The 144179-nt window shown below is 42.1% G+C and overlaps 1 protein-coding gene and 1 pseudogene across 3 annotated transcripts; both read right to left on the bottom strand.

The window, feature by feature from the left end:
• Positions 1-36591: 36591 nt before the first annotated feature.
• Positions 36592-106164, bottom strand: C2H16orf87 (chromosome 2 C16orf87 homolog). 3 transcript variants are annotated; one of them, XR_009548302.1, is made up of 5 exons: positions 105742-106154; positions 98226-98322; positions 81175-81357; positions 36926-37348; positions 36592-36893 (listed from the first exon to the last, which is right to left on the bottom strand). XR_009548302.1 is itself a non-coding variant. In XM_007537708.3 (4 exons), exons 1-4 carry the CDS (start codon positions 105805-105807, stop codon positions 73529-73531), a joined length of 465 nt encoding a protein of 154 aa, XP_007537770.1. In that variant the 5' UTR covers positions 105808-106150; the 3' UTR covers positions 72473-73528. The 3 variants fall into 3 exon arrangements, 2 of the variants coding, with proteins under 2 accessions (XP_007537770.1, XP_060041603.1); XM_007537708.3 differs by lacking the exons at positions 36592-36893; positions 36926-37348 and adding an exon at positions 72473-73647 and having other exon boundaries at positions 105742-106150; XM_060185620.1 differs by lacking the exons at positions 36592-36893; positions 36926-37348; positions 81175-81357 and adding an exon at positions 72473-73647 and having other exon boundaries at positions 105742-106164.
• LOC132537000 (NADH dehydrogenase [ubiquinone] 1 alpha subcomplex subunit 2-like) lies at positions 89184-90664 on the bottom strand (annotated as a pseudogene).
• Positions 106165-144179: the final 38015 nt, after the last annotated feature.

Here is a 144179-nt window from a genome sequence, read left to right as displayed (position 1 = left end):
GCAGATGTCATGTCTGCGCTTGACCAGGGGTGCCACTGCCCGGCTCCCAAGCCCATGTGATTTTTTTAGTTTAACAACCATTTGAGAAAATTTTCTCCTGAAAGTATGCATCAATTTGCAACCAACTCAGCAATGCTGGTAAGAATGTCACTTCCTAAGCCTCACTGACACTGAATAGAATCACTGATTTCAAAAACTAACTAACCTGTGAGTCAAACAGTAATAAATTGTAATTTTGTATAAGGGACAGGCCAGAGCACCATTCACTCCAGGACAGGACATGCTGCGGTGGGTAGGAAGTCGTCAGTGCTGTGCTGTGCTCCAACTCAGTAGTGAACCTTCAGATCCTACCAGTATGGTACACATCTGACTGACTGATCCAATGAGCCTTAGAATACAGTTGGCTTTACACTACTGAGAAAATATTAATAAGCCTATGAATGCCTACTTGGCACATGCCAGTAACCAGATTTTTGATGTACCTTTCTAAGTCAGAATCTACAGAGAGTCTAAGAGGTGAGTGCAATCAACTTCAATGTCAGCAAGAGCAGCTCTGCCAATTACATGAACACAATCTATAATTAGCTAGTGGTCACATTTCTTCAGTGTCTGATTAGTTAAAAACATATCTCTAGCTGCAAATTCAACTGTAAATTGGAATGATAATGATAATAGCTGTATCACAAGATTAAAGTCAGGACCACCTTACTGATTGGACAGTGGCAATCATAACAAAAACCATACTTTATTATTTATTTTATTTTATTTATTTATTCCCTTTTGTTGCCCTAGTTGTTTTATTGTTGTAGTTATCATTGTTGTTGTCATCATTGTTGGATAGGACAGAGAGAAATGGAGAGAGGAGGGGAAGACAGAGAGGAGGAGAGAAAGATAGACACCTGCAGACCTGCTTCACCGCCTGTGAAGCGACTCACCTGTAGGTGGGGAGCCGGGGTTTGAACCGGGATCTTTATGCCTGTCCTTGTGCTTTGCGCCACCTGCACTTAACCCGCTGCGCTACAGCCTGACTCCCCAAAAACCATACTTTAATTTTAGTTAGAGAGTAAAGGCCACGTCAGGTGGTGGTTCACCAGGTTAATCGCACATAGTACAAAGTACAAGGACCTGCGCTAGGATCCCAGTTCAAGCCCCTGGCTCCCCTCCTGCAGAGGGGTTGCTTCACAAGCAGCAAAGCAGGTCTTTCTCTCCTTCTCTCTATCTCCCCCTCCTCTCTCAATTTTTCTCTGCCCTGCCTAATAAAATAGAAATAATGCCCACAGGAGCAGTAGATTCATGGTGCAGGCACTGAGCCCCAGAAACAACACTGGAGGCAAAAAAAAAAAAGAGTAAGAGCCAAATGAAACACAAGTGCAAATAGTATATAAATACAATTATTATTCATCTCCAGGGATGAGTTTTAAATTGAAAATTCATTTTAAATTCAGACATTTTATATTTTTAAATTGAGCACTCATTATAAAAAATACCATGTAAGCATACCCATATCCTTGCAAGGAAGACCTTAAAACTAGAAAATAGGAGGCTAGACAGTAGCAGTGCAGTGGGTTAAGCGCACATGGCATGAAACACAAGGACCTGCATAAGGATCCAAAAAAGTTCGAGCCCCTGGCTCCCCACCTCTAGGGGAGTCGCTTCACAGGCAGTGAAGCAGGACTGTAGGTGTCATACTTTCTCTCCCCCTCTCTGTCTTCCCCTTCTCTCTCGACTTCTCTCTGTCCTGTCCAGCAACAACAACAACAGCAATGGCAACAATAAAAATAACAACAACAATGGCATCAACAAAGGCAGCAAAAATGTGGGGAATGGTCTCCAGAAGCAGTGGATTCGCAATACAGGTACCGAGCCCCAGCAATAACCCTAGATATATATATCCAGGGTTATTGAAATAGACAACTTTAGGATGAAATAGACAACTTTAGGATGCAGGAAAGATGAAAGATTTGGAGCAATCCAAAGATGTCCTTGTGGGCAGTGAAAGAAATCTTGTTGTGTAAGCTCTCTAGAAAGAGTGTATCCCATTCATACAGGCACAAGGAACCCTCTCAAAACCAGACTCACAGTAACACCTGAGGCAGCATTCCTTCTTTAATTATCTGAGTGCTGAAGACAAGGCAGTTCAAGTCAGAAAGCAACAGATACATAGACTCAGGTTTCCTAAATAACCTGTAGGTGAAATCACTGGGGCTCACGGGGGGGGGGGGGGGGGGGATTTTTTTAGAAGAGCTGAGTTCTATGGACTGCAAAGACTAGAGAAAACAAAACAGTGGAATAACCTCAGAGGTCAAACTCATGCAGCTGAATTAGAAGATAACTGTATCTGTACTGTTGGATTTAAAATGTCTTCTCTCTGAAAGAAAGGCAAGTATACTAGGCATTGATTTTTTTTATTTAAGAAAGGATTAATTAACAAAATCATAGGGTAGGAGGGGTACAACTCCACACAATTCCCACCACCCAATCTCCATATCCCACCCCCTCCCCTGATAGCTTTCCCATTCTCCATCCCTCTGGGAGCATGGACCCAGGGTCATTGTGGGTTTCAGAAGGTAGAAGGTCTGGCTTCTGTAATTGCTTCCCCGCTGAACATGGGCATTGACTGGTTGGTCCATACTCCCAGTCTGCCTCTCTCTTTCCCTAGTAGGGTGTGTCTCTGGGGAAGCGGAGCTCCAGGACACATTGGTGGGGTCTTCAATCCAGGGAATCCTGGCCAGCATCCTGATGGCATCTGGAACCTGGTGACTGAAAAGAGTGGCTGAGAAAGCTGTGGTATATATACACAATGGAATACTATGCAGCTATCAAGAACAATGAACCCACCTTCTCTGACCCATCTTGGACAGAGATAGAAGGAATTATGTTAAGTGAGCTAAGTCAGAAAGATAATGATGAGTATGGGATGACCCCACTCATCAACAGAAGTTGAGGAAGAAGATCTGAGGGAAACTAAAAGCAGGACCTGACCAAATTGTAAGTAGGGCACCAAAGTAAAAACCCTGTGGTGAGGGGTAGACATGCAGCTTCCTGGGACAGTGGGGGGTGGGAGTGGGTGGGAGGGATGGGTCACAGTCTTTTGGTGGTGGGAATGGTGTTTATGTACACTCCTAGAAAAATGTAGACATATAAATCACTAGTTAATTAAGATGTGAGGGGGCAAATCAATTGTATGTCTCAACGTTTTTCAAAACACAAACTGAATCTTTTTAAATATATAGGCTGTGTATTTGATATGCGGACTCTCTCAAAAGCATAGACCAAGTAGATCAGAAGCATCCAATAGCACAGCTATATACAAGATACTGGGTACTGTACAGCAAACCCTAACAAAAGGACTTTTCAAAGTTAACCCAATTACCAAATAATGTGATAATTAACTAATGATTGTCTTTTTGAACCCTAAGACAGCAGGAACCTCACATCTCCACTATAGAGCCCCAACTTCCCCCAGTCCTGGAACCCCTGGATAGGGTCCACTTTCCCGTATGCCTCTCCCAATCCATATCAGATTTTTTTTTAATTGTCTAACACTGCCCTCCAGCAGCAGCTCCTCTCTTAGCACTGGGGGGAAAAAGTCCTAAACTGAACAACCTTACTCTTGGCCAATAGCCAAACAGCCAACAGCCCCAAATTCCACAATTATTTGGTTTTCCATAAGGTACATCTTATAGGTCTATGGATTTTTGTGCATATTTGTATGTAACCTATAAGGCATAAGATAACCCAATCCAATAGCCCCAAATTCCACTATTATTTTGGCTTTTCTTACCATGGGAAATTTACATACAACTTTGTGTGTGTGTGTGTGTGTGTGTGTGTGTGTGTGTGTGTGTGTGTGTAAAAGTCATTTTATTAAAACATGTCATCCATTTCACAAATAAGGATGGATTTTTTTTAGAACAAAACTTCACAAAGGGTTAGAGCATTGGAAAACTGAAAGCTAGCAATGCATCAGCAGCCCCTGGTCTACTTACTGTGTCTTTGGTGCACATGCTTGATCTCAGCAAGACCTACCGACATCTATGGGGTCCCAGGGGGGAAACTAGCAGATATGTTCTACTAATGAAAGCTAACAGCTGCTGAATCAGGCAGACTATCCCCAACAAGGAGAGAGGACCAGAAAGAGGATCCCCAGGGAGCAACTGACCATCAATAGAAGCCTAGAAGGCAGGATAGCAGTTGAAATTCATTGACTCCTGACCCAGCAAACTCTGGAGACTTTCAAGTTTTTCTGGGTGTTTTCTTCTCTTAGTGAATTTGCCCAATAAAGCCATCTCCAGACTGTACACAGTTTAAAGGGATATCACATATTTAGACAATTACAAGGTATGGAGAGACATATCTACACCATTGACCACTATATTTACAACATCTGTTTATAATCTCTAAAGACCATTTGATGAATATGTGTATGTGTGTGTATAAGTACCTAAGTTACCTATAACCTTAGCCAGATCAAAATTGATTGGCCCTGTCAGTATCTAAGATACTGTTATTAGCAGACAGCCTTAAACAGCAGAAAGCATAGTGAGGTCAAGTATATTACGGTAAATCCCAACCACTGGAATTTCAAAGAAAAACAAGCTCAGCTAAATCAACACTACCTGAGCCACCAGGCCACTACGTGCTGCTGCTGACTTGTTACCGTGGATTGTCTCCACAGACACCAAGTCTGAGATGTCAACCTCCCATCTCCTCTTATGGTGAGATCTTTCCTCACACATGAGACCACCTAGTTCCATTTCCACGGCACGTTTTCTAACAAAGTTACAGAGTAGACACAGGCTGGGGCCTAGGATGCTGGGCACAGGTGTACATGTACCCATAAGTAAGGGGCAATTACATGCCTCAGCCAAGAGTCCTTCATAGTCCTTCCTGATTAGACTCAGACCTCACAAGCCTGGAATTTATCGGAAGTGCCTAAAGAAGGCATTGCATGTAGAGGGTTCTTATTCATTAAATGTTTTGTCCTGCTTCCCATCTTTCTGACTTTCAGTCACCAAGTTCCAGGTGCTACTGTATTATCCTCCTAACTTTCCTGGGCAGACAACCTCACCAACATGACCCAGAATACACCTCTCCAGAACCCTGCCCCACCAGGGAAAGATAAATACAATCTAGGGGTATGGATCAACCTGCCAATATCTATGTCCAGTGGAGAAGCAATTACAGATGCCAGAACTCCCACCTTCTGCATCCCATAATGATCTTTGGTCCAGACTCCCAGAGGGATTTATGGGAGTGGAAGTGAACCAGAGGGCTCTGTACCACTATTTGACAAGGATCCAAACTTTTTGTTACCAGGAAGCTTGATTTTATAGCATCAATGAAAGGGAAGCGAATTTGGAAAACACCAGAGGAAACTTTGCACAGTTTCACTTATCTGAGACAGAAGGGGGGGAAAGACTCCTGGAAGTAGAAATAGATGCCAGGGGGTGAACTAGAAAGGGGGTAAAGCCAGGACCACTATAAAAATTGGGGACAGGATATATATATATATATATATACAGACACACACATACAGATAGATAAGTTATAGAATCAGCCTATATTGGTGATCTTGGGAGAACTTTTCTCTCAGATAAGTGAAACTGTGCATATTTTCCTCTGGTGTTTTGCACAGTAGCTTCCCTCTCATTGAAGTTATAAAAACAAGATTCCTGGTGACAAACACTCCCAACATCACCCAGGTGAAATGGAGGAGTCAGGACACTGAATTCTGGTGGTGAGAACTGTGTGGAACTGTACCCCTATTACCTAACATTTTTGTGAATGAATATTAACTCTCTAATAAAAAATTAAAAATACATTTTAAAAGTAAGTAAGAAAGATGAGAACTGTCTGGCAGTTAGTATGTTGAAGTGTTATAAAATGAGGTAAAAGCTAGAATAGAGGTAGGAAAGACCCTTCAGGAACAGCAAGATGGCCGAGCCAGACAGTTGCCCACTTTGCCCTGTGCACCACCTGGGCTCAGGCCGGGGCCTCACCACACTGTAGAAGACGGCAGTGCTGAGAGCTTCCCCCTCGCTCTGTCCTTATCTGAGAGAAAAAAAAAAAACAGCCTTGGAGGAGTGAAGCCCTAGGCATGATAAACATAGAGATATTATGGAAGAAAGAAAGAGAGAGAGAGAGAGAGAGAGAAAGAGTGGTACTTCCTTGAGTACCTTTGTATCCACAGGCCAACAACCTAGTTGGTAGAAGCAACAATTTCCTACACAGAGTTCATCCTAATATTTAGTTGTATTGATACCTCTTCAATATAACACATTTAATTGTCATATGAAGTCTGATTTTATAAAATTTTAAATGCATTTATTTCTTCATTTTTGCCGCATGGGTTTTCTATGGGGGTTGCTGTCTGTGTGATACATTTTATGCTCCCAGCGGCCAGCTTTCCTTTCATTGTTTTTTACTCATCATTTTTTTATGACAGAGACAGAGATAAATAGGCTGAGAGAGGGTGAGATAGAAGGTACAGGGAAGGAGAAACAGAGCTCTCACTGCAGGCCTGAGAGTGAGGCCGCTTCCACTGGGGAGGACACGGGACGAGGCCTGCCTGCTGCCTGCCTGCTGTGTGTGTCTGTGCGTCTGTCTGTGTGTGTCTCACACCTGGGCGGTCACCCACCACAGTGCACAAATTGCCCTTGGTGTGTGCAAACAGAGGGCTCAGTGCAAAGACCAGGCCCCAGGTGGTGACTCAGCTGGAAGAGTGCACGTGTTACCACCACAGTGCAGCTGCGTTCAAGTCCCGGGTCCCTACGTGTGTGTGTGTGTGTGTGTGTGTGTGTGTGTGTGTGTGTGTGTGTGTGTGTATGTGTGTGTGTGTGTGTGTTTGAGAGAGAGAGAAAGCGAGAGAGAGGGCTTTATGAGCTGATGAGCAGTGCTGGAAGAGTCTCTCCTCTTTGTCTTCTCTCCCTGTCTCCCTGTCTCTGTGTCACCAAAAAAGAAAAATGAAACAATAAAAAAAAAGAGAATAATGAAAAAAAAGGTCTCCAGGAAAGGTGGAGTACAGCAGGCAATGAGCCTCAGCAATAACGGTGGTGTGGAAAGAGCAGGAAGAAAAGGCCACTTCACGCTAAACATCTAATGGAATTAAAGGTGTGTTGTGTTCACCTTGCTATTGCCTACCATGTGCTGTCTATTTTTTTAATTGATTGATTCATTTTTTTAAATTTATTTATTCATTTCCTTTTGTTGCCCTTGCTGTTTTATTGTTGTAGTTAATATTATTGTTGTCATCATTGTTGGATAGGACACAGAGAAATGGAGAGAGGAGGGGAAGACAGAGAGGGTGAGAGAAAGATAGACACCTGCAGATCTGCTTCACCGCCTGTGAAATGACTCCCCTGCAGGTGGGGAGCCGGGGTCTCGAACCGGGATTCTTACACCGGTCCTTGTACTTTGCGCCACCTGCACTTAACCCGCTGCGCTACAGCCCAACTCCCGATTGATTCATTTTTTTAATTTTACAAAATTGCTTGTCAACAGGGCTTTGAATTCACACCATTCCCACCACCAGAGTTCTGACACCTCAGTCTCCCCACTGCGAGCCACCCCAGTTCCCCTAAGGTTGTAGACATCGGCCACCCTCCATCTCTACAGCCTATTTTTTTTTTTCTCCTCTAGGGTTATTGCTGGGCTCGGTGCCTGCACCATGAATCCACCGCTCCTGGAGGCCATTTTTTCCCCTTTTTGTTGACCTAGTTGTTGCAGCCTCGTTGCGGTCATTATTGCCATTGTTGATGTTGCTTTGTTGTTGGATAGGACAGAGAGAAATGGAGAGAGGAGGGGAAGACAGAGAGAGAGGGGAGAGAAAGATAGACACCTGCAGACCTGCTTCACCGCCTGTGAAGCGACTCCCCTGCAGGTGGGGAGCCTGGGGCTCGAACCGGGATCCTTACGCCGGTCCCTGCGCTTTTCTACAGCCTATTTTTTCATTATCTTACAGGGGGCTTCATGGTTCACAGTTCATTCACTGACACACAGGCACAATCCCACCTGCCCTCCCTGTAAGCTATGGAGATTCCTGGGTCCCTGGTCCTCAGAAAGCAGAGAAGAAGCTCCTGTAAGCTCCAAGGGGAGGCAGTGACATGGCCTTGTGGCTGAGGTTTCGGGACCCCACCACCGAGCACATCTGCACTCAGCTACCCTGCTACTCTGCTACCCTGGAGGGCAGCAGCTCCTGCAGGACCCGGGGTGCAGTGGCCCAACCCCAGGTCCCTACACATCCTTTCAGGGCAGCAGTGCAAGAGCAGGAGGCCGAGGCTCAGTGAGAGCAGGGACAGAGTCCCCCTGGATATGCCACAGGGGTGAGGAGGATGGGGGCTGTGAGTCTCATCAGGAGCAGGAAGGGAACAGAGCAGGGCCCAGCAAGGCCACTTCACTCAGGTGGCCTGGACTGTGTCCTCCTGGTCAAGGTCACAGGGAAGACTGAGGGCTGCAGCAGCTAAAGCAAATCTCCCTGGGCCTTTTAGAGGTGGTGTTCCAACGAGTCACTGGGAGATGGAAGCAGTTGAATAAAACCAGGGGCACCTGACCATGCTTTACCCATTTCCCAGCAGCACAGGGGAAATCCATGATGTGCCCTTCAATTGCTCTTGTTCTTAATATTTTTCTTTAGGACACAAAACATCTGTCTCATATTTCATGAGTTGAGTGAGGAAAGCACTGTTCAAGTATCACAGCATATTTTCTTTCAAATAGTTTATGAGATCCTAAGGAAAAGGTAAGAAAGAAAGGGAAGTCTGAGGAACCCCTCGGCCTGGTCAAGCACTCAGATGATGCAGCAGGGCAGTGAGAACAGACTTCTCCCCATCTCTTCCCCACACAAGCAGACACAGACACAAACACACCTGTCGGGCTCAGCACCCTGATTGTTCTGACCAGTGACTCTCTCAATGATGTTAATCTGTATGTTTCTTGTCTGTGATCAGATGGAGTGCATCTTACCAGAGCTGTTTAAGAAAGAAGTGCTGGAGGGGTGGAGGAGAGGGGCGCACCTGACTCAGAGCACTAGTTACAAGCTGCTGGGTTCAAGACACTGGTCCCCCTGAAGAGGAAGAGCTTCACAAGCAGTTGAAGCAGTGCAGCAGGTGTCTCTCCTTCTCCTTCTCTATCTCTCCATCTGCTCATTCACTCTCACTTTCTCTGTCCCTGTCCAGTGAACTATAGTAAAATGATTATTAAAAAGAAAATGAAAAAGAGTGGACGCCACCTAGATTTCCATCATGAGATGAATTGACTGAATAAGGAGTCATGGGATAGATGTTCCATGGAATACTACTCTGCAATCAAAAAAGACAAAATGGATGGAACTGAAGTGATTATACTTACCAAAATAAGTGAAGATATGAAACACAACCACTCATATGTGGAATCTGGAGATTTGATTTACAAACTTGTCAAAAAAAATTCAAACAAAACAGAACCAAGCAAACTGTGAGACTTGTGAGAACTCTGAGAGAGGGGATACAGTACTCTGGTGCTGCGGAACTGTGCACGGTGATCACAATCTTGTAACAAAATTAATAGCAAATTAAAAAGAAAATGAAAGACCTAATAATAAAAAAACAGAAAAATATAGCAAAAAGCTAAGGCATCTATCTATTCTAGGCTACATCAAGTCCTCTAGTGGTTACTTGGATGTGTATCTTTATACTAGAGTTGAAGGACATCATAGAATATGTGCAACTTGAACCTGATCTGGAATTGGCGTATTGCACCAAAGTAAAAGACTGGGGTGGGTGGAAGGGAGAATAAAGGTTCAAAAAGGGTAACAGAGGACCTAGTGGGGGTTGTATTGTTATATGGAAATGTTATGCATGTACAAACTATTATATTTACTATCGAATGTAAAACATTAATTCACCATAAAATATTTTTTAAAAAATAAATAAAACTAAAGAAGAAGAGTATCTACAACTCATTTGCTATTGGGTTGTTTATTTTAAAAATGGGTTTATGGAGATAACATTTCCTTTGTGTACACACACACACACACACACACACACAATACTGTTATGCCCAGAAGTTCGAGTCCCGATCTCACACAAAGAAGACCAGAATCACATGCAATAGTAAGAGCCTTTATTAGGAAGCTTGAGCTTAGTCCAACACCCTTCCAAGCAAGGGGAGAGTCTGTGACCCCGATACCATCTCATCGCACCTTTTCATAGTTATCACAGGGTGGGCACAGCTGGAAATATCCACACAGAACAACTGGCTTCACGTCAACAGGTGCTTTCAATATTCGGGGACCCTCTCCAACTCCACAACTACTTATGCTCCAGGAAACTCCACAACTACTTATGCTCTGACAGCATAAGTATGCTCTACTTATGTATGCTCTATATAAGTATGCTCTACATAAGTATGCTCCACAACTACTTATGCTCTGACTCTCCAACTCCACAACTACTTATGCTCTGACAGCACCCATGTGAATATCTGCTGTGATATTTACTGTTTAGAATTATATAATGATATAACTAGTGTGTGGAATGGGGCAAGGCTTGTGACATTACTATTATTTCTAGTAAAAGCCTGAAAGTCTACAGTCATCTCAAAAGAAAACTATTTTAATAATCAAAAGATGGTGGTGTGCAACATGCTTAGGGAGTCAGTCATGCTGTCAGCTAGTCAGTTATGACACTGACCTTTGACTGATGACATCACAGCCCAGGGGCCTTGGCTACAGCGGAATCTTCAGTCTTGGAGACTAAGCTGATAGTGCAAGCAGTGCTGTGTCCAGCTCTCACTTAAGCATCAAGGAGTGAAGAATAGAGGATGTCTGCATCTACCAGAAAGTCTTCGCGGCTTTCAGGGTGTCTGGGCTGTCTGTCCTGCTTCAGGTAGAGTCGGTTCACATGCCCTGTGTGACCAGCAGAGCAGGAGGAGGGCAGTCCCAGGATGTGCTCTGTGTGATGCCCACTGACAGAATCCTCAGCTTCAGCCCTGGTCTCATGAAAGGTTACTTGTGCTCATGAGATTCCCTCCTGCTGATGCCAGAGAACAGGCTTGACCTGCTAGGATCAGAGTCCTGTGGGCTTACTCAGGGCACAGCCACGAATACCTTAGTACTTCCTTGAGTTGAGAAACATTTGGATGTTTGATTTATTATTTGATGATTGTGGGATTCCTGCCCGCCTCAGCCACAAATTGAAGACTGACTTAAAGATTAGAGTCAGTTTTCATTAATTCTGTTATCTAAGTGTGTATGTTAATGTGAGACCACAATGGAATGACCTCTTCACACTCTTGGAGGCCATGCAATGTAGGTCCCACATGGATCTGTTTAAATTTATTTTTTATGACAGAGGAAGAGAGACAGAGAAGAGAAGAGAAAAGAATCAAAGAGGAAAGAAAAGGGGGAGAGGAATGGGTAGAGAGAGAAGCAGAGTCACAGAGGTAAAAACTGCAGATGATACTTGGGGTTAATGATTTTCCCACAACACTCTAGACACTGTGCTGCCTTTAGGCCTTGGCCCTGAGCTGCTTCTTTGAAACATTTCTCATCCTCTCTCCTTTGAGATCTAGCATCCCCGTACTTTTTTTTTCCTTCTTATATTGGGGGCCAGTGTTAATTCACTACAGTGCGGATTGTTGACACAGTTAAGATTTCTCATCTCCCCATGAGGGATCTGCAGAACACTTTCACCCCTCACTCAGCTCCTTCCCCAGCACCAAGCACCAGGACCCCAACCCTCACTCCCCCTCACTCCCTCTTAGTGTCTCCTTTCTCCCAGGTCTAGTGACTCTGCTGCTTCCTTGTCCCCTGACACTAACATGACAGTCCCTGTGTCCTGTCCTTCAAGCTGCCCTCCATCTCCACTGGCCCTCAGTGACCTCAACTCTGACAGGAGCTCTGTGTAGCTCAGGAATCCTGAGTGGGGTTGCTGAGTCCTTCTATGGGACTGAGACTCCTCTGTAATGCTGTGAGTGCTGGCAACAGCATGAGCCCCTGTGTCCCGAATGCCAGCTGACAAGCTGCCCTGTGGGTCTGCTGTGTTGCAGGACTTCTGTGGAGGAGAGTGGCCCACAAGAGGAGAACATCCCAGTGATGCCTCGTGGCCGCATCCTGCTCTTCGGCCCTGCCAAATTCCAGAAGGGGCGGAAGTGGCAGAAAAGACAAATGATCTTATATTCCAACATGCTGCTCATCTCCAACACGAAGTGCGTACCTGCTCACCCTCCTCCTGAACCCACAGCTGCCTCTTCTCTGCTGCCCTGGATAGAAGAGGTGGCTTTTCTGCAAGGTTTCTGTCCAGCACTGGGCAGGCAGCAGAGGGGAAGCAGGGAGATTGGGCAGGGCCCCAAGTTCTGGGAAAGGGCAGCCAGGGTGGAGAAGCTGAAGGAGAGATGCAGAGACAAGGCCAGCAGGGAACCAGCTTGGAGGACCCACCACTGGCCTGCTCTTCCAACTCGGCATGAAGGAGACAGGACAAGCCACAGCCAGACATCCTTCCTGGGACTCACAGACACTCACACTGAATTTCTGCAAAGTGTTTGCATTCACAGCCAAAACATGGTGACAGGGACCTGGGGATGAGAGAATGAGTAATTCATTAACTGAATTTCTTTTGTGTGACACGAGGCAATGAATTCAGTCAGTGGACAACACTGTTGAGCAAAGTCCTCTTCAAATTTCTTTGAAAGTACCTGAGAGACAAGAGAAGGATATGGGGAAGGAAACAGAGAGGAGAGACACCCAGTGACAGCTCCCACTATGCAGTTCCCTTTGCTCGTGCACAAGGTCCTTTTCATGGCACATGAGCCTCTGCCTGACTTTATGATGGGCACAGCATTTAGGCAGCTTTTTACGTTTGGCCAGAGTTTAAGTGAAATATTATAAATAAAACACTAAGAAAGCAAGTTTGAAATAACTTGACTTTTTATCTTTTAAACTAATATTATTGTAGGTTTATGGTTTAGTACAGTTCTTGACACAAAGGTAACCTTTACATTGCACCTAGATAGGTATCTGCAAAACACTCTCTTCACTGACTTTGGTCCTTTCCCATCATGCTCCAGGACTCCACAATCACCCCCCTGTCCCCCACCCCCAACCTAGCCCTCTCCCTGCCCTCCCTCCCTAGAGTCCTTTCCTTTGGCTCAATACACCAAACCAGTCCACGTTTTGTTACGTGTTTCTCCTTTCTGTTGTTGAACCTTATGTTCTGCCTACAAGTGAGATCATCTCTACTCATCCTTCCCCTTTTGGCTTATCTCACATGATTCCTTTACGTTTCTAGGCTGCACTCATTTTAGGACCAGTCTTCCTCCAGTGGCAGAGTATGTTGAGCCAACCTCCCTTTGGAGAGTGGGGCAGTCCCTACCATTGCTGTCCCACATTGAGGGCAAGGTCCTGTAGAGGCCCACAAGAGGTTTATGGTGTTGCTCCTGATGCAGATGAACAGTGACGGTACAGACAGGTCTCTGTCAGAGGTCTAGGCCCATCGTGTCTATGTGGGAATTCCAGGATTTCCTGACTTGGGCCCCAGATGATGGGGTGGCCTGGTGGTGACCGAGAGCCATCATTGAAGTCTGCTGGTCTCTTGCCTTTATTCAGCTTTTGTTGTCCTTACTTTGTCTGACAAGTTTAGCCTTAGTGTGATCGAGGAAGTGAAATAGGAAGTGGGTGAAGAGGTATCTAGGTCTAAGTATAAACTATTTGATTCAGTATTTTATGGTGTCTTTATTTTTCTTTCTGCTTGCTTGCTGCACTTACTGACTCATTGTAAACATGTGCACGCTTTCTTTGAGGTAAATATTTTCCCTCTAACTTATGGAAAGGTATGCAAAGCCCTTAGAAACTGAGACTGGGTGGCTGGCTGGTGGCACACCTGGTTCAGTGTGCATACTTATTACCATGCCCAAGGTTCTAGGTTCAATCCCCACTCCTCATCTGCAGGGGAAGCTTCATAAGCAGTTAGCAGGGCAGCAGATTCATTCCTCTCTTCAACTCAGTCTCCCACCCTCTCAATTTCTCTCGGTCCTCTCAAGAACAAACACACAGAAACAGGGGAATGATCAGTAACAACAGTGGATTCATCAGGCAGCCACTGTGATAACCCCAGTGGCAATTAAAACAAAGTGACATGGAAAATACATCTTAATTCTTTCAGTCTCATAGAAAATATATTTAACTGAACTTACAATGCATGACTTATTTCATTAGTATCCTCAAGCACTTTAAGGGTGACAATAATTACCTAATAAGTTAATTACAATTTTCATACAATTAATAAGGGAAATATGATCATGGATCATTATGATTAACAAAGAAGACACTACATGGAAAGATGCTAAATGAGTGAAAGGTTCTCTTAGTGAGCTCATAAATATAGGGGGGTTATCTAATTGTTCTACAATGTTCAGGAAAACGGCTGCTTTTCTCCCACTGGTAAGGAGTGTTCAGGGACATCCTGGGCCGGGCTCCAGTCAGCAACAGCACTCAGGCCCGAGCCCTCCCTCTGCTGTGCTCTCAAGGCTCTGCTCAGAGGGGAAGGAGCCACAGAAACACACCCACCATCTCCCCCAGGAGAAACCCAGCTGTTCCCAGAATGCTGGAGATGCCAGCTGACTGCTCTGTGCTCTGTTCCCTCTCCAGGTTCAATGGTCACTTCAGAATCAAGTACTGGGTGCCCCTGCTGGACATTTGGGTGGCACCCAACATGAAGAAACCCAAGAAAGTCTCAAGAATCCGCCCATCACTGGTCTTGGGCTGGGCTGACCGCAGCTTCATTGTCTCTTTTAAGTAAGACTGCAGCCCGGCATCTCTCTCCCCATGACTCTCAAGGGGGAGCACAGCTCCACCTGGGGGTCTATTAACCAAACGTGCTCTGACCCCCTCAAAAACATCTGTGTGTTGTCAACTGTCCCCAAAGGCTCAGATTCAGGCAAACACGTGCAACTGCTAAGCCCTCTGAAGGTGGGGACCAGGGGCTTGAACCCACGTCCTTATGCATGGTAACATGTGCAGTTAACCACCAGTATAACTGCCCAACCCCCAACACAATTTATCCTCCATCTAGAATTTTTTCTTTCCAACCCAGCAAGCTGTCTGTCAAACAGCAGGGCCCTCACCACCCAGTAGCAGGACAGGCCTCCAGACTCACACAGTCCCACCAATAACCACCACGTCGATGTTTATACTGGCCAGCAATCACAATATGTTTGTGTGAATTTTATGCATTCTCACTTTCTTTCTCCTCTTGGATTTCAGATCAGCTGAGAGGATGGAGCAATGGTATAAGGAGCTTTGTAGGTATGTCATTAGTTCACATATTTCAAATCATTTCTTAAGAATATTTTGACATTTTATCAATGAGAAAGGAGGAGAGAGAGAGAGAGAGAGAAAGAACCAGATATCATTCTGGTAAATGTGCTTGTGGGGATTGAACTCAGGACCTCATGCTTGAGAGTCCAGTACTTTATCCATTGTGCCATCTCCCAGGCCATGGTACTTCAAATCTTCAAGTTCTCAGAATGCAGAGTCCTAGCAGTCAGTGCTTCTCCCTCTTGTCTCCCTTCTCTCCATGCTGTGATGGGAGCTAACATCACCCCGGACCATGTATTAAACTGCCATGTCTTAAGGGCAGGTTTGTCTGTGGGGTGGTTCTCAAAGCAAATGCATCTGCCAGCCCTACAGGCCAGGGAGGTTCTGGCCTGGACTCCAGGCAGGAAAGCTGTGAGGACAGGATCTGAAGCCCTGGTTCTCAGTGACCTGACAAAATAGCTTTTTTCTCTTTTCCTGGTATCTGTCCATTCTCCAAAAATACGTTTGCATACTGTTTCTCTCAATAGATCTTGCATATCTTTAAAAAGTTGATATCTTGAAAAAGTAGTAGAAAATACTGAAGTAATCAGCCAAAACATAAGTTGATTAAAAAACAAGCTAACAGCTATTCTTCTTCTGTTTTGGGTCACTGTGGACTTAATTAGCAACATTTACAGTGAGAACATGGACTATGTGGACGCCCTGCTGGAATATGCGGAGGATGACATCAGTGTAAGTGTGTCTAAGACTAGAATGTACATTCCAGGCTCCTGCCTTGGACAGAAAGAGGTCTAGAGATGAGGAAAGAATCCAGAATGTACCAGACAGGAAGTGTATTTTCCTACAGACACACAGGTCTGTGTATACACAGAAAAGGAAGTTGGGACTATATGCAACAATAATTAATTTGACTTAAACCTGGAGAGAACATGGCACATGAAATGTCACAATTTTTTCCAGAAGGCTTCTTGTGTTAATCCTTGATGTCTCTTGTACTGAACTGTTTTCAGGAGACAGCTTTTCTATTCGCATGGATTTTTTGCATATACAGAGTGTTCTGTGTCGTTTCCAGTAGATTATTTACCCCTGGACAGGGTGATACTTTTAAGTGAAGAGGAAATATTGACCCCGGTTTTCTTTATTCAACTGGAAAAAAGCAAGAAAGGGTGTGGGGGGAGACAGTGATGCACCTGGCAGAGTGCACATATCACCATGCAAGAGGACCTGGGTTCAAGTCCCTGGGTCCTACTTGCAGCAGGGGAGCTTCCTGTGAGGTGAAGCAGTACTGCAGGTGTCTGTCTAGTCCTCTGCCCCTTTCTCCCCCTTGTTTCCTCTCTATGAAATAAAATGAAAAAGAAAACGACGATGGCAGCCAGGAGCAGTGGAGTCATGATGCAGCCACCAAGCCCTGGTGGCAATATAGTTCTTTGTGTATCATTTGATTTCTGGAATTGCAGTGCTGTATCCAAGATATTTATAATGAAGAACAAAGAATTTTTTTTTTTAGTCTCCAAGTTTATAGCTGGGACTAAGTACCAGCACTAAAATTCTACTGCTCCTGGAATCGGTATTTTTTTCTCCATTTTACTGGACAGGACAGACAGAAATTGAGAGTGGGGAGGAGAGAGACAACCGCAGACCTTCTTTGTTGCTAGTGAAGCAATCCACCTACAACTAGGAAGTCAGTGCCTTGAACCCGAGTCCTTGCGCTGGTCCTTGTGTTTAATACTACATGTGCTGAACCAGGTGTGCCACTGCCTGGCCCTCCAAAGACATTCTCTTGCCTACATTTTCACTAGTGACTGAATAATGGTTAATAAGCTCACATAAATATAGGGGTAGATTTCCATGTTCACCCCACTCCAAAGCTCTGTGTCTCCCATAACAAATAACTCCATAGTTCTCATAAACATTGAGATAATTTGACACTTCAATTTGGGGGGGGGGGGTAGAATGAATGTGATTATGCTTAGTGAAGTGAGGAGGTGAAAGCTACTAGGTGGCTTCACACATTTATGGAATCTAGAGAAATGAGTCATGTGAACTTGAGCATAGAAACTTTGAATATCTGTCTCAAATGTGTTGATTGACTTCTCTCACTGAGTTAGGAACCTTAGTCATTATGAGCTCAGGTAGTTCTTCTTCCCTGTTTTCTGTATTGTTCTCATAAGATCTGCTTACAGATATATTAGACCCTTTGATAATGCATGCAGGTTCCTTGGGCACTGTGTGCTCTTTGTTCAATTTTCTATCGCCTTTATGGTGGAATGATATATACTGATCTATTATAAAACCAATTCCTCCTTCCACTCTTGTCTCCACTAGCAACTTAGTGTGTCAAGAATATGCCTTCCACGCACCTGTTTGAGTTCACAGATTATAATGTGTAAGGACCTGGGTACCAGCCCTCTTCCCCACCTGCAGGGAAAAAGCTTTGTGAGTGGTGAAGCAGAGCTGCAGTTCTCTCTCTCTCTTTTTCCCCCTCCCCCCCCCTCTTTTACCCCATACCTATTTCTGGATGTCTCCAATAAATAAATTAAATTAAATTAAATTAAATTAAATAAAGAATAAGCCTTTCCAGCTGGGCGGTTAACACAGTGGGTTGAACACACAAGTCCTCATCTACAGTGACCCAGAGGGGAGACATCACAAGCCTGGAAGCAGTCATGCAGGTGTCTCTCTCTGTCTCTTCTCTCTCTCTCAGTCCCCCTCCTCTCTCAATTTCACTCTGTCTTATCAAATAAAATAGAAAGGAAAAAATGGCCACTGGCAGTGGTGCCTGCCAAAGCTCCAGTAATAATGCTGGTGGGACTAAATAAGGACTGAATATATGTGACTTTCAGATATTTTTTAAGCTACTAAATGATTGGTTTTAAATTCAATTTCTTTGTTAATTTTTATCCATCATGAACATATTTCTGTTTATATCATGTCAATAGGTGGAGTAGAAGTTTTTGGTTTTTTCTTTTTTCTTTTGCATAATTTGAGCATCTGCATCATGTCAGGGTTGGCCTTCACTCTGCAGCATTGATGACACTTTCCTGCTTCTTCATATACCAGGCAATGCTTCTCATCACGTTGGGGAAATTGTGGGTTTTTTCTTTCCAATAATTTGATTAGATAGCTGACATATTTTTACAGTTTAAATTTTTTAATATTTATTTATTCCATTTGTTGCTCTTGTTATATGTCTGTAGTTATGATTGTTGTTGTCATCGTAATTGGATAGGACAGAGAGAAATGGAGAGAGGAGGGGAAGACAGAGAGGGGGAAAGAAAGATAGACACCTGCAGACCTGCTTCACTGCTTGTGAAGTGGCTCCTCTACAGGTGGGAGCCCGAGAATTGAGTCAGGATCCTTACACCAGTCCTTGTGATTAGTGCCAAGTGTGCTTAACCTGAGGCACTAAGGCCCGACTCCCAAGATAGTTGGCACTTCAAATTACAAATTATTCACTCAACTGGGAGTTACCTGTGTGTATATCCTGAGACTAGAGAGCAAGCAGGAAGAAATCCACACATCCTTGTCAACACACTTCTGAACATGCACTGAAAACCCAAGGAATCACTAAACTCTAGTGTCGACTCTAAACCACAGTCACCCCCAGGGTTCAAGTCGCTTTGGTCACAGGGCTCTCTCTCTCTCTCTCTGTGGGGAAACAGAGCAGCTGGGAAATGTGTTCTTCCAGAGCTCACTCCCAAGGTTTATTGTAACCCTGACTTCTTTCTCTCTCAGGACTCTGAGGAAGATGAGCAGGGACCTGTGAGTTTCAGAATGGAAGAAACCACAGAGCCACCTGCAGGTGAGTGTCAGGGCAATCTGAGAAGAGGCTGATTGGAGTGAGACATTAACTGCAAAGACTCTGAGTAAATGGTTTCCAGCTTTGCTTCAATACCTTCTGACAGGGAAAAGCGCAGGCAACAGGCCTCCGTGCATTCAGTAGACAGTGACCAACTCACTGCCTCTGTAACAGGCTCTAGGGGCAGTCCTTGCTTCTCTACTTCTTTCTCTGTGGCAGATTGGGCTGCTCTGTAGAGCTCTTCCTCATGAGGAATTCATGGCATTCCAGGCACAGGAATGTATAAGAGCATCTTCCTCTTTATTTTGTCAACACTTTTCTTGGGCACATGTGAGTGCAGGGTCTCCTGTCAGATTCAGGGACACAGAGACACAGAGACACAGCCTTCTTAGCACAGAAGGTTCAGGAGAAGGTCCGTGTGTCATATTCTACATGAGGTGAGTCTCTTCATGGTCAGCCTGGACCTAGACTGAGGTTTCTATCCATCTAGATGGCAAACATCTGCAGGAGCATGAAATAGGCCAAATGCCGGCCACTGAGGAGCTTCCACTTGAAGTCGATGACTCCCCCAGCCTGGCATGTGGAGACCATCAGGAGAGAGGGGACCCCCTGGGTTCCTGTAAATGCCTTCTACCAGGTAAGATCTTCCTTCCTGAAACAAGCTCATGACCCTGAAAACCAATCCCATGGTTTTCACAGGATTGGCAGGAACCCAGTAGCCCCCAGAAACCATGCACGTCTCCCTGAAAAACACAGCTCCCTTGCCATGCTGTGGGCACACTATGTGGTCATGATGGGCTCATCATGGCACCTCAGCCTGAACCTATGCTTGGATTTCTCTCCTCACAGACTGTGACTATCACTATGAAAATGGAATGGCACCACCGCCCGTGACTGAGGACCTGTCACAGGAACAGGAAGACTCCAGCTCAGCTTCCAGCTGCCAGGAGTCCTTCCTTTTGGAGCAGCTACTAGAGGACACCCCAGGTCAGCTCCTCCTCAAGCCCAGGTCCCCAGGTCAGGTCAGCAGGGGAGAGGGGAACTGCACCCTTTGCTGCAAGTGCCACCTCTCTGGCCATCTATCCCCTCCTGAAAACAAGCTCAGGACACTGAAAACCAAACTCCCTGGGGAAATGGGACCAGAATATACACCAGAATTAACAATGACCCAGCATGATAACTTCCAGTGCCAAGTTTACAGAAACCTCTTAAGTTCTCAATTAAAAAGCCAACTCCAGTTCCACACCTTCAAACTCAGTAAAAATTAGGGAGTCCTGGTCTCCTGTCTCAACTCTCATTAAACATTTTCCTGCTGACATGCAGGACTCGTCTCCTAGTTTTAAGACTTGGTTTGCTCTCCCCATCAGTCCCTCTGCAATGGTGTCAGTGAGATAGTGGACCCTCGGCCCCTTGGTTCTCTGAGTCCTTCATCCTCTCACTGCCTCTGCTCTGCTGCCTGGGGTGCCTCCTTTGTCCATTACTAAACCCACTGCTATGTTCACAGGACTCTGTGCTGGAGGTGACTCTACCTGGACCCTGGGCAGCTCTGTTGGCAGAGGCCACCAGAAGAGCATCTTGGTGGCTGTGGACCAGAAGGGTAACACTGTCACCGCCCTCCATGATGTGGAAAGCATCTGGCAGAGCTCCGTGTCCACCCGTCTGCACGGGGCCCTCTCATGGCTGCCTCTGCTGGACCTTACTGCCTCTGAGCTCAGGGTTGACTCTCTGATGGGCTATGGGGACAGGGCCACCCACAAGGTGTCACTCTACAACTATGCCCTGGGCAACCCCATCATCCCCGTGAACCTGGCAGTGGAGGACATCAGGGACTGTGTCCATCTGGTCCACCAGAAGGAGGAGGCCACGCGCACTCAGTTCTCCTGCCTCATGGCCGTGCTGTGCACCCACAACCATACAGAGCTTAACGAGGAGGAGAGAGAGGGGTGAGGCCCTCCATCCTGGTCCCTGTTCTGCTAGAGGTAGGCGCCTTCTTCCTGACTGATGCCAGTGGTACAAAGGTGACCAGGCTCCTGGACACTGCTCATCTACCCCATGAGTCTGGGTGAGCCTAGGCCATGTGAGATTAGTCTAGCAACCAGTCTGTGTGAGACGCACGGTGTTCTGGTTGATTGAAACAAGTCAAGAGAATCACATCCCAACAATGGCAGGACTTCATTCTTCTGGCAGCACATTCTGGGTGGAGGCTGCAGAAATTTGCTGTGTTGTGTTAAAAGGAAAGGTTTCTACTCTGTGCTGACTAGGTTTTAATATATTTAACTCTTTTGTTAATGATTCAATTTACCTAATGGCTAGAGACAGTAATTAAAATGGGCGGGAGAGACAGAGAAGGAGAGAAGGAGAGACACCTACAGCTCTGCTTTCCAGCTCCTGAAGCTTTCCTTTTCTGCAGGTGGGCACAGGCACATTAACCCAGGACCTTGCTCACTGTGGCATGTGTGCTCACCAGGTGGGCACCACACAGCCCCTTGATGCATTTATCTCCTAGGAGAAATTTTCTCCTGGGCTAATACATTTCTTCAGGAATCAAGAGGAAGCTACTATCTGAGAATGTGACTTATCTAAGACAGCTCTCTGTGTTTCATTTCAGGCATGACAATAAGACAGCCTCCTAATTTCAAGCTGGGAGAGTGACACCTATAGAAAGGCGCAGTGATGGACCATCTCAGACCTCTCTGTGCGGGGTCCAGGCAGCACCCTGTCTACACCCTGCTCAGCTGCTAAGGAGCTCAGGGCTCCTCTCAGCACCTTGCTGGGGGCTCCCCTGGCAGGTCTGCAATCAGTGAGGCCACCTGGGTGTCTGCTGGAATGCCTACAGCCAGCCTTCCCCTTCCTAGAACTGACCCTTTCTTTTTCCTAGTAGTATGATATACAATATACAATTGAGAACAATTATATTCTAATAGTTTGCAGGATTTTGAATTGTTCCTCAGTCCTGCCATCTATGTGTAAACTTCCTGGTGGAAGACATGAAGCCCTCTGACTAAGACAGTTCTTTTAACTTTTTGTCTAGTGGGTGGTAACGAGCAAAATCAAACCACCATCCACTGCAAGGAAGCAAAAGATCTTTATTCACGAACTCGAGTTCGGGCCAAGTGGCAGCTAGTAACAGCCTACCAGCTCGACCCCGAACCGGGCTCAAACCACACAATTTATAGGAATTCAAAATACACTCAGGGAGGGGGAACACACCATCTTAACAATCTATATCCAATTACATCATATGGAAAGTGCGGAATCCAATTATTTCAAACCAAGCAAAAAGCGGGATCCATTCAAAGCAAAGCACGGGCAAATTTTAAACCTTGCAAAACCAAACAAACAATGGGACTTAACCAGGGTCTAGGTCCCCACGTTCCCCTACCATCTGACCATACCATCTGGAGACCAGTATACCTCTAATCTGTGCAAAGGTCCTCAGAAGGCTAGCCCTCATGCAGAACTCTGCAAAAACACCCGATGGCCTCCACTGATTAGTCCTGTTTTTCAAAGGGAAAAGGGCAAGAGACTTTTCACTCCACTCAGCAAACAACTTAACTTCTAAGAGAAAAGTGGAACTTAAAACTTAAGACCTAAAACTAAAATGGGAACTTAAAATCTACTTAGATGCATCTCAGAGAGGGGTTTTTTATTGTAACCGCTTGTTACCGCCTGTCACATTCCCCACTAGTCTTAGCTGACAATCAAATCCTTGATTTTCCGGATCATAGAGACCAGAGTAATAATTGGTCGCAGAGATCCGATAGGGTTCTAGGTACATGGTAGCACTTGCAACTGGATAGTAAAAAATGCACTGGGGTCCTTCCTGGTAAATATCAATCGGACGCCCCACACCCTTCCCTTTACCCAAAGGTCAGTCTCATACCAAGTCTTAACTTTTGCCTCCACAGGGTTACACTCTCGTGTAGAGCTGCAGATGGGGGTGGTCGGATAGCTCGCCCTTGAGAATATTATGTGATTGTCATTGTTCATCTCAGAGGATATAGTCAAACATTCTCCCCACTGGCCACAAAAGAAGTGGGATTCTCCCTGGCATTTGGTGTCCTGGACCCGGTCCTCTTTGGGGCAGACATAGAAGGGTAGCTTCTGAAGGCAGGTCTCTCAGTCGATGGTGCCACACCCTCCATCACTGGTAATTCCCCATTGACTGGTCCAGTTCCTCCCTTTCCGGACAAGGGGCCATTTCTGAGCATCCCAGTCTGCTCCAAACAGGTCACATAGGTCAAAAGTGAGTATTGGTTGTCCTGCAGTCTGCTGGAAGGCCACCACCTTTCCATTCTCATTCACCACCTTCCATACATACAGAGAGGACACTTGAGAACTCCAGCCAAAGCAAAGCAGGAGCACCAGGACTAGCCCGAGACCAGTCGGATCTTCATTTGTTCCGCGGTAGACACAGCGTGCCATCCTCTCCGGCCGTCTGCCTCTGGGGGGTCCACAGCAAACTTCTCCAAGTGTGTGTGGTGAATCCAACGTCGCTTCCCAGCGACCTTTGCAGTGGTTGGTGTGCTTAGGACCACGGTGTACGGTCCTTCCCACCGGGCCTCAAGATGATCAGGATGCAACTTTTCCACCAATACGGAATCACCAGGCTCGAACAAGGGGGGGGGGGGCGATCCAGTCCCGGCCTTCCTCCCTCTGGGTTCCAGGCTTCACGTTCCAGATGGCGAGGCTGGCCTTTCTTCGCTCCACCTGCAAAGCCTGTAGGGACTCTAGGAAATTACCTCGTGCCACCTCGGCCAATTTCTCGGCCCCTACCCTGGGCACAAGAGTAGGCAATTTGTCATACACAATTTCAAATTGGGTAAATCCAGACACATATGGGGTATTTATACTTTTTAACAATGCAAAGGGTAAAAGGGAAACCCAGTTCCCGCCAGCCTCTATTTTTAATTTTGTTAAACTTTCCTTAAGTGTCCTATTCACCGTTTCTACTTGCCCTGAGCTCTGGGGGCGATAAATGCGATGCAGCTTCCATTTAATTTGCCAAGTTTCAGCCAATTGTTGGGTGACCTTGGCGATGAACGCCGGGCCACTGTCCGACCCCAGAGAATAAGGAAGTCCAAACCTTGGAATAATTTCAAAGACCAATTGCTTTACTACTACCTGGGAAGTCTCTTTCCTAGTGGGGAAGGCTTCAGCCCATCCTGAAAAAGTGTCTACCATGACTAAGAGATACTTACAGCCTCCTGGAGCCGCAGGCATCTCAGTGAAGTCCAATTCCCAGTGCTCTCCGGGTTCCTCCCCTCGCCACCGGGTTCCAGATCCCTTAACCTGGACGGGGCTGGCATTGACCCTGGCGCATGTGGCACAGTGGCTTGCCACACTTCGGGAGATCCTATGTAAACCTACTATCAAATAAAATTTATTGATTAATTCAGCCAGTTTGTCTCCCCCGGTATGAGTGCTTCCATGTGCCAGCGTTACCACCTGTGTTCCCAATTGTTGGGGCAGCAGAATCCTCTCGTCAGGGAGGATGATCCATCCATCTTCACTTGGTTTTCCTCCGAGCCTTTTACCCAATTCTTCCTCTTGTCCTGAATATCCTGGTTTCCATTCTTTTAGTATCTCCTCTGGCGAAGACACCACTAGCTGAGCATGGGTCCCCACTAGTCTCTGGGCCACCTCCCGAGCAGTTTTATCAGCGAACTGATTACCCCGTGCGACATCAGAGTCATACCCCGTGCGACATCAGAGTCATCTTTTTTTGGTGCCCTTTGCAGTGAATCACAGCAACCTTCTCCGGTCCTCATACAGCCACCAGCAGGGCTAATATTTCTTGAGCATGCTTGATAGCTTTTCCCCCTGCAGTCAACAATCCCCTTTCTTGATATAGTGCCCCATGAACATGAACAGTGGCAAAGGCATACCTGCTGTCAGTGTACACATTTATCTTCTTCCCTACTCCCCATTTGAGTGCTTGCGTGAGAGCTATCAGCTCTGCCTTTTGGGCTGAAGTCCCTTGTGGCAACGATGCAGCCCACAGGACCTTCTGGTTTGTGACTATGGCAGCCCCTGCATACCGTACACCGTCCTGTGCATCCAGCAGTGGGACCTCCGTCAGATCAGCTCTCAGCGAGGTCAGGGTTTCCAGGATCTCTCCACGGTCATGGGTGACTTCCTCCTCCGGGTTGGGGAGCAGGGTGGCAGGATTCAAAGCCGCAGTTTGCTTAAAAGTGGTACAAGGTGGATCCAGTAACAGCACCTGGTAATGGGTGACCTGAGATTTAGTCATCCACCAGCCGGGGGGAGAATGAAGTAGGCTGGCCAGATTGTGGGTAGTTACAATCTCCAGAGTTTGTCCAAAAGAGTCAATTTAGTAGTCTTTTTCATCAGTAGGGCAGCGGCTGCTCTCCCCCTTCCAAGAGTTTTTCCCTGGGCTCCCAGGGGTTGAGAAAGCCCCGACCCTCCTAATCTAGGACCAGGAGGGGTGCTTCTTCTTCTCTGCTAGGCCCCTTCCCTTTTTCTCTGCTCTGGGCACTTATCCTTCCAGTGTCCTTCTTTCTTACAAAATGCACACTGATCTTTTCCTAGGAACTTGGCCCTTCCTGGCTTCCTTGTTAGTCCCCAACCTTTTTCTCCTCCTGTTTCCCTTGCCAACAGGACCCGGGTCATCTTCTTATGTAGTTCCACCGTGGCCTTCGCCGGGTCCTCCCTATTTTCAAAAACCTTCTGGGATATTGCCAATAATTCAGAGAGAGACGTCCCTTGAAAACCCTCTACCTTCTGCAGCTTCTTTCTAATATCTGTGGCAGATTCGGCTATGAAGTGGAGGACGACAGCCTGCACATTCTCGGGGGCTTTAGGATCTATGGGGGTCCAGGTTCGATACACCTGGTAAAGCCTCTCTAGGAAAGCAGTTGGGCTCTCATTAGCACCCTGTATACACTCGGTCACCTTAGACAAATTAGTAGGCTTTTGGCCTGCGGCCCGAATGCCTCTCAATAGAGTCTGGCGGTACCTAGCAAGGGCTTCAGATCCGGTGCTTGTGTTGGGGTCCCACTTGGGACGGGTCTGGGGGAACACCTCCTCCACCATGTCCTGGTTTGTAGGTGGTTCTCCTCGGTGGTCCCGGACCTGTTCCTTTCCCTCCTGCTTAATTCTTTCCCTTTCCTCCATGGTGAACAAAGTATTTAACAGCTGCTGACAATCGTCCCAAGTGGGTTGATGAGTATAAAAGACGGACTCCAGCAGGGTAGCCACTCCCTCTGGATCCACTGAAAAAGGAGGATTCTGGTTCTTCCAGTTACACGTCAGAGGTGGTGAAAGGGACACACACCCTCAGCGGCCTCCCCCTGGCATCCGACTCCCCTGCCTCCCTTAAAGGAAAAGTTCCCCCTGGTGCCATCTCGGGTCCATAGGTCGTTCCCGCTCTGGTGTGGGGCGGACTTAAGAGATGCGACGGGACCCCAGATGTAGAATCCGGCTCAGGAGCAGTGGCCCTAAGGGAACCAGAATATGGAGGGGGATTTCCATTCCTCCATCTTCTCAGTCTTGGGGGAGTTTCAGGGAGAGCAGGACAGGTGGGTCTCCTAAGAGTCCCATTTCTCCTGTTCCCCCGGGCCATGTACACTCCTGGCTTGCTTTTCTCCTTGGGGTTCCTCTGAAATTCCTATAAATACTTAGGCTGGTCATGGATAATACCCATCCAGACTTTGATATACGGCATCTGATCCGGGTGCCCAGGGTCCCCGAAAATCACATCTTGCACAGCCGCACATGTTTCTCAATCCAGGCTTCCTTCCTCTGGCCAACCTACTCCAAAGGTGGGCCATTCTCTTGCACAAAACTTCCTCAATGTGAAGGCATCTACCTGAACCCTGAATCCAGAGGCCCTTCTGGAGAAATCTGGGAAATTTTTAATCAGATATTCCAAAGGGGTGAAGTGAGCTGGTTTTGGACAGCCTGTCCCATTTCCTTGTCAAAATGGAAAAGTAAGAAAACAAACAAGGTAACACTGAACACGGCAGTCACGCCAAGGACCACCTTCACCCTTCCACTCACACGCTGGCCAGCACACAAAATGCTCTCATACGTTCTTTCACTCTCGGGAGTCGGGCGGTAGCGCAGTGGGTTAAGCGCAGGTGGCGCAAAGCGCAAGGACCAGCATAAGGATCCGGGTTCCAGCCCCCGGCTCCCCACCTGCAGGGGAGTCGCTTCACAGGCGGTGAAGCAGGTCTGCAGGTGTCTATCTTTCTCTCCCCCCTCTGTCTTCCCCTCCTCTCTCCATTTCTCTCTGCCCTATCCAATAACAACCACATCAATAACAACAACAATAATAACCACAACAACAATAAAAAAAGACAATTGCGTAATAGTAGTAGTAGTACTACCTTTAGTAGTAATATCATTACAAGTTGTATCAGTAGAAGCAGTAGTAATAGTAGCAGTAGTAGTACTAGTAGTAATAGTATCAGTAGTAGTAGGAGTAGCAATAGTAGAACAGTAGTAGTGGCAGAAGTAGTAGTAGCTAAAGTAGTAGCAGTAGTAGTACTAGTAGTAATAGTACCAGTAGTAGTAGGACTAGCAATAGTAGAACAGTAGTAGTGGCAGAAGTAGTAGTAGCTAGAGTAGTAGCAGTAGTATATGTAGAATTAGTAGCTGTAGGAGTAGTAGCAGAAGTAATAGTAGTAGTAGTAACAGTAGTAGCAAAAGCAGTAACAGGAGTATTAGTATTACCAGTAGCAGTACCAGTAGTAATACTAGCAGTAGCAATAATAGCAGTAGTCATAGTAGTAGCACTAATAGTAGCAGTAGCAGAAGTAGTAGCAGTAGCAGCAGTAATAGTTGTAGCAGTAGTAGTAGTAGTAGTAGCATAGCAGTAGTAGCAGACATGGTATCAGTAGCAGTAGTAGTAGTAGCAGCAGCAGTAGTAGCAGCAGCAGTAGCAGAAATAGTAGCCACAGCAGTAGTAGTAGTAGCAGTAGCATTAGTAGCAGAAGTAGCAGTAGGAGTAGCAGCAGTAGTAGTAGCAGTAGCAACGTTGCTATGAGCGCTTGGCAGCCACAAGCCAGTTATGCATGTGGTAACTTTTCTGACACCTCCTGCTTAAAAAAACCATAAAGCTCGGAAGGATCATGAGGCCTCAGTTTCATGGTCTGTATTCGTACTGAAAATTAAGATCAAGCAAGCTTTTGCCCTTCAGCTCCATTGGAGATTTCTGTCCTCCCTGAGCTCGCCTTAGGGCAACTGCGTTTCCCTATGACAGGTGTACCGCCCGCCCCAGTCAAACTTCCCATCTGGCATTGTCCCGGAGTAGGTTGTTCAGCCGGACGCTTGTCGCCAGAAGCAAGAGCCCCTCAGGGCTCGACCCCCACCTCACCAGGTCAGTGAAAAAACTATCAGAGTAGGGGTATTTCTTTGTTTTAATTAATTAATTTTTATTTTTAATATTTATTCTCTCTTGTTGCCCTTGTTTTATTGTTGTAGTTACTATTGTTATTGATGTCATTATTGTTGGCTAGGACAGAGAGAAATGGAGAGAGGAGGGGAAGACAGAGAGGGGGAGAGAAAGATAGACCCCTGCAGGCCTGCTTCACAGCCTGTGAAGTGACTCCCCTGCAGGTGGGGATCTGGGGGCTCGAACCGGGATCCTTATGCCAGTCTTTGCACTTAACCTGCTGTGCTATTGCCTGAGTCCCCAGAGTAGTGATATTTAACCGGTGGCCTGCCTTGGCCCCTTGTGGGGTCATGGGGGGCACCGGGGGCCTCCCACTTATCCTATACTTCTCATGTCTCTTCACCATGCCAGACTAGAGTCAAGCTCAATAGGGTCTTCTTTCCCCACTGATTCCACCAAGCCAGTTCCCTGACTATGGTTTCGCTAGGATAGTAGGTAGGGACAGTGGGAATCTCATTCATCCATCCATAAACATCACTAATTAGATGATGAGGCATTTGGATACCTTAAGAGAGTCATAGTTACTCCTGCCATTTACCCGTGTTTCATTGAATTTCTTCACTTTGACATTCAGAGCACTGGGCAGAAATAACATTGCGTCAACACCCGCTGCAGGCCTTCGTGAAGCTTTGTTTTAATTAAACAGTTGGATTCCTCTGGTCTGCACCAGTTCTAAGTCAGCTGCTAGTTGCCAGCCAAGGCAAGGTGCCATGGAACCACGGCCCTGGGAACCACAGCCCTGAGAGGGGAGGCGGAGGAGGGGGAGGCTGCCTCCCTGGAGAGCCATTGCTATGCTCACTGCAGCTGCGCCAATCCACCTGAAGGGCCCAGCTTGTGTCCAGAGTCACCACTGCTGGCCCATGGGAATGCCCTGACCCCAAGGGGGACCCATACTCCCACCACCTGGGTTCCTCTGCCCCTAGCCCCCCCGCTGCCACAGCCCCTGCCCCCTCCACCAAATCCCCACCCACAAGGGGAGGGGAAGAAAGAAGGGAGGAGTGATGGAGAGAGAGGGAGGGGGGTCATGTGCGTGAGAGGGCCAGGGATGGGCCGCAACTGGGGGTGGATTCTGGGCGGCAGGTGAGGGGGGCAGTGGCACCTCATCCCACCCCCCACTTCACACTCCAGCCCAACCTACCCAACCCTTAGAGCCAATCCTTATCTCGAAATTACGGATCCGGCTTGCCGATTTCCCTTACCTACATTGTTCCAACATGCCAGAGGCTGTTCACCTTGGAGACCTGCTGTGGTTATTGGTACAGCCTATCTTGAGATTTACATCCTCTCCCCTGGATTTACAAGAGCCAGGAAGAGCTCACATGATGCTGCTGGAACCTTGATGCTTTCCAAGGCATGGGCAAACCCATTCCAGGGTGCCCTGCCCTTCACAAAGAGAACTCTCCTGAGGGCTCCCACCAGCTTCTCTGGGATCATTTGCATTACTGCACTAGACGCCTCCTGGCACCCATCTTAACCACTCCAGATTCGGGGATCTGAACCCAACTTCCTTTTGATTGGCTGAGGGCATTGGAGGCCATCACCTGTCCCTTCGGAACAGCACTTGCCTATCTCTCAGGACCAATTGACCTATGTTCAACTGCTGTTCACATGGAACCCTTCTCCATTTCGGCCTTCAAAGTTCTCATTTGAATATTTGCTACTACCATCAAGATCTGCATGTGTGGTGGCTCCACCAGGGCCTGCACCCTAGGCTTCAAGGCTCACCACAGTGGCCCTCCTACTTGTTGCAGTGTAGCACCCACAGTGGGGGCTAGATCCATCAGGGCAGCACAGTGCAATGCATGAGGGGACTGCCTCTGCTCCATCAGTATGCATCCTTCCCAACTTCTGGTGATGGCCGGGTATGGGCCTGATACTCCAGCACCACCCATTTTCAGGTCTAGTTGATTCAGCAGGTGAGTTGTTGGACACTCCTTAGCAGATTCTGATTTCCATAGCAACCAAAACCTTTTCTGGGGTCTGATGAGCGTCGGCATCAGGAACCTTAACCCAGTGTTCAGTTCATCCCACAGCACCAGTTCTGCTTACCAAAAGTGGCCCGCTAGGCACTCACATTCCATACCCAGCTCCAGTCCAGAAAGCCAGGCTTCTTGTCCATTTAAAGTTTGAGAATAGGTTGAGACTGTTTCAGCCCTAAGTCCTCTCTAATCATCTGCTTTACCAGATAAAACTACATTGGGTCAGGATGGGTTTCCTGTACGCCACATGCGGGGCAGGGAGCTGGGCTCTTCCCTGTTCACTTGCTGTTACTGAGGGAATCGTGGTAAGTTTCTTTTCCTCCGCTAATATGCTTAAATTCATTGGTTCGTCATGTCTGATCTGAGGTTGTGTCTCGGAGAGATGCACACAGGGCAGGGCATGTGGGTGAGAGGAGACAGGCCCACTCAGGAGGGGGGCAAGAATGAGAGAGACAGGTAAGACAGACCACACGACGGGGAAGGAGAGGAACGGACATCACGTGCTGCTTGAGGCCCAGGGGCAGGTGGTTGGCAGCAGGCAAAGCCAAGACATCCTGTAGGTTTCTGTGATGCTTGGGAGACTGACAAGGGAAAACAGAGTCAGGAAAGCTTTTCCTCCATGCTCAGCTCCTAGAAGGGGAAGGCTGACAGGTGGAGTATCTTTTCAGACCTCTATCTTTATCATGGGAGTTCCCCTATGCTCTTACCATGGTTTCACAATTATCTCCACATCTCAGCACTCCACCAGGGCCATGGGCTGACCTTGGCAGGCTGATCCAAGGGCTTCACTAAGCCATCCAATTGGTAGTAGCTACAGTCAGTGTGTACAAAGGGCAGGGACTTAATCAACGCAAGCTTATGACCTGCATTTACTGTAAATTTACTGTGGCAGTGACCCATTTGAACTCTGCCCTAAAGTTTCGATGTTAGTTGCCATGCCTACCATGGGGGACCACGGGTGACTGGGAGTCAGGGTTTGATTCCAGAGAGGGAGCCTGAGAAATGGCTACCACATCCAAGGAAGGCAGCAAGTGCGCAAATACCCACTCCTGGCCTGGGGAGGAAAACCAGGTCGGGGATCCAGCTGCTCTGCTGCTCTGCACCGTAGGCCCACCTCTGCAAGCGATGACGACTAGCGCAGGGGGTAGGAGGCGGGGACATCTGGCCCCCGTGGGCTCCCTGGCAGAGAGACTTTCGAGACTCCCACGGGAGAGAGGAGGGGCCGCTTGGAGGAAGAGCCTTGGACACTCCAGGTGGCTGGGAAAACAACGCGCAGGGTCCCACCACGCAAGACCACAGAGGGTGGTCCTGTAATGGTGCCCCAGAGATCTTAGTGGTGATGCCCAAAGCCTGGAAGAAGGATATCTTCTTGGGTCCCAGACCAGTGTTCTGGGTTGGCACAGTGACCTCGACCTGACGCTGTTGACTGGCTACGGAAGAAGGGCAAACGCTAGAAGAAGAAGAACAGTGACCTCACCTGGGGCAATGGCACCAGCACAGGAAGCAGCTGGAACCTTATTGGCCAGCAGCATGTCCCTGATCTCAGTGAGATCCTGCTTGGTGAACACAAAGCCATGGATGTAAGGCAGCAATTTCTCCAGGGCAGGACTGTTCTCCAGGTGTCCGAGGATGGCCTTCTGCATCATGGTATTCTTGCCCATCAGCACCAGGGCCTTGCCGCGCAAGGACTTGCGGATCTGCTGCTTCTGCTTGGAGCCCACTGTTGTTAAAATTTGGAGGCTCCAGCTGGCCGGGCTAGCTTCACGGGCGGGTAACAGAGACAACCAGAGACGTACGGCTGGGCAGAGAAGCTATATTTCTTTATTCAGGAACAATGATTCATAAACTAAACCAAACTAATCACCAAACAGAACTCTGCTGCCTCTTTGCGGCGGTGCAAGCACTCTCTCCAACTCTGGAACTCTGGAACTCTGTCGGGGTTCCTAGGGGCGGGGCCAAGTGGGCCCACAAAACTAACTGGACTGATCCAATTTTCTTGGCGGGGGAGGGCTAGAACAAACCAATGTAGAGCATACAACAATTCCCCCTTTTCTTTTTAACTAAATGACTACAGTATCAAGGGTGTGGGGTGAACAGAAACATATATCATACAGGCATTTTTAAAAAAGAAACTGGCACAAACATGGAGAAACATGTAAGCAAGTAACAAGAACCAGTGTGCTGCCAAGGGAAGGCCTGAGGGGGCCTTTTTTGCCTCTGTGGGCAAAACTTTATCAGCTTAAAAAAAAAAAACATTTATTGCCTCTGGGGGGCATACTTGTCTCGACGGACATATGCATGGGGGCGGGGAACAGCCTAGAGTCCCAAAGGCAGCTGGCTGCAATTTACTTACTATGAAACAAAACTTGTTATTAGCATATTTCTAATAGAGAAGGAATTTGAGACTTTTACATATCAACAACGTCTTTTTAACCTTTTGTTACACCCATTCAAGATGGAGTCACACCCTAGTTGTGCAGGAAAGGAAACCTCAGGCATGAGAATAATTAGCATAGCCATTGTGCGATCTACCATTTCTAATAGAGAAGGTAATGGAGAGTTTTACACATCAACAAGTCTATTTAACCTTTTGTTTAGTCCAACTTAGTTAAAATATATTGATTGTTAACTAATTTTTACCTCAGACTTTAAATGTAAGTTAGTTTTATCTTTATGAGAATTTTGTTGAAAACCTTTTTTATTTAACTTTGACTAGTAAGAATTTAGCCTTAAAGTTACTGTTTACCAAACTTTAAACATACACATAAACATGGTCATTAATACACAAGGAGAGAAACCTTTGTTATGAATACATGTCATTTTAAACACAAATTTAGATATGTACTGTCTTAGTTGTTGGGGGGGGTTCACCATCCGGAGGTGGCTTCCCGCACAGCTTCACTTCTAGGAATTGCAGGTTGTTATCTCTGCACAAATCTCTGTGTACTCCAGCTTGCCTGCCTTCAGACCAGACCGGCAGCTGGAGATCTCGTGTGCCCAGTTTCGGCAGGGAGCCCGGGGGTCCGGGAGGTCTGGGATCGTTCCAGAATTCATAGCAAGAGGGCGGGCGGGCCAGCATTGTAAAAGGCGCTGGCTGAAGTGCCCAAGGGTGGCGGCCATGATAGGCCACCGCGGCCCTGCCCCATGGCCCTGCCATGTCTGCTGCCCTGTTCACAGTGGCCGAGCAGCGTGGAGGCCCAGTGCCCTGCGCCACGCAGTGGAGAGCCGGCTCCTGTGGGCTGGCCTGCGTGCTAGCATTGGGCTCCTGCGTGGTGGCATCAGGCTCCTGTGTGTTGGCATCGGGCTCCTGTGTGGTGGCATCGGGCTCCTGCGTGCTGGCATCAGCCTCCTGCGGGCTTCGGGGCGGCGGGGCTGCGGGCGCGGTGCGCGGGGTTGTCTGGGCGCAGCCGGCTGGCTGGCTGTTTAACCAGGTGGAAACAGCAGCTCTGTGCCTCACCTCCCGCCCGCTGGCTATTCCCGCTGGCAGTTCTGAGTTCGCCCGAGCGAGTGGAAACCACAGAGTGGTCCAGAGATAAATGTTCCAGAAACAACAAAACAGTCTCGTGAAGAAAGAGCAGAGGCCTTTGGAGATCTCTTCACAAGCAGAAGAGAAGGCCATAGTACATAGGTAGCCAAGTTGTCTTTACTTATCTGAGAGATGCGTAGGTCAGGTCCACGTGGGCACCATTTATTGTTAAAATTCGGAGGCTCCAGCTGGCCTGGCTGGCTTCACCAGCGGGTAACAGAGACGACCAGAGACGTACAGCTGGGCAGAGAAGCTATATTTCTTTATTCAGGAACAACGATTCATAAACTAAACCAAACTAATCACCAAACAACTCTGCTGCCTCTTTGCGGCGGCACAAGCACTCTCTCCAACTCTGGAACTCTGGAACTCTGTCAGGGTTCCTAGGGGCGGGGCCAAGCGCCTGAGAAAGTAACTGGACTGATCCAATTTTCTTGGCGGGGGAGGGCTAGAACAAACCAATGTAAAGCATACAACAGCCCACATTGTCTGCTCCCACAATGAAGCATTTTGGGTCCAGCCAGCTCCCAGAACCTCCACCACAACCCTCCCTAGCCGACCCCTCTTCCTCTCCTCCACACACCTCGTGCCCTGCCCTCACCCCACAACCCCGAGGGCACACAACAGAAGCGGAGGCCAGGCTACACACGCAGGTGCAAGGGGGCAGGCCCCACACCCATCATCAAAGTTGGCGGACACCTGTGGGACCCTCCCCCAACCGAGGGGGGAGGCGCAGGCCACGGTAGGCAGAGTTGGTTCGAGTCCGACCCACGGAGGACCCAGGAAAGAGGGCTTCTCTGTTACCAGCATGTCAGCGGGTGGGGGATCCAGTACCCCAAAGCAGAAAGGCACCCTCCGAGGATCACTAGAGAAGACTTCTTCTCACTGAGAGCGCATCACCCCTGCCCCCAGAGTGGACCTCCAAGCCAGGAAACAGAGGGTCGAGACACCTGCCCTGGAGACGAAAAGCAGAGCTGGGGTCAGGCGGCCACAAACCCAAGGCCACACGCGAAGCCAAGGAAACCGAAGCCAAGGAAACCGGAGGCCCACTGGCGAGTGGGGGAGTAGAGTCGTGCGCCCTCCCTCACCATCCCTTCCTTCTCTTTTCTCAAGACCTGTCCCTTCCCCCAAACACCACCCTCCGCGGCCAGTGGGGTGCAGCTGCGAGCACCACCTTGACTGAGTGGGTGGGGTGGATGGAGCGATACACCACCACCTCGCCCCCCCCCCCCCCCCCCCCCCCCCCCGCGCGCGCACCACGAGAGGACTGAGCACTGCCCAAAACGACGCCAGCCGCATGACGGCCCCCTCTCTACCACGGGGAGGGCCAACCCCACTGCACACGCAACACTGGGCAAGCTAGTGGTGAGGGCGCCTGCCACATCAGAGGACCCTGACCCGCCAACAGCGCCATGAGGGCAGAGGGCCGGAGAGCGCCACCCCGGACTTCCACCACACCACCCACAGGCGGGGAGGAGAGACACAGGCCCGCAGACAGAGCGAGAAGAGCGGTCCCATTCGCTGTGAATGTCCGTCCCTCACCTGGCATGGCTTAGGCCAGGCCTGGAGAACACACTATCACATCTGTCGAACAAGAGAACGAGCAAGCGGACAATGAGAGCTGGAAAACGAGCATCAGTCACCCACATAAGGCGGGGCAGGGAAAGAAGGGTGGCTGGGCCAGCGGAGGACTGCAGCAGTGCATTACTGGGGACCTGCTTCAGCCTCGCCCACCACACACCCTTTCCTTGGGGAGACATCTTCATGCAAGCGGCCGACAACACCCCAGGAAAAGAAAGAGCCACTCGGGTATTCATTACATGCCGGACACGCGGCACAGAGCACCTAGAAAGGCTACCTGCCTCACAACAAACTACTCACTTGTTTAACGAGGGGTGAGATTCTGCGCTGTCAGAACCTCAGCAGCGAGTACCCTACTGGTGGAGGAGGTGCACAAGAGCCTCTCAAAAGCTCATGCCACCTTCCACTGCCACCCTTAGGGCCAGTTTTTCTCATTTCTGTTGCCCTTGTTTATATATATTTTTAAAAAAATGTCAGTCAATCAATCAAAATGAATTCTCCTATTTTTTGGTAGGTCACCCTCTTCCACACTTTCACTATTAGCAAAGGAATAGATTTATCAGGACCGACGGGAGCTCAGTGGGTTAAGCACACAAGGTGCAAAGCGCAAGGACTGGGGTAAGGATCCTGGTTCAAGCCCCCGGCTCCCCACCTGCAGTGTGGTCACTTCACAATCAGTGAAGCAGGTCTGCAGGCATCTATCTCTCCCTTTCTCTGCCTTCCCCTCCTCTCCCGATTTCTGTCTGTCCTATCCAACAGCAATGACAACAATAACAATAGGGGCAACAAAATGGAAAAAAATGGCCTACAGGGGCAGTGGATTCATAGTGCAGGCATTGAACCCCAGAGATAACTCTAGAGACAACAAAAAAAAAAAAGGAATAGATTTATCACAGAAACTCTCATGCCTGAGTCTTCTAAGTACCGGGTTCAATCCTTCCCCCCCCAACGTAAATGAGAGCTGATCAGTGCTAGGGTGGGGGGCAAGAAGGAGGGTAAACAGATAAATAGATTTTATTCCATTTCAATCATAGAGGCATTGAAATAGGGAGATGGGAACACTTGTCCTCTCTGGTTTGACAGTGGTGTGCTTTACCTTGGGAAGTCTGGGGCCTCAAGCCTGAAAAGGCATGGTGATGTGCAGCAGACCCACAGGAGACCAACTGACTTTCTTTTTTTCCTTCCTTCCTGGGTGTGGGGTGGGATGGGGGGCTAATGGTTTACAGTTGACAGAAAAATACAGCAGTTTGTACATGTACAGCACTTCTCATCTTTCCACACTAGTCTTCAACCCCCCTCTAGGACCTCCTCTGCCATCATGTCCCAAAACCTAAACACTCCCCTGCCCCCCACCCCAGAGTCTCTTACTTTGGTGCAATACATTAGACACTGACAACTTTCTCTCATTAGTATTTCAATGTTGGAAGCAAAGGGCTTGGCTTGTTCATGGCTCCGCTTCAGCCTGTGGCCACAGTCTCGAGATCCCCCTTCCCCGCTGAAGAAATTTTATTTATTTACTTTTCATGGAGGAATGACCACTGACCAAAAGTTGGGGAGACTTGGAGAGGAGGAGGTGTGTCCTTTCTAGAAATCGACAGTGTTTTTGTAAGAATTAATAAATGAACTGGATCTCACCAGTGTGGACCATCCATTCAATGGCTTCATTCAGATGCAGATAGTCCCAGCTTTGGGGCAGGATGGCCTTTCAAAGCTGGACTTTATTCTCCTTCAGCACTCAACTGTTGTTTCCAAGCTTCAAAGAGAGGGGGAAGGGGGATTAAATGTGTTTTTGTTTTTCAAGTTGAGATAGCTAGAACTGTTTTCCTGAAGCCAAAGTCCAGCATTAAAGTTAATGTGAGAGAGAGAGAAAAAGAGAGATGGGGGTGTATAGAGGGAGGAGAAGGAAAAATTAAAAGAGAAAGAAACAAAAGAAAGGGTGGGGTGAAATAGCATAATGTTTATGCAAACAGACTCTAACACTGAGGCTCCAAGGTCCCAGGTTCCAGCCCCCACACCACCATAATCCACAGCTGAGCAATGCTGTTGGAAGGAGGAGAAAGAAATGAACACACACACCCTGCTTTCTGTATTCTTTTCTTCTCCTTCACAAGTAGTGAAGCAGGGCTGTAGGTGTCTCTCTTTCTCTCTCCTCCTTACCTCTCAATTTCTGGTTATCTCTCTCCAATAAATAAAGATAATTTAGTGATCCAAGAGGTGGTGCTATAGATAAAGCACTGAACTCTCAAGCATGAGGTCCCGAGTTCAACCCCTGGTAGCACATGTACCGGTGTGATGTCTGGTTCTTTCTCTCTCCTCCTGTCATTATTAATAAATAAGGGAGTCAGGCAGTAGCACAGCGGGTTAAGCATACGTGGCACAAAGCACAAGGACCGGTGTAAGGATCCTGGCTAGAGCCCCTGGCTCCCCACCTGCAGGGGAGTCACTTCACAGTCAGTGAAGTAGGTCTGCAGGTGACTTTCTCTCCCCCTCTGTCTTCCCCTCTTCTCTCCATTTCTTTCTGACCTATCCAACAATGATGACATAAATAACAACAACAATAATAACTACAACATTAAAACAACAAGGACAACAAAAGGGAATAAATATTTTAAAAAATAAATATTTTTTAAAATGTAACATATATATAGAGATGCCCAGGCTTTTCTTCTCCCCTGATGCCCCTGCAAGCCCCCCCACACACTATGTCAAGCTCTCTCATGCATGTAATAGATAATGAATATATTAAAATATAATCGTAAGAGACAGGGACCCAGAGATACCATGATTATGCAAAAGACTTTCATGTATTTAACTCCTCCAATGGTCCAACTTCAGTCCTTGGTGCCTTCACAAAACCAGCAAGACAGGGCATCCTATTCCTCAGTAGCTCTTGAGATGAACAACAGAATAAATAATGCTTTGTGACACACAACCCCAGCTTTAGTCATTCATTCAATGTGTCTTCATTTTCACTGAATCCTGGAAACATTTTAATTTCCTCCTTAATTTCTTCTTTGAGAATGATCCATATGGACTTGAATAGAAAATGTATTCCAGTCTCATGGGGTGAATGACTCTGAAAATATTCAATAGTTCTAGTTTTATTTTTAATATTTATTTATTTATTCCTTTTTGTTGCCTTTGTTGTTTTCTTGTTGTAGTTATTATTATTATTGATGTCATTGTTGGATAGGACAGAGAGAAATGGAGAGGAGAGGGGGAGAGAAAGATAGACACCTGCAGACTTGCTTCACCACCTGTGAAGCAACTCCCCTGTAGGTGGGGAGCCGGGGTTGAAGCAGGATCCTTACACCGGTACTTGCGCTTTGTGCCACCTGTACTTAACCCACTGCGCTACCGCCCAACTCCCCAGTAGTTCTAGTTTATCTCTTCAATTAATTCCTTGTTTCTTTATTAATTTTCTGCCTGCATGATCTGTCAAGTTGAGAGAGTGGGGTGTTGAAGTCCCCTACTACTACTGTGTTGCTGTTAATATATTACTGTAGCTCTTTCAGTAGATGTTTGATGTATTTGGATGGCCTCTCACTGGGTGCATAGATGTTAATAATTGTTAAGTCCTCTTGATTGACTGATCCTCTGGACGTTAAGTAATGTTCATCCTTACCTTTTAAAATTTTATTTATTTTAAGGCCTATTGTGTCAGATATGAGAATAGCTTTTCCTGCCCTTTTTTGTGGTCCACCCCTTCACTTTGAGTCTTGTTGAGTTAGGTGAGATTCCTGCATATGGTTCAATTGTGTTTTCTGATCCATCCTCCTCTGTGCCTCTTAATGGGTGAATTCAGTCCATTGCCATTTATTGATATTATAGATAAAACTCAGACCGGAAATGATGCATTTGGCTATCAGTTGGCAAACTGCTGGACTGGTATCAGCCACTCCCAAGTAGGTAAGGGTTTTTAGCTCCAGGAATCTCTCCTTAAGCCCCTCTCAGTCCATGAGCCACACATGTTTTCTTTTCACTCACCCCTGGCTTGGAGGGTTCCTGAAGTAATTCTAGTCCTGTTTTGTATTCTCAGGTGATCCTCTTTGCGACTCCTAGTTGATTAAGGAGAGCAAAACATAGCTGCTGCTACTCCAAAGCCACGAGTATAGAAGTCAACTTCTGTTTTCTTCTTTCAATTTTTTATAATTCTATTTATAAAATGGAAATATTGACAAGATTATAGGATAAGAGGGATACATTTCCACACAATTCCCACCCCCCAGAACTCCATATGCAATCCCCCCCTTGATAGCTTCCCTATTCTTTATGCCTCTGGGAGTATGGACTCAGGATCATTATAGGGTGCAGAAGGTGGAAGGTCTGACTTCTGTAATTGCTTCCCCACTGAACATGGGCATTGGCAGGTTGATCCATAATCCCAGCCTCTCTCTCTCTCTCTCTTTCCCTAGTGAGGCAGGAATCTGAGGAGGCAGAGCTACAGAACACATGGGGTCATCTGCCCAGTGAAGTCATGTTAGCATCTGGAACCTGGTGGCTGAAAAAGAGTTAAGATATAAAGCAGGAGTCGGGCAGTAGTGCAGCAGGTTAAGTGCAGGTGGTGCAAAGTGCAAGGACTGGCGTAAGGATCCTAGTTTGAGCCCCTGGCTCCCCACCTGCACAGGAGTCTCTTTACAAGCAGTGAAGCATGTCTGCAGGTGTCTTTCTCTCCCACCTCTGTCTTCCCCTCCTCTCTCCATTTCTCTCTGTCCTATAACAACAACAATAATAACTACAATAAAACAGGGGCAACAAAAGGGAATAAATAAATGTTTAAAAAATATAAAGCAGAACAAATTGTTGACTAATCATGAACATAAAGGCAAGAATATTGCACATGAAGATTTGGGGTCTCCATTTTGGAAAAAGCTAGTAGGTCTATTTTAGATATTTTCCAAGTGACCCACGTCTTTACTAGTTTTGTCTAAGCCTGACAGCTAACATGCAGGTGAACCCAGGTTATTGTCTGGGGAGATGGTGTCATAGTTGGAAAAAGGACTAGAAAACTAGATCAGGGAAGAGAATAGCTCCCAAATATGGGGGAAAAAATATAAATATTGTTAACTGTAAACCCCATCAATTTTATTTGGTTTATTCAGCATAGCAGCCTATGTAACCTCTGCATCCCTACAGGGTCTGAGCTTGCATTCTGTGGTGACAGCTAGGAACATTCCAGGCTGCACTAATTTCAGGACCCATCTTCCTTGGGTAGTAGAGTATGTTGTCCAACCTCGCTTGTGAGAATGGAATATTCCCTACCACTGTTGATATATTGAGGCCAAGGTCCTATAGGGGCCCACAAAGGGGTCCATTTAGTTGTTCCTGGTGGAGATGACCAGTGACAGTAGAGAGAGGGATCTGTTAGAGGTCTAGGCCCATCATGTCTGTGTGAGAATCCCAGGACTCCTTGACTAGGACCCCAGGTGATGGGGTAACCTGGTAGTGACTAAAGAGTCATCATTAAAGTATGCCTGTCTCTTGCACTTATTCAGCTTTTGTAGTCTTTACTTTGTCTAACAAGGTTAGCTTTGGAGTGATTGAAGGATATGTAATAGGAGGTAGGAGAGGATGGTATCTATGTCTAAATATAAACTGTTTTATTAGGTGCTTTTTAGGTCTTTCTACTTCCTTGCTACATTTATTGACTCACTGCAAACTATTGTGCACTTTTGCTTTAAGGTATATATATTTTCCCTAACCTATGGATACATGTACATATGCCCTATCTCATGGGCCCTGGTCTGTATCTCGGTAACCTGTGTTTTTGAATACATCATTCACAATAATCAAGGAGTGGAAGAAATATAGATGTTCATCAATGAATGGCTAGATAAAGGAATTATAGGGCTCGTGCAATACAACTCTGCAATTTAAAAAATATTAAGTCCTTCAGAACAAAATGGATGGAACTGCATGTGATTATGCTCAATAAAGTAAGTAAGGTGGTGAAAGACAAGTAACTGATGATTTCACTCATTTGTGCAATGCAGATTTTTGAAACACATTAACTTGAAAAAAAAAAACTCTCTCCAAGACTTTGTTAGAATTATGATGATTATAATGGGGTGGAGTAGGGTAAGGAACTTTGGTGGTAGGTGTACTATGGAACTACCCCTGTAATCTTATAACCTTGTAAACCAATAAAATCACTAATATTTAGATATAAAAATATATTATGTCCTTTGAAACTGGAGGTGATTATGCTTAGTGAAGTAAGGAAAGAGATGAAAGACAATTACCAGATGGTTTCACTCATTTGTGGATCAGAGAATTGGAGCACATGGACTTATGGAGGAAAAAATAGCCAAACTCTATATATCTTCAAGACTTCATGAGAACTATTATGGTTACTAATGTGGGAGGGGAGAAAGCAAGGGACTTTGTTGGTGGGTAAAGTGTGGAGCTATACATATGTAGTCTTATAATAGTGTAGATCATTATTAAATTATTATTTAAAAGTTATTACCAAAAAAAAGCATTTGGTATGTAACTGTAGAACAAAGTGATCATTCAGAGAATTCTACTCTTCAAAAGTGGGGAGTGTGGCCTTTCTCCAGGACAGGGAAGAGCCTGGTTTTTCCCAAATGTGCACATTTGACAATAGATGTTCCTTTATTATTATTTTGTTGGTTGGCTTTTTAAAATATTTATTTAGGATAAGGACAGTGTGAAACTGAGAGGTAAGCGGGAGATAAAGAGTGAAGAAAGAGACTTGGAGCACTACTTCACCACTTGTAAATCTTTTTTTTTTTAATTTTTTATTTATAAAAAGGAAACATTGTGGTCTGGGAAGTGGTGCAGTTGCTAAGGCAATAGACTCTCAAGCATGAGGTCCCGAGTTCAATCCCTGGCAGCACATATACCACAGTGATGGTTGGTTCTTTTGCTCCTCCTATCTTTCTCATGAATAAATAAATTCTTTTTAAAAAATTTAAAAAGTAAAAAATAAATAAAAAGGAAACATTGACTAAACCATAGGATAAGAGGGGTACAACTCCACACAATTTCCACCACCAGAACTCTGTATCCCATCCCATCCCCTCCCCTGGTAGCTTTCCCATTCTTTAACCCTCTGGAAGTATGGACCCAAGCTCATTGTGGTGTCGCTTGATGTGGTGGCAGTGGGAAGCAGAAAAAGGAGGTTTGGAGCAGAAAGGGAACACAATCTTTTATTCGCGCAGACCTCAGGGTTGGGGTGGGAACACGGCAGTTCGAGCCATGTGGAGCCAGCCAAGAATGGCCGTACCCCTCCTACTGCACCTCCGAGCAAATGAGTGAGAGAGGGGAGGAAGAGTAGGTAGGCCTTTTAGGTCAACACCCCAGAGTGACGTGTCAGGACAGGATTGGTTGGGGAAAGCCCTGAAAGCACTATAAATCTGTGTAAAGTGGCAGAGTCTTGGGGAGAAATCTGCACAGCAATTGTGGGATGCAGAAGGTTGAAGGTCTGGCTTCTGTAATTGCTTCCCCATTGAATATGGGCATTGGCAGGTCGATCCATACTCCCAGCCTGTATCTTTCTCTCCCTAGTGGGGCAGGGCTCTGGAGAAGCGGGGCTCCAGGACACATTGGTGGGGTTGTCTGTCCAGGGAAGTCATGTTGGCATCATGCTAGCATCTGGAACCTGGTGGTTGAAAAGAGAGTTAATGTCTTAAATGCTTAGACTAGGGAGAACAGAAGCAACCAGTGACACAACTATATACAAATAATGTCAAAGGACATAAATTATGCTGATGTCATGTATGACACAGCAAATTGTAACAAAGGCATATTTCAAAGTTAACCCAATTGCCAAATAATGTGATTATAGTAATAACTATCTATTGTCTTTTTAAACCCAAAGACAGCAGGATCCTCCCGGTTCCTCTTTAGAGCCTATAATTTCCCCAGTCCTGGAACCTCTAGGGTAGGGCTCACTTTCCTGCATGCTTCTCTCAATTCATACCAAATGATATTCCATCAGCCAACCCCAGCCTAATCAATGAAAGGAGTACACCTCAGCATGCTTCAATTCAGACTGTGTCCAGAGACGTCAGGCATGGAATGTCAACCCTTCACCTTCATTACTCAGGTAAGACCTTTCCTTTCATAGGAGTCTCAAATTCCATTCCAGGAGGTTCACTTCCTAACAAAATCCCCAAACCTAGATATAGACCAGGTCCCATAAGATAGAGCTTATGTTCACATGTATCCATAAATTAGGGAAAAATATATAACTGAAAGCAAAAATACACAATAGTCTGTAGTGAGTCAGTATAAAGTTCATAATAAAATAGTGTCTACTTAGACTTAGATGCCCTCCTCACCTACTTCCTATACAGTTCTCTCACTCACTCCAAAGATAACCTCATCAAAGCAAGGACTGCAAAAGCTGAATAAGGGCAAGAGACTGGCATACTTTAACAATGACTCTTTAGTCACTGTTAGGCCACTCCATCAGCTGGGGCAGTCCTGCAATTCCCAAACAGACATGATGGGCCTAGACCTCGAGTAAATCCCTCTCTCCATTGTTACAGATCATTCTTATCAGGAACAACAGAATAGACCCCTTTGTGGGCCCCCATAGGACCTTGCCCTCAACTTGGATCAACAACGGTAGAGAATGTTCCATCCTCTGAAGGGACGATGGACAATATACTCTATGCTACACCTGAGAAAGATGGGTCATGATATTGGGGCAGCTTGGAACATTCCGACTGATGACCACAGAATGTGAGCTCAGATCTACAAGGATGCAGAGGTCACATAGGTTCCTAAGCTGAATATGGGCCCCAGATCACATCAAATCGATGGGGTTTACAATCAACAATATTTATACACCTTTCTCATATTTGGGAGTTACTCTCTTCCCTGATCCAGCTTTCTGGTCCTTCTGCCAGTATGATATCATCTCCCCAGATAATTTGGATCCATGTGCATATCATATTTCAAGAGAGTTAACATACAAAGCCAAACAAATTGTTGACCAATCAGACTTAAAGGCTGTAATAGTGCAGATGAAGAGTTGGGGGGTCCTCTATTTTGTAGATAGCTAGTAGGCAGATTTTAGTTATATTCCAAAGGGGCTACCACTTGTAAATCTTTACCCCTGCAAGTAGAGACCAGGGTCATGAACATGGCTTTTTGTTTACTATAATGCATGCACTAAATTAGGTGTGCCTCCACCTGCCCCCCCAATTATGTATTATTATACATAATATTCATCTGGAAATTAACATTCTGATAACCTTACTGAAGTTAAACTGCTTATTGATCTACATATCAAGAGTATGTAGAATGGCCTATGAAAAAAATCCAGGAAACATTAAAAAAATAATAGGGGAGTCAGGTGGTAGCACAGCGGGTTAAGCGCACATGACGCAAAGTGCTATGACCAGCGTAAGGATCCCGGTTCAAGCCCTCAGCTTCCCACCTGCAGGGGAGTCGCTTCACAGGTGGAGAAGCAGGTCTGCAGGTGTCTATCTTTCTCTCCCCCTCTCTGTCTTCCCCTCATCTCTCCACTTCTCTCTATCCTATCCAACAACGATGACATCAATATCAACAACAATAAAAAACAAGGGCAACAAAAGGGAATAAATAAATAAATAAATCTTTAAAAAAATAATAGTAGGAGTAAAATATTTTATACTCAGTCCTGTGAGGCCTCTAGAGATATGGGTATGGAGTATCAGGTGCCTCATGTCACTCTCCTGATCAACTTGCTAAAGCAATGAAAAATCACCTGAAAAATCACCAAATTACAACTAGAATTTCTTCAGAAACTCACATAGTCCAGATGGGTGCAGTTGCACATGGTCAGTAGATAACAAAGGGTAATCGAGAGATTCTCAGGACTTAAGCCATGATTAATGGCAGCTTGCTCCATTTTGGCAGTTATGCAACAGAACACAATGTTGGTGGCAGGAAGGTAAATTAGGGGCAATAGAATACTGAACTGCCCACGGGGACTCACCAATAATTAAGGAAAAGCATGGCCAATAATTAAATCCCTATGGTATACTCAGCCCCAAAAACCAGTTCAGAAAATAAAACCCTCCAACTTCTAATGGCACGAATAGAGAGTAGTAGTTGCTGTACTTTGCTCCCCCTGATCAACTACTTAAAAAACAAAACAAACAAAAACACCACCTGAGAACTCAACAATCACAACTAGAATTTCTTAAAGAAATTAAAGAATTTCTAGCCACAAATAGGTGCAGGTACATGTAGCCAGTGAATGGAAAAGGGGAGTGAAAGCTACTCAGGCCCCAACAACCAGTTAGAAAATAATATGGTTTGTCCTTAGAGCACTCAGGAGAAAAAATTCTAACTTGCTATTATTTCTCAGAGCCTAGAAACATAGAAGCAAGACCTATACTGATATCACAGACATTAAAACATCTGGTTACTCATGACAGAGCCTCCTGTTCCTGCTGTGCTAGCTTCGTGGGCAAGAGACAGAGATGACCAGGGACTCATGGCTGAGCTGAGAATGCAGTTCAATCTTTATTCACAAGTGGGGATGCAGTTCAACAACAATCTAATCTCTAATCACAATTCTGTCTTGCATCTCTCTCTTCAGGCGGAAGAGTCAGGAACAAAGGAAATATGTATAATAGGGGGTGGGGAGAAGGAAAAAGTGCGAACCAGTGAGAACTAAACCAAATGTCCCAGAGGCAGGGGGAGTGAGGGCCAAACCAATATCCCGGAGGCAGGGGGGTGCCCAGCCAACAGTGGACATGCAAACAGAACACATCGCAAGCAACACATAGCAAACCCAATGTCATGATAAAAACAGAAGGTTTCACAAGCAGAATCCAGAAGCATACCAACAATTCCCCCTTTCTTTTTAACTAATGGCCATAGTATCAGGAGTGTGGGGTGAACAGAAACCTATATCGTACAGACATTTTCAAAAACACTGGCACAAGACATGGAGGAACAAGTAAGAGAGCAGCAAGAACCAGTGTGATGCCAAGGGAAGGCCAGAGGGGGGCGTTTCTTGCCTCTGTGGGCAAGGCCTATCAGGCTAAAGGACATTTCCTGTCTCTGTGGGCATCTCTTGCCTCTGGGGGTGCTTCATGTCTCTACAGGTGTTTCCTGCCTCTGTGGGCATCTCTTGCCTCTGGGGGCATTTCATGTCTCAACGGGCATTTCCTGCCTCTGTTGGCATTACCTAGCAAGGAGGGGGTGTGTGTGTCGCCTATAGAGTCCTAAGGCAGCTCGCTGCAGTCAGTCTTTGAGAAACCCAGCAGCATAAAGGGAAGCTGCTGTAAAATTGTGTCAAGTGTCCAAAGGGTGTACCAGCAAGTCCGATAGAAGTCTCAGTCCAAAGTAGATGACCATGGATGAAATGCCAGGGGACGAAATGTTGCACGTCTATCTCTATCAGGAAGGTCAGCCACTGGTATTCCGCTTTTTTGTAGATAGTGAGCTTTGGAGTCTGTGATTCTGTTTCTTCAGGTCGTGCCAGGTCACATCATTGGTTTTGGAGGGGTGCATTGTACGGCGGTGGCCTCTTGCCCAACTTCACCTGTAGGAAGTGCAGGGATGTGATCACTTCATGGATACGTATGATAGGGGGCAGGGAGAAGGAAAAAGCGCAAACCAGTGAGGACTAAACCAAATGTCCCAGAGGCAGGGGGAGTGAGGGCCAAACCAATATCCCAGAGATAGGGGGGTGCCCAGCCAACAGTGGACATGCAAACAGAACACATCGCAAGCAACACATAGAAAACCCAATGTCATGATAAAAACAGAAGGCTTCACAAGCAGAATCCAGAAGCATACCAACACGTTCCCCTCCTCCACCATGATATATAAACAGAGAAATCCAGCACCATCACACAAGTGCTACCTATTGGTTCAACAACAGAAGCCACACTAAATGTGCAAGCTTAGAAATTCATCAATGTCAGAAACCACAAATGACCAGACAGACCTATGTCTGTCAAGAAAAATGAGAGTATTCAGAAAACTCATTATGAAAACAATTCAAGAAAGCAAACATATAGATACAAATTCAAGAACTCAGGGAATCAGGTGGTAGAACAGCAGATTAAGTGCAGGTGGCCCAAAGTGCAAGAACCAGCATAAGGATCCTGGTTCAAGCCCCCAGATCCCCACCTGCAGGGGCATTGCTTCATAGGCAGTGAAGCAGGTATCTTTCTCTCCCCCTCTGTCTTCCCCTACTCTCTCCATTTCTCTCTGTCTTATCTAACAATGATGACATCAACAACAATAGAAACTACTACAATAAAATACAGCAAGGGCAACAAAAAGGGAAAAATATATATAAATAAAAAAATTTAAAAGTAAATTCAAGAACTCAGAAATTATTTCACCAAAGAGAGGTCTTGGAAATAGGCTAAAACAGGTGGAGGAGAGAATAGTAGTAGTAGATAAAACCATCATGCTGTGAATTTAAAGTTGTTGGATAGAAAAGGTTTAAGAAAAATGAAGCACTAGAAGACCTCAAGGGAGACATTGACAGCAACACAGCAATAGTAGGAAACCTTAACACACCACTTATAGCAAAAAGACAGAACATCAGATAAAAAAAAAAAATTAAGGGAATAGAGGTGAAGTTAAATAAATGAGATGAAGTTAGCATACACTCAGAGCCTTTCAACCCAAAAGAATATACATTTTTTCAAGTACACATGGAACATTCTAAAGATTGATGATGTGCTGGGACACAAAACCTTCTTTTTAAATTTATTTATAAAATAAAAAATATTGACAAGACCATAGGATAAGAGGAGTACAATTCCACACAGTTCTCACCACCAGACCTCCATATCCCATCGCCTCCATTGGAAACTTTCTTATTCTCTATCCCTCTGGGATCATTATGGGGTACAGAAGGTGGAAAGTCTAGCTTCTGTAATTGCTTCTCCACTGAGCAAGGATATTGGCACATCAATCCATACTCCCAGCAAAAGGCATCTTTTCTAACCATGCGGCAGTAAGGTTAGACATCTATCACAAAAACAAGCAAACAACAACAACAAAAATTACCCAAATGATGGAGACTAAGAATGCTTCTGAATAACACCTGGGTCACTCTAGAAATCAAAATGGAACTTAAAAATTACTTGGAGAATAATGAAAATGCAGAGACAAACTACCATATCCTGTGGGATGTGGTAGAAGCTGTTTAAAAAGGGAAGTTTATGCAATACAGATCCACAGTAACAAACAGCAAATATCTCAAGTAAGTTGTCTAACAACACAACTGAACCAACTAGAAAAGGAGCAGTAAAGATCTAAAAGCCAACAGAAAGTAAAAAATCAGAGCAGACATTAATGAAATAGAATCTAGAAAGATGATCCAAAAGAATAATAAAACCAAGAGCAAGTTCTTCAAAAGGATAAATAAAATAGATAAACTACTGGCTAGATTCACAATAAAGAGAGAAAGGGAGCTATTATAAAACCAATCAGGATAAGAGAGATTAAATTACAAAACAAAGAATCATACATTAATATATTAGCACCTCTATGCAAAAAAGTTGGGCAACCTAGACATCATGCATTCCTAGACTCATACCACTGGCCAAGCTTAATGCAAGAAGATAGCCCAAACAGGCCAAGCACTGGTACAGAAATTAAGTCAGAAATAAAAATATTTCAAAGTTATTTCACCAAGGAATTACAAAACAATCAGAACAGTAAGGGAAAGACACTGTGAATGCAGTTATGGAGAATAAAAAGCTATTCTGAAGAATAAAAGCCCAAATGCAGATGGCTTTACTGAAGAATTTGATAAGGTTTTCAAAAAAGGGGATCATTCCTAACATAATTTATGAGGCAAATATCACTCTTTTTTGGAAAAGACTACCAAAAAAAAAAAAAGTTATACACTTGTGTTCCTGAACCAAATCTTGGCAAATTGAATCCAACAACATAAGAGAATAATTCACCAAAACCTAGTGGGATTTATCCCCAGGAAAAAGAAATGATTCAACATTCAAAAGTCAGTCAATGCTCAATGTAATCCACCATATAATGAAAATAAAAACTCAATTAATGCTAAAAAGGGTCTACGGCCTTACCACCTTGAACACGCCCGATCTCATCTGATCTCAGAAGCTAAAAAGGCATTGGGCAAGAACCAATGCCATTTGTTGTCAGGTTGCATCGCGGGGGGGGGGGGGGGGAGAAAAGAGATCAGGAATTTTGTGGTGGTTCGGGAACGCAAATCTTTATTCACACAGGTGCCCCAGAGTCGGGCGAGAGCACAGCGGTTCAGGTCACATGGAGCTAGCAAAATGGCCATATCCCGCTATGCCCAACAGTTCTTCTCCAGGTCTAGTCGCAGAAAAGAGAAGAGCAAAGAGAGCTAAAGTGGAAATACGAGCGGCTTTTATGGGAGGATTCTGGAAGTGGTAAGTCGGGACGGGATTGGCTAGGAAAGGGGGTGGAGAGAGGCAAAGGGCATGTTTGGAAGGTGGAAGCATCCTTAGCAACTGCTGCAATGATTTTACCTGAATTAGCAATACCCTGAGGGGATAGCATGGTGGATATCTGTAAATAATGCTTGCACGGAAATATAGTGGTTTGTGGGCCCTGCCAATGTTCAATACAATGTTTAATTGTATTGAGAAAAATAGATACTCCAAACAATGAAACAGAATCAAGAGAGCAGAAATAACCCCACAAATATATGGATACCTTTTATATGACAAGAATGCCAAAAATAATCAGTGAGGAACAGAAGGCCTCTTCAATAAATGATACTTGGAAAATTGCACGTAGATTAGTGAAACTAGACTATCATAATACCATACAACAAAATCAGTAGAAAATGGACTAAAGACATGGATATCAGACCTTAAACTGTAATATACATGAAGAAATATCAGTGGAACACGTTAACATCAAAGAATTATTTGGAAAATCAACTGTTGGCAGGAGAAACTAAAACAAGATTAAAAAAATGAGACTACATCAAAGTAAAAGGCTTGAGATTTAACGTTAGTCACAATGTTATAGAAGGTAGATTGAAAGTTAGATTGAGGGTTAGTGTTAGACACAGTGTTACAGAATGAGTTAAATACAGTGCTAGGATCATAAATATAGTATGAAAGCCAGGTGGTGGTGTACACAGTGGAACATGCACCTTATTGTGCACAGTGACCTGGGTTTGAGTCCTCACTCAGGTGACACTGCAGAGTGGTCACTTCATGGGTGGAGAAGCAGGACTTCAAGTATTTATCTTTTCCTCCCCCTCTCTATCTACACCTCTCCTCTCAATTTATCTCTGTCCTATCAAATAAAAGAGAAAGGAAAAAATGTGTGTGTGGGGGGATGCTACTGGAAGTAAAACAGCTTTGACAGAATAGCAGCACTAGAAGATAAAACTACCATACTCTCAAAGTGAAAGCAACAGAAGAAGATATATGAAAAATGAAAAAATTGTCTGTCTGTGAAATAACAGACTCCATCAGAAGAAAAAAATTGAAAGCTATTGGGGTCCCTGAGGATGAAGAGGAGAGATGCACAGAGAGCATATTCAAAGAAATTATTGCAGAAAACTGTCTACACCTGAGTAGAGGACAAAATATAGGTATAAAGGAAGCTAAATGGAAACCAAAATCACTGAACAATGACCTCCAAGAAATATGTTATGCTCTGCAAAAGTAAGAACAACAAAGAAATATTGCAGGCTGCAAGGGAAAGGAAGAAGCTGACATACAGAGGCAGAACCATCAGACTCTCACCAGATTTCAAACCTGAGAAGCAAGGAGGGAGTGGAATGACATTTTTACAGTATTAAGAGATAAGAATTACCAGCCATGTGTACACTATCCTGCCAAACTATCCTTCAAGTATGAAGGAGAAACCAAAAGCTTTCCAAACATACAAACACTGAAGGAATTAACCACCAACAATCCTGTCTTGCAAGAACTACTGCAAAGAGTCCTGCAGGAAAAGAAGTAAAGGAACTATAACTCCAAAGGAGATAATGTGTGGTAGAATAGAAATGGTAACTCAAACAGTAGCAACAAAAGGAACAAAGAGATAGGAGAAGAGATGACAGAAAGGACAGAGTGAATGAACCATGGTGAACCATGGTGAACCATGGCCAGCTATCAAAGACCTAGACATCAGAGTAGAAACTCTTGGGGACTTCCGAAGGCAAAGCTGTGTCTCTCTCCTCTCCCTGGTCAACTAAGAATAACAAAGATCACCTGAGAACACAATAAGACAAGACTCGAATTACTTTGGGAACTCACCAAGTCATGGGTGAGTATAAATACATGTGGTTTGTGGACAGAGATGCCCTAAGGAAAGATTCCTGGGGCTGAAAGCCTGTATCTACTCAGGAAAGACTGGTAACAGTCCCACAGTTTGCCAGTTGAGGCACTACCTCCAGTCTGAGTTTTATCAACAAATAAACTGCTGAAGGGAGGAGAGGATCCACTAAGGCTCACCAAATGCAACTGTGAGTCTCCATTGCTATTGTTCCTTGGTGGCTGGAGCAGCAGTGGGGAGGACCTGTGCTGACACTGGGAGCAAAAATCTGATAAGGCAACTCAGGAGAAGGCATACACTCCCAGTGGTCTGGAAGTGGGGCTGTATAGTGGCAGCCTTTCCACATTGTTCTTCTAACAAATTTGGAGGCACGTTGAATAACTGCCTCAGAACCCATGGAGCACAGACAGGATTTGTTTAAAAACTCACAGGGTCAAGGGAGTGCTCTACTTGGTTCTGACTGCTATCAGAGAAGCTGAACTGGTATGTGGCTTTGGATCCTTGGGGTATGGGAGACTCTTTGTATAACCACTGTGCTATCTCTCCCCCACCCTGATTTATTTCTAAGTTAGGAGTAATTAAGCTAAAAAAAATCTACTTATAGATAAAAAGCCCACAGGCTCCCATAGCCTACAGGGAAGAAAAAGAACAAAACAGGCTTTAACATCCACCCTGCTTCACCTCAAGGATTGAAACAACATTGAAACAACTGTTAATTTGCATAACTGTGAACTCTTTAAGTATCTTACTTAGACACAAGTCAATCCAGGAAAGTATTGAATAGTACTAAGAGAGAGAAAGACCTCATAACACACTATATACAATGGTTAAACCAAGAAGAAACATTGCAGAAACGAACTAGGACAAAAGCCCAGATATAGCCCACCCCCAAAAGTAGAATGAGGACAAGATGTCTCCTTTTTTAAATTAAAAAAAAAAAGAATGAGGACAAGGAGAATCCAGAGATAGCTCAGCAGGTTAAGCACACGGTGTGCAAAGCACAGGGACCAGTGTAAGGATCCTGGTTTGAGCTCCTGGCTCCCCACCTGCAGGAGAGTCACTTCACAGGTGGTGAAGCAGATCTGCAGGTGTCTCTCTTTCTCTCCCCTCTTGTCTTCCCCTTCTTTCTCCATTTCTCTCTGTCCTATCCAACAACAATGACAACAATAAATACAACAACAACAACAAAACAAGGGCAACAAAAGGGAATAAATATTTTTTTAAAAAAATGATGACAAGATCCAAACACTAACTGAGGCATTGGTCACAGGAGTGAGGAAAGAGTTTGAAAGTAATATCATTAGAAATGCGGAAACAACAAATGAGACTCCGAAAGAAAACACTATCTATCTTGAGGTATTTAGAGAGCTAAAAGCTGAAATAGCTGAGCTAAGAGCACAACTGAACAAGCTAATACAATATCAGAACAGGGTAACAAAATAGCTGAGTTACAGAAAGCAATAGAGGGGAGAGACAACAGAATAAGTGAGGCAGAAAACAGAATTAACAAGATTGAGGATGAATTAGAGAAAAGAAGTAAGAGATATCAAAAACAGATTGAGAGATACTGAAAACAACAGAGACATACAGGACAACTTCAAAAGAAGTAATATACATATTTCCTAAGGAACCCAACACATCCATCCAAAAAGATCTGTTTACACATATGTTCACAGCAGCACAATTTGTAATAGCCAAAACCTGGAAGCAACCCAGGTGTCCAACAACAGATGAGTGGCTGAGAAAGTTGTGATATATATACATAATGGAATACTACTCAGCTGTAAAAAATGGTGACTTCACCATTTTCAGTCGATCTTGGATGGACCTTGAAAAATTCATGTTATGTGAAATAAGTCAGAAACAGAAGGATGAATATGGGATGATCTCACTCTCAGACAGAAGTTGAAAAACAAGATCAGAAACAAAAACACAAGTAGAACCTGAAATGTAATTGGCATATCGCACCAAAGTAAAAGGTCCATGAATGATGATAAATGACAGTGGGGGTTGTATTGTTAAATGGGAAACTGGTGAATGTTATGCATGTACAAACTATTGTATTTGCTGTTGAATGTAAAACATTAATTCCCCAATAAAGAAATAAATTTTTTTTTAAAAGTAATATACGTATTATTGGCTTGCCAGGGGAAGAAAGAAGAGAGAGGGGAAGAAAGCATTCTATAGGACATAATAGCTGAGAACTTCACTACTCTAGACAACATAAAACTTCAAGAGTTGTTGGTATGCATGAGACCCCTTCTGTTTCATTTGGTTTAAATCCTCCCTGCTTAACACTATTCTATTTACATAACCACTTCATTCTATTTACATAACCGCTGTTAACAAGCACCACCCTCCCTCCAGGGCATTAGTGGTTCAGTGATAGAATTCTCGCCTGCTCCACCCCCTCTCCTTATCACACCCTGATCCTCTCCTTGTCACACTCTGATTTTCACCAGTCACTTTTCTCTCCACCCTCTCTATGTCACATCCTGTTTCCACCCTACTTGGCAAGTATATATATAAAGACAGCATTGTGAGTTTGACGGTACCTTTAGTTTAGGTTAGCTCAGCTTAGATTGTGCTGTGTCCTGCATGAATAAAGAGATACTGCCTACAGCTCAACCATGAGTCCCTGGTCGTCTGTTACCTGCCCGCGAAGCCAGCAAAAACAACAAAGAGACTCAGAGGGTCCCTAGCAGAATTAACCCAGACTTGTAGATACCAAGAGACATCACATTTAAAATGAAAAGGAATAAGGATAGGGAAAGGATCTTGAATGATGCAAGAGAAAAGCAAAGAGTCACCTACAATATAGTAACAGCAACACAGTGATAGTAGGGGATTTCAATACCTCTGTTAGACCAGAAACTATCAAATACTTAGAGGAAAATACTGGCAGAATTCTTTTCCGTCTAAATTTTAAAGGCATCTTCAATGAAACAAATCCAATTACAAAAAATAATGATAAAAACACAAAGTAGAACTTGGACTAGGTCTGGTATACTGCACCAAAAGTAAAGGACTCTGGGGTGGGTAGAGGAGGGGTCAGGTTCCAGAACATGATGGCAGAGGAGGACCTAGAAGGGGGTTAAACTGTTATGTAAAAAACTGAGAAGTGTGAACAGGGGTAGATGGCATAATGGTTATGCAAAGAGTCTCTTATTTCTGAGTCTTCAAAGTCTCAGGTTCATGGTGAATTCACCTACTTTACTTGTATGGAGCTCAAAAATATCATGTTAAGTGAGATAAGTCAGGAAAAAAAAGGATATGGTATGATCTCATTCATAGACAGAAGTTGAAAAACAAGGTCAGAATGGAAAACTCTAAGGAGAACTTGGACTGGTGTTGCTGTATTATACCAAAGTAAAGGATTCTGGGGTAGGGGGTGGGAGTTTCTAGTCCTGAAACATGATGGCAGAGGAGGATCTAGAGGGGGTTGTATTGTTATGTGGAAATGTTATGAATATACAAACTATTATATTTTACTGTTGACTGTAAACCATTAGTCCCCCAATAATTTTTTTACAAAAGAACAAACTTTTAAAAAAAAGATTTAAATTTTATTACTGAGGAAGATAGGAAGAGAGAAAGAGAACCAGACATCATTCTGGTACATACACTGCCTGGGATTGAACTCAGAATCTCAAGCTTGAGAATCCAACACTTTATCCACTGCACCACTCCAGGACCTCAAACAGAAACTCTTAAATTTTAATCTTTCCCTCACTTGCTGGAAGCAGAAAAAAAAATACTGGGAGCAATGAGTCAGGAAGAGAGAAATACTGGATAATTCCATATGTAGGTGGAATCTGAGAGAGAGAGCTAAACAGGGAGAACACAGAATTAAAACTGTACTGGGAAAGGTGTACTGCACCAAAGCAAGGGACTCTGGATAGAGGGAAATGGACTAGCGGATCTGGGGGTGGAGTGGGGTTTTGAAGTCCTTGATGTGGGGGAGTGATAAGAGTACAGCAGACACCCACTAAACAAAACTGAGAAACCATACATATGTATAAACAAATGTGCTGGGGGCCGGGTGGTAGCGCAGCAGGTTAAGTGCACATGGTGTTAAGCGCACAAGGCATGAAGCGCAAGGACCAGTGTAAGGACGCCAGTTCCAGCCCCCCCCCACCTGCAGGGGGGTCACTTCACAGGTGGTGAAGCAGGTCTGCAAGTGTCTATCTTTCCCTCCCCCTCCATCTATTCTCTCTCGATTTTTCTGTCCTATCCAATAACAATGACATCAATAACAACAGTAATAACCACAACAATGATAAAACAAGGACAACAAAAGGGGAAATAAATAAAAAAGAAAGTAATCGAGAGTTGGGCGGTAATGCAGCGGATTAAGCACAGGTGGTGCAAAGCGCAAAGACTAAACGCAGAGACTGGTGTAAGGATCCCGGTTGGAGCCCCTGGCTCCCCACCTGCAGGATAGTCGCTTCACAGGTGGTGAAGCAGGTCTGCAGGTGTCTATCTTTCTCTCCCCCTCTCTGTCTTCCCCTCCTCTCTCCATTTCTCTCTGTCCTATCCAATAATCACATCAATAACAACAACAGTAAGAAGAAAAAAAAAAAGGGCAACAAAAGGGAAAATAAATAAATATAAAAAAATTTTTAAAAAGAATCATGCTGATAGCTTTTTAAAAAAAGTACTGTAATTGGCTATTCCCTCAAATAAAATAAAAAATAAGTAAGATTGGGATTTGGGTTAGCCACAGACTTAGGTTTGGAATTAGGGTTACCTTTAGGCTAGGGTTAGTCTTACAAGAAGTATCAGATACAGATTTAAGGTTAGAGTAAAGTTGAGTTGAGGGGTAGGCTTAGTCTTATGTATAGTTAGTTAATGATTAGCCATAGTATTAGGTTTATTGTCAGGTTCATGGAGAACCTTAAACTAGATTTAGGATGAAGTCAAAGTTAGTCAAATAGTTTGGATTAGTATTAGGGTTAATTGTAGTCTGACTGTTTGGGTTAATTTAGCCACATTGTAGGATAGTTTCTGGTTGGCTATGGTCTTAGTATTATGTTTATTGTCAGTCATGGTTAAGTTTAGACCTAGCTTTAGTGTTTTTGATTTTTTGCGTGTTTGTTTTTTATTACCTTTATTTATTGGATAGAGACAGCCAGAAATTGAGATGGAAGGTGGTGACAGAGAAACACCTGCAACACTGTTTCACTACTTACAAAGCTTTCCCCCTGCAAGTGGGGACTGGTCCTTATGCATTGTAACTTGTTCGCCTATCAAGGTGCACCACCATCCCCCTCCCCAGTTTTAATTTTATATTTAGGGTGAGCATTAGGCTTAGGTATAGGCTTTGGGTTGCTATAAATGTTAGACACAGTCTCAGTATTAGGGTTAGCCATAGACTTAGAGTTAGTCATTGTATTACATTAGATTTAGTGTTAATCTTAGACTCAACATTTGGATAAGTTGTGGTCCAAGAGGTGACACAGTGGATAAGGCCTTGGACTCTCAGGCATGAGGTCCCAAGTTCAACCCCTGGCAGCACATGTACTGAGCGATGTCTGGTTCTCTCTCTCTCCTATTATTTCTCATGAATAAATAAATAAAATCTTTAAAAAAAATTGGGTAAGCTTAAATTAGGTTTAGGTTAGTGTTAACCATAGGCCTTGATTAGGTTTTGGGTTATCAGTAGGTAAGTTTTATGTTTATGCTTAAGGTTTGGTTTATCCCACAGTCTTTCAGTTAGGGTTAGACTGAGAGTTAGGTTTAGCAATAGGCATAGGGTTAGTGTTATGCTAAGTCATCGAGTAAAATTAGTGTGTCAGAGTTAGCCACAGGCTTATGGCTAGGATTATCCTTAGGCTCACATTACAGTTAAGATTATAATAAATAGGGGGCTATGGACCAGCAGAAGCTGTGTTTCTCTCCTCTCCTCTCCTCTCCCAGGTCAACTAGGAATACCAAAGGAGACCACCTTGGACCACAACAAGACAGGACTAGAATGAATTCAGGATCCCACCAAATCACCAGTGAGTGCAAACATGTGTTGCTCCTGGATAGAGAGGAACCTAGGGAGAGATTAAGTGTCTGCTAACAGCTGGGCAGTTTACCAGTTCAGATACCATCTCCAGTCTCTTTCACAACCATAAAGAATTAAACTAACACTTAACAATCAATAAAAGATTAGTAAGAGTCCCAAAATGTGGAAGCTCAACAGTACACTACTTAACAACTACTGGGCCAAAGAAGAAATTTAAGAAGAAATCAAAATGTTTCAAGAGTTCAATGAAAATGAAGACACAAGCTATTAAAATATTTGGGACACATTTAAGGCAGTACTGAGAGCGAAGTTCATAGCCATACAAACACATATTAGGAAACAAGAAAAAACACAAATAAACAGCCTGATTGCACATCTTAAAGGCCTAGAAGAAGAAGAAGAACAAAGAAACCTTAAAGCAACCAGAAGGATAGAAATAACAAAATTTAGGGCATAAATAAATAACATTGAAAATAAAAAGCCAGACAAAAGATCAACAAAAGTAAATGTTGGTTCTTTGAAAGAGTGAACAAAATCGACAAATCTTTAGCCAGACTAACAAAACAAAAAAGGCAGAAGACCCAAATAGATCGGATCATAAATTGTTGGGACTATGTATAAGCTTGATAGAGCTTAGGGAGAACTCCCCTACCTTGGATGGAGGCCTGAGAAGTTACCCTCTTGGTTAGTCTCTCTCAATCGAGGTGAGCAAAAGGGAGAAGCTCAGATTAGTTCTTTCCTTCTTGACTCTCAGGCCCACAGAAACCCCAATACTTCTCCCCATTAACCGCAGGCCACATGGCTGCCTACTTTAAGATTCACTTACTCAAAGTCACCTTACCTTCTGATCACAGCGGAGAACACACCTTATCACACACTCTATCATATACCTCAGACCCCAGACAAGAGAAATTCCAAACTATATGGCCTTTTGATATCCGTCTTCTCTCTGTCTCACCCTACTGGTTTAACCCCTATGCTTCTCTCAAATACCTTTGGATAATTAAGTTGCTTGCATCATGGAGAATAACTGTCTTATATCTCATCAATTCCTGTCATACCAGCCCCCTACCATAAGGGCAAGCTGACCTTTAAGAAACCTGTAATTTCTGACATAGTTCAATAATTTCCTTTGTTTGGTTTTCTATTTAATTCATGTCCACCTGCTAATAAACGAGATCTGAGCACGCGGCAGTCTCCCCACTGTCTTTACTTCGTGTCGACTCCACTTGCAAGCGAGAAAGAACCGGTCCATTACCTTTCCCTTGGAGATCACCCCTCTAGAGACCCTGACAATAAATGAAAGAGGAGATATCACAACATACACCACACAAATTCAACATATTATGCGACGCTTCTATGAACAACTATATGCCACCAAGCTAGAGAACCTGGAAGAAATGGAAAATTTCCTAGATACCTATGAACTTCCAAAATCAAGTAAAGAGGAACTAGATCATAAGAACAGGCCCCTCACAGCTAATGAAATTAAAACAGTTATCAAAAATCTCCCCAAAAATAAAAGTCCTGGACCAGATGGTTTTACAAATGAATTCTACAAAACCTTCAAAGAAGAACTAATACCTTTACTTTTAAAAATCTTCCAGAAGATTGAAGACACTGGAATACTCCCTTCTAGATTCTATGAAGCCAACATCACTTTGATACCAAAAGCAGAAGGGACACAACCAAAAAAGAAAACTACAGACCAGTATCTCTGATGAACATAGATGCTAAAATATTAAACACAATTCTAGCCAAATGGATACAGCAGCATATTAAAAAGATCGTACATCATGACAAAGTGGGGTTTATCTCAGGGATGCAAGGTTGCTTTAATATACATAAATCAGTCAACGTGACCCATCACATCAATAAAAGCAAGACCAAAAACCACATGGTCCTGTCAATAGATGTAGAGAAAGCCTTTGACAGAATACAACATCCCTTTATGATCAAAACACTACAAAAAATAGGAATAGATGGAAAATTCCTCAAGATAGTGGAGTCTATATATATCAAACCTATAGCCAACATCATACTCAATGGTGTAAAACTGGAAGCATTTCCCTTCAGATCAGGTACTAGACAGTGCTGTCCACTATCACCATTACTATTCAACATAGTGTTGGAAGTTCTTGCCATAGCAATCAGGCAGGACAAGGAATTAAAGGAATACAGACTGGAAGAGAAGTCAAACTCTCTCTATTTGCAGATGACAAGATAGTATACATAGAAAAACCTAAGGAATCAGCAGGAAGCCTTTGGAAACCACCAGGCAATACAGTAAGGTGTCAGGCTACAAAATTAACATTCAAAAGTCAGTGGCATTCCTCTATGCAAACACTAAAAGGAAGTTGAAATCCAGAAATCAATTCCATTTACTATAGCAACAAAAACAATAAAATATCTAGGAGCAAACCTAACCGAAGAAGTGAAAGACTTGTATACTGAAAATTCTGAGTCACTACTCAAGGAAATTGAAAAAGACACAAAGAAGTGGAAAGATATTCCATGTTCATGGTTTGGAAGAATTAACATCATCAAAATGAATATATTACCCAGAGCCATATACAAACTGAATGCTATCCCTATCAAGATTCCCACCACATTTTTTAGAATAGAACAAATGCTATAAACATTTATATGGAGCCAGAAAAGACCTAGAATTTCCAAAACAATCTTGAGAAGAAAGAACAGAACTGGAGGTATCAAACTCCCAGATCTCAAATTGTATTATAGGGCCATTGTCATCAAAACTGCTTGGTACTGGAACATGAATAGACACACTGACCAGTGGAATAGAATGAGAGCCTGAACTAAGCCACCACACCTATGGACATCTAATCTTTGACAAAGGTGGCCAGACTATTAAATGGGGAAAGCAGAGTCTCTTCAACAAATGGTGTTGGAAACAATGGGTTGAAACATGCAAAAGAATGAAACTGAACCACTATATTTTACCAAACACAAAATTCAATTCCAAGTGGATCAAGGACTTGGATGTTAGACCAGAAACTATCAGGTACTTAGAGGAAAATACTGGCAGAACTCTTTTCCAGATAAATTTTAAAGACATCTTCAATGAAACAAATCCAATTACAAAGAAGACTAAAGCAGGCATAAACCTATGGGACTACATCAAATTAAAAAGCTTCTGAACAGCAAAAGAAACCACTATCCAAATCAGACCCCTCACAGAATGGGAGATCTTTACATGCCATACATTAGACAAGAATTTAATAACCAAAATAAATAAGGAGCTTGTCAAACTCTGTTGTTATGCTTCTGGATTCTGATTGTGAAGCCTTCTGACTTTATCATCACATTGGGTTCGCTTGTGTTGCTTGCTATGTGTTCTGTTTGCATGTCCACTGTTGGCTGGGCACCCCCTGCCTCTGAGATATTGGTTTGGTCTACCCCCCCCCCCCGCCTCTGGGACATTTGGTTTAGTCATTACTGGTTTGCGCTTCTTTCTTCTCCCCACCCCCTATCCTTTGTTCCTGACTCTTCCACCGGAGGAGAGGCAAGATAGAATTGGGTTGTGATTGGATTCGATTAGTTTGTTGAACCGCTCCCCCACTTGTGAATAAAGATTGAACTGTGTTCTCAGCTCAGCCATGAGTCTCTTGTTGTCTCTGTCTCCCGCCTGCAAAGCCAGCCTGGAAAAAATGACAAAACTCAACCACAAGAAAAGAAATAACCCCATCCAAAAATAGGGAGAGGATATAGACAGCATATTTGCCACAAAAGAGATCCAAAAGCCTGAGAAACACATGAAAAATGCTCCAAGTCTTTGATTGTCAGAGAAATGCAAATAAAGACAACAATGAGATGCCACTTCACTCCTGTGAGAATGTCATACATCAGGAAAGGTAACAGCAGCAGATGCTGGAGAAGTTGTGGGGTCAAAGGAACCTTCCTGTACTGCTGGTGGGAATGTAAATTGGTCCAACCCCTGTGGAGAACAGTCTGGAGAACTCTCAAAAGGCTAAAAATGGACATACCCTATGACCTGGGGATATATCCTAAGGAACTCAACACACCCATCCAAAAAGATCTGTATACACCTATGTTCTTAGCACCACAATTTGTAATAGTCAAAACCTGGAAGCAACCCAGGTGTCCAACAACAGATGAGTGGCTGAGCAAGTTGTGGTATATAAACACAGTGGAATACTCAGCTATAAAAAATGGTGATTTCACTGTTTTCAGCCGATCTTGGATGGACCTTGAAAAATTCATGTTAAATGAAATAAGTCAGAAACAGAGGATGAATATGGGATGATCTCACTTTCAGGCAGAACTTGAAAAACAGATCAGAAGAGAAAACACAATTAGAACTTGTACTGGAATTAGTGTATTGCACCAAAGTAAAAGACTCGGGTTTGTGGGGAAGGGGGAGGGAATACATGTCCAAGAAGGATGACAGAGGACCTAGTGGGGGTTGTATTGTTATATGGAAAACTGGGAAATGTTATGCATGTACAAACTATTGTATTTACTGTTGAATGTAAAACAGTAATTCCCCATTAAAGAAATTTAAAAAAGATTATAATAAGTATGAAAGGAACACAATACTATGAGCAAGTTGATAATATTAAAATAACCAGAAACACAAAGTGATATGGAGCAACAATGAGAAAAGTTAGAAGAATCATATAGAAGCAGGGCATTAAATGATAATGAGATGAAACTAGTTTACAAAGGGCTCCACAGGTAGTAAGTTATCTACAATTACAATCCTGGTCACCACAGAAAAAAATGAGAAAGAGACTTATAGATGGTAAAAGTAAAGAAAGTGAGAAAGTCATGTGAAATGGTAGGTAGAAGCAAATGAGAAAATAAATAGCAAAATATATATCAACCAGAAAACAAATATAGAACAAAATATATATCAATATAGAACAATCAATATAGAACAAAATATATATCAACCAGAAAACAAATGTAGAATTAAATGTGAATGGTCTAACTTCATTACTAAGTTTAAAAAAAAAAAAAAGATTCCATCTATTCTATGTTTATAAGAAGCTCTCATCTGAAATAAAATCAGTCTCAGAGTGAAAGAATGAAAATTTTCCAAATCAGTAATATAGGAAAAGGGTAGGAAGTAATGTTTTCACATCACATAAAATATACTTTCATAGGAGTCAGGCGGTAGCACAGTGGGTTAAGTGTATGCAGCGCAAAGCTCAAGGACCGGTGTAAGGATCCCGGTTCAAGTCCCCGGCTCCCCACCTCCAAAGGAGTCACTTCACAGGTGGTGAAGCAGGTTTGCAGGTGTTTATCTTTATCTACCCCTCTCTGTCTTCCCCTCCTCTCTCCATTTCTCTCTGTCCTCTCTATCAATGATGACATCAATAACAACAATAATAACAACTACAACAACAATAAAAAGATAACAAGGGCAACAAAAGGGAAAATAAATAAAATGAAGGCATGTAATGATCAAAAGGTTATCCAACAAGAAGATATAAATAACATATGTGTGTATGTATATATATGTGTGTGTGTGTATATATATATATATATATATATATATGTTGGGAAATTGTGCAGATCTAGTTGAGTTAGGCAGGGCCCACAAATCACCCTATGCTAGTATGTCCAGTTCCTTTATCTACATACCAATATTCTGCTTTGTTTTATAAATGACTAAAGTTTCCTCCCCACCACATTATCCCCTCAGGGTATTGCTAATTCCCACCAGCTAAAACCATAGCAACGGTAGCTAATGAAGTTCCCAGCATGCCTTTTTCTTTTCTCCACCCCCTTTCCTAGCCATCTCCGTTCCAACTTGCCACTTCCGGTTTTATCCCATAAAACCCACTTCTGTTCCTGGTTTCGCTCTCCTCTCTTCTTCTCTTCTCTTTTCTCTCCCATGTCCCGACCTGGAGAAGGGCTGGTGTGTAGAGCAGGATGCTGCCATTGCAGTTTGGCACCATGTAGCTTAACCCGCTGTGCTCACACCCGACTCTGGTGCTCCTGCATGAATAAAGAATTGTATTACCACACTGCCATGAGTTCCTGGTCTCTCTCCGGCAAAAATAGCCCAGCATATTAAATATATATATATGATCTCCAAGTATACAAAACAGGAATTAGGGGACCACCAGAAGGGATACATTAATAGCAACATAATAGTAAAGGACTGTATGTCAGGTTAGGAAATAAGATGCCTCTATTCTTACTCTTCTTTCCTCAGGACTATTTTCACACTTCCCAACCTCAAAAAAATATTATAGGGTTATTGGAATAAAAACTGCTTTCTACTGGAACAAAAATAGATACACAGACCAGTGACAGATTTAAGAGCCCAGAAATAAGCCTCAAACTTATGCATACCTTTTTTTTTTTTTTTACTTGTAGCACTGCTTCAAGACTCACAAAGCTTCCCTACTACAGCTTGGAACAAGGGCTTGAACCTGTGTACTCGCACATATTAACATGTGCACTGAACCAGTTGTGCATCCACCTGGTTCCCAATTTATTTTATCAGAACACTGCTAAACTTGACTTCTAGTAATTCTGGGGATTGAACCTGGAGCTTTTTTGTGCTTCAGGCACACAAGTCTTTTTTTTAAATTTTTTTCTTTATTAGGGGATTGTTTTACAGTTGACAGTAAATGCAATAGTTTGTACATGCATGCATAACATTTCCCCAGTTTTCTTTTCTCCCCTTTAACTTTATTGGGGGATTAATGTTTTACAGTTGACAGTAAATACAATAGTTTGTACATGCATAACATTTCTCAGTTTTCCACATAACAATACAACCCCCACTAGTGCCTTCTATGCCATCATGTTCCAGGACCTGAACCCTCCCCCACCCATCCACACCAGAGTCTTTTACTTTAGTGCAATACATAAACTTCATTCCAAGTTTTGCTTAGTATTTTCTCTGATCTTGTCTTCTTATCTAAGTTTTAATGAGGGGAACCAACGCATTAAGTAGCAAAAGGAGAGCCTATAACAAATGATATTAGGCACACATTATAGTGCACAAGGACCCAGGTCTAAGTCCCTGGTCCCCATCTACAGGGAGAAAGCTTCAGCTGGGCTGCAGGTGTCTCTTTCCCTCTCTTATCTCCCTGTCCTGCCGGGCTAGTGTGGGGTGCCTTTTCCTGGGCGTGTACTCTCTGGGTTGGAGAAAACATGACCAGAGCCAGCCTGGGCTGCTACTCACTCAGCGATGCAGGAGATAGATGACCCGGGAACCAAGCTTGTGGCGGCGAGGTGATTCAAATCTTTATTGATCAGAGAGCCAAGGCTTTTAAAAGGCAGACCTGGAAGTGGCAAGTTGGAAACAGAAATGGCTTGAGATGGTTTGGAAAGGGGCGGAGAAAGGCAAAAGGGGTCTGGAAAAAGTAGGAACTTCCTTAGCAACTGTTGGAAGGGTTTTAACTGGTAGGATTAATAATACCCTGCAGGCAGGGAGGGTCTTGAAGGTAGAAAGAAGATAGATCAAAGGAATGGAATTGGTGGGGATCTTTCAGGCAAAACAATGATTATGTAGATAACAAGAGAGCAGGCCATAGTATCAGGAATGCGGAGTGCTTTGTGAGGCAGGGAGTCTGATAAGAGGATGGGTGTCCCCTCAAGTCAAGCCCTGCCGAGCTCAATCACATCCTCACAATTTCCCGACAATGTCCCCTCTCAATTTCTGTCTCTACCCAATAATAAATAAATAAATATTTTTAAAAATTATATTGGGAAAACTAGGTTGAAACATGAATAATATTAGATCACCACATACAAAAGCAAACTGTAAATGGATCAAAGATATAACTATTAGGCCAGAAACCATCAAAGGAAAACAAAGGCAGAACTCTTGTCAGTCTAAGTTTTAAACACATCTTCAACAACTTATGTCTAATTGCAAGGAAAAGTGAATCTTGCTCTTCAAGTAAGCAGAAAGAAACAGTTTTTACATAACTAGTCCAGAGAGATCTAGGTGCTGGCCAGAACCTACCTAATCTCTATTAAGACAGCCAAGAATCACACTAACACTCTGACATACCCCACCACCCTACAATATATAAACAAGTAAACTCAGCACTGTAGCAACAGTGCCATCTACTGACTCAACAAAAGAAGCTACAGTTAAATAAATGTACAGAGTAGAATTATGGCAATCCCAAATAAAAACATGTTCAAATCCACAGAAAGGTCACAGAAGAACCCCAGGAATACACAGAATTGGAGAACTTTTCAGAGAAATAATTCAGAAAATTCACTGAGAATGCAACTGAAGACTCTCAGGAAAGCAACATATATTGTGGACTTAGAAAACACAGAAGTACCAGAGATACAGGCTATGAAGGTATAAATAGACACAGTGTATTTTGAATGCACTGATACTCAAATGGCATAAGAAAAAAAAGATGGGATGAGAGGGTGATCTGGCTGTGATATCTGTCGCCCTACTGATCGCCAGGGTTGGTCTGGCTGGCTAGGCAGGTGTCCCCTTCCTCCCTCACTCCATGTGCACTTCTCCTGAAGATGTGTGCTCAGTCTAAGAGGATGACCTTCCCAGAATAAAGACAAACTGGCTTTTGGTCAAAGGTATACGAGTAGCTATGCTCCCCTGCTAGAACCTTCAAACAAGCTTTCAAGAAAATAGACTAGGTCGAGTAGCTGTGCTCCCCTGCTAGAACCTTCAAATAAGCTTTCAAGAAAATAAACTTGGTCATAAAGAGTAGAGAATATCAGGATTAGAGGATACAAGGAATACGCTCTGGGACCTAGTGGTGGTGCAACCAGTAAAGTGCACAAGATACAATGAAAACATTCTGAATTTAAAGATATGATATAGTACAGACTAAAAGATATAGAGATACAATAAATATTTAGAAAAAAATTCTCCATAAAATATAAGGTTCCATTAGAAAGGCAAATGTGAGTTACTGATATTTAAGGGGGAGAAAAAGGGGAGAAGGGAATAGAGGCCATATTCTTAGAAATCAAAGTAGAAAATTTTCCGTACAGTTTCCATGCATTGGATATAGACATCAAGGAAGCTGAATGAACACTCAAATTCCTAAATCCAAATTGACTATGACAATCAAAAATCAAGGACAAAGAAAAAAATTGCAGGCTGTGAGAGAAATGAAGAAAGTGACATGTAAGAAATTGACATAGGGCTATCAGGCTTTCATCAGATTTCTATTCACAAACTCTACAAGAGAGTAGAAAAACATATTTAAAGTACTAAAAGATAAAAACTGTTAGTCATCAATACTTAACCCTGCAAAATTATCAAACAAACAAGGGGGCGCGGGGGCTCTTCCCAAACCTGAGAAACTAAAGTTTACCACTAACAGTCATTCTTTGCAAGAACTATCAAAAGGGTCCAGAACAGAAGGGGCCCAGAAGGTAGCCCAGTAGGTAAGGTGTTAGGCTCTCAAGCATGAGGTCCTGAGTTCAATCCTTGGAATAGTATATGCCAGTGTGATACCCTAGTTCTCTTCTATCTTTTCTCCTCTTTATTATAAGTAAAAATAATAATAATAATAATAATCTTAAAATAAGGAGAAACATTGGTTTTCTGCACCAAAGTAAAAGACTCTGGGGGGTGGAGGAGTTCAGGTCCTGGAACAGGATGGCAGAGGACCTAGTATTGTTGTGTGGAAAACTAAGAAATGTTATGCATGTACAAACTATCATATTTACTGTCAACTGTAACATTAATCCCCCAATAAAGAAACTAAAAAAGAAGAAACAGAGGACTACAAAAAGATGATAAGAAGTAGAATAAAACAAAGAACAAAACAACATTAACAAGAAAAAGTAATTAGACAGGAAAGAAGGGGAAAATGGACACAGCAGCATCATAGGTTGGTGAGACAAAAACAGCTATAAAAAGACTGTGATGAGCAAAGACATGGACAGAATTTCACAGAGAAAGAGATCTAGGAGGCCAACAGATGAGAGTGTGCTCAAAGTCAGTGATCTGCAGAGAAATGCAAATAAAGACAACAGTGAGACACTATACCTGTGAAAATATACATTAGAAAAGACAGTTAGAGAAGATGTGGGGGGCAGGGAGGACACTCTAGACTGCTGGTAGGAGTGTAAAATGGCTCAACCACTGCAGAAACAGTCCAGAGATTTCTCAGAACACTTGAATTGGAACTACCCTAAGGAAACAAAAACACCTATCAGAAGAGATCTATGTGTACCTATGTTCACAGCAGCACAATCGGTAGTAGCCAGAACCTGAAAGTAACCCAGATATCCAACATCAGATGAGTGACTAAAAAAAAAAAACTGCAGTATATATACACAATGGAATACTACTCAGTTGTTAAAAATGAAGTTATCAGGAGACTGGTGGTAGTGCAGTGGGTTAAGCACACGTGGTGCAAAGTGCAAGGACTGGCATAAGGACCCCAGTTCGAGCCCCCAGCTCCCCACCTGCAGGGGAGTCACTTCACAGGCAGTGAAGCAGGTCTGCAGATGTCTTTCTCTCCCCCTTTCTATTTTCCCCTCCTCTCCATTTCTCTCTGTTCTATCCAACAATGACAACATCAATAACAACAATAACTATAATAATAACTACAACAATAAAACAAGAAGGGCAACAAAAGGGAATAAATAAATAAAATAAAACAAAAATATTAAGAAACTTGAAGATAACGCATTAAGTGAGATAAAACAAAAAGAGAAGGGCAAATACCAAAATGATCTTACCTATAAGCAGGACAGGGATGGAGAAATGTAGACTGGACATGGGGTATTGCATCAAAGCAAAAGACGGGGGGGAGTCTGACAGTAGCACAGCAGGTTAAGCGCATGTGGTACAAAGCACAAGGACCAGCGTAAGGATCCCGGTTCGAGCCCCCAGCTCCCCACATGCAGGGGAGTCGCTTCACAGGCAGTGAAGCAGGTCTGCAGGTGTTTTCTCTCCCCGTCTTCCCCTCATCTCTCCACTTCTCTGTCCTATCCAACAACAACAACAACAACAAGAATAACTACAACAATAAAACAAGGGCAACAAAAGGGAATAAATTATTAAAAAAAAAAAAAAAAAAGACTCTGGAGAAGGAGAAGAAAGGAGTAGAAGAGAATTTAGTGGTCTTGGTCCATAATGAAACTGTACCCACAACTATATGCCACCAAGCTAGAGAACCTAAAAGAAATGGACGATACCAACCAACTTCCAAAGTTAAATAAAGAGGAACTAGATAATAAGAACAGGCCCCTCACAGCCAAAGAAATTGAAACAGTTATCAAAAACTTTCCCAAAAATAAGTCCATGGTTTTAGAAATGAATTCTACAAAACCTTCAAAGAAGAACTAATAGCTCTACTTTTAAAAGTATTCCAGAAGATTGAAGACACTAGAATACTCCCTTCTAGTTTCTATGAAGCCAACATCACTCTGATACCAAAAGCAGACAGGGATAGAACAACAACAAAAGCTACAGACCAATTATCTCTGATGAACATAGATGCCAAAATATTGAACAAAATTCTAGCCAACTGGATACAGCATGTATTCAAAAGATTGTTCATTATGACCAAGTGGGGTTTATCTCAGGGATACAAGGTTGCTTTAATATACATAAATCAATCAATGTGATCCATTATATCAATAAATGCAAGACCAAGAGCCACATGGTTTATATCAGTAGATGCAGAGAAAGTCTTTGACAAAATACAACATCCCTTTATGATCAAAACACCACAGCAAATGGGAATAGATGGAAAATTCCTCAATATAGTGGAGTCCATATATAGCAAACCTACAGCCAACATCATACTCAATGGTGAAAAATTGGAAGCATTTCCCCTTAGATCATCATGTACTAGGCTGCCCAGTATCACCATTACTATTCAACATAGTGTTGGAAGTTCTTGCCATAGCAATCAGGCAGGAGCAAGGAATTAAAGAGATACAGATTGGAAAAGTAGCATATATTGAAAAACCTGAAGAATCCAGCAAGAAGCTCTTGGAAATTATCAGGCAGTATAGTAAAGTGTCAGGATACAAAATTAACATGCCAAAGTTCAGTGGCATTCCTCTAAGGAGACACTAAGGTAGCAGAAGAAATCCAGAAATCAATTCCTTTTACTACAGCAACAACAACAAAAATTATCTAGGAATAAACCTAACCAAAGAGGTGCAAAACTTGTATACCGAAAATTATGAGTCACTACTCAAGGAAATAGAAGATGACATAAAGAAGTGGAAAGATGCAACCCACTAAGACTCTGGGTCCATGCTCCCAGAGGGATAGAGAATGGGAAAGCTATTGGGGAGGGGATGGGATATGGAGATTGGGTGGTGGGAATTGTGTGGAGTTGTACCCCTCCTATCCTACGGTTTTGTTAATGTCTCCTTTCTTAAATAAATAAAAAAAAGAAGTGGAAAGATACTCCATGTTCATGAGTTGGAAGAATTAACATCATCAAAGTGAATATACTACTCAGAGCCATATACAAATTTAATGCAATCCCCATCAAGATTCCACCCATTATTTTATTTTTTATTTTTTAGAATAGAACAAATGCCACAAATGTTTATCTGGAACCAGAAAAGACCTAGAATTGCCAAAATCCTGAGGAGAACAGAACTGGAGGCATCATACTCCCAGATCTCAAATTGTACTATCGGGCCATTGTAATTGAAACTACACCCATGTTTCAGTGAATACACTGTAAACCATTAACCTCTTTAAAAAAAAAAAAAACTGTTAAGGCTGAAGAGGTAGCATAGTGGTTTATGCAAAAAGACATTCATGTTTGAGGCAACAAAGGTCCCAGGTTCAATCCCTAGCACTACCATAAGCTAGAACAGAATCTGAGCAGTGCTCTGATTAAAATAAAAAGACTGTTAAACACATAAATACAATACTCATGGTAAGAAAAAAAAAATTTTAAACCAGAGTACACTGCTCAGCTCTGGTTTATGGTGGTAGTGGTAGGGGGGACTGAACCTGGGCTTTGAAGCCTCAGGCGCGGGAGTCTCTTTGCATAACCATTATGCTATTTACCCTCACCCTTTGTCTTTTTGTTTTACAATGACTGACTTGCAGTGGTGTGGCCTGGTTTGAGTTATAAAAACCCTGTTGACTTCCCCTCTGCTTATAAGTTTCAGCATTTCCCAGGTATGGAAAATATTTCTTTATGGCATCTTTGAATTTGATCTCTGCTCCTTTCTCCATCTTGTTTGTTTTCTATGATGGAAACTATTTCACCAGAATTTCTTCACTTTTTCATGAGTCTTCTCTCCAACAGTCTTGCTCTGAGTGTGTGGTGATTTTATCTTGTAGCTCTGCTACTCTGCCCTCTAATTGGATTATTCAATTTCCTAGACTCTAATATAGGCCCTAACTCCCTCCAGAGCCTCCCTGACTTCATGAATCTCCACTCTAAGTTTTCTTTGTGAATTTTTAGCTCTTTGGTGAAATGTTCTAAGATCATGAATTTGTGTATGTTATGGAGTCTTGAATTGCCTTCCTAAATTTTCTGAACTCAAACCGACACTTTGTAATCCTTTTGTTTTCATGATCTGCTTAAAGGTGTTATTTGCAGTTCAGCCAGAAGGTGGCACTGAGCCTGTATTTTTTTTTTTTTAAATATGCCCTTGTGGTAGGAGGCAGGAAGTATAAAAGGGAGAGTAGTTTTGTCTTCACTTGTGTGGCTTTAGGCAAAGAGTTTATTACTGCCTTGTTCCAGAGTTCATTCTGGACTCTGGCAGCCCACTTCCACCATTTGAGTGGAGGACACAGCCCATACTCTGCTCTTCTCAGCCTTTTTTAGGCCAAGTGTGAGTTCTGCCTGTGATTCAAAATGACACTGGTTGCCATGTGTCAGCTCCCGGCTCAGACCGTCTTTGTAGAGTTTTCCTACTCTCCCGTCCATGAAGTCCACCCACCTGTGACTCCATAATCTTCTTCAAACCTTCAATTGCAATATTGTAAAACTCCAGTTGTTTATCTGATTGTTTTTGAATTGATTTTTTTTAGTTGCTATTATTCCATGGATACACTCCCTTCTTTGTTTCCTCTATTTGATAGACAGAAATTGGGAGCGGGCAGTAGCACAGCAGGTTAAGATACAAGGATCCCAGTTTGAGGCCCCGGGCTCCCCACCTGCAAGGTGGGGGTCCTTCACAAATGGTGAAGCAGGTCTGCAGGTGTCTTATCTTTTTCTCCCCCTCTCAATTTCTTATTTTCTATTATTTTCTATTACTTAAAGACTTCAGGACTTGCAAGATAATTTGGGAGGTTAGATGAAAGGGGTGAAAAAAATAAATGAAGCTGCTGCCAAGTTTTAATATGATAACCATTACACACTGATATGCAAAAAATAATAGTATAAAGTTATCTATAAAAAATCACTTTGGGAGTCAGTCGGTGGCACAGTGGGTTAAGTGCAGGTGGTGCAAAGTGCAAGGACTGGTGTAAGGATCCCGGTTTGAGCGCCCGGTTCCCCACCTGCAGGGAAGTCGCTTCACAGGTAGTGAAGCAGGTCTGCAGGTGTCTTTCTCCCTCTCTGTCTTCCCCTCCTCTCTCCATTTCTCTCTGTCCTATCCAACAACGATGACAATAATAACCACAACAGTGATAAAACAGCAAGGGCAACAAAAGAAAATAATCATTTTAACACTAGAAAATTAAGTTTTTAAATATATTACACACTTTATTACAACAAAAACTTATACTACAGTATTTAATCTACTGGTTTCAATATGAAGTTTTATTTTTCTTCCAGAGTGAGGTTACATAACAATTTAAATAATCATCAGGATGTATAAATGAACATCCATTCAGATAAAAACACCCAGTCAGATATACACTTGCTTAAAAGTCACTAAGAAATATTTTGCATGTAATAAATATATTTTGATTAAACAGGCACCATCTTGAAAGCAGAGACTTTTTAACCAATAAATAAATTACATTCAAGAAAACAAGGTGTTAGTATCTAAACATATATTCTTAAATGCTTTCCTTCATATAGCACCCAAGCTTCCAAAATGTCTAGAAAGTATCTTCCAAAATCTAACACATACCTTAAGTTTAAAAATAAAGACCAAGAAAAAAAATCAAGACAAAATTTATAGTTCATATTCTTAATTCCCCATTCAATAAAACATTAATTGCCAATTTATTAAAAGTAAATGGACTGTATTTGTATATATGCCATCTGTAACTGCTGAAAATCTGAAATATATATTTCTAAAAATCACTCTTTCTGAAAGTATTTAAAATATTGCATCTCTGGTGGTAAACCTAAGGACTATCAAACATTTTATATTTTTCATACTTCTACTCCCACCCATAACTCTTCTCTCACCACCCCACCCCCACCCACCCTTTTTTAATCCTTTAACAGTCATTCAGAGTATGCTTGTTTGGGAAGGGTTTTTTTGTTTTTGTTTTTGCTTTTGTGTGTGTGTGTGTGTAAATCTAATTATTTATATCCCAAACACAAAACACTGACAATACTTCTTGTAAATGAGGAAATACTAGAATAGTCCAAGCATATATAGCTTTGCTGTCAAAGTGTGGAAGTGTGGCACAGGTTAAGTGATAAAAAGGAAAGAAAAAACAAACAAACAAAAAAAGGCCCTTATTGATGCAGTCAGGATGCTCCTGAGAGTCTGTAACTGCTTGGAATTTGCTGATGTAATCCTGAAGAAAGTTTCAACACATTTTGCACACAAGTATCAGAGAATAAGTCTTTGATTGATAATTTTTCTATTTATTTCTGCCAAGGCAACTGAAAACACGAAAGCCTTTTCATCAGAGAGGTTAGCATAGATGTCAATTTCCTTTTCCTGTTTATCTGTTGAAAGAAAAAGGGAAAGGGCAGATACAATCAATTTTTTAATTCAACTTTTCAAGTGTTTCTTTAAATGACTGTATTATACAAAATATGATTTACAGTAAATGTAACCTGCTACTGAGTTAAAAAATTATACAAAGGTGTTATTGAATGACATGAATATTAAGACTACATGAAGACATTTATATACACACAAACTAATATCTATATCATTACTATAAAATCTCAAATATTCCCTTCCTCATTAGTAAAAGCTCAGTCTCAATCAGAATGTATTTTTTATTCTAAAGCTATCTTTTTCTGCACATCAATAGCTCCTTTCTGAAAATATTAACTCCTGAACCCTATTACTAAAATAGGAATAGCCAGTAATATTTTCTTCTCCTGATTATAAGGGTAATCCAAGTTCATAGTAGAAAATTGAAAAAAAAAAAAAAACACCTATTTGAAGTCTGCTAAAATATTACCATTAACATTTCTGTGCATTCTTCTACATTCCTTTTTCTGATTTTTCATTTTTTGCTCTAATAAAAGTTACATTAGTATTTAGTGTCAATTTTTTATAAAAACGTCTTACATATATTAGAAGAAAAAAAGTGTCCCTCCCCATGAATATTTCTCACTCTCCAATGCAACCAAGTTGTTTTTTCCAGTTGGTATTTTTTGGTTTTAGCTCTCTATATGGCATTTGTATATGCTGCTACTATTGGGGAGTGGCCCAGTTTTGGGAACTAATAAACTTTTCACCATGGAAAACTAGGGTTTTATTGTTTTCCATCTTCTTGTCACTACTATTCTTTTTTGTTTGTTTGTTTGTTATTAGTGATTCAATATTGATTTACAAAATTACAACAGGGGTACAACTCCATACAATTCCCATCACCAGAGTTCTGGATCCCTAATTCCTCCATTGTAAGCTACAGCAGTTCTCCCAAGGTTGCACATACATTCTTCCAATTACATCTCCCCTTTGTAATTATTTATCACAATAGTAGTGAGATGAGCTTTCCTTTTTGAAGAATTGTATTTGTTGCTGCTGACATTTAAGAAATATTGATTCATAACAACAAAGAAGGGTAAGTTATACAAGAATTATATTCTTTTTTTTCTTTATTGGGAAAAAAAGAGATCAGCTTCCAATGTTTATTTATTTTGATAATACAAATCACTTTACTTTCCCTGTATATTATTTTCCCTGAAGATTCTCTATTTGCTTAGTATTCACTAATAATTGAGCCCAACTCAAAGGAACCCTCCTGCACTGCTGGTGGGAATGTAAATTTGTCCAACCTTTGTGAAGAACTCTCAGAAGGCTGAAAATGGACATACCCTATGATCCTGCAATTCTTCTCCTGGGATATATCCTAAGGAACTCAACACACCCATCCAAAAAGATCTGTGTACACCTATGTTCTTAGCACCACAATTTGTAATAGCCAAAACCTGGAAGCAACCCAGGTGTCCAACAACAGATGAGTGGCTGAGCAAGTTGTGGTATATATATACAATGGAATTACTCAGCTGTAAAAAACGGTGACTTCACCGTTTTCAGCTGATCTTGGATGGACCTTGAAAAATTCATGTTAAGTGAAATAAGTCAGAAACAGAAGGATGAGTATGGGATGATCAGAAGTTGAAAAACAAGAAGGCAAAAGTTGAAAAACAAGATCAGAAGAGAAAACACAAGCAGACCCTGAACTGGAATTGGTGTATTGCACCAAAGTTAAAGACTCAGGTGGGTGGAGAAGGGGGTAGAATACAGGTTCTATGGTTACATGGAAAACTGGGAAATGTTATGCATGTACAAACTATTGTATTTACTGTCAAATGTAAAACATTAGTTCCCCAATAAAGAAATTTAAAAAAATAGTAATAATTGAGCCCAAAATTTGTCCTAGCTGTATAAATCTTTCAGAATAGATACATCTATTACACTGTCTTCTTAAGGAAATTTCTCCTAGCTTTCTGATTTTTTTTTTTCAATTTAAACAGGCCTATCGTACAATTATAACCCTGACATCTCTTTATAACATCAAACGGGATAGATAATCTCATTTATCCTTCTTGGACTGGACTCTATTCCAGATCTTGTGATATTTCCTTAGTTTCTTCATATTGATAACACTGCTATGCAATATGCTCCTGGGAAAGGGACCATTGGTAACACATTTTCTGAGACTCTGAAAGGACCTCAGTCCAACATCATACTCACAATTGGATTAAAAACTCACAGATTTCTTTCTCAGTGTTACGAAGGCAAACAACTTAGTCTACTAATACCACTTAGCCCTTAGTCTACTAATACCACTATTAAGCCCAACTTTCTCACGTGGCTATTTTTTTTTACACTATTGTTACACTTATATATAATGAAATGCACTTAAGTGTAGAATTGAATGAGTTCTACTAATCATACATTCACATAACCTATACCACAATCAAGATATAGAGAAGTTCCTGTTATTTTATATGTCAATCCCTCCCCCCACACCCTACTAGAAACCACTGTTCAGATTCTTCCACTTTATTATTCTGCCTGTTTCTGAACTTCATATAAATGGTATTATAGCTGGTACTGTTCTATGTCTGCATTATTTATGTACTCACTGATGCTATCCATATATAAGCAGCTTGTTCTATGTTAGATGTTATGTTTCACTGAGAAAGAGAGAAGGTAGGGGGATGGGGGGAAGGAAACAGAGAGAGGGAGGAAGGAAGAAAAATAAAGGGCCTAGGAAAATAGAGTGTTGACCTTGGATGCATATGGTCCAGAATTCTATCCCTGACAATCTATGTGCCACAATGGTGCTCTGGTTCTCTCTCTCTCTCTCTGTCTCTAATGTGTGTTAATGAACAAATGAAACTGAGGGAGGGAGGGGAGGGGAGGAGGAGGGAGAGGGGGAGGGGGAGAGAGGGAGAGAGAGAGAGAATGAACACAAGAGAAGGAAGAAAGGAAGAGATACCAAGACCAAAGTACTGATTGGCTTTGGTATAAGGTCATACTGGGGATTGAATTTGTGGCTTCTGGGGCCTCAGGCATGCAAATGCAGCATAATAATCCTAATAACATTTTCATTCTTTTCTTTTTTTCCTGAAAACCTGAAGAAGTTTCCCTTTAATCAAAGTGATTATGACTTATGATGAGATGCAATGTGTTAAGTTCTATTCAATAATAGTCTAGGAACTTGGTGAATTATTTCACTCATGACGACTTCCTTTCCCATCTTTAATATTATTTTTCTTCATGACTTCAGACTTAGGCTTCCAAGTTCTCATCTTTACCATTCATTCTATTCCTAGTTCTTTTCCTAATGCTTTATGTCCCAGTACATATTCAAATTTGTCTGCAGTTCCCTATTAATGACTTCATTTTCTGAGGTGTACTTAAAAGTCTATTTTCTAGGTGCTCTTCTAGACATTTGCAACTTCCTTTAAAATGTTATTGTGTTCTTATTCATGGATGCATCTATTTTTTATAAAAGAGTATTAACAATAATTTCAATTCTTCCAACAAAAAAAATGTGTTCTACCCAAATTTTGCTTTTTTTTTTATCCCTTGTTGACTTATTATAAAAGTCCTTCATACCACATGCTTTCTTCCATAGATCTGGGTAATTTCGGGAAATACCAAAAAAGTTGACTGGCTCAGGCACAACTATGATCATCATTTCAGGATCCTATAACTGGGCTACTTTCTGAGCTCTAGCCTTTCTCTTTGATGCTTCAGATTCCCTAGAGAATATACTTCTAATCTTAACCTAGAAGCTATAGGCCTGACTGAAGAGAGAAATATTTACCATACCATTTCCAGTCTCCTTGATCTTAAAATAGCATCTATGATATCAATTATGCTTAGTATACCCTTAACTAGAGATTGATTTCAAAACATAAACCTAAAGGTAGGAGATGACAAAGTCAACAGCACTAGTGGACTATTTAAAAAAAAAACAAAAACAAACAAACAAAAAACTTTGAAACAATACTTTTTTTCTCCTCTAACCAGAGCACTGGTTAGCTCTGGCTTATGGAGATAATGGGCACTGAACCTGGAAGAACAAAATGGTACTAGAGGAAAGGAAGAGCGAGTAAATAAGGTAAAGACAATCAGTTGTGTGGTGGAAGGTAAATATACAGATGCCTAACAATAATGTTGTAAACCTGAACCTATACATGCTATAAACCATTGTCACTTAAATAAAAAAATAAAGAAAACAAGTAAATAGATAATTTTAGGGTCACCAAGATAGCTCACCTGGTAGGGTGTCTGCCTTGCCATGCACATTTGAACCTGCATCATACTACATGGGAGTGCCAAAGCCCATGGTGTTGTGGTGTCTCTCTTCATCTGTCTGTCTCTAAAAAAAACTTGGCTTGGAAAGCGGTGAAATCACATGTGTGAGAGGCCCCAGCAAAAAGACACACACACACACACACTCTCTTTCTCTCTCTCTCAATGTCATTTACATGACATTTAAGCTTGCTTCAATTTTCCAAAGTGCAGAGAGTTCATAAAAATCAAGGGCAACAAAATACAAGGGGGTCAAAATCTGGGCCACTGCCCATTTTTATAGTCTTATTGGAACAGAGACACGTCCATTTATTTACATATTGCCAGTTGCAATGGTAGAGGAGTTATGACAGAAACTGTACAAACTATAAAATGTTTACCATCTGGCTCCTTAGAGAAAATGTTTGCTTATCTTTTCCTACATTAAAGCATTCCAATTTATGACAGGAAAAAAACTAAACAAAACTTTGAACACTGTCTTAGAAGCAACAAAAATAAAAGCAGGGGCTGGCAAGATAGCTCACCTTGGAGTACACTTGCAAAGGTTTGAGACCCCATATACTACATGGGAATATTATGGTGGGGGGAGGGGAGAGGAAGGGAGTTCAGTGCTATGCTCTCCTATGTCTTTCCCTTCCCTTCCCCCCTTTCCCTCCCCTCCCCTTCACTCCACCCCTTTCCCTTCCTTCCCCTTCCCTTCATTCCCTTAGCTCCCCTTCCCTCCCTTTCCCTTCCTTTCTTTCTTTCACCAGAGCACTGCTCAGCTCTGGTTTATGGTGGTGCTGGGGATTGAACCTAGGCCCTTTGGTGCCTAAAGCAAGAAAAGGTTTTTTTGCATAGCCATTAAGCTATCTCCCCAGATTAAGAGATAGCCATTAAAGAGATAGCCATTAAGCTATCTCTTTGTCTTTCTACATGAAAAAGAGTTAATCTGGAGCAGTAGAGCCATGATGATGGCAAATTAATGCATGTGTTACTCCAAATACAGTTTTCTAAAAATTTTCTATAATAAATTTTTTAAAATTATAGTCAAATGATTCCAAGTTATCATAAAACTTCAAACTTGCATAAATAACATCCTAGCACAATTATAGAGGCTGTATTTGCCTGATTAAAACTACCATTATCTATTTTCTCATCTCTTTTCACCTATCATCAGAAGAGTTCCTTCTCCATTCACTGGGTTACATTCCCTTTACTTCAACTGAAAAGAATGTTGTTTTCTGAGTCAGGCAGCATATTTCTCTTTTATTATTTTTTCTCTGTTGACTGTTCTTTACCTAGTTCCCTTTCTGAAATAGCCTCTGACTTAGGTATTCTGCTCATCCCATTATTTTAAAAGTGCACTCAAATTGAGAAAGTAACTCTGGAACAACATAATGAAAGGAAAGAAAAAAACAGTAAAATTATATAATAAATTATGAGTCTAGGTCTATATAGTCCTTATAGAAAATTCAAATGCAACATAATTTATATTTTTTATATCATACAATATTAACTTTGATACTAAATTAGAGACAGTTATTTCAGTAAGTCATTTCTCTAACAGTAGTAACAATTTAAATAAAAGCATACACAGTAGAGAAAAATGATAAACAGGTTAAAAAAAAAAAAACCTAGAGGGGAAGCAATTACAGAAGCCAGACCTTCTACCTTCTGCAACCTACAATGACCCTGGGTCCATGCTCCCAGAGGTATGGAGAATGGGAAAGCTATCAGGGGAGGGGGTGGGATATGGAGATTGGGTGGTGGGAATTGTGTGGAGTTGTACCCCTCCTACCCTATGGTTTTGTTAATTAATCCTTTCTTAAATAAAAAAAAGAAAAAAAAAACCTAGATGCATAAATTACGATAAATTTACATTTATATTTCAATACTTGAGTACCTAAAACTTGAAAAAGCTCACAAACAAGAAATTATATATGCATTTCACTGAAGATGAGATTATTTTGACAAATATTTTAGAAGAATTATAAAGAACTACCTCTTTCTCATTAATTTCTATCTTGAAAGTCTCAATCTTAAAAAGATTGAGGCAAGGTGGTGGCTCACCTGATTGAATGCACATGATATCATGCATCAGGACCAAGGTTCAAACTCCCAGTCTCCACCAACAGGGGAGAAGCTTCACGAGTGGTGAAGCAGTGCTACAGATGTCCCTCTTTCTCTCTACCTCTCTATCTCTTCCTCATCGTCTTCTTTCAAGGTTTTTCTCTATTTTAAAAAAAAAGATGCTCTTAGATTATGGGGAATTCAGTATACTAGTCTATCTTAATGTAGTATTTGAAATTTTATATAATAAAAAAAGGTTTTTGGGGGGTAGGTGGTGGCACATCTGGTTAAGTGCACACGTTATAGTGCATAAAGACCTGGGTTTAAGACCCTGGGCCCCACCTGCAGGTGGAAAGCTTCACAAGCAGGAAAGCAGTGCTGCAGCTGTATCTCTATTCCCCTTCTCTCTAAATTTCTATTTGTCCTACCAAATAAAAAATAAAGTTTAAAAAAAAGTTTTTTATTATAAAAAATGTGTAAGTCAGAAAAAATTATATTATAGCTAGTAGTTAAAATTTTGCTACCGATAGACATGTTAAACTATAATGAGAAGTATATACGTGTTTTGATCTGAAAGGAATCTACCTACCTATCCAAAAGCTGCTAGTATGGAGCTCAGACAAGCAATCTGGAAATTCATACTCAAGGCCAGGGAAGTGACTCAGTCAAGCAGATCATATTCCTTGTATGTCAGAGGACAGAGTTTGAGCCCTGCTACCACATATGTCAGATGCTAGCACTCTGTCTTGCATAAAGTAAATACATTAAAAAGATTTTTTAAAAAGTCATATTGATGAACATTCTCAATATCTAATTTTATTTAAAGTCATACTATACCAGTTTGAAAGACATTTTAGTAGAACTCGGTTTCTCTTTTAGAAGAAATGGAAGTGTAACCATTTAAAGAGACTTCTCCAAAATGCCATATACAAATTATTTTCTTAAGTCTATTATCATTGGTTCATATATAGCACGGAGATTCTTTTTTTTTTTTTTCCTATTTTAAGTGTTTAGTTTTCTAGTAAGAATTAAGTTTCTGTGATTAAAAAAGTAAACACTTTCAAAGTACGAACTGTATTATGTAAGTCCAAAAGTTTATTATCTACTAAACACTTTCTTCACTACTATCTAAGATCTGAGGAAAATGTAATATTTGGGGGGGGGGGACTGCTTGTATTTATTCATACCTCTTTCTTCCTCATGTTTTTTTGCAGATGCACTTTTAGGTCTTCCTCTTCCTCGTCTGATATGATCTGAATGGCTGTTACTTCGAGACCTCTTTCTGTTTTCTAAATCCTTATTTACTGCAGAATTTATCTTCTCTCGCCTAACTCTCTCTGTTCGCCTCCTCTTGGCCTCATGCTTGTTTTCTGTATGGATGAATAAAAGTGATATATTTTAGGATTTAGCAAGGACAGTTTTGTCTAAATTTTCATAGTCTCCCTTTTCTTTATTTTTTTAATTACACTGATATTTAATGCCTGAAATATTTTATAAGACTGTAAGTATAATATCTACATCCCCCACATACAGGGGAAAAAAATCAACAGAAGTCAGACCTATGTTAACACAAGCTATTTTATAACGGAATTTTATAACAGAAGGCAACTCTTTATTTGGCACCTTTAATTTCAGCCCTACAGGTTCACACAACACCACAGGAATTTCTCTGTCTTTATTCCTCTGCTTCCAAGCTAAAAATGGAAGTTAGAAAAAGAGGAAAGAGGAAAAAAAAAAGACAATTTTTGCTTCCTGCACACATTATAGATTAAAATATATATGTTATATAGAAGCAAAACTTGTCTTAGTCATAACACATTATGGTCAGCAATTAAAAAAAAAACAGAAAGAACCACCTAAAATATAAAAACAATAAGGAAGGGAGTAACTTTCACTTTAGTCAGACATTCAAAGAGCATGTTGCTCCCTAAATTCTATCAAAGCTCTTTATTCAAACTGGTGATTTAATTATAATGCCCTGAAGCCATCCTTCTCAGTTTGAATATATCAAAATGTTGATAAAAAGAAAAAAAATGCTTTAATACATATCTGAACTCAAAAGCAAGAATTCCTCAAATGCCTAAAATTACAGTGGTAAAGGGGCATAACAAATAATTTTTAAAAACCAACACTGAAGAGAACAATTTAAAATACTGTAAAATCAGTATATTTAATTAGGTATTTTTAGGTATAATAGCAATTTCCAAATATTAGCTAATTTCAGGTCTCAGATTAGATATATACCAAATAAGACAAAAATATTTAATTATTCCAGATTGTAACAAAGTTATCAAGACAATCGAGGGTCTTTTAAAGGATACAGTGGCTGATTTAAAGAGGCTCCTGCTGTCCATTATAAGATTGTATTTGGATATCAACAAGAAACAGTAACTGTAATATTTTAAAACATATCAAATTGACTTAAAAGTACAAACACATGACATTAAATACAATAAAAGCAAAATCTACTTGGCCAACAATATACTAATGAAACAATTTAGCTTTTTAAAATTTTTAAATAAAAGAGTAAAACATATCTTGTTTTTCTGACAGAAACAGAGAAGCACACAGAGAGAGGGGGGATGAGAGAGAGAGAGAGAGAGAGATGGAACGTGTGTGAGCGTGCAGCATCAAAACTTCCTTCAATGCAGCGCAGGCCAGGCTTGAACCTATGTCACATATATGACAAAGCAGTACACTATCCAAGTGAGCTATTTTGCCAGTGTAGTATACCTTTTCCTTTCTATTCACTAGATAAAAGGAAGGTTAACAGAAGTTATTTTTTTCTTTTTAAAAGATTTATTTCATATGAAATTCAGTGAGTTTGATAGGAGAGAAAGAAAAAGAAAAGAGTCAGGAGCCATCACTCCATTACACACATAAAGAGCCTGGAGTCACAAGAATGCTCTACCATACTCTACTGAGCTATTACCAGCAGCAAGAAAAGTTTTTTTCATTTTAGAATTACTGTAGCAAGAAATGAAGAAGGAATAATAGAGTATCACCATTTCACACAATACTGAACTAAAAGTTATTAACCAATAAAACAACTTTGTGCCTTTCCTTTCTCCATTATAACTGAAAGAAACTCTCTGGGGTTAAGAAAACAAAAATAAAAAGACTTACAGTTTGGACAACCCCTTCCTGTGAGCCATCTCACATTCTTTTGACTTTGAGTGGACCAAGACAGTCTTACAAATATAGTTGTAGTGATTAGGACTCCAGACCCTTGTGTACAATACTAGTCAATGGAGACAACCTAACAGAATCAGAATCTAGTTTGACTTACCTTTCTTCTGTCATGCTAAAAAGAAAAAAAAAATCTAGTTTCTCTGGTGTCTTCTGTACATGTCAAAGACAATTACTGTACAGATCCACTTTCTCCCTTCATTAATATGTTCCCAAAAAACTAAATATGTACAGACTATTACCATCCTAACTTCAGTTAAAATCAATCTTCTACCTGCCCCAGGCCCCTTTCTGAAGCTTGCTTTACAACATATACTGGACAAGCTCCCAATTTAACAAACATAGCCCCTCTTATCTATTCAGCTGTTCCTATGATTTACTTTATATGTTAAGAAAACAGAAAGCATACCAAAACAACAGTAGGAGTGGCTATGTGTCATTTTAACTCTTTTGCACCCTTATTATTTTCCTGAATTCTGCAAAAAACATATTTTGTCTATAATTTACAAAGTCTGGTGTGGGAGACAGCATAACAGTTATGCAAACAGATTCTTTTGCCTGAGGCTCTAAGGTGCCAGGTTCAATTCCCCACACCACCATAAGCCAGAACAGAGCAATGCTCTGGTAAAACAAAGTGTGAAAAATGTCTAGTAAACATCCAAATTGAAAGTATGTCATCTTTAATCATACAGCAGTATTCAAATAACATTTAGTTTAAAATCTGATTTTTAAAACACTTGCCAAAATGGATGTGACCCAATGAGCAAATATTATATTTTAAAAAACACAGGAGTCTAGCAAAATAACTCACTTGAATAGTTCCTGCTATGCCATGCACGACCCAGGTTTGAGGCCAGCCCCCACTATAGTATATAAGCATAAGTGCTGTGGGGTATATTTCCCTCAATCTGAGAAAGTTTGTTTTGAAAAACACACACACACTCCCACCCCCATCTCTCCCCACAGACACACCTGTAGGGAGAAAGCTCCGTAAGTGGTGAAGCAGGGCTGCAGATATGTCTCTGTATCTTTCCCTCTCTATCTCCCCCTTTCCTCTCAATTTTTAGCCAATTCCCTATCCAATAAACAAATAAAGATAATAATAATAATAATAATAAAAATACTGGGAGGCAGGCGGTGTCACACCTGGTTACATGCTCACATTACAGTGCACAAGGACCCAGGTTCAAGACACAAATATGCAAAATGACACCTGCACAGAAATCTCTGAATAGATGGACTTCTTAATTTTATATTCTATAAGTAAATGTGGGGGGGGGGCAGGCAGTGGCACATCACATACCTGACAAGAGACTGATACCAAACATGTATACAGAATTGGCACAGATCTACTAAAGAAGCAAAACTAACTTAATAAAAAAGTGGGCCAAAGAACTTAATAATTTTCTAAAGAAGAGATACAAATGGTCCACAGGCATATTGAAAAAATGCTCCACTTATCATTAGAGAAGTGAAAAATTAAAACTAAACTAAGAATTCATCTCACTCCTGTGAAAATGGCCTATGTGAAATGACAGGTATATGTGAATTTGTAGAAAAAAAGGTACTCTGCTACACTGTTTGTGGGAATGCAAATGGGTACAGCCCCTTTGGAAGTCTGTATGGAAAGTACTTCAACAAATAAAAATGGAATTACCTTATGACCCAGCAATACCACTTTTAGGCATTTATCCAAAAGACACTAATTTGAAGGCACTTCTATGCTCATAGGTGCATTATTCACTATTCCTTCCTTGTCCTTACTTTTGGAAAGTATTACTATTACGTGTCTTGGCATTGGCTGTTTGGGAGTTCAGTAGTTTTGGTTTCCATTCAGCTTCCTCTTTTTTTTTTAATAACTACTGCCCAGATATAGAAAGTTTTCTGGGGGTGGTAGGTGGTGGTGTACCTGGTTGAGCACACGTTACAATGTGCAGGGACTGGAGTTCAAGCCCCAGTCCCCACCTGCAGGGGAAAAGCTTTGGGAATGGTGTAGCAGTGCTGCAGGTATCTCTCTATGTCTCTATCTCCTCTACCCTCTTGATTTCTGGCTGTCTTTATCCAATAATAAATAAAATTTTTAAAAAAGTTTTCTGTAGTAATTTCTTTGAATTTGCTCTCTGCTCCTCTCTCCTTTCCATCCTCAGACACCCCAATAACTTTCACATTTTTCTTCTGATGGAGTCTGCTATTTCACAGAGAGTTGCTTTATTTTTTTGTAAACTTTTCTTCTTCAGCAGCTTTGCATTCTGAGGATGTGGCAGTTTTATCTTCTAGCTCTGCTATTCTATCCTCTAGCTGATTTATTATGGATACAATACCTTCTACATAGGCCTTTGTGCTGTCCAGAGTTTTAATTCCAGAATTTCCTTTCAGAGTTCTCTGTGAATTTTTTTTTTAGCTCTTTGGTGAAGAGAGCTCTGGATTCCCTAATTTGTGTTTGTATGCTATGACTGGTATCTTGGATCATCTTCATAAACAGGAATCTGAATTCAGACATGTTATCCAAGTAATATTGAACCTTTGAGAGCTTATCCACACTTCCAGTGGGTGTGGTTTCTGCTGTTTAACTGGAAAGTGGTGCTGTGCCTTTCTTATCTATATAGTGGTGTGGCAGGGACGGGGAGAGTCTTCCTGTTATTTTGGTAGGCATTTCCATATGGCTCCATCTGTTTCCCTCGGCTGCAGTTCCAGCTCCCAAAGATGGGTGGCATGGTTTGGGGCTCAGATGTGCTTGCCTTCTTCAGATAGCACTCTTGCCTCTGGCCACCCTATTCCACTGTCTCTGCTATCCCCATGCTGCTGCCTACCTCTTGGTATGGAGCCTGCACTTCAAAATGGCTCTCTTTCCCTCCAGCTTCAATCTGCCTCTGTCCCACATTGCAACTTGCCCCAAGCTCTATTCCACATACATCTGTCTCTCAGTGAGTTACCTCTAACTTTCAGGTATCCTTTTTCTATTGTTTTATCTGGTTTTGCCCCAGTTCAATCTTTCAGTCTTTGTTACTCCTTGGCCACACGTGCATTATTCACAATAGCTAAAAGGGGGAAGCAGCCTAAATGTCCATCAACAGATGGCTGGCTAAATAAATTATGGAATATATACTCTATATAATACTACTCTGCTATTGAAAAAGATACTGTGTCCTCTGGGACAAAATGGATGGAACTATTTTACTAAGTCATTAGGCTTAGTAAAATAATAAAAAGATGAAAGACGGGAGCTGGGTGGTAGCACAGGGGGTTAAGCGCAGGTGGCGCAAAGCACAAGGACCAGAAGGATCCTGGTTCAAGCCTCCAGCTCTCCACCTGCAGACCTGCTTCACCGCCTGTGAAGCGACTCCTCTGCAGGTGGGGAGCCGGAGGCTCGAACCGGGATCCTTACGCCGGTCATTGTGCTTTTGCATCATAGGTGCTTAACCCACTGCGCTACCACTAACTCCCCTCTCTCCATTTCTTTCTGTCCTATCCAACAACAACAATAACTACAACAATAAAACAACAAGGGCAACAAAAGGGAATAAATACTTTTTTAAAAAAGATGAAAGATAACTGTCAGATGGAGTTCCTTTTTTTTTAAACCAGAGCACTGCTCAGCTATGGCTTAAGGTGGTGTGGGAGATTGAACCTGGTACTTTGGAGCCTCAGGCATGAGAGTCTCTTTGCATAACCATTATGTTAAAAAAAAACAGAAGCAAGCAAACTATTTCTAAGACTTGTGAGAAGTAAGGTGGTTGTCTTTTGTAGATGAGAAGGTGGGGACAGAGAACTTTGGTGATGGGTGTGTTGTGGAACTATACGCTATAGTCTTACAATCTTATAAATCACTATATTCACACACACACACACACACACACATACACACACACACACACAGCCAAATATATATATTTATTTATTTACTGGAGCTGGGTAGTGACACTGCCAGATGAGCATACAGGTTACCAAGCGTAAGACCTGGGTTCAAACCTTTGGTTCCAACTTACAGGGAGGAAGCTTCATGAGCAGTTAAGCAATGCTGTATGTGTCTCTATCCTTCTTTATCACCATTCCCCCTCTCAACTTCTTTTCTATTCTTTTTCTTCCATTTTTTTGCCTCCAGTGTTATCACTGGGGCTCAGTGCTAAAACTACAAATCCACTGCTCTTGCTGGCCATTTGCTTTTTCTCAATTTTATTGGCTATGACTTTCTCAGAGAGAAATTGAGAGGAGAAAGATATATAGAGAAAGACAGACACTGCAGACTTGCTTCATCGCTTGTGAGGCAATCCTCCCTGCAGGTGAGGAGCCAGGGGCTCAAACCAGGATCCTTTCTCAGGTGCTTGTGCTTTGTACTTGTGCTTTGTACTTTAACTCAGTGCATCACCACTCAATTCCTAATTTCTCTGTTCTACAAACACATGTTTTTAAAAGATAGAAGAAGAAAATGACCATTGAGTGCATTGGATCCATTGCGCAGGCACTGAGCCCCAGTGATATTCTGCAGTAGAAAAAATTTTTTTAAAATGAATATATATATATATATATATATATATATATATATATATATATATATCGAACACACACAGACACACACACACATATGATATATGCTGGATAATGAACTCATATCTCAGGCTTGAGAGTTCAACAGTTTATTCCCTGTACCACCTGCTGGGTATTTATTTATTTATTTATTTATTTATTTATTTATAAGAAAAAGAGAAAGAGGCAAAGAGAACCGGAGTATTGGGGGATTACCAGAAAATGCATGGTTATGGAGTAACAGTAGACTCACTCAAGAAGAAAAGAAAAAAAATCAACAAAAATCACCCAAACACTCAACAAAATACAACAGGATTTCTTCTGAAACTCACCAAGCCACAGGTGAGAAAAGACACATATGGCTTATGGATGGAAAAGGGGTGAGAGAGTGACTCAGAACTCAAAAAGTTGTACTCAGTAACAGCTGGCACCAAATTGAAGGTTACTCAGTCAAGTACACGCCAGTGACAGGGAAATAGATGTTTAACCTATGAACTCAGGGTCAACAGTGCATTGAACTGTCCACAAGAACCCATGAGTGTTTATGGAAAATATCTGGGTGAAAAGTAAAGCCCATTAACAGGCTCAGGCTCCCACTATCTGCTAGAAAAATAAAGCCTAGCGGAGCCAGGTGGTGGTGCACCTGGTTGAGCACACCTTACAATGAGCAAGGACATGGGTTTGAGGCCCCAGTCCCCACCTGCAGGGGGAAAGCTTTCGAGTAGTGAAGCAGGGCTACAGGTGTCTCTGTGTCTCTCTTCCTCTTTTTTCAGCCCATGGTCCTACCTCTATTCTTTTCTTTTTATTTATCTATAAAATAAAAACCATGGAACAAGAGGAGTGAAAATCTATACATTTTCCACCACCAGAGTTCCATATCCCGTCCCCTCCATTGGAAGCTTTCCTATTCTTTATCTCTCTGGGAGCATGGACCCAGGGTCATTAAGGGGTGCAGAAAGTGGAAGGTCTGTAAATGTTTCTCTGATGGACATGGGCATTGACAGGTTGATCCACACTCCCAGCCTGTCCCCATCTTTCCCTACTGGGGCAGGGCTCTAGAGAAGTGGGGTTCCAGGGAACATTGGTAAGGTCATCTGTCCAGGCGAGTCAGGTTAACATCATGGCAGCATCTGCAACTTGGTGTTTGGAACGTGTATTCCTTTGCATCCTCCTTTCTTGTGGGACTCAGTTCAGTAGTTCTTGTAAGGTGGGGTTGATTTTGGCAAATTCCTTTAGTTCTTGAATGTTTGATAAACCCTTTATTTCTCCCTCATATCTGAAGGTTAATTTTGCAGGGTACAATACTCATGGCTGGAATTCCCTCTCCTTTAGACCTTTGAATATGTCATTCCACTCTCCCCTTGCCTCTAGAGTTTGTGAAGAGAAATCTGATGAAAGTATATATATATATATATATATATATATATATATATATATATATATACATATATATATATATGTATATAGTATATAGTATATAATTTTCCCTTTTATTGCCCTTTTTTATTGTTGTGGTAGTTATTATTGTCGTTATTGATGTTGTCGATGTTAGGTAGGACAGAGATGGAGAGAGGAGGGGAAGACAGAGAGGGGGAGAGAAAGATAGATACCTGCAGACCTGTTTGACCACTTATGAAGTGACTCCCCTGCAGGTGGGGAGCCAAGAGCTCGAACCAGGATCCTTATGGTAGTCCTTATGCTGATGAAAATCTTATAGCTCTGCCTTTGTATGTAACTTCTTTCCTTAGCAGCCAGCAGTTTTTTTTCCTTGTCATTGACTTTAGACAGTTTTACAATAATGTGTTGGCGTTAGGTCTTTTTATATTTATAAATCTGAACAATCACTGTGCCTCTTAAATGAGAATGTTCTGATGTGAGTTCTAATGTTCTAAGTGAGGGAAGTTCTCAGCTAAAATTGCTCTGAAAATGGATTCTGGGCCTTTGGCCTTGTCCTCCTCAGATATACCTATCACTCTTATATTTTTTGATCTTTTAATGGAGTCTGCAATTTCACAGAGAGTTGCTTCGGTCTTTCTAAACCATTCCTATCCTTCATCTTTGAACTGAAAGAGAAGGCTGGCCATTATCTTCTAGACTGGAGAGGATCTCTTCTGAATGTGTGGAACTACTTCCTAAACCTTCTTACCTGGGCATGGATTGCAGTTAAGAGGATCTTTTACTCCCTGGAATGCTGACTGAATTTCTTCTGTCAAGATTTGAAGATTCTTAGTGAACTCTGTTATAAGTTCCTTTGTTGTGTGTTTTAATTGCTCAATTTTTTTTATAGTGTAAGCTTTATAGACAATGAAAGAACACATTTCTCCACACTGTACTCAGCCAGTAGAGACCAGACTGTTGTACTGTTGCTCTTAATCCTCAGTGAAAGCTGCTTTGCCACTTCACTTAGCACATTCTCCAAGGCTTTGGTTACCTGATCAGTACTGAAGTTGTTCAAAGAAACATGATTTTCTTGGCCAAATACGTAGCGAGCCCAGAGTTTGGGCTCCACATTAGAGCATTCGTGGATTAGAATGGGCAGGTCGGGGTTCACCTTCTTCAGCTCCACATAGTGCTTCTCGATGAAGTCCCTGACACCCTGGCTGCCCAGGAAACACTGGCATAAATGGATGCGAAATTTCACACAAGGCTCTGTCCCTGATTGTCCGACTCCCAGCTGCTGCGGCCATCTCTGCTAGTTCCAAAATCCATTATATCCTTGCTTAAATTCTTGAAGAGTCTGGGGAGTCAGGCGGTAGCGCAGCAGCTTAAGCGCACATGGCACAAAGTGCAAGGACCTGCATAAGGATCCCAGTTCAAGCCCCCAGCTCCCCACCTGCAGGGGAGTTGCTTCACAGGCGGTGAAGCAGTTCTGCAGGTGTCTATCTTTCTCTCCCCCTCTCTGTCTTCCCCTTCTCTCTCCATTTCTGTCTATCCAACTACAATTACATCAATAACAATAATAATAACTACAACAATAAAACAACAAGGGCAACAAAAGGAAATAAATATTTTTAAAAGGTAAAAAATTAATTAAACAAATAAATTCTTGGAGAGTCCCCATAATGAGCTCTGTGTAGTCTGTCTCTGAGAGTCTCTCTAGGTCTGTAATTCCTTGAATTTCCTCTGTTTCATTTCTGCCTGGCTGAAATAGAACAGGTTGGCTGTTTAGTTTTGTTCCTCTGCTTGGGCAATTTTTTGTGCTGGTTATTGATGGCCAGCAGATGGTGCTATTGTGATCTCTAGGTTTCTCTTGTTTGATCTGCAGCTAGTGGGATGAGGTGGGGGGTGGTGGTGGTTGCTTTGGGCTGTCTTGTGGTCACAAATGCCCTATTTTATGTTGTGTCCTTGCCTAAAATTCATAAGGCTAAAGCTCCCAAGTCCTTTGACTGAGAGGTTTCAAGCCTCTCTTTTCTTCCACACTAGGAACAATGTTACCTTCTTGCTGCACTTAAAGTGAAATCAATCAACCAAAATGGCGCAGCTTAGCACCTGTGCCACCCAGAGCTCTGATTTGACTTTGCTGTTCTTCAACCTGCACCCCTTTTGGCTCCAACTGCACACAAGCACCCATCTTGGGGCTGCAGTACTTTCAGCTGTAGATTATGACGTCAGTTGGGTCTCTTATTGTATTTATTTGTTGTTTTGGGAGGAGAGGCGATTTGGTCCCAAATATTCTGTGGCCACGCCTCCCAGAAGTCCTGTCTCTCTTCCTGTCACCCCCTTCCCTCTTCATTTCTGACTGTCTCTATGCAATAAACAAAGATAATTGAAAAGAAAAGAAAACCCAACCAATTTCTAGTGTTGTGGCTGAAGCATAGCACTCCATCAGACTGTTAAAAAACAAACAACAACACTTAACTCAGCAATTTACAGATTTGACTTCTTAAGTAACTTACTTAGTTACAAGTGGGCACAAGCAGCCTGATCAGGAGTGACGGAAATGGTCCCAAACTTAAGAATCCATGCTCAGTGGCAACAGGTGCCATTTTGGTACAAACAACAGCACATGGTCAGAGGAAGGAGGCAGGGAATTTGGGGGGCCATAAATCATGTTTTTTCTTGGAACACTAAGGAGAAAGGAATTCTACAAGGCTGTTACGCTCTAGGTCCTCGTCCACCCCAGAGGCTAGAATAACAGCAGGGAGTCCCTATACTGCATCAAAGACACAGGATAAATTCTCCTTTGTACCACCAAGATATATAAACAGAGAAATCCAACACCTTAGCCACAATGCCCCCTGCTGGCACAAGGAAAGCCACACTAAATGCAGAAACTGAGAAATACATAGCAATGACAGAAACCCCAAATGACCAGACAAAGATCTAGAAAAAACAACAAAGATAGAGTTCAGAAAACTCATTCTGAAATCAATCCAAGAAATTATAAAGATTCAAAAATTCAGTGATCATTTTATCAAATAATTACAAAGTACAGAAGCAAACATCTCCAAACAGAACTACAGTGTGTGACACTTTGAATGCAGCTCAGGTTGAGGTAAGAGGTGTCAGAAGTAGACTAAATCAGATGGAGGAGAGATTATCAGTGCTAGAAGACAAAACTACCACACTCCTTTCTCCCTACTTGGAATACATATGGGATGCCTAACAGTACAACAGCCACCTTGTTAACTATGAAGAATGAAAAGCCCATCCCAAGCACAGTCTGGAGAACTCTCAGAAGGCTAGAAATGGACCTACCCTATGATCCTGCAATTCCTCTCCTGGGAACTCAACACATCTATCCAAAAAGATTTGTGTAAACCTATGTTCTTAACAGCACAATTTTTAATAGCCAAAACCTGGAAGCAACCCAGGTGTCCAACAACAGATGAGTGGCTGAGTAAGTTGTGGTCTATATACACAATGGAATACTACTCAGCTATTGAAAACGGTGAAGTCACCGTTTTCAGCCCATCTTGGATGGAGCTTGAAGAAATGATGTTAAGTGAAGTAAGTCAGAAACAGAAGAATGAATGTGGGATGATCTCACTCTCAGGCAGAAGTTGAAAAACAAGATCAGAAGAGAAAAAAACAAGTGGAACCTGAACTGGAGTTGGTATATTGCACCAAAGTAAAAGACTCAACTCTGGGGTGGGTAGGAGGGTAGGGGTTACAGGTCCAAAAAGGATGACAGAGGACCTAGTGGGGGTTGTATTGTTATGTGGAAAACTGAGAAAGGTTATGTACAAACTATTGTATTTATTATAGAATATAAAACATTAATACCCCAATTAAGAAATTAAAAAGGGGGGGCATCTCAGAATGGAAGAAAAGAACCTATGTTGTGGGGGTCGGGCAGTAGTGCACAGCACAAGGATCCCATTTTGAGCCCCCAGCTCCTCACCTGCAGGGAGGCCGCTTTGCATGTGGTGAAGCACGTCTGCAGGTGTCTATCTTTCTCTCTCCCTATCTTCCCCTCCCCTCTCAATTCCTCTCTACCATATCCAAAATGGAGAAAATGCCACCAGGAGCAGTGGATTCATAGTGCTGGCACCAAGCCCCAGTGACCCTGGAGGCAAAAACAAAAAAAAAAAAAAAAAAAAAAAAAACCTATGTTAATGGAGCCATTGAACTCCAAGTTCTGTACTGCTAACGTCATCTACCATCTCTAAATAGGGAGACTATCCAATTCAGTGCTAGTCAATTTTTCTGTAGATGGTTATCCTGATATAGTATCCAAAAACCATACCCTCCCAGAGGGAGAAAGGGAGGAAAAAAGAGAGGCACAAGTGAATGAGTGCAAAATAAAGGCATTTTTTACAATGGAAGACAGGAAATATATCACCACATCTTTTCTGAAAATATTTTCCAGGAGTCGGGCAGTAGTGCAGTGGGCTAAGCACACATGGTGCAAAGCATAAGGCCCAGCGAATCCTGGTTGGAGTCTCCCAGCTCCCCACCTGCAGGGGGGTCACTTCACAGGTGGTGAAGCAGGTCTACAGGTGTCTATCTTTTTCTTCCCCTCCTCGCTCCATTTCTCTCCTATCCAAGAATGCCGACTTCAATAACAACAATAATAACTACAATAATACAAAAACAAGGGCAACAAAAAGGAATAAATAAATAAATATTTTTTTAAATATGTATTTTCCAGGTCTAAAACAATGTTTGGAAAATCTGTTCCTGAAATACAAACATGTGAGGGGGAGGAAAGAGTCAGAGTACATGACAATAAGAAAAAGTAGATTATCCATGGAGTATACTGAAAAGAAATCTTGGTATAACAGCTGAAGAACAAACTTAAAAGTCATTCTTAACTGGAAACAAAAAGATGCCATAAAAAAAAAAAAACAACTCAAAGGTGAATATAGAGATGTGATCACATAATCTATATAATTAAGAACTTTAAAAGTACAGGAATGGGGTAAGGATATGCATTTTTCTAATTAAAAGTATCTATCAGGGGCCAGGTGCACCAAGCCCTATTCCCCGCCTGCAGAGAGGGTGCTTCACAGTGAAGCAGGTCTGTAGGTGTCTATCTTCCTTTTTCCCTATTTCAATCTCTCCCACCTCTAAATTTCTCTGTCATACCCAATAAATAGAAAGGGGGGGAGGTGGGGAGAATGGCCAGAGGAGCAGTTTTAGTGCCAGCACCAAATCCCAGCGATAGCACTAGTGGAGATATATATGCATGTCATGCTATATCTATGAAAGTGCAACAATTTTAAGTGGTTAGCATGTGAGGTTTGTTTACTGAAATAACAAAACCAAAATTTCAGTTAAATTATGAAGATCACTTACTATGTAAATAAACAGTCACCTGGGGGGTTATAAATAGTACTGACAAAAAAATAAAAATAAAATCATTTCTCCATCTTCCTTTAACTAAAGATGGATATATCATCTACTAAGTTCTTTGCTTATTTATCAGTCCTGGCCTGTTAATTTGTCTTCAGATAGTAATACTGAAAAGTATAAATTTATTTTCTCAACCCATTACCACTTCCTTTAAAAAAGACAATGAGAAGGGGGCTGGGTGGTTGTACACCCAGTTAAGTGCACACATTACCATGAGTGAAAACCCAGGTCTGAGTCCCCACTCCACATCTGTGGGGAAGTGGGGAGCTCCAGAACAGTGAAGCAAGTCTGCAGATATCTTTGTCTCTCCTCTCTATCACCCCTGCCCTTCTCAATTTCCACCTGTCCCATTGGTTTATTTTTGTTTTGTCTTCCTTTCAATTAGGCTTCTGTCTTTGAAGATGCCTATAAAATTTAGATGGAAAAGAGTTCTGCCAGTATATTCCTCTAAGTATTGGATAATTTCTGGTCTAACATCCAAGTCCTTGATCTATTTGTAGTTTACTTTGTGTGTGGTGAAATGTAGTATTTCAGTTTCATTCTTCTGCATATTTCAACCCAAATACCATTTGTTGAAGAAACTTTCCTTTTTCAATAGCTTGGACCCTCATGCCAAAAATAAGATGTCCAGGGAGTCGGGCGGCAGCACAGCAGGTTAAGCACACATGGCACGCAAAGCGCAGGGCCAGCTTATGGATTCCAGTTCGAGCCTCCAGATCCCCACCTGCAGAGAAGTCGCTTCACAGGCAGTGAAACAGGTCTGCAGGTGTTTATCTTTCTCTCCCCCATCTTCCCCTTGTCTCTCCATTTCTCTCTGTCCTATTTAACAATGACAACATCAATAACAAAAACAATAACTACAACAATAAAACAACAGGGGCAACAAAAGGGAAAATAAATTAAAAAATAATATAATAAAAACTTAGATGTACATAGGCATGAGGGTCATTAAACATTTAATAAATTAGAAAGATTTAAAAGTTACACTACTCTCAATTCCCTAAATATCTATTATACAAGGTACGTCTGGCTTGTAAGAAATTCTACTGAAAAAATGAGTATTAACTGATAACCTATAATAAAAACTTTGTTATTTTCATATGTACTTAATATCAATAATTCAACTGTCCCTACAGCTGGTACTGTAAATATTATATATAAGCAAACAGCAGTTACTTGGGGGTAATAAACTTGTTAGAGAATAACAAGAGTAGAACCTGAAGCCAGGTCTTGCAATAGGCACTGTATCACCCTGTCTTTCAGACTCTGAATATTTTTTTTGTGGTTGTTATAGATATTAGGTCTCATAAATGCAAAGCATATGTTCTACCTATCAGCTACATCACTGGTGTGGTACTGAATTCACTTTTTAAAAATATTTTCTTTTCTTTACAGTTAAAGATTAATTTTTTCTAAAACTTTTTTAGATTAATTTTTTTTTCAATGAGAGAAACCAGAGATCAACTCCAACATATGCAATGCCAGAGATGGAACTTGAGGGCTTTATGCACATAATCAACTAACTGATTGTTAACTTTTCTCTTGCTGTTTTCTGTTTGTCTTGGGGCCTTGAATAGTCAGCCTTTCTCCTTAAAACTCTTTTTGCCAGTGGCTTCTAGGCACAGTTAATCATTTTTTTTCTCCTTCCTGACTATTCTTTATTTTGTTGGCTCTTTCTTGGAGTTTCTAGGTTTCAATGTTTCATTTTCATTTCACTTTAGGAAACTCTAAATGTGAAATAATGTAATGCTTTTCATTCATCATGACTTTACACTAACTCATTTCCACAGTTAAAATTTCTTCTCAGTTGACATGACCTGCCTTCCCATTTCAACCCTTCAACTTTAGTTTTTCAGATCATTTCCTATACTCCTTCCTCTTTCTAATCTTCTACCCTAGACTCTATCACAAGTTCATGCACCCCATGAACCAATCAGTGGCTAATGACACAGAGCTTTTTTATCCCAGCTAAGACACCTAAGTATATGTCCAGACTACACTGTGTGTCCACAGACTACAGTGTCAAATAGGAGAATCCACATGGATAATGTTTTGCAATTATATCTGCTTTTTTTTGCAATTATATTCATCTTTCCTACAAAAATCATCTTTCTTTGTGTATTTTCTTTCTAACCAGTAATCCAAGTCAGAAACCTTGGAGCAATTGTATACTTTCTTCCCTGTACTTCAAATGATTTTAACTCTTTTAACACATTAGTTCTACCCGTATATGGCGATATCATATACGGGTATATCATATATCAGAGATTCTGATTTTACCCAAAAACAATAGTCATCTTTTTTTAAAAAAATTTTATTGTTGTAATTGTTTTTATTGATGTCATCATTGTTGGATAGGACAGAGAGAAATGAAGAGAGAAGGGGAAGACAGAGATGGGGAGAGAAAGATAGACACCTGCAGACCTGCTTCACCGCCTGTGAAGAGACTACCCTGCAGGTGGGGAGCCAGGGGCTCAAACCGGGATCCTTATGCCAGTCCTTGCACTTTCCGCCACCTGCACTTAACCCGCTGCGCTACGGCCCAACTCCCAAAATGTCATCTTTTAACATGTCCATAAACATTCATTAAAAAACTAAGTTTGTAAGTCCAAACTATTTTTTCATACATTAATGAAAAAATAAAATTCAAACATAATTACTGTTAGACATTCTAAATTTACTGCTACAAATTTTATCAGTACTATGTATGGAAAGAACATAGTTGGCCATGAACCCTTGATCAGATCAACAAATCACTGCATATCAACAGAAATAATATTACTATATAATAAAAGGGAATGAATACTTATTGATATACAACACAGCTGAGACATTACGCTCAGTGAAAAGGTGCTAGGCTAAAACAAACAAAAATAGTATATATAGTGTGTGATTCCATTTATATAAAATTCTAAAATAGTGACAGAAAGTAGACTAGTGACAATTTGAGTGAGGATATCAGGAAAGAAAGATTACAAAGAGGAAGTACACAACTCTGGGGAATGATGAATATTTTCATTATCTTGATTGTGGTGATTGTTGGGTATAAATATATCACAAAATGTATTAAACTGTAAACTTTAGAGATATTCAATTTATTAAATGTCAATTATGACTTAAACTTTCTTTTTTTCTTCTTGCCTCCAGGGTTATCACTGGGGCTCAAATCCACTGCTCCTGTAGGCCATTTTTCCCATTTGTATTGTTGCCTTTGTTGTTATTGTTATTGCTGCTGTTGCTATTGCATAGGACAGAGAGAAATTGAGAGAGGAGGGGACAACAGAGAGGGGGAGAGAAAGACAGACACCTGCAGACCTACTTCACCTTGTGAAGCGACCCCCCTATAGGTGGGGAGCCAGGAGCTCAAACCAGGATCTTTACACAGGTCCTTGCACTTCATGCCATGTGCGCTTGACCTGCTGTGCTACCACTCAACCCCCTAAACTTTCTTTTTTAACCAGATCAGGTTGCTCTCTGAAATTTTAATGAAGTGCTTCAATGGCTCTCCATCTTCCCAAAATAAAAAAATAGAAAAATTTTTTTTATAAACTATATGTCTTATGGCATTAATATTTATATAAAACGAACAGCAAACTAGAATAGGAAATAAAAAGCATATTAGAATAAGTCACAATTTTAACTTTAACAAAGAATATAAGTAGTAAATTTACAGAAACTAATTTTAAATTTCTACCATCAGAAAGCTTAATATGTTGTAAATGCTCACCAGTAGAAGGTAGTGATTTCTCTGGGTGTTTTGCATTAAGTAGTTTTCTGCTAATAAATATATAGCCACAAGGACATGATTTACACGCAACAGGAACCTGTAGGAAAAAAGAAAAAATTAAGTATTATTAATTTTTACTGTTATTTATTTTTGGCTAACTCAGGGGTTTCACCACTCCAAGGCAAACATTTTTAGATGGGGAGAGACATAATACTGAAGTTTATAAACACTTATTTTATTTTATTTTTATTTTGGGAGGATGGAGAGTCATTGAAGCATTTTAAGCTTCACTGACATCAAGTCCTAGCAGTAACCCTGATGGCAAATAAATAAATAAATAAATAAAAAGAAAAGACTATGGCAGTTCAAATTAAACACTGGAAATAGAAACAGAACAAGACACTTAAAATGGAAAAGAACTGAAATTGCTTCACAGTTCCAACATGAAAGGGTAAAATATTAACTACAACTGACAACAACAACAAAAAAAGTATGACAGACAGGAGTATAGTATAAACAAGAGAATATAGGAGAAACTTAAGAGTTGACATAAAGGAGGCCAGGCGGTGGCTCACCTGGTTAAGTGCACATACTACAGTGCGTAAGGACCTGTGTTCAAGCCCCTGGTCCCCACCTGCACAGGGAAAGCTTCACAAGTGGTGGGCAGGGTTGCAGGTATCTCTCTGTCTCTCTCTATCTCTATCTCCCCTTCCCCTCAATTTCTCTCTGTCTCTATCCAATAATAAATAAATAAATAAAGTTTAACAAAAAAAAAAAAAAAAGAGTTGACATAAGATCATACAGTCCCAGATCAAGGACACTTAAAGACAACTTGCTCTTTGGGATTCTGCTTCTAGATTTGCAAAGTGGGTGTCAATTCTACATTTTAATACTATAGAAAGTCATTTTGTAAAATTCAGAATTAACCAGCAACCAATAGCACAGCTATATACAAGATACTGGGTACTGTACAGCAAACCCTAACAAAAGGACTTTTCAAAGTTAACCCAATTACCAAATAATGTGATGATAACATTAACTATCCATTGTCCTTTTGAACCCTAAGACAGCAGGAACCTCACATCTCCACTATGGAGCCTCTACTTCCTCCAGTCCTGGAACCATTGGATAGGGCCCACTTTCCCATATGCCTCTCCCAATCCATATCAAATAATATTGCATCCGCCGATCACAACCTAACCAACACGATTGCCACCTCAACATGCTTCACTTCAGACTGTGTCCAGAGACTTCACGTGTGGAATGACAACCCTTCAACTTCATTACTCGGGTGAGACCTTTCCTTTCATAGTATACTCTAATTTCATCTCAAGTGGTTCACTTTCTAACAAAGTCCCAAAACCTAGATATACACCAGTTTCTGTGAGAGAGAGCATATGTTCACACGTATCCGTAAACTACTGCAAAATATATGCCTGAAAGCAGAAGTACACTAGAGTTTACAGTGAGTGCCCCCTAACACTTCCTCTCCACTATTCCAAGCTTTGGGTCCATGATTGCTCAACAATTTGTTTGGCTTATTATGTTAACTCTCTTTTCAGTCACCAGGTTCCAGATGTCATCAGGATGCTGGCCAGGCTTCCCTAAAGACCCCACCAATGTGTCCTGGAGCTCCGCTTCCCCCGAGACCCACCCTACTAGGGAAAGAGAGAGGCAGACTGGGAGTATGGACCAACCAGTCAACGCCCATGTTCAGCGGGGAAGCAATTACAAAAGCCAGACCTTCTACCTTCTGCAACCCACAATGACACTGGGTCCATGCTCCCAGAGAGATAGAGAGTGGGAAAACTATCAGGGGAGGGGGTGGGAAATGGAGATTGGGTGGTGGGAATTATGTGGAATTGTACCCCTCCTACCCTATGGTTTTGTTAATTAATCCTTTCTTAAATAAAAAAATAAAATAAAATAAAAAATTCAGAATTAACCCCATAATTGTTTTAATACTAACTATAATGGTCCTTGGGTCACCAAAAACCAGAAACATAACCCAACAAAGAGTGGTCAAAGGAACTGTCCAAATAGTACAGCTCCTTCTGTAAAATAAATACCAGTTGCCTGTATAAAAGTTAAGTTACAAATAAAAAGCTTGGATCTAATTACCTTAGTAAGTTTGGCCAATTCCTTTGTTTTTGCATAAGAAATAACAAAGGTCCTCTAGTTTGAATTTTAAAAAAATAATGATTCCTATAAAAATAACAACTTCAAATATGTCTCTAATGCTTGTTTAACTAAGACAAACCTTGATAGGAAACATATTATGTATTTCAATCAAGCTAAAATAGGTATGCCTGCTTTTTTTTTTTTCCACATCTTCACAGAAACCAAGACACTGACTCATTTCCTTTACACTTAAACATATCATTAAGGGCATTAGATGAATATAAACTGTTTTAAATTAATATTATCCAAAAAACAAAGTAACATGATGTTCTTATTCAACAGATCCTTTACTATGAAACAAGATATTTTTCCAACCATGAAACTCAATAAACTGAAATTTAGATCTCTTGCCTTATACACAGCAAACTGCATCAACCCTTTTCTACTCAGTACTATAAAGTGCTACAGTTATATGAGAAACTTCTGGCTTTGAGATCCAGAATACACAAGCAATGCAACTCGTAGGCTATTGCTACACTTCCTAGTGAATGGTATTTATTTTATAGAAGGAGCTGTACTATTTGGACAGTTCCTTTGACCACTCTTTGTTGGGTTATATTTCTGGTTTTTGGTGACCCAAGGACCATTATAGTTAGTATTAAAACAATTAGGGGACCATATGGTGGTCCTAGCAGAGAGCATGTTATGATAGGAGAGAACTCAGATTTAAGCCCCCCACCCAACCCACAGGGGGAGTATGAGCAGATGAGGAGTAGAGTAGTACTGCAGGTGCCTTTCCTCTATATCCCTCTCTATATACTTATCTGTCTCTCATCCTCTGGTCAAAATTGTAGCAAGCCCAAGCAATAACTGGCAAATAACCTTTCTTCAAATTTCACTATAATGTCAAAGATAACAGAAAAGTTCTAATGCCATACATTTAAAATGGGAAAACAAAATCCAAGTCTATTTATGCTGGTTATATGTTTTTTTGTTGTTGTTGTTGTTTTTGCCTCCAGGGTTATTGCTGAGGCTGAATCCACTGCTCCTGGAGGCTGTTTTTTCCCTTTTTGTTGTTCTAGTTGTTTTTTTAATCATTGTTGTGGTTATTGTTATTGATGTCCTTGTTGTTGGGTAGGACAGAGAGAAATGGAGAGGCGGGGAAGACAGAGAGGGGGAGAGAAAGACAGACACCTGCATATTTGCTTCACCGCTTATGAAGTGAGCCCCCCCCCCCAGAGGTGGGGAGCCAGGGGCTTGAACTGGGATCCTTAAGCCAGTCCTTGAGCTTCATGCCAGGTGCGCTTAACCCGCTGCACTACTGCCTGATCCCCTGGTTGTATATTTTATAAGTAAAAAGGTGAATACAACTCAAGATCAAAAGTACTACAATGTTTCACCAATTTTTTAAAGATCTAAGAAGAGAAAAAAAAGAAAAGTTGAGCTTTTAAAAGACTAAATACAGGGTGCTGGGTGGTAGCGCAGCAGGTTAAGCGCACAAAGCGCCAAGGACTGGTGCACGGATCCGGTGAAGCAGATATGCAGGTGTCTTTCCCCCTCTGTCTTCCCATCCTCTCTCCATTTCTCTCTGTCCAACTGACAACAAAAACAACCTCGCGGATAAACAAGGGCAACAAAGGGGAAAAAATAGCCTCCAGGAGCAGTGGATTCATAGTGCAGGCACCGAGCCCCAGGTTGAGCCCCAGCAATAAACCTGGTGGCCAAAAAAAAAAAAAAAAAAAAAAAATTATAGAAAATTTACATCCATTGCTACTAACAGAATCAAGGTTACATGTATCAAATACTTGCTACATATGACATAAATTTTCCTGTGCATGGAACAAAAAGAAAATCTGCTCTATCAAAATATAAGCTATAATAGGGTTGGAGTGATATAGCTCAGTTTTAGAACACAAGACTTGTATGCCTGAGGCCCCCACCTTGACATAGCCTCACCATCTGCAGCATAGCCATATGCTACAGCTGGACCCCCCACCCCCTTTCTTTTTTATCTTTTCTTAACTCTTTAAAAAATTGGTGAAACAGTGTAGGACTTTTGATCTTGCAGGTGTTTTTCACCTGAGTGGTGATCTGGTTTCTGTCTCATAAAAAAAAATAAATAAATAAGCTTTTAAGAAATCTTCAAAAAAATTTAAAGCAAACCAGGAACATACAAAATATTTGAAACAAGCCACATTTCCAGTGGCTCAGCTTAAGAATTACTGGATGTGAAGTCCTTTGAAAATGAAGAGTACTGTGGCTTATAAACTTTTACATTTCAGTGTAGACATGCAAAAAGGATATATAAAGCAACTGAAAATCTAGATCCTTCTTATTTCCTAATTGTCATGCCTGTTTTTAAACCTACACACAGAACAAATGTAAATCTACTCAAGGGCTTTGCATTTATTTTTGCAAAAGTTTTTCTGAATTCTTATAAACTATTAAGTTTGCACTTTCAAATAATTTGAAACTACAATTACTTTATTTTTCTTGTTATTTTTAATAAAAGGTCAATAATCACCAAGTTTTCTCTTTTTTTAATTTGTATTTATAAAAAGGAAATACTTGACAAAACCATAGGATAAGAGGGGTACAACTCCACACAATTCCCACCACCAAAACTCCATATCCCATCCCCTCCCTTGATAGCTTTCCTATTCTTTATCCCTCTGGGAGCATGGACCAAGGGACATTATGGGGTGCAGAAGGTGGAAGGTCTGCTTCTGTAATTGCTTCCCCACTGACCATGGCGTTGGCAGGTCAATCCATAGTCCCACAAGTTTTCATTTTTATGTCAGTTATATAACATGAAGTATTTGTAGTAAAGTACAAACAACCCAATACTTTAAATTACAAAGTAGCTCCAACCCAAGAGATGGCACAGTGGATTGGATTCTCAAGCATGGGGTACAAGCTCAGTCCCCAGCCCTGCATGTGCCAGAGTGATGCTATAGTTCTCTCTCCACTACTCCCTTTCTCCTAAATAAATCTTAAAAAAAAAAAAAAAAGTACAAAGTAGTGGGTGGTGACTGATAGCATAATGGTTATGCAAAGACATCTGGTGCCTGAGGCTCCAAAGTTCCAGGTTCAATTCTCCACCCTACCCCAGAGAGAGAGACAGAGACAGAGAGACAGAAACTGGCAGTCAGCTGAGGTAAAGAACAAACACCTCATCACAGACCCCTGCAAGCGTCAACCCGGCTTTGACCTAGCACGTTATGATTGGGCCCTCCTCAATCGCTATCGAACAGGCCATGGCCAGTGCGCCGCTATGTTCCATCGCTGGGGAGCCAGAGATGACCCGAACTGCCCCTGCGGCTACAGACAGACTATGACCCACATAGTCAACGACTGCCACCTCTCCAGATTCAAAGGAGGTCTCGAAACTTTACATCAGGCTCAACCTGACGCTGTTGACTGGCTACGGAAGAAGGGCAAACGCTAGAAGAAGAAGAGACAGAAACAAAGGGGGAGGGGGGGAGAGAGAGAGAAAGAGAAAGGAAAGAAGCTTACTATGGACTAAACTGCATAGCCATCTCCTTCCCAAACCCAATATATATAGTATTTGGAGGTGACTAATTAGATTTTGATGAAGCAGAGAGAGCATTTGTCCTTATCATGGTATTACTACCTCTTTTAAGAACAGACCAGAAAGTTCTGCCAGGATCTTGAACTTCCAGACTCCAGGATTGTGAGAAAATAAATTACAGTATTGTTGTTCCAGCCACCCTATCTATAGTACTTTGTTATGGCAGCTGGAGGTGGGTTATGTGTATAGAACAAAACTATAATATAAACTTTCCAAATAAAATGCTGCTCATGTTTTATTGAAAAGTTACAAGGACTCCTATATGTTTATTATCCTTTCCTCTTTCTTTAAGTAGGATACTAAAAACAGGTTATTTTCCCCAAAAGGTTACTTTATGCCAAGCAAAACGGGGTCAGGATTTGAAATGTGTGCCATACAGAAATTCTTGCATAATGCATACCATGTAAACCTTATGGATCTGCACAATTTCTACAAAAGGGAGTGATTTAAGTATTGAAATAATCTGTAAAAGGAATAAAAATCACAGTTCAATATTGTCAGAATTTTGTGACTTAATGTTGAGAACGGAGGTTTAAGTCTGAAAAACAAATTTTTTATACTGTACCATCAAAAGTATACTATTTTCCTGTAAATGTTTTCAAATTTTTTTTTTACAAAATTTTGATCAATCCACAGATTGCTCTTTAAAGCATTCGCTTTAAAAAGTCAACTTGTTTTAAAAAAAAAAAAAAGTGGGGCAGATAGCATAATGGTTATGCAAGCAGACTCTCATGCCTGAGGCTCCAAAAATCAGCTTACTAAAAATGTCTCCACCCATTTCATAGCATTTTCTAGAAAGAAGAGGGAGGAAGGAAGGAAGGAAGGAAGGAAAGAAAGAAGGGAAGGAGGGAGGAAGGGAGTGGAAAGGAACTGAGCAGAAAGGTAGTTGAAAAGAAAATTCACTGAGTAGCAAGAAGATGAAAAACACACCCAAATCTGCATGCTGGAAAGAAAGTCCTGACAACGCGAATGGTTTTAATTACTGGAGTTTTAACTTATTAGGATCGTCAGTCGTAGAGGAAGGTCTGTTATGCTAACAGAAGGATTCAAGTTTAAATAAAAAGTGTAGTCAAATGAGACTTTGAACAATATAGCTATGACACAGCGCAATGAAGAAAGTATCCAAAATGCTTGAGAAAATAACACTCGCGAGCGCGTCGACGCCTCTACGGGGTCTGGAAGCACATACACTGAATTTAAGAAGCGGAGGAGACCGCCCGCGGCCGGGAGGGAGAGCAGCCCCCAGCAGAAAGGAGCTGCGGTGGAGGCGATAGGCATCAACGCCCGGTTGTTAAAACAACCTCAAGAAACCATTCCGGTCAAGACACGAGAGGACATTTGCAAATTTCGGGGAAACTAACAAACACAAAATGATTACATTGTGGTCTTTTGTCACAATCCATCGTTCGCCCAGGCGGCGGTGGGGCCAGTCTGGGGGTTCAGGGTGCAACAGAGGCGCCTCAAAAGGGAACAAAGCGAGGCTGCGAGGCTGCAGGGGCTTCGGAAGCCCGGACTCCGAGTCGGCGTCCCCGGCCGCTTCCCTGCGACTCTCGCCGCTGTCACCCGCCGGCAAGACCACGCAGCTGCCACGCGGCGGCCTCAGGACAGACGGACACGCTTGCCCCGCGGGGCGCCACCAGGTGAGAGAGCGCCCTGGGACTCAGCGCGCCCGCGGATGCCCAGGCCCGCGCCCAGGGCCGGCTCCACAGCGCCGCAGCCGGGAGCCGCCAGGCGGTCTCCCCTTAAACAACGGCCACGCACAACGGCCGCCCGCCCGCCCGCGAGCCGGCCCCTGACGCCCACCTGTTGGTCGCACTCGGGGCAGGATTTGGTGGCCATCTTCACTTTCTTGGCCCGAGTTGCAGACATGCTGCTCTCCGGCGGCGGCGGCGGCTCCTCCCCTTGCACCTCAGCTGCTCGGCCTTCGTCTGCAGCGAGCGGCCCGGCCCGCCAGACTCAGGCTTCCGCGGGTGCGCGCGCGGGCACGAGACGGCCAGAAATCGGCGCGCGGAGGCGGCGGGGGCGGGGCTCCGGCGCCAGGCCCCGGAGGCAGGCGGACAGGCAGGCGTTCCTACGGCGCGAGGCGCCGGACCCCCGCAGGTCCTCCTGGGTGTCGTGATTCTCAGGAGAAGAGACGCAGGCTAGCTTGGCGTGACTACACCCGCGTCTTCCCGCGGCCCGCGGACTGCGTGGGGGCGGGGCCTGGACGGGACTGAAGTGTGACGGACGTCGCCCTCGCCCAAGGAGAGCACACTGGGCGGGCGGAGGGGCGGGGTGCGCCTCCGCGCCAGGGGAAGGGGAAAGTGAGGAAAAGCGGAAGAAGGGATGCGCCCACCCCAGATCAGGAGATTCAAAGCTTTTCTGTAAATGTAGGAGAGTAATCACTGAGGAATAGGAATTGACCTCTGATGAATATCCTGGACCCAGCTCTTGGAGGTGAAAATTCATTCATTGATTTAATAATTGACTCACGCAAATTTGAATAAAATGCAGTCCAGATAAGACCGCTGTTTCTTACTGTTCACTGTGAAGAACCTCTTCTAAAAATATATTTTATTTTTTAAGATTTTATTGATTGATTGATTGATGAGAAAGATAGAAAGAACCAGACATCTCTCTGGTACTTGTGCTGCCGGGGACTGAACTAAAGACCTTATGCTTGAGAGTACTGTTTTATCCACTGCGCCACCCCACCCCCCACCACAAGAACCTTTTTTTAATCACTAAAGATGAGAGTGTGCTGGGAAGGTAGGACTCTGAGAGTGCTGTACTTGCTGGTCAGAAGTCCAACAGCCGCAGAATAGCTCACTTGGATAGTGCGCTGCTTGTGATGCTTGTTGGAGTGCCCCCCCACACACACACACACACAAACACGCCCACTCCACTGAAGAAAGTTTCAGTATTGTGTTCTAGTTCTTTCTGTCTGTGTCGGAAAACAAAATGCAGTCCAAGAGGTGGCGCAGTGGATACGCATTGAACTCTCAAGCATGAGGTCCCCAAATTCATTGTCTGTCTCTCTCTGTCTCTCTCTCCCTCCCTCCCTTCCTCACTCTTTCCCGCAGGGTTATCGCTGGGGCTCAGTGTCTGCACTATGAATCCACTGCTCCTGGAGGCCATTTTTCCCATTTTGTTGCACTTGTTGTTGTTATTGTTACCCTTGCTGTTGTTGGATAGGACAGAGAGAAGGGAAGACAGAGGGGGAGAGAAAGACAGACATCTGCAGACCTGCTTCACCACCTGTGTTTGGGGAGCAGGGGGATCAAACTCTGATCCTTAAGCTGGTCCTTGCGCATATAAGCTTAACCCACTGTGCTACCATCCAGCCCCCCTCCCTCTACCCCTCCCTCTCCCCCTCTCCTCTCCTCCTCCCCTTCTTCCCCCTCTCCCCCCTTCCCCCTTTTCCCCTTCCCCTCACTCCCCCTCCCCTTCTCTCCCTCTCCCTCTTCCCCTTCCTCCCCCCTCCTCCTCCCCTCCCCAATCTCTCCCCCTCTCCGCCCCCTCCCCTTCCTCTCCCCCTCTTCCCCCTCTCCCCTCCCTCTCCTCCTCTGTCCCCCTATCCCCCCTCTTCCCCACTCCCCACCCTCTCCCCCTCTCTCCCTGTCTCTTGTTGCTATGGATTGTTGCACAATGACTCCACAGCTCCTGGTGGTCTTTCTTTTTCTCTTTGAGAGGATGAAAAACAATGCAAAACTAGACATAGTGATGACATTGCACAATAGTACTTATTTTTGTGGAGGGGGTACTTTCTTTGTTTTAAGATTTACTAGTAAAGCAAAACATCAGTCTGGCTCATGTGATACTGGGGCTTGAACTCAAGACCTCATGCCTGTGAGTGTTAACTTTATCCACTGTGCCACCTCCAGGAATCGATTATATATATGTGTGTGTTTGTTTCTGAGAGAGAGGATGAAGGAAAGTGAGAAAACCTGATCACCATTCTGGCACATGTGATGTAAGAGATTAAATTTAGATGCACAGCAATGTTTTTTTTTTTTTTTTTTTGTTCCTCCAGGGTTATTGCTGGGCTCGGTGCCTGCACCATGAATCCACCGCTCCTGGAGGCCATTTTTCCCCCTTTTTGTTGCCCTAGTTGTTGCAGCCTCGTTGCCATTATTATTGCCATTGTTGACGTTGCTTTGTTGTTGGATAGGACAGAGAGAAATGGAGAGAGGAGGGGAAGACAGAGAGAGAGGGGGAGAGAAAGATAGACACCTGCAGACCTGCCTCACCGCCTGTGAAGCGACTCCCATGCAGGTGGGAAGCCAGGGGCTCGAACCGGGATCCTTACGCCCGTCCCTGCGCTTTGCGCCACGTGCGCTTAACCCACTGCGCCACCGCCCGACCCCCCACAGCAATGTTCTTAATGTCACTGAACATTACCGGGTGGTGGTGCAGTGCATAAAGTAAGCACTAAGTTCTTAAGCATGAGCTCCTGAGTTCGATCTCCAGCAGTACATGTACCAGAGTGATATCTGGATCCTTCTCCCTCTTTTTCTCCCTACTTCTCTTATAAATAAATAAATAAATATATATATATATATATATATTAAATCTTTTTAAAAGCTATTTTTAAAATGTCTGATGTGGGTACCGGCCAGGAGGTGGTGCACCTGGTTAAACACACACACAATACCATGTTCAAGTACCCAGGTTCTAACCCTCACTCCCCACATGCAGGGGGTAGCTTCTCAAGTGGTGAAGTGGGTCTGCATTTGTCTCTCTGTCTCTCTCCCTTTCTGTCCCCGCATTTCCTCTCAATGTCTTTCTGTCCTATCCAATTAAAAAAATAGGGAGAACAAAAGGGAAAAAAATGGCCTCCAGAAGCAGTAGGTTGGTAGTGCTGACCCCAAGCCCCAGCCATAACCCTGGCATCAGAAAAAAAAAGAAAACTGTAAAAAAATGTTTGATGTGATGAATTTTGTGTTATGCATGTTCTGTCACCATTTTTTAAAAAGGAAAACTTGGAATGGAAGGGGATGTCTTTAAAATTATTAAGACTATATATGAAAAACCAAAGCTAACATCATACTGAAAGGCTTCCTAGTATGTTAACTTGACCCCCACACCCTGCCCAAAGATCAAGAACAAGACAAGAAAGTCTGCTTTTACCACTTCTGTTGAATGCAGTGTTGAAAATTAACCAGAGCAATTAGAGAAATGAGGGGGAAAGGGAAAACTAGTACATAGAGCACTTATTTAATCCCTAAGAATTTAATTCTATCCCCAAATAGCTCCTTTTGCCAGAGCTGAACAGTTCTTTGCCCACTCTCCATTCTTTTCTTTTTTTTAATTTTATTACTGACTTAATATTGATTTACAAAATTACTAAGCAACAAAGACAGTTTTTTTTACTTTTATTTATTCCCTTTAGTTTCCCTTGTTGTTTTATTGTTGTTCTCATTATTGTTGTTGTTATCGATGTTGTTGTTGGATAGGACAGAGAGAAATGGAGAGAGGAGAGGAAGACAGAGAGGGGGAGAGAAAGAGACACCTGCAGACCTGCTTCACCAAACAAGTACAGTTTTATATCATTTCCACCACTAGAGTTCTGTGTCCTCATCCCCTCCATTGGAAATTGTAATAATTCTCTCAAGGTCACAAATGGGTTTACTATTATATATATTTTCCCATTTTCCCCCCTATGGTCCTGCCTTCCTTTCCTTTCTAAGATACACCTACACCTATTGCTATTTCTGAATGACCTACCTTTTTTTTTTTTTTTTTCCCTCTTCTCGCTCAGGATCCTGATGGAATTAGAGCTCAGAGCCTTCTGGTCTTCCCCCAACATTTCTCCCCCTCTGGGAGTATGGACCAAACTTTTTATGGGTTGCAGAAGGTGGGAGTTCTGGCTTCTGTAATTGCTTCTCCACTGGACATGGATATAGCAGGTTGTCTGTACCCCAGTCTGTTTCTATCTTTCCCTAGTGGGTTAGTTGCCCTCTATTTGTTTGCTGACTATATATATATATATAGAGAGAGAGAGAGAGAGATAGAGAGAGAGAGAGATTTGAAAGAAGCTTTCTGTTTTTAAAGCTGTATTTGTTTAGGAGCCAGGTTGTGATGCACCTGGTGTACATGTTATGATACTCAAGGGCCAAGGTTCAAGCACCTAATCCCCACTTATAGGGGGTGGGGGGGGTAGGCGGGTTTCACAGTGAAGCAATGCTGCAATATTGAAGTTTTAACTTAAATGGCTTAAGGATTCACAGCAGGGAGCTGAGGACAGGTTTAAACAATAGAAGGTTTTATTAGGGTGAGACAGGTAAAACACAAAATAAGCAGTTGGGTTAACAGTACACTAGGTCCGGGATTTCAGTGGTAGTGCAGCAGGTTAAGCGCAAGTGGCACAAAGCTCAAGGACCAGCATAAGGATTCTGGTTCAAGCCCCCAGTTCCCAACCTGCAGGGGAGCTGCTTCACAAGTGAAGCAGGTCTGCAGGTGTCTGTCTTTCTCTTCCCCCTCTATCTTCCTGTCTTCTCTCCATTTCTCTCTGTCCTATCCAAGAATGACGAAATCAGTAACTACAACAATAAAAAAAGGGCAACAAAAGGGAATAAATAAATAAATATTTTTTTGAAAGTCTATGCTAGGTCCATAAAGTCTAAATATAGTTATAAAAAGTTCATTCCCATAAGATAAAGAATTATCAGCTGAGGTATAGGTTGCTTATGGCTGTAGAGGGGTCTAAAAGTTTAGTGGCTAGCAGAGTCACACGTGTCCAGTTCCCAGGAGAAGTAGCCATGGAGGATACCTGGTACACCTTTGTCAAGATGAAGCAGCAGCCAGAAAAGGTGACCTGCTCTGGTCACTGCCTTTTGTACATTCCCTTCCTGTCACACATCCTAAGGCTGACATAATTTCTATGCTAAAAGTCCCAAACTCCTGTTGGGGTCACACCACTACAGGTGTCCTTATCCTTCTATCTTCCCCTTCCCTCTTAATTTCTGTATCTATCAAATAAATAAGTATTTATCTATGATATATATATAGAGAGAGAAACAAGAGAGAACCAGAGTATCACTCTGATACATGCTCTAATGGGTATACCGTTGCCTGACCTCCTTGATATGACTTTCTTTTTTTTTTCTTTCAATTTATTTATCAGGGTATTAATGTTTTACATTCAACATTAAATACAATAGTTTGTACATGCATAACATTTCTCAGTTTTCCACTGTTGTACAGCCCCCATTAGATCTGTCATCCATTTCCAGGACCTGTACTTTCCCCCCAACCTACAATAGAGTGGTGCAATACACAAACTCCTGTTTAGGTTCCACTTGTGTTTTCTCTTCTGATCTTGTTTTTCAACTTCTGTCTGAGAGTGAGATCATCACATATTCATTCTTCTGTTTCTGACTTATTTCACTTAACATTGCTGAGCTAGTGTGGGGGTACCTCTTCCTGGGCGCATACTCTCTGGGATGGAGAGATCACGACCAGAGCCAGCCTGGGCTGCTACTCATTCAGCGACTCAAGGGAGATGACTCATGATGGCTTCATAGAAAGTGGAAGGGAGTGTTCCTGTTTCTTCAGTCTTATGGAAAAGCTTTAGAAGTACTGGTACTGTTTCCTGAGGTTTTGTAGAATTTGTTTGTGAAGCCATCTGGTCCAGGACTTTTGTTGTTGGGGAGATTCGTAATAACAGTTTCGATTTCTTTGTCTGTGATTGGTGCATTTAGTTTTTGTAGTTCTTCTTGGTTCAGTTTTGGAAGGGCATATGTTTCTAGGAATTGTTCCATTTCTTCCAGATTCTCTAGCTTGGTGGCGTATAGTTCTTCATAGAAGTTTCACATGATTTTCTGGATTTCTGTGGTGTCAGTTGTGATATCTCCTCTATCGTTTACAATTCTATTAATTTGAGTCTTCTCCCTTTTTTGTTTATTGAGTCTGGCGAGGGGTTTGTCAATTTTGTTTAATCTTTCAAAGAACCAACATTTGGCTTCATTGATCTTCTGTATGGTTCTCTTATTTTTGATGTTGTTTATTTCTGCTCTTTTTAGTGATTTTGTCCTGGTTGCTTTAGGGTTCCTTTGTTCCTCTTCCTCTAAGTCCTTGAGGTGTTCAGTAAGGTCGTTTATTTGAGCTTTTTCTTGTTGTTTAATATGTGATTGCATGGCTATGAGTTTCCCTCTCAATACTGCTTTAGCTGTGTCCCAAATATTTTGATAGGTTGTGTTTGGGAGATGACTCATGAACAGACAAACATGAACAGGCGAGGCATTTCAAATCTTTATTGATCAGAGAGCCCTGGCTTTTAAAGGCCAGACCCGGACGTGGCAAGTCAGAAACAGAAATGGCTTGACATGGTTTGGAAAGGGGCAGAGAAAGGCAAAAGGAGATGGGGAAAAGTAGGAACTTCCTTAGCAAGTGTTGTGAGGATGTTAACTGGTAGGATTAATAATATAACCCTGCAGGCAGGGAGTGTCTTGAGGGTAGAAAGAAGATAGATCAAAGGAATGGAATGGGTAGGTATCTTTCAGGCAAAACTATGATTATGTAGATAATAAGGGAGCAGGCCATAGTATCAGGATTGCAGGGTGCTTTGTGAGGCAGGGAGTCTGATAAGAGGATGAGTGTCCCCTCAAGTCAAGCCCTGCAGAGCTCAACCACATCCTCACAATTTCCCAACAAACATGATTTCTTCAAGCTCCATTCAAGAGCGGCTGAAAATGGTGAAATCACCATTTTTAATAGCTGAGTAGTATTCCATTTTGTATATAGACCACAACTTGCTCAGCCACTCATCTGTTGTTGGACACCTGGGTTGCTTCCAGGTTTCGGCTATTACAAACTGTGCTGCTGTGAAAATAAGTATACACAAATATTTTTGTATGGGTATGTTGGGTTCCTTAGGATATATCCCCAGGAGAGGTCATAGGGGAGGTCCATTTCAAACCATCTGAGAGTTCTCCAGACTGCTCTCCACAGAGGTTGGACAAATTTACATTCCCACCAGCAGTGCAGGAGGGTTCTTTTGACCCCACACCCTCTACAGCATTTGTTGCTGATACCTTTTCTGATGTATGACATTCTCACAGAGTGAAGTGGTATCTCGTTATTGTCTTTATTTGCGTTTCTCTGACAATCAAAGACTTGGAGCATTTTTTCATGTGTTTCTCGGCCTTTTGGATCTCTTCTGTGGTGAATATTCTGTCCATGTCCTCCCCCCATTTTTGGATGGGGTTATTTGTTTCCTTGTTGTTGAGTTTGGTAAGCTCTTTATATATTTTGGTTATTAGCTTCTTGTCTGATGTATGGCATGTAAAGATCTACTCCCATTCTGTGAGAGGTCTCTTGGTTTGGGTATTGGTTTCTTTTGCTATGAAAGAAGCTTTTTAATTTGATGTAGTCCCATAGGTTTATACTTGCCTTAGTCTTCTTTTTTTTTTAATATTCTTTATATTTATTTACTTATTCCTTTTGTTGCCCTTGTTGTTTTATTGTTGTAGTTATTATTGTTGTTATTGATGTTGTTGTGGTTGGATAGGACAGAGAAAAAATGGAGAGAGGAGGGGAAGACAGAGAGGGGGAGAGAAAGACAGACACCTGCAAACCTGCTTCACCTCTTGTGAAGCTACTCCCCTGCAGGTGGGGAGCCAGGGGCTCAAACTGGGATCCTTAAGCTGGTCCTTGCACTTTGTGCCACGTGCGCCTAACCCACTGCGCTACCGCCCTACTCCCTTGCCTTAGTCTTCTTTATAATTGGATTCGTTTCATTGAAGATGTCTTTAAAATTTATGCAGAAAAGAGTTCTGCCAATATTTTCCTCTAAGTATCTGATAGTTTGTGGTCTAACATCCAAGCCCTTGATCCACTTGGAATTTACTTTTGTATTTGGTGAAATACAGTGGTTCAGTTTCATTCTTCTGCATGTTTCAACCCATTGTTTCCAACACCATTTGTTGAAGAGACTCTGCTTTCCCCATTTAATAGTCTGAGCCCATTTGTAAAAGACTAGATGTCCATAGGTGTGGGGGCTCACTTCTGGCCTCTCAATTATATTCCACTGGTCAGTGTGTCTATTCATGTTACAAGTCTTTCACTTCTTTGGTTAGATTTACTCCTAGATATTTTATTATTTTTGTTGCTATAGTAAAAGGAATTGATTTCTGGATTTCAGTGTCTTCTTAGTGTTTGCATAGAGGAATGCCACTGACTTTTGAATGTTAATTTTATAGCCTGATACCTTACTGTATTGCCTGATGATTTCCAAAAGCTTCTTGCTGGATTCCTTAGGTTTTTCCATGTATACTATCATGTCATCTGCAAATAAGGAGAGTTTGACTTCTTCTCTTCCAATCTGTATCCCTTTAATTCCTTGCTCCTGCCTGATTGCTATGGCAAAAGCTTCCAACACTATGTTGAATAGTAATGGTGATAGTGGGCAGCCTTATCTAACTGAAATGCCTCTAGTTTTTCACCACTGAGTATGATGTTGGCTGTAGGTTTGCTATATATAGACTCCACTATCTTGAGCAATCTTTCATCGATTCCCACTTTTTGTAGTGTTTTGATCATGAAGGGATGTTGGATTTTTGTCAAAGGCTTTCTCTGCATCTATTGATATAACCATGTGGTTTTTGGTCTTGCTTTTATTGATGTGGTGGATCATGTTGATTGATTTACATATATTAAACCAACCTTGTATCCCTGGCACAAAGCCCATTGGTCATAATGAACAATATTTTTAATATACTGCTGTATCCAGTTGGCTAGAATTTTGTTCAGTATTTTATCATCTATGTTCATCAGAGATATATTGGTTTTTAGTTTTCTTTTTTGGTTGTGTCCCTGTCAGCTTTTGGTATCAGAGTGATATTGGCTTCATAGAAGCTGGAAGGGAGTATTCCAGTGTCTTCAATCTTCTGGAAGACTTTTGAAAGTAGAGGTATTAACTCTTCCTTGAAGGTATTGTAGAATTCATTTCTAAAACCACCTGGTCCACGACTTTTATTCTTGGGAAGGTTTTTGACAACTATTTCAATTTCATTAGCTGTGTTGGGCCTGTTCATATTATCTAGTTCCTCTTTATTTGATTTTGGAAGTTCGTAGGTATCTAGGAAATTTTCCATTTCTTCCAGGTTCTCTAGCTTGGTGGCATATAGTTGTTCATAGAATCCTCACATGATATGTTGAATTTCTGTGGTGTCTGTTATGATATCTCCTCTTTCATTTAGTACCGGATTTATCTGGGTCTTCTTCCTTTTTGTTTTGTGAGTCTGGCTAAAGGTTTGTCGATTTTGTTCACTCTTTCGAAGAACCAGATTTACTTTCATAGATCTTTTGTATGGTTTTCTTATTTTCAATGTTATTTATTTCTGCCCTAACTTTAGTGATCTCTATCCTTCTGGTTGCTTTAGGGATCCTTTGTTCTTCTTCTAGGCCTTTAAGGTGTGCAATCAGGTTGTTTATTTGTGCTTTTTCTTGTTTCCTAATGTGTGCTTGTATGGCTATGAACTTCCCTCTCAGAACTGCCTTAGCTGGGTCCCAAATATTTTGATAGCTGTGTCTTCATTTTCATTGAACTCTTGAAACATTTTGATGTCTTCCTTTATTTTCTCTTTGACCCAGTAGTTGTTACGTAGTGTACTGTTGAGCTTCCACATTTTGGAACTCTTACTAATCTTTTATTTATTCTTAAGTGTTAGGTAAATTCCACTGTGGTCTGAGAAGATGTTTGGGATGATTTTAATGCTCTTGAATTTGCCCTTGTTGTCTTTGTGGCCTAACATATTGTCTATTCTTGAGAACGACCCATTTGGACTTGAGTAGAATGTGTATTCCAATTTCTTGGGTTGAATTACTCTGAAAATGTAAAATAGTTCTAGTTTATCTACCTCCTCATTTATCTCCTTCATTTCTTTATTGATTTTCTGCCTGGTGATCCATCAAGTTAAGAGAGTGGGGTATTGAAGTCCCCTACTATGACTGTGTTGCTGTTAATATATTTCTCTTTCAGTAGATGTTTGATATATTTAAATGGCTTCTCATCGAGATGTTAGTAATTGTTAAGTTCCCTTGATTGATTGATTCTCATTAAGTAATGTCCATCCCTATCTTTTAAAATTTTATTTATTTTAAAGTATATCATTTCAGGTATGAGAATAACTGTTCCTGCCCTTTTTTGTGGGCCATTGGCTTGTATGATAGTTTTCCATCCTTTCACTTTAGAGTCTGTGTTTGTCTTGTTGAGTTAGATGGGTTTCCTGTAGACAGCATATTGTTGGGTTGTGTTTTCTGATCCATCTTCCTACTCTGTACCTTTTAATAGGTGAATTCAGGCCACTGACATTTATTGAGATCATAGATTGAAGATATTTTAACGCCATTCTTGTAGATTTTTAGAGTGTTCTGATCAATGGCCTATTTATGGGAGACCTTTCGGAACTTCTTTCAGGGCAGGCTTGGTGATAGTTGATTCTTTCAGCTATTGCTTGTCTAAGAAGATTTTTATGCCTCCATCTTGTCTGAATGACAGTCTAGCAGGGTACAGTAGTCTCGGTTGAAAGCTTTTCTCATTGAGCACTCCATAGATATATTGCTCTTCCCTTCTGGCCTGCAGTGTTTGTGTGGAGAATGGCTTTAAAAGCCTCTTTTATTCTTTTTCTTCCCTGTATGCTATGGGAGCCTGAGGATTTTAAAGCTATAAATAGGCTTCTTAGCTTAATCCCTCACTCCTGACCAAGAGATAAAGCTGGGTGGGGGAGAGAGATAATATAGTATTTATGCAAAGAAACTCTCTCACCCCAAAGATCCAATGCTCAAGGCTCAATTCAGCTCTCTGCCAAGCTTAGCAGCACTGCTGGTCCCTGTGAGTTTTTAAACAAGTTCAGTTTTTAAACAAGTTCAGTTTTTAAACAAGTATTCACTATGTTTTTAAACAAGTATTCACTATGTTCTCATCAGGAGAACAACATGGAAAGGCTCCCACCACTGGGCCACCAAGGTATAGATCTTCTCTTGAGTTTCCTGTTCAGTTATCTTTCCTCCGGTGTCAGTACAGGGTCTCCCCCCTGCTGCTCCAGCCTCTGAGGGCAGTAGCAATGGAGACTCACAGTTGTATTTGGTGAGTCATATGGGAGTCCTCTACTCCCTTCAGCAGTCTTTTTGTTGGTAAAACAGACTGGAGTAAACTGGTAAACTGTCGGACTATTACCAGCTGCTCAATCTTTCCTTAGGCTCTTCTCTGACCACAAGAAGAGGTGGGTTCCTGAAGTCATTCTAGTCCTGTCTTCTTGCAGTCCCAGGTGATCTCCTTTGTATTCCTAATTGACCAGGGAGAGGAGAAGAGAGAAACAAAGCTGCTGCTGCAGAGCCACCTAAGGTAGTCATCTCCTTAACATGACTTTCTTAATGAATGAATTGATGTTTTAATTCACACTCTGATTGTTTCTTTTTTTTCTTTAAAATTTTTATTTATGTGTTCACATGAGAGAGAGCCAGAACATCACATGTTGGCACTCTCAGTGTCAGGAATTGAATTCAAGACCTCATATTTTCATGTCCAGAATTCCACCTCCTGATCACTCTTTAAATCTTAAGATTTACTTATTTATTTATTTATTTATTTATTTATTTTCATTTACTTAATAGGTTTGGCAGGTAGGCAGACATAGCAAAGAACTACTTGGTCATCATCAATTGCAGGAAATCAAACATTGGACCTGACTCATGGCAGATATGCATTCTCCCATTGAACCACCTCCTTTGTCTCTAACTCTTGTTTTTTTTTTTGTTTGTTTGTTTATTTGTTTTGTTTTTTACCTAATTACTTACTCCAAGCTATTTTCCTATGGTAGCTATACTATCCAAACATTCTTCCACATAGTCCTTATATTCTGTGCTGTATTTGATGACAATATGTTTGTGACAGAGGTTGTTGTGTTTGTAAAAAAGAGAAGAGGCAAAACAATTCTTTCACTATCATTTTCATGTTACACATATTAGAGATGCTAGAGTTCACTACGTCTTGCTACTACCCTGCTCCATGACCTGCCACTGTACTCTATAAGTTTATTAAATTAAGTACTTACTTAGTGAAGAATCAAAACTGATAAATTACTATGAAGGAAGGGAAGGACTATATTTCCCAGAAATTCCTGCTCTAAGGAATCATGTTCAACAAAGGAAAAAAGGTTAAACCTACCAGATCAGAGTATGAGCCAGATCATTGGACAAAAAGAACCAGGAGGATAACCATAAAATTTCCATGATAAGACCAAAGAAATAGCTCACTTAGATATGAACTGCTTTGCCATGTATGCCAACCAGGCTCAAGCCCAGCTCCCACTGAGTTGAAAAAAGTGTTACTTCTGTGGTCTCTTTTATTTTTTCTTTTATTTATTTACTGGATAGTGACAGAAAGAAATTGAGAGGGGAGGGATACAGAGAGGGAGAGAGAGAGAGACAACTGCAGACCAGCGTGAAGCTTTCCCCCTGCAGGTGGGGACAGGGTGGGGGGTTGGCTTGAATTTGGGTCCTTACGCACTATAATGTGTGTGCTCAACCAGGTGTGCCACCACCTGGCCCCAGTGCTGTGGTCTCTTCTCTCACTCTTTTCAAGAGGGAAGAAAGGAAAAAGAAACAAGCTATCAGAGACTGGAATAACTGTGCCTGGATCTTGTTCTCATTTGGCTACTTCTAACTGCCTCTGATATCTGGGGGGGAGGAGGGGGAGAAATACTATAAATAATTATGATTATCACTTTATATTCCCTTGAGCATATCTATGTCATTGGAGGACAGAAACTATTATTTTGATGGGACTTGGTAATATCTGTGTAAAATTTACCAAGTTCCAATTACTTGAACTTTCTTTTTTAAATTTTTTAAAGAATTTATTTATTTACTTATGAGAAAGTTAGGAGAGAGAGAAAGAACCAGACATCACTCTAGTACATGTGCTGCCAGGGATTGAACTCGGGTCCACATGTTTGAGAATCCAATGCTTTATCCACTGGTCCACCTCCCGGACCACTTTTTAAAAAATATCTTAATTTATTAATTTATTATTGGATAGAAACAGAGAGAGAAATTGAGAGGGGAGAGGAAGATAGGGAAAGAGATAAAGAGAAATCTGTAGCCCTCTGAAGCTTTCCCTCTGCAGGTGGGGACCAGGGAATTGAATCAGGGTCTTTGCCTACTGTAATGTAAGTGCTTAGCCAGATGCACCACTGTGTGGCCCCAAGCTTCATTTTTCTATAATTCTTTTCCACGGGTTGATATATTCCAAAATAATATATTTGATGCAGTCTTTGACAATGGCATGGCAATTGTGGTTGTTGGTTTACTTGCCTTTTATTTGCTTGTTTTCATCTTAATGTTACTGAAAGCAGGTTTGGTGTTCTGTTGTGACAGCACCTGAATTGAATTTTGGGATGTAATTAGCATACAGCTGATGTCAGGCTGACAGACTTCCCATAAACCAAGTGATTTAGGCATGAACCTGGCAGAAGTTGGGCTCTTTTTTCCTGCACACTCTTGGTGCCAGCTCCCCTCCCCAGGAACTGCCACACTGCCTCTCCTAGGGACTGAACACATGTAGCCAAGTTCTGGTAACTAATTTATGAACTCATGGGCCTGGCCTGTACCTAAATAACTACCATGTAATAAACTTTTGCTTGTCTTTTACTTTTTAATTTTTAAATATTTATTTTCCCTTTTTGTTGCCCTTGTTTTTTGTTATTATTGTTGTTACTGATGTCGTCGTTGTTAAATAGGACAGAGAGAAATGGAGAGAGGAGGGGAAGACGGAGAGGGGAGAGAAAGATAGACACCTGCAGTCCTGCGTCACTGCTTGTGAAGCGACTCCCCTGCAGGTGGGGAGCCAGGGCTAGAACCGGGGTCCTTAACACCGATCCTTGCGGCTTTGCGCCACGAGTGCTTAACCCACTGCGCTACCGCGTGACTCCCGTCTTTTATTTTAAAAATTACAATGGTAATTTTCACCACTCAAAATACAAGGGCTGTGTAAGAAAACTGTTTAGTTGACTTCTCCCTCTTCTTTTTGTCATCAAGACTATTGCTGAGGCTCAGTATCTGCATGACTCCACCATTCTAGGTGGCCATTTTTTAATCTGATAGAAGGTGATAGGGAAAGATAGAGAAGGAGAGACAATTGCAGCACCACTCCACCATCCGTAAAGTTTCCTCCCAGTGTGTGGGGACTGGGGATTTAGGTTATTAGTAAAGCCTGAAGAGATGGCAGACTCATGTCTTAATAAATCAACTCAACAGGTATCTTAACCAAAGAGCAGGTTTATTTAAAGGGTAAGAAATTGGGGGTCGGTTGGGAGAGGCTTCAGGTGCAGGGTAAGGAAGTGGAGGATAAGGGAGGTGGAGAGTGAGGAAAGGTTGCAGTTGCAGACTGGTTTTCTCAAGAATCCTTCACAAATTCTTCAGACAAGGTTCTGTTAGAAGAAGCTACAGTTTTTTTATGTAGCAACTTTGGGTACGTTCTGGTTTGCATAACCTCAAGGTTGGTCTGGCCCACAGCAAAAGTGTCAGTTTTCTTAAGGCCAACACCAACATTCTATGAAATAGGTGGAGAGCAAAATGGAGTTTGTAACCTTACTAACATGAATAGTCTGATAAATTATAAGAAGCCTAAGTAATAAGCATCTAGGAAAATACTGAGCACCTACCAACACTGGATTTTTTAAAATTTTATTAAGATGATTTAAAACATATATATTGAAATGAACTTCATATAACATTGAAAATGTTCAGTCCTGTGCTTTTTCAGCATGTTCACAGAATTGTGCAATTATCATTACTAAATTCCAGAATTTTTTTTTAAATTTCTTTATTGGGGAATTAATGTTTTACATTCAACAGTAAATACAATAGTTTGTACATGCATAACATTCCCCAGTTTCCCATATAACAATACAACCCCCACCAGGTCCTCTGTCATCCTTCTTGGACCTGTATTCTCTCCACCCACCCACCCCAGAGTCTTTTACATTGGTGTGATATACCAATTCCAGTTTAGGTTCTACTTGTGTTTTCTTTTCTGATCTTGTTTTTCAACTTCTGCTTGAGCGTGAGATCATCCCATATTCATCCTTCTGTTTCTGACTTATTTCACTTAACATGAATTTTTCAAGGTCCATCCAAGATCGGCTGAAAACAGTGAAGTCACCATTTTTTACAGCTGAGTAGCATTCCATTGTGTATATATACCACAACTTGCTCAGCCATTCATCTGTTGTTGGACACCTGGGTTGCTTCCAGGTTTTGGCTATTACAAATTGTGCTGCCAAGAACATATGTGTACACAGATCTTTTTGGATGGATGTCTTGGGTTCCTTAGGATCTATCCCCAGGAGAGGAATTGCAGGGTCATAGGGTAGGTCCATTTCTAGCCTTGTGAGAGTTCTCCAGACTGTTCTCCACAGAGGTTCAACCAATTTACATTTCCACCAGCAGTGTAGGAGGGTTCCTTTGACCCCACACCCTCTCCAGCATTTGCTGCTGTTACCTTTTCTGATGTATGACATTTTCACAGGAGTGAAGTGGTATCTCATTGTTATCTTTATTTGCATTTCTCTGACAATCAAAGACTTGGAGCATTTTTTCATGTGTTTCTCGGCCTTTTGGATCTCTTCTGTGGTGAATATTCTGTCCAAGTCCTCCCCCCATTTTTGGATGGGGTTATTTGTAGTCTTGTTGAGATTTGCAAGTTCTTTATATATTCTGGTTATTAGCCTCTTGTCTGATGTATGGCATGTAAAGATCTCCCATTCTGTGAGGGGTCTCTTGGTTTGGGTATTGGTTTCTTTTGCTGTGAAGAAGCTTTTTAATTTGATGTAGTCCCATAGGTTTATACTTGCCTTAGTCTTCTTTGTAATTGGATTCGTTTCATTGAAGATGTCTTTAAAATTTATGCGGAAAAGAGTTCTGCCAATATTTTCCTCTAAGTATCTGATAGTTTGTGGTCTAACATCCAAGTCCTTGATCCACTTGGAATTTACTTTTGTATTTGATGAAATACAGTGGTTCAGTTTCATTCTTCTGCATGTTTCAACCCATTGTTTCCAACACCATTTGTTGAAGAGACTCTGCTTTCCCCATTTAATAGTCTGGGCCCCTTTGTCAAAGGTTAGATGTCCATAGGTGTGGGGACTCACTTCTGGGCTCTCAATTCTATTCCACTGGTCAGCGTGTCTGTTCATGTTCTAGTACCAAGCAGTTTTGATGACAGTGGCCCTATAATACAATTTGAGATCTGGGAGTGTGATGCCTCTGGTTCTGTTCTTTTTTCTCAAGATTGTTTTGGCAATTCTTGTTCTTTTCTGGTTCCACAGAATATTTTTTTAAAGATTTATTTATTTCATCTGAGATAGAGTTCTACATGAGGGAAGGAGACAGAATGAGAAAGAAGTCAGAATGCCATTTTGGTATATGGGCCAGGGATCAAACTAAGAGCCTTAGGCATTCAAGCCTTATACTCTACCAGTTGAACTATGTCCTTGACCGCTACAGGATATTTTCATTACCGCATGTTAAATCTTATGCTTATTAGTAGTCATTTCTCATTCTCCCTTTTACAGCCCCTATCACTAATCTACCTTGTATGTCTGTGTTACTTCACCTGGTCATTACAAAAAAAAAAAAAATAGAAACATACAGTCTGTAGTATTTTTCCAATACTACTTCTGACACCAAATACGTGTGTATTATTTTTCAATTTCTTTTTTTTTTTTTTAACCTCCAGGGTTATCGCTAGGGCTCGTGCCTGCACTACAAATCCACTGTTCCTGGAGGCTGTATTTTCCCATCTTATTGCCCGTGTTGTTGTTATTGTTGCCATTGATGTTGTTGTTGGATAGGACATTTAGAAATCGAGAGAGGAAGGGAGAGGGAGAGAGAGAAAGACACCTGCAGACCTGCTTCAACCCATTGCAGGTGGGGAGCCAGGGGCTCCAACAGAGAACCTTTTGCTGGTCCTTGGGCATAGCGCCATGGTGTGCTTAACCTGCTGTGCTACCGCCCGGCCCCCTGTGTGTTATTTATTCCTTCCAATCCAATAGACTTTCCAGGCACTAAGTAGGTGTCCTACAACTCAATTCAATTTTGACACTATCTGGAATTAGTGCTTGCACAATAGTCCACCACACCTGGAGCTGATTTTTTTCGTTCTTTGTGTTAATAGACACAGAGAGAAATTGAGAGGGAATGGGACAGAGGAGGAGAGAGGAAACAGAGACACTTGCAACACTGCTTTACCACTCATGAAGTTTGCCCCCTGCAGGTGTGGGCCAATGGCTTATACCTGAGTCCTTGCATATGTACTCACTACCAGTAGCATATGTATCCACCACCCAGCTCCTAATGTCATAAAGTGATCCTAATGTTTATGGCCATACCACCCTGAACATATCTGGTCTTGTCTGATCCTAAATGTTGAAACTGTTTAATGAGTGGTTTTATCACAGAATCTTTCCTGAGTAGGTGAGATCAGGACTTCAGCCATCTGACTAGAGCCAAGTAGGTTTACAAGGTAGCTTGCTCACTCACATGTCTGTTAGCTGAATGCCCAGTTCATGCCTATTGGACCTAGTCACAATAACATGTGACAGTCTGCATGACATATCAATGGATTGCCTACAGAGCAAGTGATATATATAAGAAAATGAACAGGGACCAGGAAACAGATCATCTGGTAGAATGCACTTTACAATGGACCAGCAATTGGATTCAAGCCTCTGGGACCAGCATGTAAAGGGCATTTTCTTTTCTTTTTTTTTTAATATTTATTTATTTATTTATTCCCTTTTGTTGCCCTTGTTGTTTATTGTTGTAGTTATTGTTGTTGTTGTTGATGTAGTCATTGTTAGATAGGACACAGAGAAATGGAGAGAGGAGGGGAAGACAGAGGGGGAGAGACAGACACCTACAGACCTGCTTCACCGCTTGTGTTGCGACAATTCCCCTGCAAGTGAGGGGCCATGGGCTCGAACTGGGATCCTTTTGCTGGTCCTTGCACTGCGCTGCCGGCTGACTCCCATAAAGGGCATTTTTATGAGCAATGGTGTCTGTCCTTTGTGTTTCTCAATCCCTAAAGAAATGAAGAAGGGGTGGAGGTAGATGGCATTATGGTTATGCAAACAGACTGTCATGCCTGAGGATCTTAAGTCCCAGGTTCAGTCCCTCTACACCACCATAAGCCAGAGCTGATCAATGCTCTGGTTAAAAAAATAAAACTAAAAAACTAAAAAAAAAAAAAAAAATGCTCAATTAAAAAAAGAAATGAAGGAGAGGAGGAAGAGAAGAAAGAGGAGGAGAAAAGGAAGAAGAAGAAGTAAGAGAAGAAAAAAGGAGAGGAAGAAAAGAAAGGAAGATTGAGAGTCCATTGAGAGTGATGGAATTATGCACACTGGAAACCCAAGTGAAAACTCTCCACAAATGAAAAGAGGAAAAATAAAATTGTAATTCCTATTACGACCAAGTCTTGAAAATCAGAAACTATCATGTCTAACAGAATCTATTCATTAGAAATGAGTCAAGGGAGTCAGGCGATAGCACAGCAGGTTAAGTGCATGTGGTGCAAAGCTCAAGGACTGGCAAGGGTCCCAGTTCAAGCCCCCAACTTCACAGGCAGTGAAGCAGGTCTGCAGGTGTCTCTCTTTCTCTCCCCCTTTCTCTCTTCCCCTCCCCTATCCATTCTGTCCTATCCAACAACGACATCAGTAACAACAGCACTAATAATTACAACAACAGAAAACAACAAGGGCAACAAAAGGGAAAATAAATATTAAAAAGAGAGAGAAATGAGTTAAGCAGCGATAGATAGTATAATAGTTATGTAAAAAGACCCTCATGCCTGAGGATCCAAAGTTCCAGGTTCAATCCCCTGCACCACCATAAACCAGAACTGAGCAATGCCCTGGTAAAAAAAAGAGAGAGAGAGAGAGAGAGGGAGAGAAAAGAAAAGAGAAAGAAAGAGAGAGAGAAAGAAAGGGAGAAAGGAAAAGAAGTGAGTCAACAAGTTCAGCCCACACTGGGGGAGAAAGAGCTGTTACATTTCTCAAATAATTTATGAACATCTTTTGAAACACTTACTAGTAGCAGGAGTCCTCAATTCTTCACCATGAGGGACTCTCAATAGAAAAGTTTTAATGTCAGAGAGAGGTGGTGGGACAACTGGTTAAGTACACATACTACAGTGTGCAAAGACCCAGGTTCAAGCCTCTGGTCCCTGAGAGAAATCCAGACAGGAGGGGAAGACAGAGAGGGGTAGAGAAAGATAGACACCTGGGGGGCTTGGCTGTAGCGCTGTGGTTTGGGAACACATAGTACATAGTACAAAGTGCAAGGACCAAGGTGGGCATCCCAGTGGAGCTTCTTGTGTAGCGGGGTGTGTGGACAGGGACAGGGGTGGGGGCGGGGAGGGGGCTCAAACAAGCTGTGAAGCAGGTCTGTAGGTCTGCTTCCTGCCATGTGTACTTAACCGGCTGTGCTACCACCTGGGGCCCCCCCAGTCCCTCCACATTCTTCCAGAGAGAGAGTATAGGGTGTGAGAAAGACGTGAAAACAGCACACCACTGCCTTTGGAGTTCCATCTCTTTTCATCCTCAGTGTTCTCACTGTGGGATCCCGGTTCAAGCCCCCGGCTCCCCACCTGCAGGGGAGTTGCTTCACAAGCGGTGAAGCAGGTCTGCGGATGTCTGTCTTTCTCTCCCCCTCTCTGTCTTCCCCTCCTCTCTCCATTTCTCTCTGTCCTATCTAACAACAATGACCAAAATAACTCCAACAATAAACCAACCCTACCTGCAGGGAGAAAGCTTCAAAGTGGTGAAGTAGAGCTGCAGGTGTCTCTCTGTCTCTCTTCCTCTCTATCTCCCCTCCCCTCTCAACTTCTCTCTCTCTATCCAATAATAATTTTTAAAGAAAGGTTTCATTGTCTATGACATGGCAGATGATGAGAAATGAAAGAACAAAAAGAAATCCATAATGTTATTTGTGTTCTGACTTCAGAAATTACATTGCCATTCATTCCTGAAGTCTCCTATTGATTATACTGGTTAGTTAGCCTTATTCAGCATAAGAGGATACTACTTAATGGTATGTATCCAGGGACCAGGGATTATTGGGGGTCATCCTGGACAGGTATCCAAGAAGGAATCACTAATTCTGCAGAAAACACTGAAGAAGGAGGATGCTACAAAGAGATAGGATTTTGGATCCTGTTAACTAGGAAAAAAAATGAGAAGGATTAGAAAAGATCATATAGGGAGTCCGGAGGTAGCACAGCAGGTTAAGCGCGATCATATAGGGAGTCCTGAGGTAGCACAGCAGGTTAAGCGCACGTGGTGCAAATCACAAGGATTGGCATAAGAGTCCCGGTTCGAGCCCCACGGCTCCCCACCTACAGGGCAGTCACTTCACAGTGAAACATGTCTGTAGGTGTCTTTCTCTCCCCCTCTCTGTCTTTCCCTTTTCTCTCCATTTCTCTCTGTCCATCTAATAACGGCGACATCAATAACAACAATAATAACTATAACAACAATGAAAAACAACAAGAGCAACAAAAGATAAAATAAATATTTTTTTAAAAATTAGGGGGTCGGGCGGTGGCGCAGTGGATTAAGCGCACGTGGCACAAAGCGCAGGGACCGGCGTAATGATCCCGGTTCGAGCCTGCGGCTCCCCACCTGCAGGGGAGTCGCTTCACGGGCTGTGAAGTAGGTCTGCAGGTGTCTATCTTTCACTCCCCCCCTCTCTCTGTCTTCCCCTCCTCTCTCCATTTCTCTCTGTCCTATCCAACAACAAAGCAACGTCAATGATGGCAATAATAACCGCAACGAGGCTGCAACAACTAGGGCAACAAAAAGGGGGAAAAATGGCCTCCAGGAGCGGTGGATTCATGGTGCAGGCACCGAGCCCAGCAATAACCCTGGAGGAAAAAAACAATTAAAAAAAAAGAGATCATATATTCTACCTTTTCTGAAGGAAAAAAAAAAAAAAAAGATGAGAGCCAGGACAAGAGCCAAAGCTTTGGTCAAGGACAAGCAAGATATGTGTTGCTAAAGTGGCTATAGATGCCCCAGCCATATAACATGCAATTAGACATGGGTAAAATTTCTTTAATGACAGGTATTAAGTGTTTGATGAGCTCAGCGGGCTGGTCAAAGCCACATTGTGTTCTCCCTTATAGTTAGGATGTGAACTTCTTCAGGTGAATTGGGAGATAGACGATGCAGCAGCCCCCACTTCTAGTCTTGTCATTGTCTTAGCATTCAGAACACTAAAATTTCTATCAAACAAGTTTCTGAATTTTCAGTAGGAGAAGAGATGAGAAAGCAGTTATTTCTACTTTGTTTTATTCAAAAGCTTTAGGGTTGGGAAGGTAATTAAATGATATAGCACATTTCTTATACATGTGAAGTCCATGATTTGACACTTTCCCCTCTCCCTCAAAAAAAACCAAAACTTAATTTTCACAAAGAGACTAAAGTAACAACAAAAATAAATACATAGAATTGTCTAAGTAAATAGAAAGAAAATGAGATGCTTTATTTTGGTTCTGAAAAAAAATTTTTTTTTCTGTGACCAGAGAGATGGCTCAGCTGTAAAACACCAGCCTTGCACGTGTGAAGCCTTGGATTTGGTTCTTGGTACACTTAATGCTAAAGCAAAGTACCACTTTAGTCAGTCTCTCTCTCTTTCTCTCTCTCTCTCTTAAAATAAATAAGTAAAAGCTTAAAAAAAAGGAAACTTTTCTTTATATGTGCCCAATAACACCCTTCCATCAATCACTCATTATAGAAAAGCCATGGTTTTAAGGCAACATAAAGAGCTTTTCAGTGTACTCATAGACTATGTTCAGGCAGTGCCCTCAGAGTCCTTGTGCTAACACTTTGCCCTAACAAAACATGCAAATGCCCAGCACCTGGAGTTTCCCCTGCCTCTTCTTATCCTTATCACCTAACTGGCAAGTCCAGAATCTCAAAGCCAAGTCTCTGCTACTAGGAAGAGCTTCTGAGACATAGTCTACAATTCACAATCCCCCCCTACAAAACTGAGCCAAAACTACCTCCACAGGACTTTGAGATCATACCTCTCTGGTTGCTCCTTTCTTTGCTCTCCTTCTCTCACTCTGTTGTTCATCTGCCTTGGGGATACTTCCTGAACATATCATTTACACAAGAATATTCCTTTTAGTGTGTGACTCTCAGGAACCCAACTAAAAACAAGTCATCTGAGGTCACAACACCTCTCAGATTATCCTCTCCTACAAAAGAGCTATTTTTTTTTCTCTCCTTCATTTTTGATCCCTCAGATCTATGAGTGGTAAGTGCTTCTTGTTGGTTCCTCCCATTCCTAAATATGACCTATATATTTTAAGTAATCTGTCCTCTAATACATTTATCCTTCCATTCAGATATGTATCTATCTATCATCTATTTATCTATAAAATTCACATTACCCTAGTAGTTTGAAATAAGACATAGATGCAGCATTGTGAAACAGTTACCCTTTTTCTCCTTCCAGTTAATTTGACTCTGGGATATGTGTATAATAAGCTAAATCTCGGGGGACAGGTGGTGGTGCACCTGGTTAAGCACACACATTACAGTGCATAAGGACCCAGGTTCAAGCTTCTGCTGGGGGAAATGCTCACGAGTGGTGAAGCAGGGCTGCAGGTATCTCTCTGTCTCTCTTCCTCTATGTCTCCCCGTCCCTTCTCAAGTTCTCTCTGTGTCCAATAGTAAATAAAAATATTTTAAAAATAAGCTAAATCTCAGACATGAAAGTCTTTTTTTTTTTTTTCACTTCTGGCATATGGTAGTTTGGGGGATTGAACCTGGGACTTTGGAACCTCAGGCATGAGAGGATATTTGCATAATCATTATGCTATATACCCCCTCCCAATATAATAAGCTAATTCAGAAATACTAACAAAAGCTGAGTTGTGAGGTTCTTCCTAACATGAAGGAAAAAGTAATGATGTTCTTCCCCCAATTGGTCTTCCAACTGGAAAAAACTTGTAAACAACTTGCAGGAAATGAAGTATGGCACTAGATGGCAGTCTTGACCCACCAGTGCTGTGGTTCATAGCCACCTCAGACAGTCCCAGCTTTGTTAGTCATGCAGGTTTGTGAGCAAAGCCATTTCTACAAGCAATCCACTCTTAAGTGGGAATTGTTCCACATTCTTCCAAAACAGAAACAACTTTTGGTTCCCCTCCTTGGATGCCTATGCCTTCCTGCCCTGCCCTGCCCTGCCCTGCCCTGCCCTGCCCTGCCCTGCCATGCCATGCCATGCCATGCCATGCCATTCCATGCCATGCCATGCCTAGGAAGGTTTCTATTTGTACCTCAGAGCATCTGTTGCTAGGTACTCAGACAATGAGGCAATAACTGGGCCTCTGGGGGAAGGCTGTAGCATGTAGAAGTTTATAAGGAATCCTTTGTGCAGGGAATATTGGTTCAGGGGCTGTACTTCCCCTAAGTGACTTCTACACTGTGTTTAGCTGGCTTCTACCACTGCCTTTTGAGTTTAGTGAATGAGTGACATTAGTTAGTCATTGTACAAATAAACACACTTTTATTGCAAGTAGCTGTGATCCTCTGAAACCTTAAGCTCAAGTCAAACAAAAAGATGGGAGAGGCATTTAATCAATAGCTTTAAAGCTAAGAGTCACACATGGGGGCCTGGCAGTGGTAGCCCAGCAGGTTAAGTGTGCATGGCACCAAGAACAAGGACCAGCATAAAGATCCAGGTTGGAGCCCTCAGCTCCCCACCTGCAGTGGGATTACTTCACAGGTGGTGAAATAGGTCTGCAGGTATCTATCTTTTTCTCACCCTCTTTATCTTCCCCTCCTCTCAATTTCTCTCTGTTCTATCCAACAACAACAATAGCAATAACAACAAGGGCAACACAAATGGGAAAAATGGCCTCCAGGAGCAGTGGGATTTGTAGTGCAAATCCCAGCGATAACCCTGGAGGAAAAAAAAAGTCACACGTTTGTGAATTTAGACAAAACTGCATCTATATGATATATACAGATATCTATATGGCTGCATCTAAATGCTGGGAAAATAAAACCACCAGATATCTCATCTACATTCACTTCTCTCTTAAACACAAGCCCCCCTAGTGGTGAAGGAAATATAAGCCTTTCTTTGTAGTTCTCTTAAAATGTCAGACTTGCCTTCGATACAAATTCATCTCTAGACTAATGAAAAGCGAGGTGGCTTGGGTATGTGATAGCATACCGAATGTGGCTAGGTCAAGTGTCCTCTGGTAGAAACATGCATAAATCAGGAAGATAATTAGGGAGGCTTTAATCTCCAGGAAAAACTCAAGGGTCATTTGAAGAAAGGACACAGGCCAATCCAATCTGCACAAGTCCCTGAGGACATTGCAGGCAGTTCCCTTTGCCCTTCCATTCATTTACTTATCTGCTGACTCATTCAATACACCTTAAGGTCTCCTGCCTAACATACTTTTGGAACTCCCTCTCCATTCCTACCCAGGTAAAAGTCCTGATTATCTAACCTCTGAACCCCCTATCAGTGTCCTTCCTAACCTCCTGTTCTTTTCCTTCAAAGTACTCTTAGATTTGAGATTATATAGCACTAAGTGTGATTACTAACCTTGTGGTTATTTTTCCACTGAGTTATAAACTTCAAAAAGAAAGATTTTAATGTTCTCAGTGCCTAGTATTATGACTTGCATGTAGTAGATATTCAGTAAATATGCACACATTCATTCATTCATTAGACAATGATGATAGTAAGTCAAATCAGACATGTTCCATGTCTAGACTCTGCCTTAATAACCAAAATATATAAAGAGCTCACCAGGCTCAGCAAAAACAAAACAAAAATTACCCCAGAGAATATGAACAGAATATTTACCAAAAAAAGATTCAAAAGGCCAAAAGAAATGAAAAAAAGTCATTTATTGTCAGAGAAATGCAAATAAAGACAACAGTGGGATACCAATTCACTCTTCTGAGAATGTCATACAATGGAAATTGTTGGAAATTGTGCAAATGTGGTTGAACATTGCCAGGGCCCACAAACCACTATATTTCCATGCAAGTATTATTTACAGATCCCCACCACGTTATCCCCTCAGGGTATTGCTAATTCAGTTAAAACCATTGCAACAGTTGCTAAGGACATTTCCACCTTCCCAGCATGCCTTTTGCCTCTCTCCACCCCCTTTCCTAGCCAATCCCATCCTGACTAACCACTTCTGGTTTTTGCCCTATAAAGCCCGCTGTTGTTCTGGTTTTGCCCTCTTTTCTCTTCTGCATCCTGACCTGGAGAAGGGCTGGTGGGCATAGAGGGAGGTGGCCATTTTGCTAGCTCTGTGTGGCCTAAACCCGCTATGCCCACACCCAACTCTGGGGTGTCCGCGTGAATAAAGATTTGCGTTCCCGCTCTGCCACGAGTTCCTGGTCTCTTCTCTCTCCCATGACGTGCAACCCCAACAACAAATGATAGCAACAATAAATGCTGGAGAGGTGGTGGGGGCAACCTCCTGCACTGCTGGTAGGAATGTAAATTGGTCCAACCTCTGTGGAGAGCAGTCTGAAGAACTCTCAAAAGGCTAGAAATGGACCTACCCTATGACCCTGCAATTCCTCTCCTGGGGATATGTCTTAAGGAACCAAGAACACCTATCCAAATTGATCTGTGTATACCTATGTTCACAGCAACACAATTTGTAATAGCCAAAACATGGAAGCAATGAAGAAGTCTAACAACAGATAAGTGGCTGACAAAGTTGTATAAATACATAATGTAATACTACTCAGCTATTAAAAATGGTGAGTTCACCTTCATCTCATCTTGGATAGGGCTTGAAGGAATCAAGTTAAGTGAGGCAATCCATAAAGAGAAGGATGAATATGGAATGAGCCCACTCATAGAAGTTGAGAAATAAGAACAGAAGGGAAAACACAAAGCAGAACTTATACAGGGTTTGGTATGTTACAGCAATGTAAAAGACTCTTGTTGGGGGGGGGAATTTCAGGTTCTGGTGCATGATAGTGGTGTTATAAAGTTTTGCAGAAGAGGCTGGGTGGTGGTACACCTGGTTGAGCGCACACATTACAGTGTGCAAGGACTCAGGTTCAAGTCCCCAGTCCCCACCTGCAGGAGAAAGCTTTGCAAGTGGTGAAACAGGGCTGCAGGTGTCTCTATGTCTCTCTCCTTATTTCCCCCTCCCTTCTCAGTTTCTGGCTGCCTCTATCCAACAAATGAATAAAGGTAATTTAAAAATTTAAAAAGTTTTGCAGATAACTGATAAAATTTTATACATGTAACAACAGCTTATTTACTGCTAAATGTAAACCATTAATCCCCCAATAAGCATTTTTTATATTTATTTATTTATTTTCCCTTTTGTTGCCCTTGTTTCATTTTCCATCCTTTCACTTTGAGTCTGTGTTTGTCTTGTTGAGTTAGATGGGTTTCCTGTAGACAGCACATTGTTGCATTGTGTTTTCTGATCCATCTTCCTACTCTGTGCCTTTTAATGGGTGAATTCAGGCCACTGACATTTATTATATCAAATATTGAAGATATTTTAACACCATTCTTGTAGATTTTTAGAGTGTTCTGATATATGGCATATTTATGGTGGTCTGACTGTTTATGGGAGACCTTTCAGAACTTCTTTCAGGGCAGGCTTGGTGATAGTTGATTCTTTCAACCGTTGCTTGTCTTAGAAGGTTTTGATGCCTCCATCTAGTCTGAATGACAGTCTAGCAGGATACAGAAGTCTTGGTTGAAAGCCTTTCTCATTGAGCACTTGATAGATATGTTGCCATTCTCTTCTGGCCTGTAGTGTTTGTGTGGGCAAGTCTGCTGCTGATCTTATGGGTTTTCCTCTATAGGTGACTCTTTCTTTTTCTCTTGCAGCCTTCAGGATCCTTTATTTTTCCTTATTTCTTTCCATTCTAAATAGGATGTGTCTTGGTGTCTTTAAGTCTGGGTTAATTCTGTTTGGGACTCTCTGGGATTCTTGAACCTTTATGTCTTTGATGTTGTCTAGACTATAAAAGTTCTCAGCTATTATGTCCTGAAGAATGCTTTCTTCCCCTCCTCCTCTTTCCTCCTTTTGTAAGCCAATAATGTGTATATTATTTGTTTTGAAGTCATCCCATAGGTCTCTTTTGTTGTGTTCAGTATCTCTTAATTTCTTTTTGAGATCTCTTCTTTTTTAGTTGTCTCTAATTGTCCTCAATTGTTGGTATGCATGAGACCCCTTCTGTTTCATTTGGTTTAAATCCCCCCTGCTTAACACTATTCTATTTACATAACCACTGTTAACAAATACCACCCTCCCTCCAGGGCATTGGTGGTTCAGTGATAGCATTCTCGCCTGCTCCACCCCCTCCTTGTCACACTCTGATTTTCACCAGTCACTTTTCTCTCCACCCTCTCTATGTCACATCCTGTTTCCACCCTACTTGGCAAGTATATATAAAGACAGCATTGTGAGTTTTACAGTACTTGAGTTTAGCTTAGCTCAGCTGAGATTGTGCTGTGTCCTGCATGAATAAAGAGATACTGCCTACAGCTCAACCATGAGTCCCTGGTCGTCTGTTATCCGCCCGTGAAGCCAGCCCAGTGAAAACAACATAACCTGTCGAAAACAATACTCAATCTTGCTAATTCTGTCTTCAGCCTCATTGATTCTATTCTCTCTCCCCTCTACTGTTTTCTGTAGCTCATCTATTCTGTTACTCTGTTCTGATACTGTTTTAGCTTGTTCAGCTAGTTTTGTTCTTAGCTCAGCTATTTCAGCTTCCAGCTCTCTAGTAACCCTGAGATAATTAGTGTTTTCTTCCAGGGTTTCATTTGTTGTTTCTGCATTTTTTATTCATTCAAACTCTTTACTCACGCCTGTGATTATTTTCTTAAGTATTGTTTGGATGTTGACCTCATTATTTTGTGGTTCAACCTTTGGGGGGGCTTTTAGCTGGACTGTTTTTCTTGTTCATTTCTCAAATGTTTCTTCTTGGTGGTGTAACCATTTTATATAGTATGTTATGAGGTCCCTCTCTGACTTTTCAAATTACTGACCACTCTTGCTTGGATTGACTTGAGTCTAAGTAAGGTACTTAAAGGTTTCACAGTTGTGGAAATTGACAGTTGTTTCAATAGTATTTTAATCCCTGAGATGGAGCACAGTAGCTTAAAAACCTCTTTTGTTCTTTTTCTTCCCTGTATGCTATGGGAGCCTGAGGGCTTTTAAACTATAAGTAGGCTTCTTAGCTTAATCCCTCACTCCTGACCAAGAGATAAAGCAGGGTGGGGGAGAGAAAATACAGTGGTTATGCAAAGAGACTCTCACACCCCAAGGGTCCAATGCTCATGGCTCAATTCAGCTTCTCTGCCAAGCCTGGCAGCACTGCTGTTCCCTGTGAGCTTTTAAACAAGTCCCATTTATAGTCTGTAGGTTCTGAGGCAAGTATGCACTATGTTCTCATCAGGAGAACAATATGGAAAGGCTCCCACCACTAGGCCACCAAGGTGTAGATCTTCTTCTGAGTTTCCTGGTCAGTTCTCTTTCCCCCAGTGTCAGCACAGGGCCTCACCCTTGCTGCTCCAGCCTCTGAGGGCAGTAGCAATGGAGACTCACAGTTGTACTTGGTGAGTCTTATGGGAGTCCTCTACTCCCTTCAGCAGTCTTTTTGTTGGTAAAACAGAGTGGAGGTGGTGCTGGACTGTTACCAGCCACTTACTTTCTCCCTAGTCTCTTCTCTGTCCAGGAGCCACATGTATTTGCACTCACCAGTGATTTGGTGGGTTCCTGAAGTCATTATAGTCTTTCCCTGTTGTGGTCCCAGATGATCTCCTTTGGTATTCCTAGTTGACCCAGGAGAGGAGAGGAGAGAAACACAGCTGCTGCTGCTGCTCAGTAGCTCCACCTCTGCCCTTGTTGTTTTTATTGTTGTTGTAGTTATTATTGTTGTAGTTGTTGATGTCATCATTGTTAGATAGGACAAAGAGAAATTGAGAGAGGAGGGGAAGACAGAGAGGGAGAGATAGACACCTTCATACCTGCTTCACTGCCTGTAAAGTGACTACCCTACAGGTGGGGAGCAGGGGGCTCAAACCAGGATCCTTGCACTTGGTGCCACATGTACTTAACCCACTGCGCTATCACCCAACTCCCATAAACACTTGTTTAAAGAAGGTAGTTGGACAAGTAAACCAATGCCCACTATAAAACTGTAGTGCTTTTTCTTTTCAATATTTTTTTACTTCTTTATTATTATTTATTTTCCCTTTTGTTGCCCTTGTTGTTTTATTGTTGTTGTAGTTATTGTTGTTGTTTATGTCATTGCTGTTGGATAGGACAGAGAAATGGAGAGAGGAGGGGAAGACAGAGGGGAAGAGAAAGAAAGGCACCTGCTGACCTGCTTCACCACCTTTGAAGTGAGTCCCCTGCAGGTGGAGAGCTAGGGCTCCAACCAGGGGTCCTTGTGCTTCATGCCAAGTGTGCTTAACCCGATGCACTACTGTCTGACCTCCATACTTTTTTTTTTTTTACCAGAGCACTTCTCAACTGTGGTTTATGGTGGTGCGGGGGATTGAACCTGGGGCTTTGGAGCCTCAGTCATGAGAATCTCTTTGCATAACCATTATGCTATCTACTCCAGCCCCTGTAGTGCTTTTTCTAAGAATGGTGGACATGGTGAAGGAGTAGAGAGAGAGATTGGGAGGGGAGTGGCAAAGATTTAGGAAAGTTTCCCTGAAGATTCATAATGTTGGCCTAAATTTTAAAAAGTGAGATATAAACAAGCTGAAAAAGTTGACAGGAGGTCCTCTGGAGAGAAGGAAACATAACTGGCCTCACTCATTGTTTTAGCCCTTCAGAACAGGGGATAACTATATAGAAACTGGGTCTTCAATACTGAATGATCTCGAACTTATAGGTGGAAGTTAAGAATAAAGGACAGTAAGGGAAAAATAAGATAAAACTTGGACTGAGGGAGTCGGGCGGTAGCGCAGCGGGCTAAGCGCAGGTGGTGCAAAGCACAAGGACCAGCATAAGGATCCCTGTTCGAACCCCGGCTCCCCACCTGCAGGGGAGTCGCTTCACAGGCGGTGAAGCAGGTCTGCAGGTGTCTGTCTTTCTCTCCTCCTCTCTGTCTTCCCCTCCCTCTCTCCATTTCTCTCTGTCCTATCCAACAATGACAACAACAATAATAACTACAACAATAAAACAACAAGGGCAACAAAAGGGAATAAATAAATAAAATAAATATTAAAAAAAAATTTTTTTTAATTAAAAAAAAAAAAACTTGGACTGGATGTGGTATATTATACCAAAGCAAATGACTCTGGGGGAGGAGGGTAAGGAACAGGATAAAGGAACAGTGAGGTCTTGGTGTGTATTCTAGACACTGTTTAAAGGGAGATGATAGACTGTGCTTATGTGTTAAAGATTATACTGTAAAAGAAATGATTATATTATAAACCATTAACACCCACCTATAAGATAAAACTTTTTTAATGAAAGCTAAATTTAAAAATAAATTGCTTGTGCTTTTGAGCTTCAAATTAAATAAATAATGGTTATGCAAACAGATTTTCATACCTCATGCTCCAAGGTTCAATCCCCTGTACTGCTACACCAGTTAAAAATAATAAATAGGGAGTCGGGCGGTAGCGCAGCTCATTAAGCACATGTGGCGCAAAGCTCAAGGACCGGCCTACCTAAGAATCCCAGTTCGAGCCCCTGGCTCCCCACCTGCAGGGGAGTCACTTCAAAAGTGGTGAAGCAGGTCTGCAGGTGTTTATCTTTTTCTCCCCCTCTCTGTCTCCCCTCCTCCATTTCTCTCTGTCCTATCCAACAATGATGACATCAACAACAATAATAGCTACAACAATGAAATAACAAGGGCAACAAAAGGGAATAAATAAATATTTTTAAAATAATAATAATAATAAAATTAATTTATTTTTAACAAATACATAAAATTAATTGGTAAAAAGAAAGAAACTGGGTTTCTTAGCTAAGTCAAAGCCTTTATTTTTTAAAGCCTTCCTATGATGATGATGATGATGATGATTATTATTATTATTATTTGCCTCCAGGGTTATCGCTGGGGCTTGGTGCCTACCCTACGAATCCACTGCTCCTGGAGGCCATTTTTCTCATTTTGTTGCTCTTGTTGTACTTGTTATTGTTGTTATAGCTGTTTTTGGATAGAAAAGAGAGAAACAGAGAGAGAAGGGGAAGACAGAGAGAAAGACACCTGCTGACCTGCTCCAACACTTGCAAAGTGACCCCTGCAGGTTTGGGAGTTGGGGACTTGAACTGGGATCCCTACTGGCCCTTGCACTTTGTGCCATGTCCAGTTAAACCAGTGTGCTACTGCCCAGCTCCCTCAAAGCCTTTCTAATGAAGAAAAATAAGAGAAGGAAATAAGACAATAATGCTGTAAAAAGCAGGTTTGTTTTTAACAAAATGTTAGTTTTATTATTATTATTTTATTGATTTAATAATGATTGACAAGACTGTAGAATAAGAAGAGTACAATTCCACACAATTTCCACCACCAGAGTTCCATATCCCATCCCCTCCATAGGGCCTGATAGTGGCCCAGCTGATGGAGTGCTATGTAAGAAAGCCAAAGTAAAAGTCCCAGGTCCCCACCTGCATGGGAGGAAGCTTTATAAGCAGTGGAACAGTACTGCAAGTGTCTTCCCTTCTCTCTTTGTCTCTCCTATATAAAAATGAAGAAGAAAATGGCCACCTGGAGCTATGCTGCTGTGCTGACATAGAGCCCCAATGATGGTAGAAAAAAAAATCAGACTTCCGGGAGGCATGGCCATGGAATTACTGGGAGCAAATCACCTCTCCTCCCAAAACAACAAATAAATACAATAAGAGACCCAACTGAAGTCATAATCTAAAGCTGCAAATTCTGCAGCCTCAGGTGGGTGCTCGAATGCAGTTGGAGCCAAAGGGGTGCAGGCACAGGTTGAAGAACAGCAAATTCAAATCAGAGCTCTTGGTGGTGCTGGCACTGAGCTGCGCCATTTTCACAATTTCACTTTAAGCGCAGCAAGTAACATTGTTTCTTGCTGGGCCGGGCTAGCTTCAACATTTCCCCCTTTCTTTTTAACTACTGGCCATAGTATCATGAGTGTGGGGTGGACAGAAACCTATATCATACAGGCATTTTCAAAAGAACTGGCACAAGACAGGGAGGAACAAGTAGAAGAGCAGCAAGAACCAGCGTGATGCCAAGGGGAGGCCTGAGGGGGCGTTTCCTACCTCAAAGGGCAGTGCCTATCAGGCGAAAGGGCGTTTCTTGCCTCTGGGGGCATCTCTTGCCTCTGGGGGCATTTCATGCCTCAAAGGGTGTTTCCTGCCTCTGTGGGCATCTCTTGCCCCTGGGGGCATTTCATGCCTCAAAGGGCATGTCCTGCCTCTGGGGGCAGGACCTAGTAAGGAGGGGAGGTTTCCTGCTTCTGGGCCAGGGCCTGCAGGTGAGGGGACATAGCCTATAGAGTCCCAAGGCTATGGCTGCAAAGTCCATGGACTGCTGCGGTCATTCTTTGAGAAACCCAGCAGCGTAAAGGGAAACTGCTGTAAAGTTGTGTAAATTGTCCAAGAGGTGTACCAGTAAGTCCAATAGAAGTGTTGGTCCAAAGCAGATGACCATGGAAGAAATGCCAGGGGATGAAATGCTGCATGTCTGTCTCGATGGGGAAGGTCAACCACTGTAATTCCACTTTTCTGTAGAGAATAAGCTTTGGAGTCTGTGAATCAGTTTCTTCAGGTCGTGCCAGGTCACATCATTGGTTTCAGGGGGGCTGCTGTAGTCATGCCATCTTGTGGGCGATGTCAGAGAACAGGGGTCCAAATGGATTTCTGGGGATTCCATTTGAGCAGATGCTTTTTCATGTGAAGACGACAGCTGTAATTCACTTGTGAAACAAAACTTTTTAAGGTTGTTTAAACAACATCATAAGCTCAATAGAAGAACCATGGTTAGAAGCCTCAAGCATGAGAATCATTAACATAACCATTGCTTTTTCCATACTCATACAGTTTTCAGGATTAAATGTTTCCAAGATGTAAAAAAATCAAAAGAGAAAAAAAAACAATTTTTTGGACTGCTTTTGGATGTCTCTAGAAATCATGGCTGCGTCCAGCATTTTTTTTTAAGTCAATGTCATACAAAAATTCAGTCATTCAAATCACTCTCTTGTGAAACGCAACTAAAAGCAGACAGCAAACTTAAGATATTCAAAGAGAACAAAGATGGATGAATCGAGAGAAAAGCTGTAGGCAGCTTTTGCTTCTTTCACCTTGAACCAGATTATCCAGATCTCACCATGTATCATCATGAGTCACCAGAGGGCGTCCTAGTCCAAAAAGCTCAAAATTCCATTTAGGGTGCTTCTGACTGTTCCTGCAGGATTGCAGGAATCCATTTTTAAAAGTGTCTTCCCATCAAAGAAAGAATTGAATCAAGAGGGTAGAACTAACCACGTGTCTCCATTCTTGGGGACTGCCAGGGGACTGGAGAATGCTCTTCAAGTTAGAGTAGTCTTTCTTCGTGGGAAACATGTGAGAGGAAATCCAGAAAGTCCCAGGGGAAATCTCCATGCATCTCCCAAGCTCTACAATCACGGTCATAAGAAACCAAAGCAAAATGTTCCAGAGACAGAGAAACTGTCTCATGAAGAAAGAATAGAGGCTTTGAGAAACCTCTTCATAAGTAGAAAGGCAGGCCATGATGGATGGGGAGCCAAACGGCTTTATTTATCTGGTCTTCATAGGTCTGCTGTTTGTGTGTGGAGCCGAGGTTCATGCCCCATGTTGGGCGCCATATGCTGGGCTGGGCTAGCTTCGCAGGTGGGAGAGAGACAACCAGGGACTCATGGCTGAGCTGGACGCAGCTCAGTCTTTATTGATGAAGAATGCAGTGCAAGCTAGCTATTTCCAATCACAATCCTGTCCTATATATATCTCCTGAGGCGGAAGTGTCAGGAAGAGGAAGTACGTAGGATAGGGGGAGGGGAGAAGGAAAAAGCGTGAACCAGTGGGGATTAAACCAATGAAAACAATGATTATGTAAAATAGACCACAAAGTTAAGCAATACAAGCAAACCTAATGTGATGATCAAAACAGAAGGTCTTATAAGCAGAATTTAGTAGCATACCAACAGTTCCTAGTGCTGGAAGAAAACCTCTCAGTCTTTGACTCGGGGGCTTTAGCCTTCTGAATTTAAGGCAAGGACACAATATAAAATAGGGCATTTGTGACCACTAGACATCCCAAAGCAACCCCTACCCCATCCCACCCAACGCAGATAATAGAAGAGAAACCTAGTGATCACAATAGCACCACCTGCTGGCCATCAATAACCAGCACAAAAAATGCACAAGCAGAGAAAACTAAATAGCCAACTGCCATTTCAGCCAGGCAGAAATGAAACAGAGGAAATCCAAGGAATTACAGACTTAGAGAGACTCTCAGAGACAAACTACACAGAGCTCATTATGAAGACTCTCCAATAAATTAAGCAAGAATTAAAAGAGCATGTTATATGGAATTAAAACACATGAGGAGGAACTTGTAACAGAGATCAAGAATCTTCAAATTTTGAAAAAAGAACTTTAGTCAGCACTCCAGGGAGTAAAAGATCCTCTTAACTGCAATCCATGCCCAGGTAGAAGGTTTAGGAAGTAGTTCCACACATTCAGAAGAGATCATCTCCAGTCTAGAAGATAACGGCCAGCCCACTCTTTCAAAGATGAAGGAGAGGAATGGTTTAGAAAGACTGAAGCAACTCTCTGTGAAATTGCAGACTCCATTAAAAGATCAAAAAATATAAGAGTGATAGGTATATCTGAGGAGGAGGACAAGGCCAAAGGCCCAGAATCCATTTTCAGAGCAATTTTAGCTGAGAACTTCCCTCACTTAGAACATTAGAACTCACATCAGAACATTCTCATTCAAGAGGCAGAGTGATTATTCAGATTTATAAATATAAAAAGACCCAATGCCAAGGCACATTATTGTAAAACTATCTAAAGTCAATGACAAGGGGGGAAAAAATGCTGGCTGCTAGGGAAAGGAAAGAAGTTACATACAAAGGCAGAGCTATAAAACTTTCATCAGATTTCTCTTCACAAACTCTAGAGGCAAGGGGAGAGTGGAATGACATATTCAAAGGTCTAAAGGAGATGGAATTCCAGCCATGAATATTGTACCCTGCAAAATTATCCTTCAGATACAAAGGAGAAATAAAGGGTTTCTCAAATACTCAAGAACTAAAGGAATTTGCCACAATCAACCCCACCTTACAAGAACTACTAAACTGAGTCCCACAAGAAAGGAGGATGCAAAGGAATACACATTCCAAACACCAAGTTGCAGATGCTGCCATGATGTTAACCTGACTCGCCTGGACAGATGACCTCACCAGTGTACCCTAGAACCTCACTTCTCCAGAGCCCTGTCCTAGTAGGGAAAGATAGGGACAGGCTGGGAGTATGGATCGACCTGCCAATGCCCATGTCCATTGGAGAAGCAATTACAGAAACCAGACAATCCCACCTTCTGTACCCCTTAATGACCCTGGGTCCATGCTCCCAGAGAGATAAAGAATAGGAAAGCTTCCAGTGGAGGGGATGGGATATGGAACTCTGGTGGTGGGAAATATGTAGAATTTCATCCCTCTTATTCTATGGTTTTGTTGATATTTTCTATTTTACAAATAAATTAAATTAAAAGAAAGGAATAGAGGCAGGACCATAGAAGAAAATTGCCAAATATATATAACAATAGATAGATAGCTATAGAAATAATAGTCAACTTATATCTGTAACCTTGGGAGAACTGCTGTAGTTTCCAATGGAGGAAATGATGACATAAAATTTTGGTCGTGGGAATGGTGTTGAATTATACCCATGCTATCTCATAATTTTGTAAATCAATAATAAATCACTAATAAAAAATTAAATTAAAGATATAGAGAAACTCTCTGATAATCAGCACCTATTAGGGTAATAATCACACAGTAGATTCTCAATAACTTTGTGACCATTTTTTTAAAATGTGTGACCATCTATTAATAGTTGAAGGTAATTGGAGTCAATATTTTAGCGTAAAACTAAGAACAAAGTCAGCTGGGGATAGGGCCCATTAGAAGTCAAGTTGACTCCCCCAAAAATAAAGGGCAAAATAAATTACTCTAAAATCAGGAGGATTTTATATAACCCTGTCTGTGTAGAATAAAAAAATGTGCCCAGCACCACATGCTATTTGCTGCCAGGAGCTGAGACTGTTGCTAAGAAAGGGTGGGAGGAGCCAAACAAGTTGTTGAGCAATCATGGACCCAAAGCTTGGAATAGTGGAGAGGAAGTGTTAGGGGGATACTCACTGCAAACTCTAGTGTACTTCTGCTTTCAGGTATGTATTTTGCAGTAGTTTACGGATATGTGTGAACATATGCTCTCTCTCACAGAAACTGGTGTAGATCTAGGTTTTGGGACTTTGTTAGAAAGTGAACCACCTGAGATGGAATTAGAGTATACTATAAAAGGAAAGGTCTCACCTGAGTAATGAAGCTGAAGGGTTGTCATTCCACATGTGTAGTCTCTGGACACAGTCTGAAGTGAAGCATGTTGAGGTGGCAATCGTTGTGTTGGTTATTTTGTGATCGACAGATGCAATATTATTTGATATGGATTGGGAGAGGCATATGGGAAAGTGGGCCCTATCCAAGGGTTCCAGGACTGGGGGAAGTAGAGGCTCTATAGTGGAGATGTGAGGTTCCTGCTGTCTTAGGGTTCAAAAAGACAATGGATAGTTAATGTTATTATCACATTATTTGGTAATTGGGTTAACTTTGAAAGGTGTCATCAGGATGCTGGCCAGGCTTCCCTAGACTGAAGACCCCACCAATATGTCCTGGAGCTATCAGAGAAAATAGAGAATGGGAAAGCTATCAGGGGAGGGGGTGGGATATGGAGAATGGGTGGTGGGAATTGTGTGAAATTGTACCCCTCCTACCCTATGGTTTTGTTAATTAATACTTTCTTAAATAAAAAAAAGAAAAGAAAGAAAGGGTGGGAGGAGTCTGCTGAGAGAAATACATACCAGGCCAAGACACAGGCACAGAGAATTCAACATTTGATGGTTTAAAAGAAGGTCTGGGGGAGTCGGGCTGTAGCGCAGCGGGTTAAGCGCAGGTGGCGCAAAGCACAAGGACCGGCATAAGGATCCCAGTTCGAACCCGGCTCCCCACCTGCAGGGGAGTCCCTTCACAGGCGGTGAAGCAGGTCTGCAGGTGTCTGTCTTTCTCTCCCCCTCTCTGTCTTCCCCTCCTCTCTCCATTTCTCTCTGTCCTATCCAACAACGACGACAACAATAATAACTACAACAATAAAAAACAACAATAAGGGCAACAAAAGGGAATAAATAAATACTAAAAAAAAAAAAATTATAAAAAAAAAAAAAGAAGGTCTGGAACAAGTTTCTTCTTTCTTTTTTTTTTTTTTTTTGGAGGGGGGCTTCTCTTAATTACCATGTTTAAGACTTGTATGTGTGAAATAGCACTATTCAAATAGATGGCTTATTCTTCATTACAGAGAGAGTTCAACCACAGCCCTTGATTTCTCCTCTACTTGCAACTGAGTCATTTGGGGACCGGCTGTGTTAAGTGGAGTATAGAACTATAATTGGTTTAGAAATCAGTATGTTGCATCACAAATTGAAGCAGTTGCTGTTCTGCTGCCTGGCAGCAAAACCATGAATCCGAGTCTAAAGTTCTAGATCAGTGTTTATGAATCAAATCTCATAACAGGTTGTTTGTAAAGGCATTCATTAGTTATGACCTTACCATACCAGATCTCATCAATGCCAACCACACCCACCATACAAAAGTGTGGAGCCTGGAAACCTCATTTTATGTTAACATGAGTAAACAAGGGGGTCACTGGCTAGTGACTATATCTCACAATTTAGGGCCAGAGAAATCCTACCTTATTCAACTCTTCCTCAATTCTCCTCAGTGATTAAGCATTAAAAGCTGTCTCAGTAATGGCAAAGGCATATTGGATCTTGTCCCATACCAGTCACTATTCTAAATGTTTTAAGTTGCTTTACCTATTATATTGTCACAATTTATCTTGGGGGGTGAGGGGAGTGGTGCTATCACCACCACCCCCACCCCCAACACACCCACACACACTTTACAGATGAGGGAGTTGAAGTTCAAAGAGGTTCCTT

The sequence above is a fragment of the Erinaceus europaeus genome, chromosome 2, assembly GCF_950295315.1.
Source record: "Erinaceus europaeus chromosome 2, mEriEur2.1, whole genome shotgun sequence".
NCBI classification, from domain to species: Eukaryota; Metazoa; Chordata; class Mammalia; order Eulipotyphla; family Erinaceidae; genus Erinaceus; species Erinaceus europaeus.
The sequence above is the reverse complement of the archived record's forward strand: the minus strand, read 5'-3'. Positions and strand labels throughout refer to the sequence as shown.

Excerpts from the sequence above, each read along its gene's own strand:
- C2H16orf87 (XM_007537708.3), bottom strand. The coding sequence starts at position 105,807 with ATGTCTGCAACTCGGGCCAAGAAAGTGAAGATGGCCACCAAATCCTGC. Across the intron at positions 98,323-105,741 it reads GCCCCGAGTGCGACCAACAG|GTTCCTGTTGCGTGTAAATC; the intron begins GTGGGCGTCAGG and ends TTTTTCCTACAG. Across the intron at positions 81,358-98,225 it reads GAAATCACTACCTTCTACTG|AAAACAAGCATGAGGCCAAG; the intron begins GTGAGCATTTAC and ends TCATCCATACAG.